At 49.8% G+C, this 141168-nt stretch overlaps 3 protein-coding genes across 3 annotated transcripts; 1 reads left to right on the forward strand and 2 right to left on the reverse strand.

Moving 5' to 3' along the window:
- Positions 1 to 12023: 12023 nt before the first annotated feature.
- MYH7B (myosin heavy chain 7B) lies at positions 12024 to 41859 on the forward strand. Its single transcript, XM_056507053.1, has 43 exons — positions 12024 to 12039; positions 12703 to 12857; positions 13624 to 13727; positions 15414 to 15557; positions 15638 to 15794; positions 16585 to 16612; positions 17547 to 17643; positions 18548 to 18571; positions 20099 to 20191; positions 21622 to 21685; positions 21776 to 21874; positions 22803 to 22906; positions 23714 to 23852; positions 24878 to 24996; positions 25690 to 25839; positions 26105 to 26275; positions 27002 to 27181; positions 27263 to 27395; positions 27892 to 27968; positions 29469 to 29556; positions 30184 to 30301; positions 30828 to 30951; positions 31272 to 31408; positions 31830 to 32085; positions 32592 to 32834; positions 33192 to 33368; positions 33708 to 33853; positions 34390 to 34480; positions 35013 to 35402; positions 35758 to 35884; positions 36190 to 36308; positions 36503 to 36699; positions 36836 to 37185; positions 37683 to 37807; positions 37996 to 38111; positions 38220 to 38412; positions 38490 to 38693; positions 38781 to 38906; positions 39023 to 39193; positions 39472 to 39576; positions 39955 to 40050; positions 40165 to 40299; positions 40949 to 41859. The coding sequence occupies exons 2-43, from the start codon at positions 12761 to 12763 to the stop codon at positions 40952 to 40954; spliced, it is 5820 nt and encodes a 1939-aa protein (XP_056363028.1). The 5' UTR covers positions 12024 to 12039; positions 12703 to 12760; the 3' UTR covers positions 40955 to 41859.
- A 101-nt stretch (positions 41860 to 41960) lies between these two features.
- Positions 41961 to 77867, reverse strand: TRPC4AP (transient receptor potential cation channel subfamily C member 4 associated protein). The gene is made up of 20 exons (XM_056507833.1): positions 77818 to 77867; positions 76104 to 76395; positions 65272 to 65400; positions 64915 to 65031; positions 62514 to 62571; positions 61502 to 61557; positions 59906 to 60034; positions 58649 to 58850; positions 56984 to 57172; positions 55827 to 55969; positions 51787 to 51918; positions 51038 to 51096; positions 49025 to 49126; positions 47669 to 47752; positions 47280 to 47370; positions 46625 to 46765; positions 45474 to 45582; positions 45191 to 45303; positions 44790 to 44996; positions 41961 to 43859 (listed from the first exon to the last, which is right to left on the reverse strand). The coding sequence occupies exons 1-20, from the start codon at positions 77865 to 77867 to the stop codon at positions 43722 to 43724; spliced, it is 2541 nt and encodes an 846-aa protein (XP_056363808.1). The 3' UTR covers positions 41961 to 43721.
- Positions 77868 to 78369: 502 nt separating this feature from the next.
- Positions 78370 to 87427, reverse strand: EDEM2 (ER degradation enhancing alpha-mannosidase like protein 2). Its single transcript, XM_056507054.1, has 11 exons — positions 87222 to 87427; positions 87043 to 87153; positions 86925 to 86964; positions 86470 to 86575; positions 85319 to 85444; positions 84418 to 84629; positions 83198 to 83339; positions 82955 to 83079; positions 82209 to 82353; positions 81065 to 81186; positions 78370 to 80181 (listed from the first exon to the last, which is right to left on the reverse strand). The coding sequence occupies exons 1-11, from the start codon at positions 87329 to 87331 to the stop codon at positions 79690 to 79692; spliced, it is 1731 nt and encodes a 576-aa protein (XP_056363029.1). The 5' UTR covers positions 87332 to 87427; the 3' UTR covers positions 78370 to 79689.
- Between the last annotated feature and the right edge of the window lie 53741 nt (positions 87428 to 141168).

Consider the following 141168-nt stretch of genomic DNA (forward strand, 5'->3'; position numbering starts at 1 on the left):
TGTTCTTATAAGAATTCTTATATTGTACATATGTTCTGTACTCTGTTGTTGTTTCTGCTGCTCTGTAAATAAATAGTCCTTGTTTGTCACACCCTGGCTCCCTCTGCATTTCCTTTGGGCACAGGCAGCGTTTGCACAGTTGAGGTTTCTACTTGCTCCAGGTTCCTGCAGCTGGAGGTCCCTGTGGGTGCTGGCACAGCCCCCCCAGGGCTGGGGGTCCCTATGCACAGGGGGTCCCACTGATGCCACTCTCAGCACTGGGCACTGCTCCTGTTCTGGGCTGCTGCAGAGCAGAGCTGTCACCAGCAGAGAGGGGACTGACAGCAGCAGCCCCTGCAGCAATGGCACCAAAGCAGGCAGGAAACTCTCTGCCACCCTTCCTGCTGGAGCCACAGGGACTCCTGGCCGAGAGCTGGCATCAGGCCACAGGGATACAAAATCCACGTTCATGCTCTGAAGGCCGTGCCTGCCTTGGGAATTGCTGGAGCCAGGATCTGGGGAGCAGCTTTTGCAGCTGCAGGGGCTGATGTTTAAGGCTTGGAGCATCCAAACGCTCCAGCCTTTGCTTCCCCCCCTGCTTTGCATTGCCCGGATTTGTGCCCCGTGGTGCCGGTGCCCGCAGGTGGCTGCAGGGTCGGTGTGGGAGCGCGGGGCGCTGGCAGATTCCCGGCGGGATGCGCTGCAGGCGGGGGCAGGGCTGCGGGGTCCCGGCTGCGGGGCCCGGGGCTCCCAGAGCAGCCGAGGCCGCTCCATAACAAGCCCGTGGCTCAGCAGGTGCCCGAACTCAGCCGCCCCTTCCCAGGCAGCTTCCCCAGAGCATCCCTGGAGCAGGCACGGAGCTCTCCGGCCGCCCCTGCCCGGAGCAGCCTGGGGGCAGCGGGGGCTCAGCCCGCACTGGAGGCTCCGGGGGCTGCTCCCGCGGCTCTGCCCCGCTCCCCTCCCGAGCTGCCCGCACGGCGTTCGCTCCTGGGCCGCCAGAGCCCGGGGATGCGCACACGCAGGGATGCGGTCCCAGGGATGCGGGCCCAGGGATGCGCACACACAGCGATGCTCACACTCAGGGATGCGCACACCCAGGGATGCGCACGCCCAGGGATGCGCGCCCAGGGATGAGCACGCCCAGGATGCGCACTCCCAGCGATGCGGGCCCAGGGATGCGCACACACAGCGATGCTCACACTCAGGGATGCGCACACACAGCGATGCTCACGCTCAGGGATGCGCACACTCAGGGATGCGCACGCTCAGGGATGCGCACACACAGCGATGCTCACACTCAGGGATGCGCAGACCCAGGGATGCGCACGCCCAGGGATGCGCGCCCAGGGATGAGCACGCCCAGGGATGCGGGCCCAGGGATGCGCACACACAGCGATGCTCACACTCAGGGATGCGCAGACCCAGAGATGCGCACGCCCAGGGATGCGCGCCCAGGGATGAGCACGCCCAGGGATGCGCACCCAGCGCCTTCCTGCGCTCTGCCTACTCCGCTCCGCAGCCTCTGCCGCTCCCTGGCCACACCACCGCCCACCTGCAGATCCACAGCCAGAGACAGCCCTGCACCGGTGCTCCAGCACCAAAACCCTCTCCCACAGCCAGACATAGCCCTGCACCTCCAGCACCAAAATCCTCCTGCTCCACTGCTCCACTCCCACCCCGCTGTGGCACTCGGCCCACAGCTTCCACAGCGGGTTTGCACCTTGTTTATTAAGACTTTACAAATACCCTGTGCCCCACCGTGAGAGAGGGCATAAGCAGGACTCTCACTGACTCTGCCCAGCCCGTGACAGCCTTTGGAATTGTGTCACAAATGTTTGAAACCATCGGTGGCAGGTGAGGAGATGCGTGTGTGATGCTTGCATATAGCAAACACAACAGCCAGACACCAGCCTGGCATCTACACCTTTGGACTTCAGTTTTTACAAATGCAGCTTTGGGATTAATAAATCCATGTGTGAGAAATGACACTCACTTTTTTAAATTTCAAAGGTTTATGAAACCTTAACATAATACAACAGAAGACTGAACAAGGAGAAATTACAGAGCTGGGAGTGTTTCCGATGGGCAGCCACGTGCTCACCCACAGAATGGCTGCTCCCCCTTTTATACCCCTGGTGTTGTATCAGCCAACCCTGGCCCCTCCCAGAGTCTGCCAGTCAACTCTTCTTTGCCATCCACTGATGGACACTATTTTCTTGCAGCTTCGTTGGAGGTGAGGTGTTGCCATGCTGTGCCTCCTTCATAACAAACCTGCCCTCCTCCCAAATGCCCCGACTACCAAGGCCATCCAATGACAACAATACAAGGGGGAGGGGAAAGGGGACCATGGGGAGAACAATTCACAATCAAAAAACACTACATCAATAAAACATCTTTTAACATACACATAATATTCATCCCTTAATTGTGAGAGCCAACCATCACATTACCCATCTATAACGTGTGTGATGCTCAGATCCTGGAGTCACAAAACTGAGAAATTTTAGATTATTTGACTCTAGTGTGCTGCCATTGGATACTTTTTTTTTTTTTTTCTGTCTGCTCTACCAGCAGGGATTAGCTCAGACATTTCCTGGTGTCTGGTGTCTGGTGTCTAACCCAACCTCCTGCTCCTAGTGGGAGCATCCCTAGAACAAGAACTGAGCAGCCATGGCTTTATTTAGCCACACCTTGAGAATGTGGCTCCCAGGATGGAGACCTCCCCATCCCCTGGGTGACTCTATCCCAGAAATACAGGACGTGTCCCTTGCCTGCTTATGAGTCCTCTCCTCACCTGCCCACTGACTTGCTGGTGACCCTGGGCCAGTGACTTTAACCTTTGCATCAGTGTCCCAGCTGTCCTAAGAGCTGCTGTTATGCAGCAGCAAAAGCAGCACCAAATCTGTCACAGCACTAATGCCAAGCTCCAAGCACCAGTGCCAAGCCCCACAGAAAACCCTTTGCCCCAAACCTGTCTGTACAGGAGGGCTCCTGACCCACCCAACCTGCAGAGAGGCTGTGGGTGGATTGAGGATAGCAAACACCCTGGGGCAGCAAGGGAAAATCCCAGGAGGACACCTTGAAATGGGATGCACTAAGAGGAGGGTGAAAAGGCAGCCCTGACCCTGGGAAGTGCCTCCATCAAGTTAGTGCCTGTTGCTACATTTGCCTTTGGTCACCCACCCTGCAGAGTTCCTCACTGTTGGACAGGCTGGGACATGACTGGCTCTTTATCCTGCTGCCTGTGCCAGCAGTTGTCCAGGTCATGTCGAGCCTTTTAGCTCTGTTCTTATGAAGAAATGAAGCTCTGTAGTTACAGCTCTCCTGGGAGGTTGGAGCACAGCCATGAAGATGCTCCAGGGGCTGGAGCCCCTCTGCTCTGGCTGGGAGAGCTTGGGATGTTCAGACTGGAGAGGAGAAGGCTCCAGGGAGAGTTCAGAGCCCTTTCCAGGGCCTAAAGGGGCTCCCAGAGCTGGAGAGGGACTGGAGACAAGGGATGGAGGGAAAAAAACAGAGGAATGGCCTTCCCACTGCCAGAGGGCAGGGAGACATGGGATATTGGGAAGAAATCCTATTCTGTGAGGGTGGTGAGGCTCTGGCACAGGCTGCCCAGAGAAGCTGTGGCTGCCCCTGGATCCCTGGGGGCAGTTCCAGTGTTCCAGGCCAGACTGGACAGGGCTTGGAGCAACCTGGGATAGTGGAAGGGATATGGACATGAATATGGACGTGACAGGGACATGGAATGAAATTAACTTTAAGGTCTCTCCCAGTCCAATACATTCTGTGATCCTATAAACACCCACCCTGTTTGTTTCCTGGACACAGGAATCCTCCTCTTTCTTTTTCTCTCTGCTGCCCCATCTGTCAGTAACTGTGATTCACACCTTAATGAATACAGATCCAGGCTGTGAATTTGGTAACTGGTAATCCAATTTTATCTCACTGGAAAACTGTCCTGGGCCAGAATCCAGCTCAGACCCCAGCAGGAGTGAGGAACAAATTTTAATAAGGGTGTAGAAGGACCCAGTTTTCTTAAAGAGAAGCATTTCCCTTCTCAATCCTCAGTCCTGTTCAGGCTCCTGCATCTCCCCTACCTGATATTTGCTCTGAGGAAGGGCATTAAAAGCTTTGATTTCAAAGTAAAACATTGCAAAAAATAGTCCAAGTTCATTGCAAAAAGTTCGGAAAAAAAACACGGGGAAAAAAAATCTCTGCCCTTTCCTTGGGAGTTCCTGGAATGAATGTACCCTGCTCAGAATAGGAGAAGTGTTTTATAGAGAGTTGTGACTTGCCTTTTCTGTCTGTTTTCCCATTTCACACTTGAGAATGAGATTGTTTTCAGAGTAATCCAGTAGCCCGGGGAGGATTTGTACATGGAGATTGCTCACAATCTCTGCTGCAGGGTCAGAGAGCTGCAATGCAGCTCAGAGGAGGCTGAATCATAAAAAAATATGGCAGACATGGTAAGTATTTGGCATGTTCCATACAACAAAAGATGAACAACAGCAACTGGGCCATTATCTTTATTTGCTAAAAATAGAGTCCCGCAAAGTTTAAAGAAAAGCATTTTATATTTGTAAACCTCTCGCGTCCCTGTTAAAGAGCCTTCAAAGATGGGCTTTGTGGCTTTGGGCTGCCGCATCCCCTTTCAAAGGCTCAGACAATTGAAACTCGAGCCAACATCAGGCACAGCGGGTGGGGGAGCGAAGAGCAGTGACATGACCCTGCTGTCCCCTGAGCCCAGCCGGGCACGGCAGCGGCTCCAGCCCGGGCACCGCATCCTGCGGAGCATCCCGGGTACATCCCGGGTACATCCCGGGTACATCCCGGCTCCATCCCGGGTACATCCCGGGCACCGCATCCCGGCTCCATCCCGGGCACCGCATCCTGCGGAGCATCCCGGCTCCATCCCGGGTCCATCCCGGGTACATCCCGGGTACATCCCGGGCACCGCATCCTGCGGAGCATCCCGGGTACATCCCGGCTCCATCCCGGCTCCATCCCGGGCACCGCATCCTGCGGAGCATCCCGGGTACATCCCGGGTACATCCCGGGCACCGCATCCTGCGGATCATCCCGGCTCCATCCCGGGTACATCCCGGCTCCATCCCGGGTACATCCCGGGTACATCCCGGCTCCATCCCGGGCACCGCATCCTGCGGAGCGTCCCGGGTACATCCCGGGTACATCCCGGGCACCGCATCCTGCGGATCATCCCGGGTACATCCCGGGTACATCCCGGCTCCATCCCGGGTACATCCCGGGTACATCCCGGCTCCATCCCGGGCACCGCATCCTGCGGAGCGTCCCGGGTACATCCCGGGTACATCCCGGGCACCGCATCCTGCGGAGCATCCCGGGTACATCGCGGGTACATCCCGGGTACATCCCGGCTCCATCCCGGGCACCGCATCCTGCGGAGCGTCCCGGGTACATCCCGGGTACATCCCGGGCACCGCATCCTGCGGAGCATCCCGGGTACATCCCGGGTACATCCCGGGTACATCCCGGCTCCATCCCGGGCACCGCATCCTGCGGAGCATCCCGGGTACATCCCGGGTACATCCCGGGCACCGCATCCTGCGGAGCATCCCGGGTACATCCCGGGTACATCCCGGGTACATCCCGGGCACCGCATCCTGCGGAGCATCCCGGGTACATCCCGGCTCCATCCCGGCTCCATCCCGGGCACCGCATCCTGCGGATCATCCCGGGTACATCCCGGGCACCGCATCCTGCGGAGCATCCCGGGTACATCCCGGGTACATCCCGGGTACATCCCGGTACATCCCGGGTACATCCCGGGTGCCACGGCCCCTGCAGGGCACCGGGGGCACGGGCAGAGCTCTGCTGCCCACAGCATGGCACATTTGGGCACATTTGGGCATTCGATACCCTGCAGCTGCCGCCGGTGCGGAGCTGGGCGCTGCCGGCCCCCTCCGCTCCACACTCGCTGCCCTGCTGAGGATGATACAACTGCCCCTGGAAAACGCCCTTGGGATTCTGTGCCCTGAGACAATGAAACCTTCACGAGAGATGCCCCTCCTTCCTATCAAAACCCGTTGTCATTTAGGATTTCTATTGGTCTTTAACTTTACTAGATTATTGGTTTTTCTCACCTGGAATCTTAAAGTAATTGCATAGTTCTCAACTTATAATTTTGCTGGTTAGAAATTCAATCCCTCTGAAATCTATGAAAACCCCTGCTGTGCTATTTAACCGGATTTTGCTGGTGGAACCCTTCGAAGAAATAAAGCTGCTTTCAGAACCTCAACAGCGACTCCCGAAGTCTCTCCTTGCTAGCTGAGAAGCTGACACTCTGCCTCGGAGCTATCTGAACCCCACAGCAGCCCGAAGCTAGAACCACCCTAGCCCAGGCAGCTACACCCTGTAATTAGGAAAAAATAATCCAAAGTACCTTTGGGTTCTCCTTTGCTGCAGAGAAATTAATTTAGCCCAGTCTGTTTTGGGCAGTTCTGTTTTACCTCAGGATATTTGGGCATCAAGGCAGAAACCAGTGAATTTGTGATAGAGCAGCCTCAAAGCCAAGGCAGGATTTCTCCATGATGTGATGCCCAGCACCAGACCCATAAAGAAAAACAGGATTTTCAAGAATCTTTCAATTTAATTACAGATTCCGCTTACATTATTATTATTCCTAAACGAATAGAAGGATCAGCTTTAAAAGATATTAATAATGATAACCTGTATCATTATCTTACATGTCTTTACAGAATTATACAACAGAAAACTAATAAATATTTTTTTTCCCACATTAGGGCACATTCCTCGCTTCCAGGATCTTAGAACAAGGAAATGCAGGAGCAGATAAATTGACAATGACTGTTACAAGTACAAATAGGGCTATTTTCTCACTGGGATATAATAATAAAAAATGAATAGGGCTGTTTTCATGGAAGAGAGTTCGAAGGTCTCCTCGGGGAGCCAAACCCCTTGCTGGCCCATCATCCACGATAAAAAACAAGACAGCTCTGGAACCCTGGCTTCCCTGCGGTATAAGCACCAGCTTCAGCCAGGGCGTGACAGAAATCTATTGTCTCTGAGACTGTATTTCGATGCAAAACGCTCTGGTAAAGCCAGCAATCCTCCTCCCCCCCACGTGCGGCTATTGTTTGAAGTGCAGAACAATTGAAGGGTGCTCTCATGGGCTAAAGATAGAACGGCAGCTGGTGCTGTCCTTTTGCCTGTAACTGAGAATAAAACAATGCCCGAGTATTGTCTGCATTGCTGGAGCGGTGACATTGGACCCTCTGCCAAGGGAGCATCTCAAAGATCAATGAAACCCGGGGTTATTTATAAGCGGGTAGTGTCATTTCTTCCCCAAAGTAATTTCATTTCCTTGGCTTTTCCACCGGACCCTTCTGTGCCGTGGAGTGGCCGTGGAGTGAGGCACCAGAGCCCCACCAACACCAGCACTTACTCCCTCGGGGGCTTTTCTAAAATCCCGAGCTGGAAGGGACACACTGGGTTCATCAAAGCCCAGCTCCTGTCCCTGCACAGACACCCCAAAATCCCACCCTGAGCATCCCTGAGTGCTGTCCTGGAGCTCTGGCAGCCTCGGGGCTGTTCCCTGGGGAGCCTGGGCACTGCCAGCACCTCTGGGGAGAACCTTTCCCTGATCTCCACCCTAAACCCCTCTGACACAGCTCAGCCATTCCCTGGCTCCTGTCACTGTCACAGAGCAGAGATCAGTGCCTGTCCCTCTGCTGCCCCTCAGGAGAGAGTTACAGACTTGTTATTTCATTTACCAGCCACCAAGCAGGTGGGAGCAGAGACTGTGTGTGTCCAGCTCGGCTGCTGTGCTGGCGTGCTCAGGAAAACCCTGAGCCCAAAAGCCATGGGGCAGAGCCTTGTTTAGGGACAGGTTTATAGGGGAAAGCTGCTGTCTGCAGTCCAGACTGGAGGCTGGATGCCTGGAGCCATTCACTGCAGTTTTGGCACAGAAAAGCCCATCTTGGCTGATGTGCCATAGTGAGGTGAGAAGTTCTCCTGTTGTGATGTGAGGACATGCAGGAATATTCTGCTCTCCTGGGTCTTGAGAAAGGTCCATAGAGCTCCCATGCCTGTTGCCACTCTCCTTTGAACAATTGTCCATGAGATGGACTGAGCCCGATCTCATGTGAGAGTTGATGACCCAGAACAGAGGGGAGGCAACTTGTGGAGTGAGGGAGAAGGTGCAGGAGGGATGGAGACAGCAGGGGCTGGGATGGGGTAGTCCTGGGAGCTGGTTGTGTGGGCTTGGTGTGTATGTGCAGGGCAACACCCACCCAGCCTCCTCCAAAAACCTCCCACATCTGCTCCCAGATCTCACAGCAGATGAAAACTGGTGCAAAACCAGAGCAGCTGGGGCACTGCAGGGGCAGACTGTGCCCACAGAGTGTCAGAACTGCAGCCCAGCTCTGGCTCTGATCAGCCTCTGCCCCTCCCTTGCAGCCTCCAAGGCAGCTGCTGGTGATGATGATGTTCCAGGGTCTGTCCTGGCAGGCCAGCTGCAATTAAGGTGCTATTAAATATTCAGATGAACAGGGCAAGATTCTCTTTACTCACATTGTTTTGAAGTTACACATTCCTGTAATTGTGCAGTGTTCAGTACAACCTTCACTCCTGCACAGATGCTTTATCATGGCAGTCGCCAGAAGAAAACCCCCAGAACCTCAAAACTGGAAAATTCAAGGCGAACAAACAAAATTTCTCCAATTTTCCCTGTGTCCAGTGTCCTCACTCTCTCCATGCCTGTGTGTGACCTTGCTTGCTAGCTCTATACACTAATTTCTCATGTCTCTTCCTGATACTTTCTCACTCCTGATATTCATTTTGGAGGCTCCCTATGTGGAGGCTCAGCCACCAACATGCCTGTGCTGCCCAGGGCTCATGCATGGCAAGGTGGGAACTGCAGGAAGGTGCTCATGGCAGCAGCAGCTGTGTGTGTGTGTATCAGGGGTTAGAGGGGCACCACTGCCAGCCAAAGGACAGCCAGCTCAGCACTGTGCCAGGGTGGGACACACAGGCAGCACCCATGGTGGGAGCTGTGAGATGAGGGGCCAACCATCCCAAACCCCACAGCACCTCAACTTTGGGGTGCCAGCAGCAGCATTGCCCCTGTGCTGGGCTGGTGGCTGCTCTCTGTGCCACCCTGGTGGGACAGGACTGGGGGGGCTTAGGGGTTTGCCCTGGAGGGCCTTGCACAGGCAGGCTGAGCTGGAGGGATGTGACGGGTCTGGCAGCACTGGCCTGTCACCTCCTGCCTTGCTGCAAGCAGACATTCCCACTCCATGGAAATATGCCTGAAATAGCCCCTCTGCAGATTGTCTTTATCTAATCAGTCGCCTTCACACCCCCCTCCAGTGCATTTCAGGGAGCTGATAGTGGGGATATGTTAAGTATGGAAACCTCGGAGAGTAATTCTCCTTCCTGCCACTTATCAGAGCCTGCTAATGGGAAACATTCCTCCTGGGGGTCAGGGAGCAGCCAGGGGATTTCTCTGGAGAGGGTGGCTGAGCCCCTGGCACCCTCCTGGCTCTCCAGGGCTGGGCAGGAGCTGCTCTGACCACAAAATGTCCAGTGGAGGGGCAGCTCTGCTGTCTGGTGCTGGTGGTGTCCTGTCCCAGGGGAGAGGCTTGTCCACCCTCGGGGCTTGGCTGAGGAGCCCCATCCTTTTCCATCATATCACAGACACCAACAGCAAGCACAGAGCCCAGGGGGCAGAGCAGGGGTGCCTCAGTGGTCAGGGGAGGTGATGTGACTGCTGAGGGTGGCATGCAGGGCTGGGGCACCATTTGGGCAGGCTATTCATGAGCCACACAGAAAACTCCCCTCTGCTCAGGCTGAAGCCACGAGCTCCTCGTTGTGCCCATGGGATTTTGTGGGAGGTCCATAGGATCCTGCTGTCCTGTCCCACCTGCTGAGCAGGGCACAGCTCAGGCCTTGCCAGCCATTCAAGGATGAGCTTCCCACCCTCCAGAAAAACCACATCACAAACACCAGCGCCAAAAACAGCCAAACCTGGCAGAAGAACCCTTCAGCAGCTGCTGGAGTGACCAATTCACATTTCCCCTTCTACAGATCTGTTTGGCCTTTGATGGACCCTGCTGGAACCTCTTCAAAGAGGGAGAGAAATCAGGGTGAACAGAAGGAACTGCAGGAGGAATCTCCGAAAATAAAATCCTTTAAAGATAAGGCAGGGGAGGGGGTGAGCAGAGTGCAGGGCGGGTACATGCCCTGAGAAGAATGTGTGAGGCTGGGCCAGCTGGTGGGACTGGGCCAAGCTCCCATCCCACTGCCAGGGTGCTTGTGGCAAAGGTACTTGGCACAGGACCCGCCAAAGCCTCAGGTCCCTCCAGGGAGTGGGTGGAAACCTGACTCTGAGCCCAGGACAGAGAGGCAGAAGACCACCAGGGTAACCTCAGAGGGACCTGTGGCTCTTCAGGGCACTGGAACTGTGCCATCTTGGCAAGATTGAGCATGCCATGGTCAAGGGGGACCACAGGACTGGTGTCCCTGTGGTGTCCCCTGGGGGGTGGCAGCAGATATTTTGGTGGAGTCCAGCTCTGCACCAGCTGCTCACAAATCCAGATGAGGACCTGCACTCCTGGACTCTAACCTGCTGAGGAGTGCCACATGGGACATGGAGATGAGGCCCTGCACCCCATTTTATCCTGATGTACCCCAAGTCCTCATTCATGGTAGAGATTCCCCTCTGTGGGAGCATTTCAGTTCTTGGGGAAGTGTGGCACTGTGCACTGCACTAATATTGCACTGCACTGATGTGAGGGCAGCATCAACCCAGCCCTGAGCCCAGGCCTCCTCCCTGCTGGGCTCAACACACAGGGGATGAACCCATGAACCCTCCAGCCTTCTCTCCAGAGCAGGGTGGGAGGGCAGCACCTTTCTGTTGGGGGGCACAGAGAGGATGGGAACCAGCCTGGGGCTATAGCAGCAAACCTGTGTGCTGGATGGAAAGACTGACCATGGCTGGGGCTGGGATTCAGGGCAGGTGCTGGGGCTGCAAAAATCTCTCTGCAGCCTCGGCTCTGTGCCCAGGCTGAAGCCACATGCCCAAAGCAGCCTCTGGTGCTGCTATTCTGGCTGTGACAGAGCCTGTGCCACATCCAGCCTGGGCACAGCACTGCACAGCTGATCCTTCACCACCCCTGCCTCAGTGTCCCCCTGCCAGGAGGGAACAGCAGCCCCAAGTTACTTTGGGGTGTGAGAGGTGCTGAATGGAAATATCAAACCCTGCAGCCATGGGCTCTGGTTCTCCAGGGCAGAAACCTCATTGCACTTTGGATGCCAGCAGTTAATGGCTTTTCCTTGGGCTGGCACGGCCCCAGGGTGCCCTGTTCCCATCCTGGGCAGCCCCTGGTGTGCTCCAGGCTGTGATCACCGTGTTGTACACAGCACCTTTGGGTGTTCTCTGGGTAAAATGGTGTGCAGGAAACCCAGCAAGCTCTCTGTTGACAGATTATGAGATTGGTCTAGCCCCAAAACAAGCTCCCATGCCAAGGTCAGGAGTTCAGGGAGCAGAACCTGGAGGATCAAGCCCTAAAGTCCTTCCCCTTCCAGTCAGTCTGTCTGGGAGAAGCTAAACCAGAGCTGAGTGAGAAGCTGGGATGTTCCAGCTGGAAAAGCCAGCAGGCACACACATCCCACCAGGGAGCAGCTCTCCTGGCATGGTACAAGGCAACAGGATCGATGCTCAGGTGCAGGAGGAGCTGGCAGAGCTCTCATTCCTCAGCTCCCCCCTGGAGCAGGCAGAGAAGGCTGGCAGAGCTCTGCTGCCTTCCCAAGCTGCAGTGTCTCACTCTGCCTTTGTACTCGCCTGACAATACAGGAATAAAAATAACCAGGCTGCATTTGCAGAGAGATAAAAGTGAAGTTTGCCTTTTGTGTCTGTCTGGGCAGTGGGACAGCAGCACCAATGGAGTTGTGTGGACATGACACATGGGAATTTCTGACATATCTTTTCCCACTCTGACCTTGACAGACACAATAAAAAGGGGCTTTGCAGCATGCACAGAGCCACTCAGTCCTAGCACCAAGGTCAGTAATACAGAGCATGTCTGTGTGCACGTGTGTACTAACCCACTTCACCATGCAGGCTGGCTGATCCCAGAGCACAGGGGCTGGCTCTGGTGGCACAGGGAGGGTGGGACACACCTGGAGCATGAGCATTTTTGCTGAGGACTGTGTGTTTTGCCAAGCTGTGGCATTGCAGGGCTCTGCAGGGTGGCACTGCATTAGATGGAGATTAGGAAGCACAGTCATAAAAGTGCTTTTCCAAGCAGCCTTCCCAGGGATAACACATCCAGCCTTGCTTTTATCTTGCTGCAGAGCAGCCCTGGGTCTTTGCAGAGAGTTTGTGCAGGGCTCCAGTGGGTCTGTAGAGCTGGGACAGGTTTTAGCTGAGCTTATCAAGGAAAGGGGTGTTATTGACAATCCCACCTAAAGTGGGAAGGTGGATTTGGACACCAAAGCGATTCCAGCTCACCCAGCTGGGATTTCCAGTGGGGAAATGACAGCATCAGAAGGGAAAGTGTTCAGTAATTGTCTCACTAATTTAACTTTTATCAGCTAGCATTGTTGTTGCTGTCTCCTCTCTCTCCCTAAAATTAAAGCGTGTTTGGTGTCCGTGTCGCTCTCAGTTCTAAACCCAGTGATGGGCACTTTCCCCATGCACTGACCCTTGTCCTTCCCTCCTTTCAGCACTCAGGTGTCCTTCCCTCTTCCTTTGCTGCTGCCAAGTGTTCCTCAGCTGCACAAGATGTCCCTGCTGGACATGAGCGAGTTTGGGGAGGCGGCTCCGTACCTCCGGAAGAGCTACACGGAGCAGCTGAAGCTGCAGACGATCCCGTTCGATGGTAAGAGCCCGAGGCTGTCCCCGGTGTCCCTGCCCCTCTGCCACGGCTCTCTCAGGGTCCTCCCTGCCCTTCCCCTGTGCTGCTCCTCAAGGCATCACAGGCAGAATCCACCCAGCACCCTGGAGGGCAACATCTCTCAAGTGAGAAAAGCAGGTTTTTGACTTTCCCCTGGTTTGCTGAGGTGTGGATGGAGGTGATCCTTCATCTCCCCCCGACCCTGAGAGGCAGGAGGGCTGAGGGACCGGTGTCAAAACCTTCTGCAGCTGTTTCATTTCGGAGGTGTCCCCTCTGTCCCAGCCACCCTGCTCTTCCATGGCTTACCAGGCTCAGGATCCAACTTGCTCCTCGCATTTTGGAAAAGAGTTTTGCTTCCTCACACTGTCCTCTTCTCATGACAGTCTGAGTGCAGGCATACATGAAGCAGCAGATTTCTGTCAGGCTAGAAGTTGACCCCACCATGGTAAAAAACTGCCAAACATGAAGAAGGCAAAGAAATCCCAGCTCCTATGACCAAGAATATGGGAAGGAATAATCATTGTCCTTCCACATTATCAAACTGTATTTATGTGGCTTTCAGTTGACAATTTCACATGGTCTCCTACATTTCAATCTGTATTATGTCTTCCTTTCCTTTCCTTTCCTTTCCTTTCCTTTCCTTTCCTTTCCTTTCCTTTCCTTTCCTTTCCTTTCCTTTCCTTTCCTTTCCTTTCCTTTCCTTTCCTTTCCTTTCCTTTCCTTTCCTTTCCTTTCCTCATTTCTCCTCCAGGAAAGAAGCGAGCTTGGATCCCAGATGAGAAGGAAGCCTATATCGAAGTGGAAATAAAAGAAAGCTCTGGTGGCAAAGTCACTGTGGAAACCAAAGATAAGGAAGTAAGCAAATACCTTTCCTTTTCCAAGTGTGTGTGGAGGGGGGATACGTGTGACAGGGTCACGTCTGGAGCCACGAGCTCTTGCTGATAACCCCGTGCTGCTGCTCAGCCGTGCCCTGGGGGGACACACACGGCACTGTCAGCACACGTCGGCCAGTTCCTTGCCAAGGGTGGCCCCAGTGCAGCATCTCCCACCGGGGGCTGCAGTCACAGCCGGGGTGTCCTGTGGGACACACGGTGGGGCTGGCCCAGCACAGCCCTTGGTGATGCTGAACCCGTGCCTGGCTCATCCTGGAGCCTGGAACAGCAGGTAAGGGGCCAGCTGGCCAATTCCTGCTCCTTTTAGCCCGGATTTGCTGTGGGGAGGGCAGGCTGTGTCTGGTGGTGAGGCTCCAGCTTCCCTCAGCAAAGCAAGCAAGGACCAGCTGGTACTTGTCAAGATAATAACCAGTGCAATTAGCTGCAAATCAGCTTAATTAATATTCCTTTCTTGGCTAAGGGAGTCTCATGGCCCTGCAACTTCCTTGCAGAGGGGAGGCTCGGGAAATAGAACAAAGACCTCACCAGGCAGTGGGTGATAGATAGACTTTATTATTTCTATTTCATCTCTAGTCAGAATAGCACAAAGAAGGGTTTGCGCCTGCTAAATGTGAAAAAAAAAAAAAAAAGTAATTGTCTTTGAAAAGTGTCAAGAGTTTGAAAATATTTTTTGTCTGAATTTTGGAAAGCAAGTAAAGAGATTTGCCCTCTCCAAAGTAAAATTTGTCATAGACGAGTTATAAATTTTAAAAGGTTATTCAGATATTTAGAATATCTTCAAATTCTGAGAAAAGAGCAGTTTCCAAACCCTCTTTTGCTGTTTCCTCTTGAAACTGTATTTTTAAAGATTCATCATAGATTTACAAAATCAGGAGCTATATCAGCTTTCCCTGGATAAGCATTTCCAGCAGAAAGTTTTGGGAGACATAAAGCCCTCCCTTATCCTCCTGTGTACCCTCCTGCTTTTAACACCTGGCGCCTTTTAACACCACGCACTTCATCCTCACCCATAAAAAGATAAACCCCTGAAAGATTTCATTTAATCTTTATTAACAAGACCATTTGCTAAATCCAGCTTCTCCCATCCAGGCCAGATACGTAACGTGATATTTTCCCCGTGCTTGGTGCCGTGGGATTAAATAAATCCAGTTTTAAGTAATGGGGTACAGGCTTCAGCTGTTTGCCCAAATAACCAGGGATCTCTTGGAGGAGAAGACAGCACTGGCATGAGATTTTAGGTTGGGAAGGAGAATACAGGATGGGGGGTGTCAAGCACATTGTGGGGGAAATAACCAGGGATCTCTTGGAGGAGAAGACAGCACTGGCATGAGATTTTAGGTTGGGAAGGAAAATACAGGATGGGGTGTCAAGCACGTTGTGGAGGAGCAGCTGGGACCCCTCTGTCAAGCTCAGCAAGAGCCCCTCTCCCTGAACAGGGAACAAGCTGGGCTTGTTTGTCCCAGCTGGGCTTTGTGGCCGGGTGCTGCTGGGGCTGCCCTGTGCCTGTCACCCCAAAATGTTGGGCAGCCCTGCCAGGATGCCTGCAGGCACTGGGGCCAAGGCTGTCCCCAGCATGGCACTGCCAGGGCAGGTTTTGGGTGTTTGGGGAGCACTGGGGTCCCCCTGACGTGTCCCCCTGCTCTGACAGACGCGGGTGGTGAAGGAGGACGAGGTGCAGCCCATGAACCCCCCCAAGTTTGACATGATCGAGGACATGGCCATGCTGACACACCTCAACGAGGCCTCTGTGCTCTACAACCTGAAGCGCCGCTACTCGCACTGGATGATCTACGTAAGCCCGGGGCGCCCGAGGGCGGGCGGGCGAGGGGGCGCCGGGACACCCCATCCCTCACCTACCCTTTCCCCCCGCAGACCTACTCGGGGCTCTTCTGTGTCACCATCAACCCCTACAAGTGGCTGCCCGTGTACACGGCGCCCGTGGTGGCAGCGTACAAGGGCAAGCGGCGCTCGGAGGCGCCCCCGCACATCTACTCCATCGCCGACAACGCCTACAACGACATGCTGCGCAGTAAGCGCTGCCCTGGGACCCATCCTGGGCACCCCGGGCTCCCGGGGACCCATCCTGGGCACAGCAGCGCCTGGGGACCCATCCTGGGCACCCTGGCTCCCGGGGACTCTTCCTGAGCACTCCTCGTCTCCTGGGGACCCAGCCTGGCATCCCGGGCTCCTGGGGACCCATCCTGGGCATCCCGGCTCCTGGGGACCCATCCTGGGGACCTCGGGCTTCTGGGGACCCATCCCGGGCATCCCAGCTCCTGGGGATCCATCCTGGGCACTCCTTGTCTACTGGGGACCCATCCTGAGCATCCCAGCTCCTGGGGACCCATCCGGGGCACCCCGAGCTCCTGGAGACCTACCCAGGGCACCTCGGGCTTGTGGGGACCCATCCTGAGCATCCCAGCTCCTGGGGCCTCATCCTGAGCACCCCTCGGCTCCTGGGGATCCATCCTGGCAGCCCGGGCTCCTAGACACCCATCCTGGGCACCCCTCGGCTCCTGGGGACCCACCCTGGGCACCCCGGGCTCCTCGACACCCATCCTGGGCACCCCGGCTCCTGGGGATCCATCCTGGGCACCCCTCGGCTCCTGGGGACCCATCCCGGGCACCCCGGGCTCCTAGACACCCATCCTGGGCACCCCGGCTCCTGGGGATCCATCCTGGCACCCCGGGCTCCTAGACACCCATCCTGGGCACCCCTCGGCTCCTGGGGACCCACCCTGGGCACCCCTGCTCTGGCACAGGGCTGAGCGGGTCCCCCGGCTCGCAGCGCTGTCCTAACGCCGCTCCTTCTTTCGCAGACCGTGAAAACCAGTCCATGCTCATCACGTAAGTGCCCTCCATCCCCTCGCCCTGCCCCGCCCCGCTGCGAGCAGAGACCCCCGTGCCGCGCTCCCCGCACGGGCACCCCGTGCCCACAGGAGCCCCCCCGGCAGTGTCCCCTCCCCGTGCCAGCTGTCACCCCTCCTGCCGCCGTGCCAGGTGACAAAGCCCCGCGCGGGCCGGGCTCCCCCGCACCCCGACAGCTGCGGGAGCGGCCGCGGGGCGCCCCGAGCGGCTCCGGGAGCAGGGGACAGCAGGGACGGGGGCCAAGGCCGGAGGGACACGGTGGCCGCAGGGGTGAGCAGGGTGACGTGGGAGGGTGGAGGCCAGGTTGATTTCAAGTGACATACAGATAAGGGCTATATAAAGGACTCGAAAGGACCCTTGTTCGCTGCCAGGAGCCGCGGACATTTTTAGCCATGGCCTAATTAGGAAAGGCAGGGGCTGCGGAGCGATGCTTGGCGCGCGTCCGGCGGCTCCGCTGCGCGCTCCCCCCGGCTCTTTGTGATCTGGGATTACAATGGCACAGCGGCTCCTAACTATAGCCATGAGCTCACGGGCACCCTCCACCCCGGCAGCACGCCGCTGCCATCCCCGAGATGCCCCAGCAAAGCCGGGCGTGCTGGAAGCTGCCGGGTCCGGGACAGCTGCAGCCCCGGGGCAGCTCCGGGAGCCGGGCAGAACCGGGGGCACACGGACCGCCCGCAGCTGCGGTGCCTCCAAAACCAGCCCCCGACACGATCCCCCCAAAACCAGCCCCAACAGGGGAACTCAGCCCCAACACGGGCACGCAGCCCCCAAGACCGTCGCGCATCCCCGCAAGTGGGGGATGCTGAGCTCCAGCTGCCCGTCCCTGTGAGGCTGTGCTTTCCCTCTCGTGCCTGAGCGGTGCCTGTTCTTTGCCTCATGCCCTTGATCTGTGTATTTCTGTTACTCTAAGCGGAGAATCTGGTGCTGGTAAGACTGTAAACACCAAGCGGGTCATTCAGTACTTTGCCATTGTCGCAGCCTTGGGCGACACACCCGGCAAGAAATTAGTAAGACCTTCTTTTGAAACAAGTTCTTGTGGTTTTCTTCCTTTCTTTTTTTTTTTTTTTTTTTTTTTTTTTTTTTTTTTTTTGTTTTTATTTTTTTTTTACCTCCTTCCCCTTTCTTCTTACTTTTTCTTTCCCCAACGTTTTGTGTTTGGAAACATGTTTTGGTCTGACCCACCCAGGGCTTGGCTTTTTCCCGACTTTTGAACAAGCAAGGCTTGAAATTATTCTTCTCAAGGGGAAATGGATTTTTATTTTTTTTTCCTTAAATGCAGCTGCTCAGTCTGTGCAGCCTGGAAAAGGTGCTTTAGTTGTTCTCTTTCTCTTCTCTTTCCCCTTCCACACCCCAGTGATCTACTTAAGGAGCATTGAAGGGATGAAGTAAACCTTCCATTTCCCACCTTGCCTCTTTTAAGCCTTGCTTTTCAGCATTTTCTCCTTTTTTCCCCCCCTCCTTTTGTCATTTTGACCCTTTTCTACCTTGTGCATTTCTTGCTCTTGTTTTGAATCTTGCTTTTCTTTGGTGCTGGTTATTTTTGAGCTGCCCTTGCAACTGCTTCTTTCTTCTGGATACTTTGAGGCTCCAGCCTGCTTTTCCCTCGTGGAAGCAAACTGGCTGCTTTAGGTATCAGACAAGCAATACTTCAGCATTATTTTCTTTCCTCTTCTTAGAGTTTGAATTTAACTATTCTTGCTTTTTGATGCATTTCTTTATTTTCTTGAGCTAATCTATTTAACAGCTTTTTGGCCTCTCCTATAAAGTAAGTCCTCAGAGTTTTGTGTTTTTTTTTTCTTGGACCTTTTTTTTGGCACTAAATGGTCATGCCCTGCTTTTCTGACCATGCTTCTCGTGGTTCTTGCCTGGCTTTTCTGGATTTCTAAAGACAATTTTCTCTCCTTTCTCTAGGCAGCTCTTGCCACTAAAACTGGGGTAAGTGTTGTGGGCTCTTTAATGCTCAGAACAGGTTCTGCTGCACCACAGATCTGTGATGGGGTGACAGATCTATGTGGGGCCTCTACCTTAGGTGTGGGAGCAGTGTTTAGTTCTCCACTTGGCTTTGTCCTTCCCTCCTTCCCATAGCTGGAAGCTTTGCTGTTTCATCTCTTGCTGTCTTTCTGCCTCCAACATCTCCTCAAGGGATAATGACTCTTCAAACACTCATTTCTACCCAGTGTTTGCCTGGCAGTGGTGTGGGCTCCTCCAAAGCTGAGGTGATGCCTTCACACCCTGAAGATCCTCCTCAGCCTCAAAGCCCAGCTGGGGATGGTGGTGCTGAGGGGCAGGAGAAGATCCCTGACACAGATAGCCCTGGTCTGGCTGCAGACAGTGCCCTGCTGATGCCCACCCTCTGCCAAGGGGCACTGCCCACCACTGGTGACAGCATGGGGGACATTTCTGGGGTGTTGCTCCAAGGAAAGGCAGCAAAGGTTCAGCCCCTGGGGCTCCCAGCACCCCAAGGCTCAGTCACACATCCCTGGCCCTTGATTTCTCTGAGCCTTTAGCTGGGGGATGTTTATCAGCACATGAGTGACCACCTGGACAAACAGAGACAGCTCAGGGGCTGAATCTGTGGGTCTTGGGGCTGCCCTCACTCCATATCCCAGGCTGAATTCAGAGATAAGAGATCCAGGGAAACTCAGGGGATAGTGTGTTGGTAACTGTGTGATTCACAGCTGCTCCCCATCTCCTCTGCCCACAGCTGGAGCTGTGTGGTTCCAGCATTGGAAAGAGATGGTGCCTTGGGTGGGCAGAGCCCAGAGCTGGTGTTCCCCACCTGAGGAGAGCCCTGCAGACTGTAATGTGTCAGACCATGGGCAAAGCTCTCATGAAGAATCCTGCAGGTGCCTGTGCCACCGAACAGTATCAGCTGTCAAACCCCACCATCCTTGATGTGGTTCAGCACCAGTCTCTTGCTCCTCTCCTCAAATCCTTGTCCTGCTTTACCTGCATTAGGCAGAGGCTGTCCCTTTATCTTTGAACAGAGAAACACACGTGGGAAAACAAGGTTAGGAGAGGATTCATCTCAGGAGAGCCCCAGTACTCCCAGCAGATGCCAGCTGGGACTTGTGTATTCCCATCACACTGGACCCTGCAATGCATGTTGTTGGTGTAGGCACCTCTTGTTTCACAATATGCTGTCGATGTGAGCTGTCCTAGACCTTGCTTTGGTGGAAATGCCTGATGTCAGAGAGCCTGAAAGAATTGTGGTGACAACACAATCTTGCTCCTGGTTTGCACAGTGCAGCTCCTGAGGGGCAAGGACTGCTGTGTGCAGGGGGACAGCAGCCTGGGGCCCCAGTTTAGGTGAGGAGAAGGCCACAGAGGGCACTGCTGCTGATCCCTGAGCTGAGCTGCAGCCCTGGGCAGACAGGGAGATGCCTGGGGAGCAGCAGGTCAGCCAAGGAGAGCAGCAAGGAGCCCCTGGGAGCTGACACATCCTTTGGCTTTGCTCTCCAGGGCACCCTCGAGGATCAAATCATCGAGGCTAACCCAGCCATGGAAGCTTTTGGCAATGCCAAAACCATAAGGAACGACAACTCCTCACGTTTTGTGAGTGCCCTGGTGGGACAGAGAACTGTGGCTGTGTGGGATGGATGCACAGGGGTGACACTGTGGCTATGGATGCACAGGGGTGACACTGTGGGTGTGTGTGGGATGGATGCACAGGGATGACACTGTGGCTGTGTGGGGTGGATGCACAGGGGTGACACTGTGGGATAGATGCACAGGGGTGACACTGTGGCTGTGTGGGATGATGCCAGGGGTGACACTGTGGGTGTCTGGATGCACAGGGGTGACACTGTGGGTGTGTGGGATGGATGCACAGGGGTGACACTGTGGCTCTGGATGCACAGGGATGACACTGTGGCTGTGTGGGATGGATGCACAGGGGGTGACACTGTGGGTCTGTGGGATGGATGCACAGGGGTGACACTGGCTGTGTGGGATGGATGCACAGGGGTGACACTGTGGGTCTGTGGGATGGATGCACAGGGGTGACACTGTGGGTCTGGATGCACAGGGGTGACACTGTGGCTCTGGATGCACAGGGGTGACACTGTGGGTCTGTGGGATGGATGCACAGGGGTGACACTGTGGCTGTGTGGGATGGATGCACAGGGGTGACACTGTGGGATGGATGCACAGGGGATGACACTGTGGCTCTGGATGCACAGGGGTGACACTGTGGCTGTGTGGGGTGGATGCACAGGGGTGACACTGTGGCTGTGTGGGATGGATGCAGGGGTGACACTGTGGCTCGGTGAGGGATGGATGCACAGGGGTGACACTGTGGCTGTGTGGGATGGATGCACAGGGGTGACACTGTGGCTTTGAGCAGTGGGAGCCACAGGCACCTAGCAGGGAGCTGGATCTCCTTCCTACTGGCACTGCCCTGCCAGAGCCAGGTTTTTCTGGTTATCAGTGCAGCAAATGGTGGCCAGCACGAATGGCCCTGGTGTCACAGCCTGTGGTGGAGACACATCCCTGGCAGGACCAAAGCTGAGAGGGACAGTGAGAACAGCCTGGAGTGCTCTGGGACAGACAAGTGTGTCCTTTCCAGGCAGCAGCACTGTTTTTGCTAAGCCCAGCCTGGCTCTGCTCTGCTGCAGAGCTCCTGTGCCTGGAGGGGAGGGGACCTTGCTGGGGGAGACCCTGAGCCCAGCACAGAGCAGGGGCTGCAGGCAGGCTTGGTGTCACAGGGCCCTGCAGAAATGGTCAGTGGTAAGAATAGACCTGAGGACAGGGTTTTATCTGCTGTCAGTGAAATTTCTGCCTGCCTGGTATGTAAACCCTTGGGCAATGCTCTTTGAGCTTCTTCACATTACAAAGCAGAGAGCTTCACCCCTTTACAGAGCCCAGTAAGTTGCCTGGCATCAGCAGAAGCTCAAGGAGCAGGAAATGAATTCAGTTGCTCGGGGCTGTTGAGAACAGTACCTCTGTAGCCAAGCCCATCACTTACCTCCTGTGTGTATTTTCAGGGCAAGTTCATCCGGATCCACTTTGGTCCCTCAGGGAAATTGGCCTCTGCAGACATTGACATCTGTGAGTAGTGCACTGGGGAGGGAATTCATCCCTCTGTTTGTGCTCAGCTCTCAGAAGGAACAAGCCCTGCTCTGCTCTATTTCATTCTAGATCTTCTGGAAAAATCCAGAGTGATTTTCCAGCAACCCAAAGAGCGAAGCTACCACATCTTCTACCAGATCCTGTCTGGGAAGAAACCAGAGCTGCAAGGTAAGGCAGCCACAGATGAGGCACAGCCCTTAGAGTAGCATGACCTGGGATTTCTGCCCCAGAGAGCTCTGTTGTCAGCTTTGGGGTCCACAGGAGTGAGCAGCCCCAGCTCACCATGCAGGCTCTGCCCTTGAATGCTTTGCTAGCTGTGCAGGATCATAGGATTGGTGGATAATTGAAGGTGAAAGGGATTTCAACAGGTCATTAGCCCAGCCTCCATTATCCTCAGAGGCTGAGAAGCCAGGCTAAAGCCCTTTCTGCCACTGTGCAGGAGCAGGGGTCACCCAGGGTCTACCTGCAAGGTGGGAATGTGCTTGCAGAGTTCTGGTGGGGTGGTGGGTACAGCACTGACCTCAGTGTGTGCAGGATGGAGATTTACTCATTTTGGGATAGAGGGAGGTGTTCTGCAGCCTCCTCAACGAGTGAGATGACCTGTTTCAGGTGAGCTTGGAAGCAGCTGCACAGCTCTGTCTGGGCACAGGTGTAGGTGTGATCCCCAGGACAGCCCCACCTGCCCTGAGTGTGTGCTGTGTCTGTGCTCTGAGCAGCCTCCTGGTGCCCCATCACTCAGGAAGCCTTTCCCCACCCAGAGGGATGGCTGGCACAGCCCCTGGGCTGGTCATCTCTTGGCTGAGGGCTCCTGAGCTTGGTGCTGAACAGCACCTTATTAGGCAGGTCTGAGAGAGCAGTAATCTTATCTGGAGTCACAAGGGCATGGTGGCCACTTCTAAATCAGTCTGCAGCCAGGCTATGTCCCAAGATAGCAAGAGGAGGCAAGCACAGAAGAGCTGGACCCATGAGTGGAGGGAGGCTGTTCCTCCCCCAGCTGGTGCCTCTAGCTGATGCTGGGGAGCCCTTCCTGCTCCAGCTGTACCCAGGGGTGTCCCTGCCAGGCTGGCCTCACCCTCTGCATGGCATCTCCCTGCAGATATGCTGCTGCTGTCCCTGAACCCCTACGACTACCACTTCTGCTCCCAGGGGGTGACAACGGTGGACAACCTGGATGATGGTGCTGAGCTCATGGCCACAGATGTACGTGCACAGCCCTGGGCTGGGAGGGCACAGCCTCCTCCTGGGCACTCTGGGCTGTGTCCTGGCTTTCTGTGTGTCCCTCTTTGACTTAGTTGGGAATTCCCTCTGGTGCCTCGAGTTGTTGTGAGCCTGCAAGAAAGGGCAGAGTGTCTCTGATCTCCACCAGCAGCCTCATCCAGGCAGGGAATGGAGAGTAATTCCTGCCTCAGGAAGGGCCTGTGCACATGAGCACTTGCCATAGTGCCCATGAGAACATCACAGGATTGTTAAATTTGGAAAAGACCCCCAAGACCATCGAATCCAACCTGTGATTCATCCCCACTGTGTGCCCAGCCCAGAGCACTGAGTGCCACGTCCAGCCCTTCCTTGGACACCTCCAGGGATGGGGACTCCACCACTGCCCTGGGCAGCCCCTGACAATGCCTGACAGCTCTCTCTGTGAAGAAATTCCTCCTGATGTCCAACCTGAACCTCCCCTGGTACACTTTGAGGTTGTTCCCTCCCATCCTATCCCAATCCCCCTGGCTGCCCCTCCTGTCAGGGAGCTATAGACACCAGCAGGTCTCTTCCTGAGCCCTCAGCTTGGAAAGCCTCCTCCTTCTGGATGCTGGGCTAGTCCTTTTGCTTTCAAAGAGGTCTTGGGGGAGCTGGATCCACATTCCAAAACCCTGTTGGGTGCTCACCAGAGAGGGCACCCTGCCCAGCCCCAGGGCAGGGAGTTTTCCTTGGGAGATGGTGGGGGAAGGACCCAACCCTCAGCTCAGTGTGGTGAATTTGTTCTGTCTCTACTGCTTTGTGTCTCCTCAGCATGCCATGGACATCCTGGGCTTCAGCAACGATGAGAAATACGGCTGCTATAAAATAGTGGGGGCCATCATGCACTTTGGGAACATGAAGTTCAAGCAAAAGCAGCGGGAAGAGCAGGCAGAGGCTGATGGCACAGAAAGTGAGTGGGGCTCTGAGCTCCAGACCTGCCCAGGGATAACTCTGGCCCTAAACACCCTCCCTGTCCTAGGCCCTGCTGGGGTGCACCAAGGACTTGTCCTTGAGTAGGAATTTTGGGAGTCTCTCTGCAAGTTGGTCTCATCTGCATCAGGCTTGTCTCAGCAGCATCCCAGGGTGTCACAGCCCAGCTGGGCTTCATCTTGTGCACTCTCTTCCTGCTCTCCACCTCTTGCACTTCACTGGACAGCATTCCAGGCAGGGCATCCACAGAGGATGAGCCAGGCTGGGAGCAGGACCTGATAGCTCACAGACTCCTGAAGAGCAGTTAGAGTAGGAACAATCACTGTCTAACAATTTTCCTGGTTTGTTGCTCAGCAAAATCCAGTGCAATTCACAGATCTAAGAACAGTCAGGCTGCAGAGCAAACCTGAAGGGAGATCTGAAGGGTGACTTTCCAGCATTTGGAAGGGTGAGAATGAGGAGCTTCAGCAGGTACCTGGAAGGTTTCAGCAGGGATCCAGCAGAAATTACTACCTGGATCAATCTTGGTCACGTTAACATTCTTGAAGGAAAAGTTGTCTTTGCCTCAGGAGTAGCAACACAGGTTTTAGCTGCTACCTGGTAATTAATGAAGTTTTGATATGGGAGTGATTTCCCTACAGAGGCGATTTTCTAGCTACAATCTGCTATTGGATGTTTGTGAAAGACAATCACCTCCCTTCTGGTGTGGAAATTCAAACCTCCACTGGAAAATGCATAGAGAACCCCAGATCTGGAAGACTAAAACCTGATAAGCACTTGGTAAGGTGCAGCAGGCCTCCAAACAGTAACTTCTCAGTCAGGAGGTTCAAACTTCAAAGCATCATAGACTATCCAAGATGGAAAATCACATTAGACATTGGAGGAGGTGTAAAAACTAGCATAGTTAGACTGATACCATAAGAGCAGGTAATTTTTAATTTTGGTTCCTTTTTCCCTTCCCAAACCCTCCCTGTGGGCTCCTCATGCCTTTGTGCTGCTTTCCAGGTGCTGACAAAGCTGCCTATCTCATGGGAATCAGCTCAGCTGACCTCATCAAGGGGCTGCTCCATCCTCGTGTGAAGGTGGGCAATGAGTACGTGACCAAAGGCCAGAACGTGGGGCAGGTAAGTGACAGCACAACAGGACACATGTCCCCTGCCCACACTGGTGCTTCAGTTCACTGTTTGGGTGTAGGAGGAGACTCCAGAGCAGCAGGAGAAGGTGTATCCACAGTCTTGGCTTTTAGGAGCAGGGAAAACGGGTGGCAGAGCTGGCTGATAGCTTTGCACATTAACCAAGGCTGGAGATTCAATGAGTGTCTTTGAGATGTGGGCTGGATCCCAGCCAGAGGAGGTCCAGGGTCTATGGATCTGCTTCAGACACAGTCACACTCCTGTGAAGGGTTCAGCCCTGAAAAGTAGAAAACTCTCGATGTCTAAACACTTATCTGAGTTGATCTTGTAGAAGTCTCAAATGCACCAAACGTGTTTTGTCAGAGTCCAGCTGGGAACCCAGACCTGGCCTGAGTAGTGCAGGCCAGTCCTTGAGTACAATTCAAGAGGAGCTCAGGAGCTGGTGTCTTAACCAAAGTGAGCTGTAGGCTCCTGAAATGTCACTTTAAACTGCATTTACATCCTAAGGCCTTAGAGGCAAGATAGGCCAGGTGGGCAGGAACACACTTGTGAGGGATATAAAGCTAACTTTGGAGCTTGTACTGTACCCAGTGCACCTTGCATGTGTCTGTCCATCCCTTGTGTGCCAGGAGGAGCTCTCAGCCCGTGCAGGGGCAGGGAGGGGCTCACTGTGTGCTCTGGCAGGTGCTGTACGCCGTGGGGGCCCTGGCTAAAGCCACCTACGATCGCATGTTCAAGTGGCTGGTGACCCGCATCAACAGGACCCTGGACACCAAGCTGGCCAGGCAGTTCTTCATCGGGGTGCTGGACATTGCAGGCTTCGAGATCTTTGAAGTGAGTTCAGGGCACCTCAGTCCCCTGGTGTTTGAGAGCTCTGTCTCTTAGAAATTTCTCTTACAACTTGAGAGAAGGAGCTCTTGTCTGAATTGGTGTGCCTGGAGCAAACAGGTAGCTCTCAAGGAATGATTTAACATTGCTGTGGCACATCTCTAGTGGTTGCTGGCTACCTGCTGTGCCAGCTGAACCTGGCAGGGATCACCCTCCACACCTTCACTTCTGCAGCTCTGCCTTCTGACTTGGATCTGTTTTGTTCTTGCAGTTCAACAGCTTTGAGCAGCTGTGCATCAACTTCACCAACGAGAAACTGCAGCAGTTCTTCAACCACCACATGTTTGTCCTGGAGCAGGAGGAATACAAGAAGGAGGGCATTGAATGGGTCTTCATTGACTTTGGCCTGGACCTGCAGGCCTGCATTGACCTGATTGAGAAGGTAGAGAGTGAGGCAGGACATGGAAGATGGTTTGTTTGCAAAGGCTGCAACAGAGAGATGCTCTGCTATGAAAATTAAATTATTCCCTCCCTGGCAAGTGGCAAGTGCCCAGCTTTTTTCCCCCCACACTTACAGCTCAGAGCCTCCAACACCTTGAAACTTTTTTGACACAAATTTTGACTTTACAAAAACATGGAAATTCTGTTTCTACCCACTTGGGAGCCACAAAACCTGGTGCAGCTTTTTCCTCCAGAGAGCAATCTTCTCTTCCCCTTTTTTCTTGTCTACTTGCTGCCCATCAGTGCCTCTTTCTTGGGCATTTGTTTTTCAAAGAATGGGTTTCTGGTTGCATTGTCCATGTTCCTTTGGGTCTGCTCACTAGTTTTGTCTTTTCCCATTGTAAGCACAGCTGAGCAAACATCAAATGACAGACAATCAATTATTTAAGTTTCAGATAACTACTCCCTTCTAATTCTTTTCAGCAAGGTAACTAAAATCCTAATTTCCTAAGATTAGTGTTTCATTGCCAGTCCCACAAGGGGCTGGGAGGTCAGAGGCAGCCTGGAATATGCTGGTGAGAGCTTGGCTCTGTGGCCAGTGTCCTGCAGCTGGATGAGGATGGGATGTCCCAGGTCAAGCCCATGCTCGGTGGCACAGAGAATCCTGATTTGGGATGGGACCTGGCAACACTGAGCTCAGCCCTCTTTATCCCCCCTCTCCCTGCAGCCCATGGGGATCCTGTCCATCCTGGAGGAGGAGTGCATGTTCCCCAAAGCCTCTGACATGACCTTCAAATCCAAGCTCTACGACAACCACATCGGGAAGTCGCCCAACTTCCAGAAGCCGCGGCCGGACAAGAAGCGGAAATACGAGGCGCACTTTGAGGTGGTGCACTACGCTGGGGTGGTGAGTGCTGGCCCCTCTCCCCAGCCCCCACAGCTCCCCTGGCAGGGACAGGGCTGGCCTGAGCTTTCCTCTCGGGGACAGGTGCCCTACAACATCGTGGGCTGGCTGGACAAGAACAAGGACCCCCTGAACGAGACAGTGGTGTCCGTCTTCCAGAAATCCCAGAACAAGCTGCTGGCCTCCCTCTATGAGAACTACGTGGGCTCTGCTTCAGGTGAGGAGCACCCTCACCTCGTCTGTTAGCTCTCCTCTCCTCTCCTCTCCTCTCCTCTCCTCTCCTCTCCTCTCCTCTCCTCTCCTCTCCTCTCCTCTCCTCTCCTCTCCTCTCCTCTCCTCTCCTCTCCTCTCCTCTCCTCTCCTCTCCTCTCCTCTCCTCTCCTCTCCTCTCCTCTCCTCTCCTCTCCTCTCCTCTCCTCTCCGATGGGTGCTGGTTTAAGGGCTTGTGTGGGGCTGTAGGGTTGTTGTGGGGTCCCTGTCACTTTGGGAGTGTGAAGGGGTGTCTTGCTACCAGGAGCTGAGGAACACCCAGAGCTGGGTGCTGTGGGAGATGTTTTTGGTGGTCAGTGTCTGTTCTGCAGCAGGACACAACCACCTCTGCTTTAGAGACAGCAAGGTCTGTGGGATTTTGGGGGTGTTTGGGGGTGCCCCTGAGTCCTTCAAGTCAGGCAGATGTTCTGCTGATGTAAATAATCAATATTTCAACCCAACAGAGGAACCTCACAAGCCAGGGGCCAAGGAGAAGCGTAAAAAGGCAGCTTCTTTCCAAACAGTGTCCCAGCTGCACAAGGTGAGAGCCAGCCCCTCATCCAGGGCCATGGATGCTCTGGGGCTCCCACTGGCAGCCCCTTCCCTGCTGAGACTTTTGGTTCCTTGCACCTCCTGGGGGCTGAAGGGCCATGAGAGCTGCTGAGAGACCCCCAGAGCTGCTGAGGGACCCCCACTCGGCCACAGCCCCCAGCTCCCTCTCATCCCTGGGCAAGGGGCCTGTGCCCAGCAGAGTCCCAGCCCTGTCCCCGTGCTCCCAGGGCAGGACACCAGGCTCCAGGCTGGGAGAGCTCCTTGGAGCTGGGCTCCTGCTGCTCCTGCCCTTGTGATGCTCGTGGCAGCTCCTCCACCTTTGAGAGAGAGGCAGTTAAGACTTGTAGTGATGTTTAGATAATTAATTCCATGAACATCACTTTAAGTCTGTGCTACTTCTCTCCTCATTCCCATCAGCAGGAAGGACAACTTTTGGGCAGAAGAAAATGGAGAAGGGCCTTGCAGGTGTCTGAGCAGGCAGCTCCCTGTCCTGGGGGTGACCTGACCCATTTTACAGCTCAGGATGTCACACAGCTCCATCCCAGCTCACCATTGGAGTTACTTGTCCAGAGCTCAACCAGCTGGAAAGCAGCACAGGGGGGTGTACTGCCATCACAGCCTTGTGGGGACAGGGCCAAGGTCACAGCCCTGAGGCTGCCAGAGCTCCAGGAGTGTTTGAACTATGGTGCCACACATAGGGTGGGATTGTTGGGGTGTCTGTGCAGGGCCAGGAGCTCAGGATATTCTGTGACTCTTTGCCAAGGTGCTTGAAGAAGGCAGAGCCCCTGTTCAGGGAAAAGTGTGACTTTCTTTCTTCTGGGCAGGTCACAGGCCTTGGGGAAAGGTATTTGTGGTGAGGAGCCCCATGGTGATGTGGAGCTGGGGGAAGGTGTTTCCTTCCCTGAGCTGGTCCTGGACAGGCTGAGCCTGTACAAGCGGGGGAGGCAGCTGGAAAGATCAAGGTTAGAGATGCCTTGGGAGAAAAGGAGTCTGCCTCAGCAGTGCCCTCTGTCACAGCCAAAAGGGGTGAAGCACTGTGGAGGTGCAGGGAAATCCTGCACATCCTAACATTCTCTCTCTGCAGCTAGTGTGGACACCAGCACTGGAACTGCAGGGTGCTGAGCACAGAGCTCTGTACCAGGAAAATGCTCAGTCCCCTGTTCCTGGCTCTCCCCTGCAGCAAAACTTTACCTACAAATACTTGGGAAGCATCTGGCACAGGAAACTTCTGTGGCACAACAAAACCTGCCAGTGCCCCTTGGCCTGTCTGCCAGCCCAGTCCCCTCGGCCATGGGATAGTCTCCCACCCTGGCAGGAGGCACTGATCCTGCCCCAGGATAACAGGATGAAATTCCCCCTTTCCCTGCCATAAGGGGCTCTCAGGGTCTGCTCCCTCTCCCTCCCTGCCTGTGGGGAAAAGGGGCTGGAGAGAAAGAGAAGCACTGCAGGGAAGCAGAGCTGTCCCTCAGCCCCTGTGTGTGCCCTGCAGGAGAATCTCAACAAGCTGATGACCAACCTGCGCTCCACCCAGCCCCACTTCGTGCGCTGCATCATCCCCAACGAGACAAAGACCCCAGGTATGGGACAGCAGCCTGCCATGGCCCTGGGGACAGCACATGTGGGAACTGGCTGGGATTCTTGCACCCACCCTCTCCCCAAGCCTTTCCATGCTGCCACTGAGCCCTGAGCCCATCTCAGTGTTGGAACTTCTGTGACCCAGATCAGTCTCCTGTGCTGGGGAGAGTGAGCTTTGCCAGGCTCCCATTTTGGCTGTGCAGCCTGGCACTTGTAGACAGCAGGCATGGATGAGTCTTCCAGGCTGAGATCTGCCACCCAAGCCTGGGCTGCAGCACTGGTGCTCAGCACAGCACTGACCTCTTAGCAGGACAGGCTAACACCTGTGTTCAAAGCAGGTGTTCAGACCCAGGCTGCAGCTCCATTTCAAACTCCACCTGTGTTCAAACCATGAACATGGGATGTTCCCAGCGTTCAGACCCAGGCTGCAGCTCCATTTCAACCTCCACCTGTTCAAACCATGAACATGGGATGTTCCCAGGGTTCAGACCCAGGTTGCAGCTCCATTTCAACCTCCACCTGTTCAAACCATGAACATGGGATGTTCCCAGGGTTCAGACCCAGGCTGCAGCTCCATTCCCTCTGTCTCCTTGTGCTGAGCATGTGCTCCATGTGTGTCCTGCCCCCAGGAGCCATGGATTCCTTCCTGGTGCTGCACCAGCTGCGCTGTAACGGGGTGCTGGAGGGGATCCGCATCTGCCGCAAGGGATTCCCCAACAGGATCCTCTACGCAGACTTCAAGCAGCGGTAACCCCCCCTCTTCCTCCTCACCCAGCATGTGTTTCAGGGGCAGACAGACTTGTCCTGGCTCTGACCTGCTCCCCAGCTTTGCAGGGCTGGTCTGAGCCCCCACAAACCCCCAGTGCCTGCCCAGTTTGGGGTAGCTCTGCTGCTGGCTCTGGGGTGCCAGACGTGGGGAGTTTGGGATGAGATCTGGATGTGTGAGGTGCTGAATGCAGGGCTGGTGCAGGGGGAGGGTGGCAAGGCTCAGATCCTGGCTCAGATTTCTCTCTGCCCTTGGGATGGATCCTTAGGATTCTCACCTTAGGTCCCATCCATGCTGCTTAGCCCAGGCCTAGTGAGGCACAGTCTCCCTGATGTTCAAGGACTAAAATCTGCCAGGGTTCCCTGGTTCCTGCAATCCTGTGCAGGAACACCCAGCTGCAGCCTGTGGGGCAGCCCCATGGCTGCAGTGGGAAGTGGCTTGCCTGGGGCTCTGGGATGGTGCTGGTGCTGCAGTCCTTTGCATGGCTCCCTCTGCTCTGCCCCACAGCTACCGTATCCTCAACCCAGCAGCCATCCCAGAAGACAAGTTTGTGGACAGCAGGAAGGCCACAGAGAAGCTGCTGATCTCCCTGGAACTGGACCGTGCTCAGTACAAGTTTGGTCACACCAAGGTGAGAGAGGGCAGCTGATCCTTGGGAGGGAGAATTTTCCCCTCCTGTCACTCCCCGTGCCTGTCCCTGCCTGGCCACAGCCCTGCTGTAGCCCTGCACTCTGGGTGGCCCTTGAAGGGGCTCAGGAGAAAGAACAGCTCTGAGTAGGTCACAGCTGCCTGACCTCATCCCACCCAGCACATCCTCTTGTCCCTGCTCCCTGGGGATCATGATGTGCTCAGGGCAGGTCTGGTTTCCTGTGCCTCCATGTTTCCCTGGCAGGCTGTGTAACCCCTGAGCCCTCAGTCCTTCTGCTGGTGACTCCACTCTCCTGCCCACAGGTGTTTTTCAAGGCTGGTTTGCTGGGCTTGCTGGAGGAGATGCGAGATGAGCGTCTGGCCAAGGTGCTGACAATGCTGCAGGCCAGGATCCGTGGGTACCTCATGCGTGTGGAGTATCAGAGGATCATCAGCAGGAGGTAGAGCTGTGGGGGCTAAAGGCAGAACTTTGTGTCTCCTTGTCTCTTGTGCATGTGTCCCTGGGTTTGACCTGTGGGGCTTGCTTGTGTCTGGCAGTGAGTGATTGGTCCTGAGGGATGGAGGCAAACCTGGAAGAGCTGTCTGCCAGTCTGGCTTGGCCCTGGTAGAGAGGATGTAGGTGTGGGGAGCCTCTTGTTTCCACTGGAAGATTCAGAGGGAGGCAGAGTGAGGAGAGCTGAAATCCAGGCCACTCCACCCATCCCAGCAGGGCCAGTACAGTGTGCACACAATGTCCCATTCATTCACCATTCTGCCATTTGTCCAGCTGCTGGAGAATGGACCCATATCCAGGCCTGCAGAAGCCAGGGTGGGACATGGGGAATGCCCACCCCTGATGATGCTGTGCTTGTGTTCCCTCAGGGAAGCCCTCTATACCATCCAGTGGAACATCCGTGCCTTCAACGCTGTCAAGAACTGGTCCTGGATGAAGCTGTTCTTCAAGATCAAGCCTTTACTCAAGTCTGCTCAGACTGAGAAGGAAATGTCCAGCCTGAAGGAGGAATTCCAGAAGCTGAAGGAGGCTCTGGAGAAGTCTGAGGCTAAGAGGAAGGAGCTGGAAGAGAAGCAGGTCTCCATGATCCAGGAGAAGAATGACTTGGCTCTCCAGCTGCAGGCAGTGAGTGCCTCACCCTCTCTCTGGGGGTGTTAAGAGTTAAGACAGTGCAGGGTCCATGGGGAGAAGAAGGAGCAGAATGTTCTAAAACCCTCCTTCAGCCTCTTCCAGTTCTGAAGCTCCTTCACTGCCACAGTCTGTCTGAAGTACAACCTAAGTGTCATCATCACATCCTGGGGCTGTCAGAGTGATTTGTGATTTGTGGTCTGGGAAGGTGTTGTCCTCTCAAAGGGCTGGGAGGGGATGGCAATGTTTGCTTGCCAAATCTTGTGCTGTTTTTCGTGCCAGCCTGTTCTTCCTCTGGAAGGATTGAGTTGCTCTTTGGCCCTGGTTAGTGTGAGTGGTTGTCCTGAGAGCCTTGATGGCAGGCAGTGACTGGAGCTGTATTTTTTGTACACCTGGGCACCTCGGGCTAGCTCTGCCATTCCACAAGAGAAGGCCAGGACAGCAGGGCTGAGAGCAGAGTCCTGGGGCAGAGGGTGAGCGCTGGCTCTGTGTGCCTCTCCCAGGAGCAAGACAACCTGGCAGATGCAGAGGAACGCTGTGACCTGCTCATCAAGTCCAAGATCCAGCTGGAGGCCAAGGTGAAGGAGCTGATGGAGCGTGTGGAGGACGAGGAGGAGATGAGCTCAGAGCTCACTGCCAAGAAACGCAAGCTGGAGGACGAGTGTGCAGAGCTGAAGAAGGACATCGACGACCTGGAGCTCACACTGGCCAAGGTGGAGAAGGAGAAACATGCCACAGAGAACAAGGTAACTGACCTCCCTGCAGGGTCCAGCCTCAGTGCTTGTGGGGACACCAGAGAAACAGCTGGATAAGGCTGCTGGTGTGGGGGATCTAGGGCAGGGCAGAGGGAAAAGAGGGGAAAAAACCTCCATGTCCTGACTCATTGTTAATTGCCTGTGGGAAAATGGCTCTGTGCTGTGGCAGGTGATCTGAGGCATGGAAAACCCAGCCTGGCCAGTGGGAGAGGGGCTGGCTGCTGGTGGGGAGCTGAGCTGCTGCTGCCCATGGATGAACTCCTGCCTTTCAAGGGAAAGGCTGCTGGAGTAGCTTGGCACCCCCTCTCTCTGAGGAGATGCTCTCTACTTTTTTCCTCACTGATCCAGGTTAAAAACCTGATTGAGGAGATGGCTGGTCTGGATGAGATCATTGCCAAGCTGACAAAGGAGAAGAAAGCCCTGCAAGAGGCCCATCAGCAGGCCCTGGATGACCTGCAGGCTGAGGAAGACAAGGTCAACACACTGACCAAAGTCAAGGTCAAACTGGAGCAGCAAGTGGATGATGTGAGTCATTGGCCAGTGAGAATAAAGCAAGAGAGGTTTGAGTTTCATGTCCAGGAGAGCCCAAAGGCTGTTCCTGAGGAGAAGCTGGAGATCATTACCAGATCCCTCTTTAATATGGCCAGTTGATGAATAATCCCATTGACAAACTACCCCTGAAACAAGAGGTGGTGCAGAGCACCTCATGGAGAGCAGGCCTGGCCTGAGGGAATGGGACTGGAGACCAGCTGGGAAACATCTCTGGCTCCCAGGGGATTGGTGAAGTTCCCACAGCAGTGGCCATGGGCAAGGGTGGGCTACAGAAGATCCTTTCCCTCCCTACCCCACCTCCCTTCATTCCAGCTGGAAAGCTCTCTTGAGCAAGAGAAGAAGGTCCGCATGGACCTGGAGAGAGCAAAGAGGAAGCTTGAAGGAGACCTGAAGCTGTCCCAAGAGTCTGTAATGGATCTGGAGAATGACAAACAGCAGCTGGATGAGAAGCTCAAGAAGTGAGTGTGTGACACGTGCCTGGGCCCTGGGCTGACTCTGCACCTCTAAATCCAGCAGATGTGTGGTTTGTGCAGGAAACTGTGGCTCTGGGCACTGCTGTGTGACCAGTCCAGGCACAGGGAGGGCTTGGTTTTCCTGGGCACTTTGCAGAGAGGCTGAGGAGCTTGTGGCAGGTGCATAGACCAGGGCATGACAGACCTTTGTACGTGGGGCTGGAGAGGAGGGACCTGCTTGGCGGGATCCCACACATTGCTGGGGCCTCAGCTGCAAGTACAGACTCCAGTCATGTCCCATTCTCATTGGGAACTGGAGAACACCTTGGGACCTCAGAGGGAAACCCTCAGAGCCAGTTGTCTGCCAATTTGGCTACTTCAGTCCTTCCTGTGAGCCTTCCATGAGCTGCTGCTTATCCCTTTCTGTTGTGGGTTTGTTCATCCTCTGGTCTGGGTGTAAGAGTGCAGGAAAATCTAGGAGCCAGAAGGACCTGTCAGCACAGTGTTCGTTTGACCAGAGTCTCTGTCTTCTGTCTGTACAGGAAAGACTTTGAGATGAGTCAGCTGAACTCAAGGATTGAAGATGGGCAAGTGATGGAGGCCCAGCTGCAGAAGAAGATCAAGGAGGTCCAGGTATGGTGGGAAGAGCTGTTCTTACATCCTGGGAATCCAAAATTTCCATTGCATGTGATGGGCTGGGTAATCTGCATGAGCCAGTCCCTCTCTGAGACAGGGGTATCTCCTTGGACAAAGCTGGTCTGAGTAGCCCTCTGCCAAAATCTGATGGGTTGAAAATGAAACAATGAGCTACTGAGGTGAACACTATCACCAACCTGGGGAACAGCTTCCAGGGTGCAGTTCTCTGTCCAAAATAAAACCTTTAATCCAGTAACCAAATTCTGAAAACCCAGACAGTGGGTTTCTTCCTATCAGAGACAGGTCCCCACAATCATGAAAGTTCACATGAAAAGAAAGTGATGCCAGGGACAGAGGAAAGCAGGAGCTCCAAACTTGCTACCAAGGAGCCCCTGCCTCCCAAAACAGCCCAAGACTTGTGGCTTTTTGCCTCCTGTCATCATCAGAGATACTGCTCTGCTGTGGAGAGCAGAGATGCTGGAGCTTCAGGCAGAGCTTGGAGCATCTGCCCTGTTGTGTGTGTGCCCAGGCTCGCGTTGAGGAGCTGGAGGAGGAGCTGGAGGCCGAGCGAGCCGCCAGGGCCAAGGTGGAGAAGCAGCGGGCAGAGGTGTCGCGGGAGCTGGAGGAGCTGAGCGAGCGGCTGGAGGAGGCGGGGGGCAGCACGGCCACGCAGCTGGAGCTCAACAAGAAGAGGGAGGCCGAGTTCCTGAAGCTGAGGAGGGACCTGGAGGAGGCCACGCTGCAGCACGAGGCCACGGCGGCCGCCCTGCGCAAGAAGCACGCGGACAGCGTGGGCGAGCTGGGCGAGCAGATCGACAGCCTGCAGCGAGTCAAGCAGAAGCTGGAGAAGGAGAAGAGCGAGATGAAGATGGAGATCGATGACCTGTCGTCCAATGTTGAGTACATCACCAAGAGCAAGGTGGGTCCTGGTTCTCTGGCTGGTCTCTGCTGTGGTGCAGCTGGGTGCAGTGTGACCAGCACAGCCACAGCCATGGGGTGGTGTCTCAATAGCTCTTTGCCATGGCCAAGTCCCTGTTTGACCCATAGTTTGTCCCTATGTCACTGCAGAATGCTTTACTTGTCCTAGTCAAGTCTGAGGGCTCTGGGAAGACATTTCCTGGGAGACTTGACTGCAGAGAGCTAATGTTAGCTTAGCAGTGAGCTCTGGCTGCCTGCTGCTCTCTGCCTTGTGTGCCCATAGGGTCTCCCAGGGTGGGAGGCCGGTGATGTGTGGCCAGAGCTGAGCTCAGGCAGGCTGTGCTCGGTGCCTGCAGGCCAATGCTGAGAAGCTGTGCCGCACCTACGAGGACCAGCTGAACGAGGCCAAGGCCAAGGTGGACGAGCTGCAGCGGCAGCTGATGGACGTGAACGCCCAGCGGGGCCGGCTGCAGACTGAGAATGGTGGGTGGGGCACAGGCCAGGGGCACCTGGCTCCCTCAGGGGTGTATGGCTGGGGGACTGGGGGTCAGCTGGGCAGTCTGTCCTCCTCCTCCCATGGAGGGAAGAACTAGTTGTGCCTCGAGGGATTCCTCACTGGCATCCTTTGGCTTTAACTGGCTGCACCTCTGCCCATGGCCCAGCTTGCCCTGGTGGGGATACAGCTGGGGCAGCTGGAGGCACAGCCACAGGCTCTGGGGGAATGTGGGCTAGTGCAGATTGCAGCCCTACAGCCCTGAAGGAGCTGTTTTGGCTCTGTTTGAACCCAGGGGAGCTTACTCGGCTGCTGGAGGAGAAGGAGTCCTTCATCAACCAGCTGAGCCGTGGCAAGGTCTCGTTCACACAGAGCATTGAGGAACTCAAGAGGCAGCTGGATGAAGAGACCAAGGTGAGGTTTCAGGACATGGCTGGTCTCTGAGTGACACTGTGGCAGTGGCCCAGACTCTTGGTGGGTGGGACATACCCTGCACACAGGGTAGCTCTTCACCGGGGAAGAACAGAAGTTCCCTGCTGCTGCTCCCAGTCCTGGTGCCACGGCCTGTGTCCTGGAGCCGGGAGCCAGCTCTGCTCTCTCCTCCTCAGAGCAAGAATGCCCTGGCCCATGCCCTGCAAGGCTCCCGGCACGACTGTGACCTGCTGCGGGAGCAGTACGAGGAGGAGGTGGAGGCCAAGAGCGAGCTCCAGAGGAACTTGTCCAAAGCCAACGCCGAGGTGGCCCAGTGGAGAACCAAGTACGAGACTGATGCCATCCAGAGGACTGAGGAGCTGGAGGAAGCCAAGTAAGTCCCATGGCACAACTGGTTCCTTGCTGGTGTTCAGCAATGGGGCTCTCCCAGACCTGGGGTGACACAGATTGGAGGCTGTGGGGTGGGGTGGCACTGGGGCAGGCAGTGCTCACCCCGGTGCCATTGGCAGGAAGAAGTTGGCCACACGGCTGCAGGAGGCAGAGGAGGCCATGGGGGCTGCCCATGCCAAGTGCTCCTCGCTGGAGAAGAGCAAGCACCGGCTGCAGACCGAGATCGAGGACCTGTCGGTGGATCTGGAACGCGCCAACTCGGCCTGTGCTGCCCTGGACAAGAAGCAGCGCAACTTTGACAGGGTCCTGGCTGAGTGGAAGCAGAAATACGAGGAGACCCAGGTGGAGCTGGAGGCGTCGCAGAAGGAGTCGCGCAGCCTGAGCACGGAGCTCTTCAAGCTCAAGAACGCCTACGAGGAGTCCCTGGACCACCTGGAGACCCTCAAGAGGGAGAACAAGAACCTGCAGGGTAGGACTGGGCTCAAGCACTCCCTGGGGCTTTGCCCAGGCTCCTTCTCCTGCCCTGTCCTCAGGCATGTGCTCTTGGGTCCCTGGTTGGCCAGGAGAGGGCCTTGCTGCTCAGCCCATCCACTGCGGGGATGCAGCCCTGCTGGGATGCCAGCGTGTGTCCTACCCTCACACTGGGGACACTCTGGGAGGACAGGCAGAGCCACCTGGCTCCTGTCCTCAAATGGCTCCTGTTCCCAAATGGTGCTGCTGAGTGCCATGGCTGTGGCATGGCACTGCCTTGGGGGTGTTGCTGTTGGACAATCAGGTCTCCCCAGGTCCTTAAGGCCTCTTGTGTGCTCTCTCCCACACTGCAGAAATGTCCCCAAGCACAGCCTTGGCTGCTCTCCAAGGGGCTGGGGGATATCTGCTGAGCCTGAGCAGGGGGATGGGGATGTTAACTGCGCAGGGCTGGCCCCACAAACTCCTTCCTGACCAAACTCCTCCTGTCCCTGGCAGACGAAATTGCTGATTTGACTGACCAGATCAGTCTGGGTGGCAAAACCATCCATGAGCTGGAGAAAGTGAAGAAAGTGCTGGAGAGCGAGAAGAGTGATATCCAGGCAGCTCTGGAGGAGGCTGAGGTGAGTCCTGTTTCCCATATGTTCCTGCTGCCCCCAGGAGCCACTGGCCCACCCTGCAGCTCTGGGAATCCCATTTATGAGGGTCCCACGACCACCACAGGCACTGGGGGGTTCCACCATAACAATGGGCTGGGGGACAAGGCCAGGGTGGGGTGAGGGCTGAGGTGCCATGGCTGAGCTGCCTCTAGGGAGCCCTGGAGCACGAGGAGAGCAAGACCCTGCGCATCCAGCTGGAGCTGAACCAGATCAAGGCCGAGATGGACAGGAAGCTGGCGGAGAAGGACGAGGAGTTTGAGAGCCTGAGGTGTGTGGTGAGGGGCCAGGCTGGGACACTGCTGCAGAGCTGGCACTGCAGCCTGGCAGGGCTGGCCGGGCCCGGTGTCCCCAGGGTGACGCACGGCCTGTCCCGCAGGCGCAACCACCAGCGCGCCATGGACTCCATGCAGGCCTCGCTCGACAGCGAGGCCCGGGCCAAGAACGAGGCCGTGCGCCTGAGGAAGAAGATGGAGGGGGACCTGAACGAGATGGAGATCCAGCTGAGCCACGCCAACCGCCAGGCTGCTGATTTCCAGAAGCTGAGCCGCCAGCTGCAGGCCCAGATCAAGGTCGGGACTGGGGCAGTGCAGCTGCTGCTGCCAGCCCAGCCCCGCGCTGTCCCCACTGAGCCCTCGCTGCCCCACAGGACCTGCAGGTCGAGCTGGATGACACCCAGCACCACAACGATGACCTGAAGGAGCAGGTAGGTGCCCTGGAGCGCCGCAGCAACCTGCTGCTGGCAGAGGTGGAGGAGCTGCGGGCAGCCCTGGAGCAGGCGGAGAGGAGCAGGAAGCTGGCAGAGCAGGAGCTGCTGGAGACCACCGAGAGAGCCACTCTGCTTCACTCCCAGGTGGGCGCTGCCAGGTCCTGTGCCTGCACCGCGGGCAGCAGTGCTGAGTGGGCAGCCCTGGTCACACCGAGCCTGCTCTGTGTGCAGAACATGGGTCTGATCAACCAGAAGAAGAAGCTGGAGGCAGACGTCTCCCAGCTGTGCAGCGAGGTGGAGGATGCTGTGCAGGAATGTCGCAACTTCGAGGAGAAGGCGAAGAAGGCCATCACAGATGTAAGAGGGTAGTGGGGACTGTGCTGCGTGGCTGGGGAGGGTCTCACACCTCCACTGAGCCCTGGTCTGGCAGGGCTGCCTGGCCTTGAGGTGATGTCCTGCTCTCGGCCCTGCAGGCTGCCATGATGGCAGAGGAGCTGAAGAAGGAGCAGGACACGAGCGCGCACCTGGAGCGCATGAAGAAGAACATGGAGCAGACCATCAAGGACCTGCAGCTGCGCCTGAACGAGGCAGAACAGATCGCTCTCAAGGGGGGCAAGAAGCAGATCCAGAAGCTGGAGGGCAGGGTGAGGAAGGAGGGACAGATCCCTGGCTGTGATCTTCAGGAGCCTACTCCGGGGGCTGCCCCAGTCCATGTGGCACCAGACTCTGCCCCATCCCTCTGAGGACAGGTGGTGCCTCTGAGGGACCAGGGGACAGTCCCCAAGGCCCTGCCAGCCTGGGCCCAGCTCAGGATGGTTTTAGCCTCTGCCATGGCTTCTCTGAGCTGGGAAAGTGGCTTGGCTTTAGCTGGGCTGGTGCTGTTGCTTGGGAGCCAGGTCTGATGCAGTCTGTGCCCCTGCAGGTGCGGGAGCTGGAGGGAGAGCTGGATATGGAGCAGAAGAAGATGGCAGAGGCACAGAAGGGCATTCGCAAGTACGAGCGCAAGGTCAAGGAGCTGAGCTACCAGGTACAGCAGCTCTGGACACAGGTCCAGCCCCACTCAGCAGCACCTGGCACAGTTCTCTTTGCTTGGCCTCGTGTTACCCAAGAACCCCTCCACCAAGCCCAGCCCAGGCTGGACTTCTGGGCTCTGTCTGGGGAATGACAACAAGCACAAGCTTCTCCTTGTCACACCATCCTCTTCCTGCTCTAGGTCCTTCTCCCACTTTCCCAACACCTCCTGAGCTGGGTGATGGGACACAAGGGGGGACCAAGGGATGGGTGACACAGGGCTGGGTTGGTGGGGCAGGTTGGTGCTGTTTGTGACCTGGCACCACTGGGACTCTGCTAAAGGTGGAGGTGAGGGGCTGCTGGGGTCTGGCTAAGGGAGCTGGGGCTCTTGCAGGCTGAGGAAGACCAGAAGAACCTGACTCGGATGCAGGCCCTGATTGACAAGCTGCAGAGCAAGGTCAAGAGCTACAAGCGCCAGTTTGAGGAGGCAGTAAGTGCCCTTTGCTGCTCTGGGACAGGGGTAGGGCTGTCCCTCCCTGGGACTGCCTGCCAGGGGCCATGAGAGCCTGCTCCCCATGCACCCACCCTCCCATGTCCCCACCAGGAGCAGCAGGCCAACTCCAACCTGGTGAAGTACCGCAAGGTGCAGCACGAGCTGGACGACGCCGAGGAGCGCGCCGACATCGCCGAGAGCCAGGTCAACAAACTGCGCGCCCGCACCAGGGACGGCATCGCCAAGGTGGGGGCTCCTGGGTGGGAGAGGGGGGAGATGGGCACTCCTGGGTGGGAATGTGGGGAGATGGGCGCTCCTGGGTGGGAGAGGGGGGAGATGGGCACTCCTGGGTGGGAATGTGGGGAGATGGGTGCTCCTGGGTGGGAGAGGGGGGAGATGGGCACTCCTGGGTGGGAATGTGGGGAGATGGGCACTCCTGGGTGGGAATGTGGGGAGATGGGCGCTCCTGGATGGGAGCATGGGTAGGTGGGCACAGCTGGATGGGAGTGTGGGCAGGTGGGCACTCCTGGGTGGGAACGTCAGCAGGTGGGCACTCCTGGATGGGAATATGGGGAGGTGGGCACTCCTGGGTGGGAGTGTGGGCAGGTGGGTAGTCCTGGATGGGAATGTGGGCAGGTGGGCACTCCTGGATGGGAATGGGGAGAGGTGGGCACACCTGGATAGGAGAGTGGGCAGGTGGGCACTCCTGGGTGGGAATGTGGGGAGGTGGGCACTCCTGGGTGTGAATGGGAATAGGTGGGCAGGGGCTCCTGCCAGGCCTGGAGCCAGGGAGTGACCACACAGCCACAGTCCCCTCCTGCTGTGGCACTGCTGCCTCACCTGCCGCTGATGCTGGAGCCCCCTCTCACCAAAGCCCTTTGGGGATTTTTTCCAGCATTAGGAGCCCAGCTGCCCTGCCCTGTCCCAGCTGCCCTGCCCTGTCCCAGCTGCTGCTGGAGGTTGGAGGTGACTGCAACAGTCACTGTCAGCTTTGCACTGCTTGAATAAACATCAATCTGCCAGGACTGGCTCTGTTGTGTGTCACAGGGTAACCAGGGCCTTGGCCTGTGCCCCTGGGGTCTTGGGGAGCATTTTTCACAGAGAAGCACAGGCAGGAAAGAAGCCCAGTCATCTCTCTCCCAGCTCTATGGCCCTGCCTTGGGACAGGTTTTACCTCCTCACCAAACCCCATCTCTAACTGCAGGGGACCAGAGCTGAGGCATGACAGACCTCAGCCACTACTCCTGACAACATAAAGCCCCCTAATACAGCCCTGGAGGGGGTTATGGCTTTGGCAAAGGCAGTGGAAAGAAAGACATCTACAATAATTTCTTTAAAATAGATTTCTTTAATAGTTTCCATTTAATATGTTTATTTGCACTTAGCAAATCAGCATTAATCAGGGCAGGATGAACCTCAGCAATCCATGGGGACAGTGCAGACTTCCAGAGGAATTTGTTAGTGCCAGGGGGGTCCCACTTCCCTCCCATTCCAGCCCAGATCCTGTTGCCACTTCCACAGGTCTGGTCCCTCTCACCATGAGATTCTTGAGGCATCTGGCATGAACAGACATCCCAAAGGAATGTGGTCCCAGTTGGGATTTGCCTGTGCCCCTCTGTGCACTGGGGCAGCCTCTTCCCTGGAGCTCAGCATGCTCCAGCCCTGGAGGAGCTGCCAGGGCTTTCTTCCCTGTGCCCTTCTCTGAATCAGCCCAAAAGCAAAGCCCAGCCTGTGCTCCCAGGCCTGGGAGGACCCCCAGAGATGGTGTGGGCTCAGCTCAGCTTCCCCCAGGCCCATGGGCAAAGCCAGAGGCAGCTGGGCCCCAAACCGTCTTTAAAACAGAGAGGACAGTGAGGCTGCAGGGTTACAGCAGCAATCAGTGGATTAACTACACTGTGGAAAAGGTATCCCTTAACTTAAAAGCCTTTTAATTTGAAGCATTTATTTTTAAAGTGTACATCTATTACAGTTAAGAAGCAAAGATACACCAAAAATACAAATACCCAAGAACAAAAAAAGTACAGATGAGAAAGAAATGAGCTGAGGGGAGGGAGGGGAAGGGTGGAGGTGACCTGGTGAGGAACAGAGGTGAAGCTGCCATGGCAAGAAGCTCCCCAGGGTATCCTCACCAGAGTGGGAGGCAGCTCCCAGGGAGGGACACCAGGATCTCCAGGAGCTCCAGCTCTATGCACAAGCTCAGCAGCTCTGAGCCCCCTGTGAGCCCAGAGCAGGACACTGAGGTGTGGGAGGAGAGAAAGGGGAAGGGAGATGTTCAGAGACAAGTCCTGCCCCTGGGGCTGGAGCCTCCTTCAGTCCTCCAGCCCCAGCACAGGGAGCCTCAGGGTGGGTTTCATGCTGCTGGCAACCCCGAGATGAAAGGCTCCAGCTCTGGGACATCCTCACCCCTTCAGAGCCTGGACAAAGCTGAAGTCATCTCATCAAATAAATTAGAAATGTTAAAAAAATTCCAATGTGTGCTTCCAATCTGGTTTCTTTTAGCTGTAGCTGCAAGACATGTTTTTGACTTAAATGTAGTGGCTTAAGTGCAGTGTATCTCATTCCTGGGTATCTGAATGTGTTGGAGCAACATGGTGTTGGTGAGCAGGCAGGGCAGGTGCAGGTTTGGCAGTCAAGACTGCCAAAACCCCATTCCCCCTTTCCCAACATATCCTACAAAGTTACTTTCAACCAGGAGTGTTTATTCCCAGCATTTAACACATTTTGATTAAAACAGATCCAGGAAAAAACTGACATCTCCAGTAAATATTGCACTTTCAAGATTTATGTGTGTGTTGTTATTAAGGACTGAAAGCAGAAACTGACATAAGACTTCCAGGCATAGCAGATTTACATCAAGAGCAATGGTCCTGAAAAGGATTTTAAAACCAGATTAGTTACCCAAGAAGGGACAAGCCTCAAGTTTAAAAAATTAGTACATTTTAATGCTAGTGCTCCGTGAAAAAGCCACCCCCTGGTGCAATTCCACCACTGCTGAAATGTCTCTGTCCTCCAGCACTGCAAACGCCTCCAGGTGGGAAGGATCTGCAGGAAGGACAGCAGGAGCAGAGCTTCTCTCCTAATGCAGACAGATTTAGTACCAAATGATCCAAAAGGTGATGGTAAAGAGGTGACTGGAGCTGGGGCTCTCAGGAATTAAAAGCACACACACGCACACACACTCATGCTCTAACCAACCCCAAAGCCCAGCAGAGGAGTTACACCTGCAGGGAGTCCTGGTGGTGGCTTTGCACGTGTTTGGTGCTGGGGTCCTGCTCAGATGGGCTCCTTGGACCTCCCACTTGGAGGGCAATTGCTGTGCTTTTAACTTGTCCTAGCAGCCCTGAGAGAGCCACACCTCAACCGGCACATCCAGAGAGCCCTCACGTCAGCAAAACCCCTCTGCCAGCCCCACCGGACTGGGAGAGAGGAAAAAAAATAATACAGGCTGGTTTGTGCAGGTGATTATTTTTATCCCAGAACAACTGGAAGATACATCCCTGAATGTGTTGCCCAGAGAGCTGTCCGAGAGTCAGAGGTCAGAGCTGGGGCCGGCAGGGACAGGGGCGGACGCTGCGCAGCTCCGGCTGCACACACACACTACACAGCGAATCCCTGAAAGGCCCGGGCTGGAGGGACCCTCTGAGCTGTCCACCAGAGCTGCAGGGGGATCACTCCTCACAGAAGTCTCTGTCAATGTCCATGTACGCCTCGTCGATGTAGCTCACTATGGCACAGGGGGACGTCCGGTCCGGGCTGAGCAGTATCGAAACAGTCTCTTTCCAGTAGGTAAAACTAATACAGGAGCTCTGTGGGCACAGACAACAGGGGTGAGTGGAGGCCACGGCAGGAAACACCTCCCAAAGCTGAAAATCACTTCCTGTGCAGCCCCAGCTGCCCAGCCCTGCAGTGTGACCAACACTTTGGATTCCCCACTCTGCCCTCCCTCCCTGGGGCAGAAGGGCTGGGTGCTGAACAGCTGCACCCTGTACAACCAGCTTTCTGCTCTCCAGATGCAGACAAGGACTCCCAGTGCCTCTGGCAGCTGCTAAGAGCAGCACAGGGTAACCCCAGCCTGCCTGGGCCAGTACACCCATAAATCCAAACTTCTCCTTTACTGTCCAGCCCTAACACAAACCCTGTGGTGCTGCAGATCAGCCAACGCTGGAAGTAGCTCCCACTCCCGAGATGGCACAAAAACCAAATCACACCCCTCCTGCATTATTCCCTCAAAGCCAAAAGGCCACCCCAGACCATGTGTCACCCACATAACTAGATAATTGGTTATTTCTACCCACCAGTTACCCAGGACAAACCAGCTTTGACACAGAAACCTGCAGGCTGCTCCCTTGGCTTCCAGTAGCTACATCAGGTATTTTTCCTGCACTGTTTGCCACACCACGAAGAGGGAACAGTCTGGCTAAAGTGCTAGCTAGTCTGGGAACTGGATTCTGTCCTGCCTCCCCCTCCCTGGCCATCCTGCCAGCTCTGCCTCTCCACCCCACTCAGCACTGGCAGTCTCACTTCTGTGTGCCAGAGCCAAGACCTCAGGCTCTGTTTTCAGGGAAGCCCAGCACCTGCCTTGTGGCAGCCTGATCTGAGGTATGAAAAGCACCACAGGAGTTACACAGGGGGCAGAATTCCCTCCCTTCTTTCCCTTCTCAACCTCCCATTTCTGCCAGGGCACTGGCAGGCAGGTGCTGCTGACTGACTGCTGCCATGCTAAGGGGGTCACATACATTTTCTAAGCAGGTGCTGTCTTTATCCTTGTTGAGGTAATGCTGCTGCCAGAAGCGCAGGAGGCTGTGGAAGTTGTTCAGGATGAAGCCAGGGTACTTTTCTGCGTATTCCATCTGTTGCAAGGTGCGCAGATAAAAAGGGAGCTTTTCTTTCCTTCGGGCCAGCATTAGGATAACTAAACTCGTGTTCAAACAACTGACATTCTCCTGCAAGTAAAAATGAAACAGCAAAATGATCTGAATACCAAGATGCCTGTGGTATAGAGTCTCTATAAAACAAGCCTGTGGAAAGCACACACTGAAGGTGTTCCTGCACACAGCAAGGAAAAGGGACCAGGCTCCTCCCTGCTCACCACTGCAGTCCCAGTAAGGCAGCTGCAAGGTCCCTGCCAGCCCCTTACCTGTGTCAGTGTCTGCACGTGGATAATGTTGATGAGACGGAAGAGGAAGGACATTCTCATGGACATCTGGGACATGTAGGACAAGAGGCGGCACTCGGACAGGACTTCTGCAACTGCAGCAGGAGCAGAAACAATCACCAGCTCTGCAGGCTCAGACATGCTGACCCAGCACTGGTGCTCACACTTTCAGGGTGGCATTTTCTTGTCTAACCCCCACAGTGTCAAAGCCCAGGTTTAAATGAACCATTTTCACCCCCAGTCCCACCCCACTGCTCCTGCTCACCTTTAGCATCAGACTGGTTCTCAAAGCGGTCCAGCGACAGCGTGATGCAGCGAACGAGCATGTTGGAGTCCACCAGAGAGCTGTTGATCTGATTTAAAAATATCTGGAACTGAACAGAAAGTTTTAAGTGTTGAATTGAATAGATTTAAATATATTCATACTCAGGTTCAACACTGGCACTGAGAGCTGACCAAAGGATCCCTTAAAGACACTATGGAATGGAAAAATGCCAACTCAGCACCCCTAAAATACCTTCTGAAGCTATATCACTCCAATGAAAGTGAGATCTCATACACCATTTATTCTGAAAGAGGGGGAATTCCTGCAGCTCCATGTTTTCCTACCCTGATTTTGTACAAGCAGACAGCACTAGGGAGGAATACACTGAGGGAATCACACAGAATGAGAACTAAATCCAGTTAGAGATCAATAAACAGGAAGCACACAGGAAATAAAAAGACATTTTCTAAAATGTTTGAGTTAACTCACTAGAGAAAAACCCTCAAAATAAATAGTTTTATTTTAAATACATTTATACATCCCTTCTCCAAGGTCTACCAGACCTAACAGCAGTGAGAGAAAAATTACAGTAACAAAAGCAAAATATAAGGCCATTCAGAACCTGCCCACCAGCTGATGTTTTATGTCCAAAGTGCACAAAACCACTTGCACAGGTCTGTCCATTGATGTGCAGCTCAATTTTATAGTTAATTACATAAGCTTGGCTTCTTATAACATCTCTAAATTCTAATAACATCAAATATCTATGTCTGTTTGCAGTATCAAGTATTTAAGCCTTATTCATGAAGGAATTCCCACTGCAAGCTCCAGTAAAAGTTTTGGAGCTGTCTCAATGTCCACAACTATCACTTAACTGCAAATCTGGCTACTTCACAGGAAATGTTCTACTACCCTTGAGCCTGACCTTAGACCTGCCTGATGATGGAACAGAGTGATGTTTGCTGACCAGATCAGCACAGCTGCAGCACTGCTGAAAACACAGAGAGACTTTGACAATTCACCCCTTAATGTTTATTGTGCTCCAAGCTCTAAAACCACACCAAACCCAAATGAATCCGAGTTTTAGTGCTATGTTTGGTTATAAAAGGGAGTAATTTGAGCCACAGGGGGCAGCTCTTACAAATATTTACCTTCTCATCTGTGTTGATGTACTTGTTGAACCTCTTGAATGCATCAATATTGAATTTCATCAGCTCTCCCAGAAGGTCAAAGTAACTCTGAAGCACATCCCGTGACTTGCACTCACTATCAACAATGCAGTAGAGAATATGCTGCCAGGGGAGGAAAACATGTTATTGCTACAGCTTAGTCCAAGCCAGCAGCACAACACAGACTCTGGTTTAAAAAAGATTTAAATCATTTATCTGCAAGTTCTTGGGTGACTGAATGTCACACCACCAAACCAAAGATAAGAATTCAGATGAGTCTCCTGTTAAAATAACTTTCCAGTGATGCAGGTTATACAAATGGCCACATCTGGCTGCCACAAGCAGAATTCACAGGTGTTTTTTTGTAAGTGTTCCCAGCATTTGTCATAGTTACACAGAAACAAGGGGCAGTTTTAAATTTATTATTATTGTTGCATCTATTGTGATTTCTCCAGTAAACTGTGATCCTGATTTATGTCCCCGAGTGTTTATTCCCCCACTACTGCAAGGGGGCAGCCTGAGTGGCCTTCATCTCCCTGCTGAGTTTTAAACAAACACTACATTTTTATCCACTTTTGGCTCACTGCAGATAAATCCTCCTTGATTGCTATGGAGGATGCCTGACAAACTTCTTTACCTCCAGGAGTCCTCTCTTGAGGAGGAACATCTGGTCTGCATATGAGGTGGTGCCTCGCAGAAAACTTTCAACAGCCCTGGCTTGCCAAAACCTGAGAAAGAAAAGAAAGGAGGTGTTAGTTTTGGGGCAAGGGAAGTATTTGATCACAACTGTAATTCAAATCCAGTTTCCTGATCTGTTTCATTCTACTCTGAAGCTGGAGTCAGACCTGTTGATCCTGCAGAAAATCACTGGCTGTGATTTCTTCACACCTGCACTGCCACCACAGCACAAAAAAGCCAGACCTTTCCACAGCTTATTCTCCAGCATTCTCAGCTGCTCTAAGCTGGATGAAACCAAAGCTACCTCCCAGGGGTCTCCAACAGCTCACAGAGGCAAAGAGAACCTACCTGAAGGAGGATTCTGCAGGTTCCTTCTTCATCACCTGAAGCAGTCTGGTCAACAAACCTCTCTTCCCATCACAGACAAGGCTCCTGCAGCAGGTAGAGAAATAACAGCTAAGTGGAAGGGCTGGGCAAGCACTGAACACTGAATCCAGTCACTGCTCCAGAGCTTTGGATGATTAAAATCTCAGTACTGAAGTACACAATACAAGTATTGTGCTAGTTCTATCTGCAATACCTGCAACACGGCTTCCAAATAAATCCAAAAGAAAAACTTTCTCTCAGAATTTTAATGATTTCAGAAATACCAATTCACATCTTGTGTGAATCAAGACATAAGAAAAAAAAAATACTATATTTGAGCTTAGGAATGAAAGAATCCCTTTTCTTCCCCCCCTCACAAAATGTAAAGAAAAGTCAAAATTTCATTTAGGAGGCAGAGGAGAGTATGTAAAGCTGGATGAGGTTATAATAAAAGCATAGAGGCTGTACAACTGCAGTACTGCTTGTATTAAACAGCACCTTCAGTGGAGCATCCACCTGCATTAAACTCATACAGAAGTAATGCCTTGATCTCACACATTAAGAAAAGCAACATGAAAACTAAATGGTAGGGGTGAAAAAAACCCCCAAGTTCTTCCCAATGAGACACAGCATTATCATAATAACCATAATCTAGAAATCCTCTTAGAGATTCCCTTTTGGACTGAGGTAAATCTGCTCTGTGCAGACCAAGTCCCTGCTGATACCCTGGGAGTATTCTGACAAACTAAATTCTGCAAACAACCTTCCATCTGCTGAGGTTTATACACCAGAATCATGTATTAAAGAGATTATTAGATCAAAACACTCCATCTAACAGATACTCAAATGCAACAGAAGGGATTCTGTAAGTGGTTTAACATGTTAATCTAATTTAGCTTATTCTGGTTATTAGCTGCTCTTAAAATACTCTGAGCAGACACTTGGATGTGCTCATGCAGCCTGGAAATGGACACTGATGTGTGCACACACTGCTCCTGAATGCCAGAACTAAGATTTATTAGCAAGAGCAATTAATGATTTGAGGGATCAGATCTTTCCAGGTCTGTCTGCAATGCCTGACCTGAGGAAGGCCAGACAGGCAGACCCAGCACATCAGAGTGAAATCTCAGCCATGAACTCAAATCCTTCTTTTTAGGGGTTATAAAGTTGCTTTTGGTTTTAAAAACCTGAGATTTGCTAATGACCATCAACATCCCACAAACATGGACACCTCCCACTGAAAGGAGTCACTGAAATCAAAGTGTGGATGTCAAACTTCCAGTCTAAGTGTTTCCAAAACTCTTAAACTGCCAACCCACCCCCTGAGTCCCCTCTCACCTGTCAGTGTTGACAACTGCATCCACCTCAGGGATGTTGGCTTTATGGGAGATTGCACTCAGCTCATTCAGTTCCTGGCTGTTCAAAAGGAGATACTTGTTCCTAAAGCAAGACAGTGGGGGAGGAGGGGAGAAAAGCAGCATGAATTCAAGAGGCAAAAATGCAATTCCATGAAAAGCAGAGCCACAGGCTGCAGGAATGGGCAAGCTGCTTTCTCCTGGCTGCTCCTCACAGCATTCCCATTCTGCAGCTTGGAAAAACCTCCAAAATTTACCAAATGCCACTTCCAACACTGACTAGCTTTGAGATGATGGTTCTTTGCTGACTTGTTTGGGATCTTATGGTTTGTAAAATATTTTTTTTTTTTTGTAATGCTTATTTCTTAAAAAATCTAAGCAACATTTTGCTCAATTTTAGATGAAAATAAATATTAAATAGCAAACTTTTTCACAGCCTGATGTTTTTCTCCACCCTATAGAGACTGCTCCCTTTAAATAATAAATCTAAGTTAGAAAGCAGAAACTGCAGGAAAAAACTCAGTCATCCTGGCATTTGATCATCTGAACAAACTTTACCCTGGAAATATTCAAAATATCATGAAATGTAAAGATCCAAATAAGAACTGATATAAACCCCAGAATTTTTTATCAAATACTGATTTTTTTTCATAATGAAAATAAATTATTTTATCTGTAAAGTGAACTAAATGTAGAATAAATCTGACAGAGTAGAAATGTAGTGCAGGGACTCCCTTTGCCCAATGGCAGGCTGCTCCCTGAGAGCCTTTCTGCTTCCAAGTGCTCAAAACCAGACAGCAAAGATTCCTTTTCAGGAAAGCTCAGGGAGCAGAGGAGGCAGTGATGAGTGTGAAGCTCCTTTTTGCTTCCAACACTGCCATCAGGTTAGTGCTCCCTGAGACTCTTGTGTAAGGATTGAACAGCTTTCTGAGTTGAGAACAGAGCCCTCCTCACCCTGCAATAAACAGTTCTGCAAATCTGATTTGGACACAATTTCACTGAATTAGTATCAGTGAAATATCAGCATACAAGTACTTTGCTCCCATCTTGTCCTCAGTTAACACAGCTTATCTGTGATTTCATAGAAAGTTCATGTGGTTATTTAACCCCCCCCAAACAGATTCCACACATTCCACTTGCCCAAATGTTACAACTGGGAGCTGTTTTCTGCTCAAACAAGCCTGAGATCTTTTGTAGCAGCCACTTAAGTAGCAGCATTACCTACAGAGATTTTATTGGAAAACCTGGAATGATTCCCAGGCAAACAATGTCTTGCATGAAGGATTTATAATAGGTCAGCATTTCCTCCCTGTCCAGCAGCTCCCCAAAGCTAGTACTCCACAATCAAAAAGGCTGATATTTGAAATCTGTCCAACAGGAATAAAATCCTGCATAAAAATCCCAGCCTGGCTCTAGCAATGAAGCAACATGCCTCTAACACAGGGGTTTGTAAGAAGTGGAAACCATCTCCCAGGACTGAATGAGAGCAACAAGACACTGATGGAATGCAGGATGCAATTCTACAAGTCACAAACACCTCTGTACCAGCAGCACAGCATTAAAGAACCCCAAGCAAGCTGCATCACCCCTCTAATTACTCCAGGAGACCCAGGTTTTCCTAAGGACGACTTCTGAAGGCAGCAGAAACTTTCTTCCTATTTCCCTGGCTCACTGTCAGCTCTTGGAAAGAAGGCAGAAAAAGAGGAAAGCTGCCTCCTTATTCCTTCAGCCAGAAAGTGTTAACTCATCCTGTGCATGTTTCAGCTCATCTCAACATGAGACAAGATGGGCTGGATTTAACCACACCAGACATATTCAGACATGCCCACCACAGTGCAAATTTTTAGGCTGTTTCAGCAAGAGCTGAAAGGAACATGAAGTTTAGGGACAGTACAACATTCCTTTCATGTGGAGCCTGCCCCATGCCCAGGACACCTGGAACCACAGCCAGGCAAACAGCACCAAGCCACAACCCACAGCAGCTTCTCATACTCACTCATGGTGGTCACTGAAGCTCTGAAGAAGCCTCAAGAATTGTATCTTTAAAGTAATGTCCTAAAAGGAGATAAGAATGGTAAAAAAAACACATTATTGCTTTAGTATTTTTGGCTATCATTACCAAGCTAGCATGAAACAGCTGAATGGAAAACCTTTCTGAATCAAACCCCCTTGGAGAGCAGAGCAAGTGACTTGCATAAATGGAGAGGCTGCACTTCCCAAAATAGAAGTGGAGATTGCCTCCAAGCCTATGCACATAACAGGTAATAATTCCTTCTCTCTGCAAAGGCAAAAAAGCTTAGAATTGTCCTGATCAATTCAGAATGTCTAGGGTTGGAAAGAAAAAACATATGAAGAGTGCAACACAAAACCCAACCCCCCTAAACCTGACTGTGGCACAATTTGTACTCTGTGCCTCTCCTAGGTATCATGTCTTTGAATTTTGATTGTCTTCTACCTCTGGCCTTCAGGGTCCAGAAACTTACTCCTTTCTCAGTTCCCAAAATGGACATGTTCCTTAAAATCAGCAAATTAACTAGGAGAGAGGGGAGAGGCTAAACTGGCCCTGCTGAACTGCTAGCATGAGCCAAGGATAGACTTCTGTAAAAATCAATAATCCCCCAAAATCTGAATGCTACCACATCTCAAGTCATTGATAATACAAACACAGAGCTGGTCAGCACAGCTCCTGAGAACTGTGTGCCAGGATGAAAGTGAAGTGTGAAGAGAAGTGCAGAAGCTCCTCACCGGGCTGCAGTCACAGTTCTGGTTGTGGCCATGCAGAACCAGGGCTGAGGCCGAGTGCTTCCTCCAGATGAGTTTGTCAAACAGGTTATTGAGGCCAGGAATCAGTCTGAACTCTGCTATCATTTTATGAACCTGGGGAACAAGAGAGGTACAAACATGTCTGCTCCAGCCTCAAGCAGAGATTTGGAAACAGAAGGGCACAATGGTGTCATTGTCTGACAAAAGGATGTGAATTCTTGCATCAAACAGCAAGAGTTTGTGTTAATCACAGCAGTTTCCATTGGGTGGACATGGATAGAAAACAGACATTTTGGGATAAAGCTCTTCCCCAGTGCTTCAATTAATCAGTGTGTCTCTGGAAGCAGCTTTGGGCATCAGGACATAACTTCAAGCACACTGAAAATGCATCCTCACCAAACAGCTGAGCTGGGGATATTCTGCAGCCACTCAACTCCCTCCCTGTCCTTTCCTCTCCACACACACATCAGGCAGGCCTCTGATGACAACAAAACCCATCAATATTGGTTTTGTTCAGGTGACCTGGGCAGGAGTCCTGAGCAGAGAGCAGCAGTAACACAACCACACCACACTGCTCCTCCAGGTTAAAGAGAACCTGAACTTTACAGAAAAAAAAAGGGTCAAATTTCTCAGGTTCATTTATCAGTCTGCCTGGTACATCTTTTTTATTCATATAAAAAAGCTAATAATTTTGGTGTGAATAGCTGTTTAATACCTTCAGTCCAAGCTGGGATATTTTTGATGTAATGAATTTAGAAGACAAGGACTAAGGGAAATAGAAAGTGGGATTCTTATCAGCTGTAGGCCTAGGACAAGCATTATTCCTTGAGATCTGGTTACAAATGAAAACCACATGACTAGAATATCCAACATTCTGCAAAAATTAAGTGCCCAAGTAATAGGCATGTTCCTTAAAATCAACAAACAAAATCACTCAAAAATACCCCAGATTGTCCCAAAATCCAGACCAGCAGCATTTCAAGCAGATCAATCTACTTTGCTCTATTTACTCAAATACCTGAATGAATCAAAATATCTGAAGTTAATGCTCTTTTACAGGTTTTAGTTCTAGTTTGCAGCACAGCAATGGCTTTTTGCACTCTTGGCTGTAGGCACCTGCTCTCCCATCTCTATGGAAATCACATTCCTGTTGCTGAACACCTCAAATACACACCAGAGGAGCATCCAGCTCCTTCCCACCCCACCCACTGACAGACTGCTGAGCTTGGAGTCCTCTGGTGCTCCATTATTTTGAAACACTCTTGGACACTTTGGTTCAGTACAAAAGCAAGCTCTGAGCAATCTCTGAACAAAGTGCTCCCTGCAGTGCCCCTGTCCCTCCAGGCTCAGGCACACCAGGAGGAAGCCAAGCACGTGAGCTGCCTGCAAGAGCCTCAGTCCCCACTAAAGGAAGAACTCTCAGTTTGAACTCCTCAATCTGCTCCTTTCCAAATGACTCAGATTCCACATCTGTGCAGTTTGGTTTGCTCAGCTCTGAATTCTCACCTGACTGAGCATCACATCACAGCCTCTGCATCACTCTCCCTCCCAGAGCCCAAACTCATTTTAACTACTCTGCTTGAGAATGCCAAGACAATCCCTGCTCTATACTCAACCTCCAAGCTACTCTGGCTTTTCCCTGCTGCCATCCAGCTTCACAGGAATTGCTCTGTTGCTTTCTCAACACTGAAACTGTCTCTGCTAAGCTGAGTTTCTGTGTGTGCAGTGTGGCTCCCTACAGCAGGAGCAAGGAAATCAGCTGATGGCTCTTCACCACGACACAGACATGCAGGACAGCCTAGAAAATACATAAGGAGAGTAATTTAGGGTGTGCCCATAATGAGAAGGCAGCAAAGGCCCAGATCTGCAGAGAAACACCACTTATTCCCAAGGGTGAGATCACCCCCAACGTGGCAACAGGAGGAGCCAAGTCACTGCTACTACAGTTATCAATCTAGGCAAATTAGCCAGCAATCAAGGTTAAACCAAGGATTCAGAGATTCATTTGGGGACAAGTGGAGTTTGGGAGGCTGCATCTTGCTTCAAGCAAATGCCAGACCATTATGTTGATTATTACAGCAGACTGAAGCAGGTCTGTGATGCCCTTAATCAAATTCTATGCAAAATGAATCCAACCTAAAACCAGCAAGTCCTTTGGCTGCTCAGACTCACACCACAAATCTGTGTTTTATTCCAAGTCTTATGCAGATTAAGGAATGAAGGAATGAGTTTTAAAGGCAGAGGATTTAAAAAAAAAGACAAAAAAACCCCCCAAACCAACTCCCCAAAAAACAAACAAAAAAACCAAACTGGTTCTGGACAAGAAGTGTTTGGGAATGCAATAACTCAAATCATTCACAACTCCAGTCCTGAATCAGTCCTGGGAAGAAGTGAACTGCAGGCCAGTTTATCTTCAGTTTCTCCATTTGCACAGGGACACAGGGACAGAAATAGCAGATGAAGGATGAGAGTTGTGTTCCCAGGAAATTAAAACATAAATTCATCTTCAAACCTAGCTCCAGCAGCAGACTTTTTGCCTTGTAACATTTGATAGGAACACACCAGAAGTGACCCAGGGAGGGAGGGAATCCAGCACCTCCAGTCCCTCCAGCAGCAGCAAGATGAGTATAGGCTGCAAACAGTTTCTGCAGTGTCTATAAACCTGCACTCTTGTGGGGAATTCAGGCAGAGATTAATTATTTCCCTTGATACAATGGAAAAGAAAAAGTCCTCCTAACAGATCCATGTTCTGGTAGTTTCAGTTATGTTTTGGGCTTTGTTTACATTTTATTTCATGCCTAACAGAAACAGCATTTCTAAAAGGAATGACAACATGTTTAGGAGTTGTTTATGGTCGTGACTGTGGTTTCTGCAAGAATTACTGGTTCCCTCTGCTTCCTCTTATGCAGAATCTACTTCTCTTAATGTCAAGTGTCTGCTTAGAATCACAGAATCCCAGGATGGTTTGGGATGGAAGGGATGTTGAAGCCCATCTCATTCCATGGGCAGGGACACCTTCCACCAGACCAGCTGCTCCAAGCCCCAGCCTTGAACACTTCCAGGGATGGGAAGCCCACAAGCTCTGCTGCAGGTTCAGTGGGAACAGGTCAGTTATGTTTGGGACTGAGCTACAACTGCACCTGTACTCAGATGAAGAGATTTAAGATTGCCCTGGGAAGTGTTTGTTACTGATACCCTGGGAGGTTACTGCCAGAGAACAAAATACTCCAGATAAATGTGCTCCAACCCCTGCTCACAACACAGCCTCTCCTGACACACAACAGCCTCTCAGTAACTCCCACCAGTTTGACCCTCCCAGTGTCCAGGACATCTGAATGCCCCTGCTATCCCTGCTGAGCTGAGCAGACTGCCAAAGCTGGAAACTTGTCAGAACTGCACCAAGGATTGCTCTGCTTTTCCCTTCCCAACCTGCTTTTGACCCATTTAAATCAAACCACAGCTGAGCTGCAGTGCCTGGTTCTTCATAAGCCAGTGTGAGGAAGGGAACAATTTTTTTTTTTTTTTTAATTTCAAAAGGAAAAAAGGCAAAGGAAGGGATGAATGGGATTTCCAGGCAGTGACCAGTGCAGAGACACCACTGAAGTGCATCTTCCTACCTGGGAGTTTAACACTCACACTTTGCCAAGTCATTGCAATATGCTGCAAAAATCATCCAGAACACTTCCAAAAGTGAAAGCAGCCAAAGAAGGGTAAGGCTGAAGGGGCTCCATCCCAGCTGGTCACCAGGAGGGGGGGAACACCTGACTGCAGCTCCTGCAGCATGCAGGTACCCCACACAGGAGGCATCCTCCTGCACTCCTGCAGCAGAGCAGTGTGACCAGCCCTGCTCCAGCTGCTCCCAGTGAAACTCTGCCTGTTTTCTGGACAGGCCTGCCAGGATGGGATGGCCCAGCTGTGTACCCTGAGCTCTGCCCTGCTGTTGCTGTGTCCATGACCTCACTCATGAGCACTCAGGGTTAAAAAGGCACCAGCTGTGAGTGGGAGCATCCACTGGGGCTCACCTGATTCCTCTGCCTGCCCATGAGCAGCACACAGAGAACATACAGCACCTCCAGCTTGTACATGATCTCATGCATGATCTTCATGGACTGGGGCAGCTGTGTCCTTGTGGAGGTGTTGGCCAGTCCACTCTCATCTGAAGACTCTGAAAAAAAATGGCAAAGATGTGAGACTGAGGCAGCTTCACCAAGAAAGGATTTGTTACAGTTAGTTTTACACTGAACACTGCAGATGCAGGAGCAGCACATCTGCTGGAATTTTCTTCTTAACTAAAAATAGTGATGTACAGCAAATAACCAATTTAAATTATATGACAGAGAAAAAATATAGCTGAAAATTTAGAGGAGATAAAATCAGATTTTTTAAATTCTTTTTCCATAACGAACTAAATGGCAATATCTCCCAAAAATAAGTAGGCTCACCTAAATGAATTAATAGACTACTGCACCAGTGCATGGCAGAAAGATAATGAAAGTAGATGGGATATTATCAGAAGCACTCACTATTAAATCTACTTTCATTTCATACCTCAGTACCACTATTAGGCCACAGTTAAATAAATGTCATAACCTTAGAGAGAATTACCCAGCTAAGAGCAGAAATAGGAGTATGAAGTACTTTGAGTTCTACCAAACACTGCATTTTTGTCATACCAAAGGGTGAAGAAACAAACCACATGTGCTCCCAAAGCATTTTCCTAAGGTTGTATTAACACTTCCACTAGAATAATTATTTAATTAACTTCTTTAATTTAGCTGAAACTACTCTTCCTTTTTAAAGAAGGGGTCACTTGCTTGAACCCAAAGTCATGAGCCGAAGTTTTAGAGTAAAATGCTGGTGAAGCCACTCACCTCAGGAGGGTTATTTTAAACACTCTAGAGGAGTTTAGGGCCGGGGATGCACAGAACTTCAGTGTTAGCTAGGCATGCAAAGGGCACACACTGCTGGAGGATTTCTCCTTTGGCTAATTTCAATTCAGTAAAAAAATCAGTGCTAAAGGAGAACAAAACAGGAGTCAGACCTCAAGGCTGATATGTGAGTCCTCCATGCAAGGAAAGGGGAATCAGGACCAGATGAAAGAAAAGCAACACGTGGCAAACCCTGAGAAAGGTTTAACAAGCATCAGCTGCTGGTGGCTGGAGGGATGCAAGCCAGCTACCTGTACTACTCTGCTCTGCCTCTTCATTTGCCACTCTCATCAGTGCATCCAGCACCAGGGCATTGTCCAGCCAGGTGTACCACTCCTCCAGCTCCTGCAGGAAGCTGGAAGTCCCTGTTGTTTCAGACACCTTCCGTGTGGCCAGTTTGCACAACCGCTCAATGAAGCCTGGAATATTCAGAAGTGTAGCTGAAAAAAAATTAAAATAAATTATTTTATTACCATTTAAGATCACCACAAGGTACCAGCACGTCTACTTGAGGAATACAGAAGTGCATAGTTAAAAAGATTGGGTTAAGAAGACCTGAAGATGGAAGAACTCAGTGCACTCTGCTGTTAAGGACTGGAAGAGAGAATCCATATCCCAGGATGAATTCAGTGTTGTTCTCCAGTCTTATCAAGGAACTGATCTGGCTGAAAACTAAGCTGGCAGAAATAAAGCAGCCTTTGGAAGGAGCAGCTCCACCTCCCCTTTCCTCCTCCAATTTCCCTCTGTGGTGCTGGTGTGCAGTGACTGAACTACAGCAGCAGCAGGGAGGAAAGCCAACAGCTTCTCAAGTAGGTTCCTGGATTAGCTCCTCATGGAGTAGAACAGGTGGAGAACACACCACAGCAGCCCCAGCTGTGAGGGTTTTGACTGTGGAGCTGCACCCTTAGAAAGGGCATTGCAAGGACACAAGTCACTGCTCTGCAAAATGTTTGGGGAGGTGCATTTTGCCCTCAAGAATAATTTAATTACAGGTCCTGTTTATTAAAGATACATGGCTAAAGCTTCACTTCCCACTTGTGGTGGCAAGGAGAAAAGGACAAATAATTTGGCCATAAACATTACATGAGTGTTGCATCTCTTAAAAAATAGCTTCCTGATAAAATTTTAAAAATGGAATATTCTGTTCAGCCTCAGAATTAGTCTCTGATTGTGCCCACAAAAATGATTAGCTAAACATCTGCTTGGCATGGACCTATGCAAATATCTGCTTCAGAAGCCCAAAAGCTTTTCACACAGTAAGAACTGAAAACAGCAAATTCTACATCTGATGGCACTTTTAACTTTTTCAATCCCTACTCATCCTTCTAGGCAAGACTTCTGCACTGAGAAGTGCTCAGCAAAATAAGGAAACCTGCACTGTGCCCAAACTTGAGGTTAAGATCAGCCCCACAGATTTCCAAGGCTGGTTTGGTAACACTGGGCAACAGAATAATAAACACCCTTCTCTTTTTGATAAAGACCTCCTGTTCAGGACAACATCAGATAAAATCAGAGAAGGAACTGCTCCAACAGCAATCACACTGCAGGCAGCTTTAGTTTAGGAATTCATATTTTATGGAGGACACAGAATTATTGAGAGCTGCTAATGGGAAATCCCTGGATGTGGCTGAGACATAGAAAACAAATCCAATTATTTCAAGGTACTCAGAGAGTGCTGAAATGACAGAAATTAACCCACCTCATTAGCAATACCATCTGAAACTAAAAGCCAGAAAGTTTCACTAACATGAAATATTGTTTCCAGGAAACAATCTGAGGGGAGTGAATCAAGAAAAATGCTTTGTAAGACATAAGCCTTCCAGTATCTCTCAGAAACAACACTGTGTGACATTGAGAAGAGGAAAACTTTATACATTGCTGAGATAATTCTGATTTGTTCACAGCACAGCAATTACCTTGATTAATTTCAGCTCGGGAAGGGCCCAAGTTTTTTTTCTGCTGGGCATTTTTGGCCAGAAGTGTGTGCTTGTCATCACTGCCCGTGTCCAGCTCTGAGATGGTGACAGCCAGGATCCTGCAGAAGTTGGCCAGCTGCTGCTGGTCAAAGCTGGACACCAGGCTGGCCAGGTTGGGAATATCATCCAGCTGGATCATTTCCTGCAGGAGCAACAGCAGCTCAGTCACATGTGATGGTCAGTAAGAGAACACAACAGATCCTCCCTGGATTAGTTGGGATTTACAATTGTTGTCAGGCTCACCAACTCCAAAAGTACAGATATCCACATCTTAGACACTATTTTTACATTTACAAAAAATCTGGGGGCCCTTTTTTAACTAAAAACATCACAAAACCACAGCTTAATTTAATATGTAAATTAGGTATTAGAAGTTTCAATTTTGTTTGCCAAACCTGCCTTTTGTTTGAAACTCACAGGTAAGAGCTTCTAAATTATTTCTCAGTCTTTTCATCAGAAGTTCTTTTTAATAAAAAGATGCTGAAAACAGCTTTCAGAAAAAAAACACTTTTTTTTTTTTTTTTTTCAAATAAACCAAGCTTGTTTCCTATTTCAGGAAGTACATTAACCTCCATCTTATCCTAAATAATAGTGTCAAGTTACAGACTCCTGGCCTTCTCCACAAAATGTACACACTTTCCAATCAAGGTTTTCCCAAGGTTACACCTCGAGTATTTTACTTGCATCACATCAGGGCACTGAGCTGCAATGATGCTGGTAAATAAGTTCAATAACCAGGTTTGTGCAGAAGATTTAAGAGCCCTGTGTCCCTAGCCTACAATTTCTTAGAGAGGTGACAAACAGCCAGGAATACAGGAAGCCTCCCAGATGTGAGGAGGACAAAATATATGAAATACAATCAGCAGGCAAGGATGAAAACTGCATTTATATGAGATTCATCTTCTTTATTTGTAATATTGGCTGTTCTTTAATGACAGGTCATGGGGACACAGTCCCCATCATTCTCTGAACTGGGTAAAAGCACTACAAGCATGACAGCACAGGAAGAGTTTGGCTTCTTCATGAGAAGTGACTGAAGTTAATCACCACTGTGAGCAGGCAGGTTTCAAATAAGCTACAAAGAAGTGAGAATGGCAGCTTAGAGGACTATCCTCAGCAACTCCTCAAAGAAACAGCTCTCTTTCCTCCACTGGGCTGAAAAGCCATACAAGTGACATGAAGAAAGCAGTAACTAACCTTTTTCACTCCCAGGATATCTTCAATGAGTGTTGCAGTTTGTAGGAATGTCTTTTTGTTTGTCATCAGTGTAAACAGGAAGAGCACAAAGTCGTTTCTCTCTGCCAGCCTCCTCGTGACTCCCTCTGTCTGGAAATGAGCACACAGAGCCAGTGAGAGCCCACACTGAGCAGCCACATGGCCCAGCACAGCCCTGCAGATGATGTGCTGCTGAGCCAGCTGCTCCTGAAACCAGAAATCCTGTGTTTGTGGCAACCAAAGGCATCTCCTGTCCCTGTTTGAAGCCAAGTGGTGCTGGCAGCACGGCCAGGATGAGAGGCTTCACCTCAAGGCAGGTGTTTCCTGGCCAAACCTAAAGCCAGCCCTGCCTGCCTGGGCACACAGCACAGGGCCTGGCTCTGCTTTGCCAAACTGGGACCAGCTCCACGCCATGCTCTGCACACACAGCAGCTCCTGAACCCTCAGCTCTGCTCTGCTGAGCAACCTGGATCAGCACTGGCCTAACTGAACAGGGGGATGAACCCTGAAGTCAGGCATGAAACCCAAGTTTGAGGCTGCCTTTCATGCTCTGAGCTCTGGTGAGAGCACAGCCAGGCCTTCCTGGAACTCACAGCTACATCCTCACTGCTTGCAAAACTGTGTCTTATCCACAGCTGATATATTCCCAATGCCCACAGAACCAGACTAGCAAATATATAAACATAAAAACAGCTAATATTGCCCACAGACCATTTCTGATCCTGGACATTTCTCACCCAATTCCAGCAGAAATACTAAAGTGAATTAAAACAGAGCAGCTAGTCTAGAAATTGAAAACTTGTTTTTTAGCATATCATACTATTCTCAGTTTGTAAAAGTTGCATTACCTGCAGTTAAAAAAATAAATCATCCCAGCCAAGGAAAAAAGTGCTCCCTCTCTTCCCCCTCCCATGTCTACACAGAGCCTTATCAGTGAGACATGATCTAGTAAGACTCAAACTCTGGAGATTAGACTGATGTTTTTGGAAAAGCTCCAAGGCACTGACTGGCTCTTTAAAAAATTTTTGTTAAACAGTGCTCCCTAGGTTATAGAATAATGAGGTGTGTGATAAGTAAACAATCCTGAGGATGTTCCTTGCATGTATAATCTGAGGCCTTTGTTTTTAGCTTCAGGATTTTGATGATGAGGTATTTCCAGAGGCCTTTAAGCCAGCACCTTCCTGGCACTGATCTGTCACGACTGAACTGAACTGAAATCCAGCACAGAGTCGCAGGATCAAATTTAAAACCCTTTGCCAGCCCCAATTCTGAATAAGACCAGCTGTATCTGGGCTTAACAGGCATCCATTCCCAGCTTCAGATTTTAAGCTGAAACATAACAAAGGCTGGCACAGTTTTCCTATGGAAACACACAAAGACCCAAACAAGGGAACTTAAGCTTGACAATGCAGCTCAGAAAACAAATTATTTGAGCAACACATCAAAATACAAAGTAATCTTGTATTTAACTGAAGGAACATTATGGTAAAGCTTCAGAGTAAGTTTAAATTACACTTAGAAGAGTCTGTTTATTGTTATCAAGTAGCAGATGTAAAGTGACAGAAGAGCTGTACTTACACATATACAGGTGTTGTACAGTATGCTTAAGCAGTCCTTGATGAGGTCATCACTTACTGCAAAGGAGAGAGCAGACAGTCAGCAGCCATTCCCTGCCAAGGAACACCAGCACCCCTGGGAGGGACACTCGGAGCCCTGGGAGGGGTGACAATGTCAGGCTGCCAGCTCAGAGCACACATGCAAGTGCCTTATGGGATAGAAGCCACAAGAAATGCTCTACACCCGACCTGTTCACATGCTAAGTTAGTTCTGTATCAGGAAAAAAATGACAGTTTATGCAGTTTTCTCCACTGGAAACAGTGCTTGTTTTCTCAGCACTTGGACTTCATAGAAAAACTTTCAATCTGCTTTACCACAGCATTTTAATATTTAGAACATGTTTTCAGTACAGACCTTCAATTGCCTAAAGCTCCAGTTCAAATCCCTTCACCTTTGAAGTTCCCTGGCTGGCAGGCACAGGGTGCACCATGACATTCCCTTCCCTCAGCAGGGCTCAGGGAAGCAGCAGAATCCCAAACAGAGGAAATGAAAACACTGCAGCCAAGCTGCTCCAGCAGGAAAGTTGAGCTGAAGCCACTGCACCCCTCCTCCTTACAGCAATGTGGAAATGAGCAGTCACATAACAAAAAGCTGTTTTCCTGAGCTACTCATCTCACAATCTCTGCAGCTCCCATTGCATAAACAATGTTTTGTGGCTTATTATTAATAATTTTTCACTGTAGCTGCAGCCACAGGAACAATAAGAGCTTCCAGTGATTGCAGATTTAGTGCTTTGAGTCAAGTGTGTTGTGCTGAGTGTGTGAACCTCCAAAACTGTGCCAGAAAGAGGTGACTCTCCCAAATCCCAGCACCAATCAATACCACATAGAACAAAGAAACCAATGATTCACTCCTAAATGAATCAACAGAAAATTGCTGGGATGGAAAGAGAATAACAGAAAAACAGAACAATTTCTGTCTGAAACAGAAACTCCAGGCAAAAGAAAAAGAGATAAACCACCTATTTACTTACTTTTCTGCTTCTTTTTCTGTGTAATAAGAGTTGGTCTCATAAGAATTTCTACTAAAAGCTGTAAAAATAAGACAAAGAATTAAGGGGAATGATCACAGAGACACAAATAACCAAATAATTTGTCAGTGACTAACCCAAGCCTGTCTCTGCTGAAGTCCCAGAGGTGAATAATAAAGGCTCTACAATCAAACCCCCACTGGTGTCAAAAACACATTGACAAATAATAGTTGCATTTACCCTGAAGAAACAGTAAGAGCTGTACAAAATATTCTGCCACTGGCAAGTTTTAAAGAATTTGAGCTTGCAAGGAATGTAATTTCACATGCCTCCAGATAATATCAAGGATGGTGATCACACATTGCTTAAAATAAGGAATCTTTAGCAATAATCTGCAAAGAGATGCAAATTTTTCAAAGGCTTTCCCCAAATCTTGCTGGCTTCAAAAACATTTCAGGTCCAGACAGAATTTAGCAGCTCCAGATTTTATCTCTGCATCAAAAAGCCACTGCTTGTGTACAGGACCCTGTATGAATATTTACATTCATATTTCTATTTAAGGAATGTAACAATCAGCCTTCCAAGACCAAGACTGTGGTTCTGACTGATGCAGAATTGATCTTCAGTTGCTCTAGTTTGTACCACTGGCTTAGCTTAAAACATTTATAAAATTAAAGCTGACTTAAAATTGAAAGTTGGCAAACAGAAGGAACTGATTACTTCTGCAAGAACCACTGCAGATGCTGCTGGTTTTTAAATTGTTAACAGCAATGCAGGCATCACCTAACTCACAAGATACTTCAAAGTTTAAAACTTGATCTATTAGTCCCATCTTAATGTTATCCTTCTGTTAATGAACTATGATCCAGACACAGAGGAAACCACCTGACATCACTGGAGGCTACATTAAAACCACTGACAAATAAATAAATATATGAATTAGTAACTTTTAAGAGGAATATACATTTTCTAGCATTATTTGTAGTAGTAGCTGTAGCATTAATAGGGTAGAGAAAAATGACTGGAATAATACAGATGTCATATTAATAGCTTGTGTTTTAGGAAGAGAATGCACACCTCAAAGTTTGAGGTTTACAGGTTTGTGTTTTAATTCTTGGGTTTTCTGCCTCTCACCAGAGACAGGAACAGAAGGGGAATTATGAGATCATGTTCTTGGGATGGGGTTACACTCAGGTATAAAATCCAGGAGGTTTGTGTATTTGCACTCTCTTATTTTACATGGATACATATAAAGGGAGGAGCCACTGAGCTGGTTTTGTTCTTCCTCGATGTTAAAGCTTGTCAGAATCCAAAAATATTTTAACTCTAACACACTGTAGCCTAGAGAGTACACTGCAAATTGAGTGTCCTTTAAAATTACTCATGCTCAGCTCAAAATATTGCAACAGAAAATCAGCACATGGCACACACAGCAGCAGCAGATCAAACTTCTCCCCTTTCAAATCCTAGAGCAGGATTTTTGAAAACACACAGCACTGGCTTCCACTACTGCCTTTAATTACATGAAACCCACCTCTATCAGCCAAATCTCTGATCATAGCACCAGGTAATCTGATATTCACCATTTCCACTATTTCTCTTTAAAAACAAGGGAATTTGAAACATTTTCATAGTGTTGTCATTTGCTTGGTAGCTGAAGGCTTCTGCCCACAACTGACAGCAGCAACTAAGCCAGAGCTCATTTCAAACCAACATAAACAGCAGCTCTAAGTAAAAGCAAGCTAAGTGTGACAAGGAATAAATAGCAAAATCTGTTTAGTTAAACTAAATAAAAAGAGTGTCAATTAGTTCACTGGAAAATACAAATCATGCATTTCTAATGAAAGCCAAGCCAGAGCCGGGCACCATAAAACTGAGCAAATGGGTATGTGTGTAATGTAGAATTAAAGCAAATAAACAAAGTGATAAATTGCCACAATGTCCACACAAACCTTCCCATTCTGTTTAAAAAACTTTGCCACAGATGAAGCAATAAACACAGACAACCTGGCTGAGATAGAGCCCTGCTGTGTTTAAGGGAAATTCTCACTGCTCCAATACCAGTTATTTTATCTCACAACTGAGAATCATTTGATTCCTGTCTTCATTCAGAACTAGAACTAAAGGTCTAATCTTTTTTGAGGTAAAAACAGGCTGACTAAAGAAATAGCCAGGTATTCTCTATCATATAAGAACAAAACACTTCACTTTGGATGCAATTCCTTGAAAAACACACACTTTTCCTATTTTGATTAACAAAAAGTGGCACAATTCTAATGCTTAACATCAAATTGGTAAAGTCATTCTGCAGCTTGCATTTAGAAGCTTCAAAGACCCCAATGAAGAGATTTTTCAGTGGGATGAGCATCATGCAGATCTTTTGGTATTGAAAAAACACACTTACATCAACTCCTCCAAACAAGTCAAAGGTGTATGTGTTTGGGAAACTGGACTCTTGAGCAGCTTTTCTGTCTTCTGTGACATAAACCATGGCTTCCATTGAAAGGAGTGGAGAAATTTCCTGCATGTAGGGAAAAAATAAAGAGATGGTTCAAAAAGAAAACTGTTCATCAATATAAACACAATTATCTTCCACTATCTGTGGAATAATCACTACCTACATCCCCAGCTCTTATAGCCAATTTTGGACAGATACCATCATGCAGACAGCTTAAAAAATTAACAGAGTATGATCACAGCAGACTAAAGAAAGCCACAACAACATTATGTCAAGTTTTAGGAAGAAGGGTGCAGCCAGTACCTTCAGGATGCTTTGGCACTGAGAGAAGTCACTGTTGGGGTGGCTGTGCTCATACAGCTTCTGCAACAGCAAGGGGATCCCATTCCATTTTGCTTGTTTATCTCTTTCCTTCAACAAGGCCTCTGTGATCTGCAACAAAGGAAGAATCTGATTCCCATGTGTCCAATGCTTCATAACCAGGAAAATAATCTTATCACCCATTCTGGAAAAAGAGCTTACAAAATCCAGTACCTCTTTCCATGCAATTAATCCAGGACAGGTAGCTGCAGAATTTTACAGATGCAAAGTATCTTAAGCAGCACTGGGCTTAAAGCAGATGCCATTTAGAGTACATAATCTCATTCTGTATTTTTATATTGATTGTGTGTTTTAAAATGGGAACACATTAGTCTCTAAACAATTCCATTAGCAGAACTCCAATTGACAGGTCAGTGAAGGAGGAAATGGGTGTCCTGCCACTATCTCAAATTACACTGGTCTAAGGTATAGAATGCTGAGGATGGAAAGGCTTCATTACTTGATGCATTCAGCTAGAAAGGAGTATTTCCTCAGCCAAGTCCCTGGAGTTATTATTGGTCACAGCAACAACCCAAACTATGAAGATTTACAAGCAGGAATATACCAAAGATAGAGAGAAAATTCCCACTGTAGTCTTGAGCTGGTTCTAAATGGAAACCACCAACTAAATCAGCAGAACAAGGCTGGCATTATCCTGAGAGAAAAGCTGCAACCACAAAAAAGGACACTTGGCATTTGCTACTATAAACATCCAAACTTTCTTCAATGTTCCTCCTTTTGCCCTAAAGTAAAAAAAAAAGACTCTCAGTATTCATCACTGTGTTTAGCACCTAAAAAAAATAGCAGCACAAGACTAAAATACTCTGCTTAAATCCACAAAAGATGTTTTGAAGCCTGAATACTTCCAGGTTAATGCCAGGAGAAGCTGTCAAGGAGAAGCTAAGGACCTTAAAATTCACCATTCACTCAATGCCAACCAAACTTCAGCTCCTTTCCTCTCTGGTACTTCAGAGGTACCTACACCAACCCCAACATGGACTTATCCTTGTACAAAGGGTAAGGTAAAGCAAACAATTCCAGCAGGATTTTTGGCTGGGTTACAAATGTGCCCTCCAAATAAAAACAACAAAATAAAGAAAATCCCAATCCTTTAGTCAGCACCTCAAAGCAAATCTTAGAATATCCTGAGCTGGACCCCCAGGATGACCCAGGGCAGCTCCTGTTCCTGCACAGACACCCCAAAATCCCACCCTGAGCATCCCTGGCAGCTCCTGGAGCTCTGGCAGCCTTGGGGCTGTGCCCTGGGCACTGCCAGCACCTCTGGGCAGAACCTTTCCTAATATCCACCCTGGCACATTTGTGGGTTTGCTCTGAGTCCTAGGCCTAAACCCCTAAGCTGCTCTTGTTCTGCACCTTTCTGTGGTTAAGTGACATTTCCCTCCCTTCCTTCTTGTTCTTTCAGCCAAGACATCGTTCTCAGACACATCTCAGTGCACAATTCCAAAGGGCCATTCAATTCCTGATTAGACAATTATATGCAAATATACTCCCACTTCTGACTGAGAATTTAACCCTTTTCTCTGCTTGTTATACAGAAGACCAGAAAACTGATTCAAGCTGAGAACTCAGCCTGGCAATGTGGCTAATGTAGGTCCTCACCCTCTCTGTAAGATTGCCAAGCACTTAGGATTCTTCTCCTGATGAAACACCTCAAATTTTAGGTAAATAAGAACTTCAAGGGTCTTGAAGTACCAGGTTTTCTTGCTCCAAGCAGTGATTGAAGCAGCATGAGCACGCCTAGGACATAAAATTCTCTCTAGTTTTTAACTTTTCCCTACTTTCTGATTTCTGAATCAGAGGAATCAACCTGCACTTCTGGAGAATGACACAGTTTCCTTCTGAGTAGGAGAAATAGCAGAGTACCAAACCAGAAAGTCAAAATAACTTCTCATCATTTGGGCTCTGGGTCAGCTCCTTGGAAGTCACCAAGTCACAGATTCCATTTCCCCTTGAGATACTGAGCACAGAGGGAGCCAAAGGAGCTCCACCACTGCCCCATCCCAGGTGTGGGAGCAGGACAAACCCACAGGCAGTGAGAGGAATGGGATTAATTGCTGGGCAAAGTGCAAAGAACACACAGCAAAATGCCAGGGAAAGAGTCCAACTCCCCAGCTCCAGCTGATGTGGAAGATACCACAGGCAGGGATGACATGCACGGGCTGCAATCTCAGCTTCCAGTAGCACAGAGCAGAATTAAGCATTAAATGCTCTCAGGAAAGTCCAAAAGCCTTTAATTAAAATTAAAACCTTGTGCTGGGTTTAACACCAGGTTGTTAATTACATGGATGCTGCTTGGTTTGGGGCAGGATCCATCTGAGCCATCTCCACTCCCATTTCTGCACTAGCAGGGCTTCCTCTCCCAGCCCCAGGCTCTGAGAGGTAGCCACAGGAAACTTTCAGAACTGAAATTCTGGAAGAGTGAAGCAAATGTTTCCTTGCTCTCATCATCATTTAACTGCTTCCAAAAGGAAAAAAAAAAAAAAAAAGGTTTTCTTTCTCTTGATTTAACACATCTTTGGTTTCACTGCAAGCTCTGGCTTGTGGTCCCTGCTCTGTATTTGAGGCTATCCTGGCTCTGGATATTTCCATTGTGGCCGGGTGGTATTTGCCAATGCAAAGATTTTGGATTCTGGGAAGGGATTAAAATCCAATCAGACTTTGTGGAGCTGTCTTTCTTCACAGCCATTTTGGTTAAAAAATGCATCTCCTGTTTTCCATAACAGCTACAAGTCAATGCTTTTCATTTATAAGCAAAAATGGTTTTCTTTTTGGGGAAATTTTACTAAATAGTCATCAAAATCAGCACTGGGTCTTCTGGGGCTCTTTTCCTCTGTGGAATTTTTTGGTTTCATTCAAACACAGAAAGTGCAATCCAACACTGATTTCTTCATTCACTGAAAAGTTCTGGATAAAATACCTGAAATATTGCAACCAAACTTGAGAAGTTAGGAATAATCCAGCAAGGAGAGGCTGTAGCAGCCCAGATGGAAGAGGTAAAAAGCCCATGAAAAGCCCAAGTGCTGGCAGCTGGGTGTGGAACTGTCAGGCCTTACTGGTGTTAGGACACAACAGAATAAGGATCACTTCTGGGAAAACAAGAGCAGCAGCACATAAACCTCTGTAAGAGCCAGGTACAGCAAACCAAACTGGTACAAACACCAGGATTCCACACAGTCACTTCCCAGGTTGCTGTAACACATCCCAGCTCTGGCTCACAGAGAAACCCAAGGACAGCACACTGGGGCTCTCCAGAGTGGTTCTGCTCCCTGAAAACACAGTGGCACACACCAGCCCACCCTGAGCTCCCAAGCCATGTCCCAGTCCAAAGCTGTCTGTGCAATCCTGCTCCCCAGCCAGGTGATCACCACCTGGCCAGCACCATCCGTGTCCCCCTGCTCCAGCTGGGCCAGCACGGATTTGCTGGAAGGGCAATCAGAGATCTTGGAGAGGATTTAAATTCAGAAATAAAAAATGTGTCACCAGCCCACCCATGACTGAAAGGCAGAATAGACCAAGTGGTTTTCTCTTTAAAGACTCCCAAGGAACTGGAGCTCAGGATTTCCCAGGAGATTACTCCAAAGACTGGTAACTACCATAGGAACACTTTCTGACTACACAGTTTAAGTAACTTCTGTGTATAATTTTCCTTGACAGTATAGAAAGGGCTGAAAAAAGACACTGCATACAACTCTAAGTATTTATTTTAAATTTCTTTCTAATTCTACTATCTTTTACATCCTTTCAAAAATGATAGGATAAGAAGCACAGAATGCCCTGGACTTGGAAGGGATACACAAGGACTGTCAAGCCCAGCTCCTGGCCTTGTACAGACACCCCAACAACCCACCCTGAGCACCCCTGACAGCCTTGTGGCCATGCTCATTCTCTGGGGAGCCAGGGCAGTGCCCAGCACCCTCTGGGGGAAGAACCTTTCCCTGATATCCAACCTAAACCTCCCCTGACAGCATCGATTTGCATGATGGTCAATTAATAATTATGATTAATACCTACATCTTTATGAAGTTACATGTTAGTATTTGCCTAAATCCATCCCTTGATCAGTCTAGTCTCCCTTCACTTGTCCCCCTCCAGGCACAGCTGCTCCAGCAGCACAACAGCAGCTCTTTCCCCCTGCTCAGTGTCCATGCCCTGGCAAGTGCTCAACATTACACTACCAGCACTGCCCTGAGATCTCTTGGAGCCAAAGTTGCTCCCAAATCCCTTCCTCTTCCAGAGAGGATTTTCCTTCCCACCTCTGCTCCCACACTGTGACAATTTTCCTTGCCCTACAAAGCAAACCTCTGATTTTCCTAAGCTTGCCTCCACCCCTGTGCTGAGCTGTGGTCAGTCACACCTCTCTGTGTCTTCCCAAAACTGCCCATGAACCAAAGGCCCAGCAGTGGAGACAGCAGCAGAAACACCAGGAGCTAATCCTCCTCCCTTTGCTCTCCAGGGCAGGGCAAACAGTTTCCTACAGAATTGTGTCTCTATTTCACATTTTACCCTTCAAACATTTCACTGTCCTGCTGAGTGCTCACTACAGGAGGGTGTTTGCTGTCATCTCTCAGAAAGCAAAACCAGTGACTCAGGTGTCCAGGCATCCTTCACAGCACTGAAGGGTTCCTGCTGTGACAGACTTCACAGCTATGACACATCACTTAGAAGGTTTTTTTAATTCAATTTCTCATTGCAACCATACATTAAGACTGGAAGTGCTTTTAAAAAAAGCAGAATTTCCATTCTTGGGATTTTCCATGAGTGCTTCTGAAGTATATATACAAATGTCCTGGAAGGTTAAAAGGAAGCAGGCACAAGATTATGGATCTTGACAACAAGATGCAAGCACATGGTCTCTGTGTACTTTTAATAAAACTGAAGCCTTTCCATATCCTTTCCTTCAAGCCTTTTAAGGTGCACCTTTAAAAAAACCCAGGAAACTAATATTTGTGCAATTAAATGTTTAATTTTCCTCTGAACAGTAATAACTTAGGAAGTCATCTCTGACAGACTGCCAGGAGAATCATTATTCAGGATTTTGGGGAGTGCCCCACCATCCCAGCTCTGTAAGCATTTTCCTTTCCAGTTGCTAACAGCCACCCATCAGCCTGGCTAAGCTGTCTCCTTCCTCACACAACTTTTCCCACAAAAGCCTGTAACCAAGGCAAATGACCCTGCAAGTTTTGGTCTTGACACAACAGCCTGTGCAGGAACACAGCTGCTGGTTCATGGAGAGATTCTGGAAAGCATTCCAAGGGAGAAGCTGGGAACTGCAGCCCTGCAGCTCCAGGGCTCAACACACTGATCAGTCACCAGCTGAGCTCTGATCAGAAACAGGACAGAGCCCCACAAATATTAATCCTAAGAGGAAACTCTGCTGAAGAAGTCCATGTAAGAGCACTTATGTCCAGCCTCTTTCCAGCTCCTTGATTCTTCAAGTGCAGATCAAGATTCCCTTTTCTCCATCCTCCCCAGCCCTGCATGGGGCCCTCCATCCTCTCTCCTGCCAACCCAAAAGCCAGGCATGAACCCAGGGACACACTGTCCTGGGATAAAACATGCCAGAGCTTCCAGCCAGGCCTAACCATTCCCACAGCTCCCAGACTACAGCTCTGCTCCCAGAACTGGAAGAAGAGCTGGTCTGCCAAGAAAAAGAAAAGGTCTCCTGAATCTCTAATCCTCACAGTTGGACAATTCCAATCCAGACCTTTGACACCAGCAGCTCCCCAAACCCACTACTGTTCTGTGTTCTAGAACAGAGCTACTAATGTTTGCCTTGCTGACCTTACTCTCAGAGAAAAAAAAAAAAATCAACTAGTATGTATAATTATATTAAAGTTGTATTAACTGCCCAGTTACTACTTTTCCTTGGAACTTCCTAAGTTTCTTCTTTAATTCATTTTGAAAGAAAAGCTGTAAGGCTATCTAAGAAAAAGCAGAAGGATAAGGAGTATCACATCTACATTTTTGTTCTCACTCATCTTCAGCCACACAAAAATCAGACACCAATAGAGCTTAAATCCAACACAGCCACTTTTTGAACATTTCTAGTGCATGACAGAGCTCTGGTCCTGTTACATAATAAAAGCATGTCCAGGCTTTCCAACAGTCCCTCACTGTCCTCCCCTGAAGAGGCCAAGCTTGCTAACACCCACACAATTAGAGCTACTCAAGTGGATTATATTCACGTGAATGTTGTTTTGTTGGTGCTGCTGTAAGGAGGAAACAAAAAGCTGACTCAAAACCAAAATCTTTTCTCAGGGTTAGGAAGCTACTCCTGATAACCTGCAATGGCAGGAGGTGGAAATCTGGATGTCTGAAGAAGAAAATGTTTTCCTTCCACAGAGCTTTTTTTTGAGTGGATAGGGACTATCCTGTTAAAGGAAGTGTCTGCTCCCAGGGACAGCAAAGCATGACATACAGCAGGAAAAATGGGCTCCTTTTTTCCATTCTGATTGTTTCAGCTAAGCCTTGGCAATCCTATGAGGGAGAGAGCAGTGCTGACGCTCAGCTCTTGGACTGCACCAGGAGCAGGTTAGTTTGCCAACAAATCCCTGGTTAGTCCATTATTACACTGCTCTGTCTGCAGGGATTCCCAGAGCTGCACCTAAATACCCTCTGGTTTCGTGCCATATCCATGCTCACAGCTGCCTTGCAGCAGATGAAGTGTGTACCCTCTTGCTAAGAGGATTTGAGCTTGATCAGCTGAGGCAGAGTGTTCTTGGCTTTCAAGGAACAGCAGCACAAAACTTGTCCCAGAGCCTGTGATCCATGGCACAGCTGTGCCCCAAGAAGAACAGCACACCAGGCCCCTCACAACCAATATTCCTCTTTATTAGAAATGTGTCACTTCTGGAAAGCTGTTCTGCTGCTGGTTCAGCAGCACCTGCAAAGCCCCTTGCACTGGCTCTGTGCTCAGGGCAGGGCAAATCCTGATCCAAGGTTATGCAATCTGATACCAACACTGAGGCTTGTGTGCAGCAGCTGATGCCAGCAATATGATAAAATGGATACAGGAACAAATAATGGCAGTATCTACTGAAATCTGCTTCAGTTAATCAACTTCTTATCACAGAATCATTTAGATTGGAAAAGACCTCCAAGACTGCAGAGTCCAACCTGTGACCAATCCCCACCTCATCACCCAGCCCAGGGCACTGAGTGCCATGTCCAGTTGTCTCCTGGACATCTGCAGGGATGGGCACTCCACCATCTCCCTGGGCAGCCCCTGACAATGCCTGAACATCCTTTCCAGGAAGAAATTCCTCTGGCACAGCTTGGGGCTGCTTCCTCTTGTCCTGTCCCTGTCCCTAGCTGACCCCTCCTGTCAGGGAGTTGTGCAGAGCCAGAAGCTCCCTCTGAGCCTCCTTTTCTCAAGGCTGAGCCCCTTTCCCAGCTCCCTCAGCTACTCCTCATATGACTGACTCTTCAGTTCTGTTGCCCTTCTCTGAATAATTTATTATTAATAATAAAGCAAGACACTGACTGGCAAGGAAGCCAAAGGCTCTGGGTAGGTGAGCACAGCAGGAACACACAGGATCCAGATTTCAGAGCCTCAGCTGACCTCAAAACTGACAGATATTCAGAGAGCTGTTACTGTCAAAAATGCTTTTATGTCCCTGTAAGATCAGAGTGATGAACTCTAAGAAGTAGGCCTGTCAACAGTGATCCTTCCCAGCTCACAGCTAAGCCCCTACTTTCCTCATACAAAAATGGATTTAAGAGCAACTAAGAATAGTAGACAAAGCTTTGTTCAGGGCTAAACACCACTGCTGTCCATGGCAGGCAACCGTGCACAGAACTGTGCTCCCCAATGTCCTGTATTAACATCTAGAGAAGAGTTTCTCCTCCTCACAGGACACCAGCAGTGCAGTCCAGGCAGCACATGACCCCAAACTTCCTTCCAAAACACAACTAGAAAGAGCTTCAAGGACACTCTCATGACTTGCTCTACACCCCAACACAGCAACCTGACCCACTCTCAGGCTCTGCACTTCTGAAATCAGTTGAGAAATGCAAGCAAGGGCTCCCACGCTGCCATTGAGGACTCAACTGCATGAAAATAGGGAATGTTTTGATAAAAAATAAACTTAAAAAAAAAAGCAGCCAAAACGGCCTTGTGCTTCTTTAAAAGTTACATCAAACATCAAAGTGTTTTATATTTAGATCGTCTACAAACAAAAACTGATTCAAGGTAAAAGTAAAGAGAGACAGAATCCAGGAAGTTCAAAATCATTCAGGGAGCTGTTATTCTCCCTGCCTTAGCTTAAGTGAATCACAGAATGGTTTGGAATGGGAGGGACCTTAAAGCTCATTCAGTCCCACTCCCTGCCATGGCCAGGGACACCTTCCACCAGCCCAGGCTGCTCCAAGCCCCATCCAACCTGGCCTTGGACACTGCCAGGGCCAGCCAAAGCTTCTCTGGGCATCCTGTGCCAGGGCCTCAGCACTCTCACAAGGAAGAATTTCTTCCCAATATTCCACCTATCTCATCTATCCCTGCCCTCTGGCAAGTGGGAAGCCATTCCCCCTTGTCCTGTCCCTCCCTGCTCCTGTACAAAGTGATTTAAAATATCCTTCTACAACATTTATGAAGTGCTGGGAGCTCTGTGTGTCCAAGCTTTAACTCTCAGGGTAGCACAAGGATGCCAAAATTTTTCAAGTAAAACAAACTAAAACCCAAGAAAAAAAACCCCACCACTTCATTCTTGGGCATTATAAGGAGTATGCAACCAGCAGAAGTTTCTTGGATTGTTATAAAAGCTTAAAAGCCCAAAATGAAAACAGTAGCACTGAATTTTTTCAAGCAAACCAAAGCCCAGAGGTGGAAGCACCATCCTGCAGATAACAGAGGTGCATAAGGTTGGTACAAGTTTACCTGAATGAAATTGCAGTGGCTGAGGAGGTGCAAGAAAGAAACTGTGCAGAGGTGGACAGGTAAAGCAGTGAGACAAAGTTTGCCCACATTCAGTAAGAAATCCACTCCTAAAACAATCCCAAGAAAATTGCTTCCTTTGAAATAGTCAATGTAGGTTTATATTCAAGCAAACTACTGACTCTTCTTAAGGATTAACCAAACTAGCAGCTGAGGAAGCAGCAAAGTGAGGACAAATGAGCTGTAAAAAAATACATGCTCTTTTAGCTCCCTGCTACAGAACGAGGCACAGGCATTCATTATGAACATGATGTTTTAGGATTTCAGCTTTTATATTTTCCATACATTTGTAACCCTGCAATTCTGTAACTCTAAACTCCATACAGAGTGTTAGCCACTGCTTTCCCATTTTGGTCAGACACAATAATTCCTCTCCAGGCCTGGGAATAAAGGACACCTCACTGTCTCAGGCCCTGAGAAACGTACACAAAAGTGAGTTGGGGGAACAAACTTGGGGTAAATGACTTCATTACCTGAAGCTGTAATTGGGAGATTAACCCCCAATATGCAAAAATGGACCAAACTCATAAAAGTGTGAAAACTCATGACCCATCGTCCATTTTTGGGTGTAGCTCCTGGAGAGGCTTTGTCTGCCCAAAATGTACCTGAAGGCCCTTCAACACATCTAACTGCTTTTTATTCCCTTAAATTTGTCTTTTTACACCCTTAACTTTGTCTGGCCTCTTTTTAGGTAGTCCCCAAAGAGCATCAAACAAATCTTCTCTTAATAATTGCTCAGAATCCTTGTTTATCAAGGAAAATGCTGTTGCCTGCACTAGTAAATTAGAGAAATACCATTTTTTATTCCATCTGACCTCTGTTAAGATTCTTCAGCTCAATAAATCAGCACCTGAATGCAAGTTCTTTATCTCACGTTTCATTTCACAATTCTTTGCAATTTTGCATTTAATCTGCAAGAATAATGCCCACTATTCTCCATTAAAAAAAAATTAGCAGTCCATTATCCTCGAGCAGTTTTTCCAAAAAAAACCACCAGTATCAGCACAGGACAGGCACAGGCCTGGGGAAAGGAGCTGATTTCATTCCTTGGTATTTCCCTGCATCATCAACTGGGAAAGATGACAAATAAGAAACAGACCTAGAGCAGTTTCTCATAAAACCACCTGCGTTAGAGAGCTAAAATGTCTCCTAAGCCCTAACACCACGAGGCTGCCTTTGTCCAGGAAATACGTTTAAATTTCGATGCTGCATTGTTACAGTCCCAGGCAGAGCTTCCTTTCTTTCCAGGGAAGGCCACACCGAGGGAAGAGGCGGAGAAGGGCCTGTGCTGCCTCTCGGAGCTCGCACAGCCCGGCTGCGGCCGGGGAGCGGCTCCGGAGCACCGGGACAGCACCGGGACAGCACCGGGACAGCACCGGGACAGCAGCGGGGCACGGCCGGAGCCGCACACGGAGCACCGGGACAGCAGCGGGGCACGGCCCGAGCGGCTCCGGAGCACCGGGACTGCAGCGGGGCACGGCCCGAGGGGCACACGGAGCACCGGGACTGCAGCGGGGCACGGCCCGAGGGGCACACGGAGCACCGGGACAGCAGCGGGGCACGGCCCGAGCGGCTCCGGAGCGCCGGGGCCGCCTGGGAGCGGCCGTTCTCCTCCAGCGGGCCCCGCTAGGCCAGCCCGGCTCTCCCCGGGCCCCGCAGCTCCACCAGGCCCGGGCAGGACGGCTGCACCCACCGCCCCAAATTCCCACAGCCCCAAACCCCCACGGCCCTACATCCCCCCACCCCAAACCCCCACTGCACCAAACCTCCGCGCTCCAAACCCCCACGGCCTGCCCAGGCCCCGCCGCCCTCCCCGCCTTACCTGCGCCCCGCGGGTCAGCCCGCGGCCGCTGAGCTGCCCGTGCCGCAGCTGTGCCAGGATGTTGGTGGTCGCGGCGCGGGCCCCGCCGGTGCCGGAGGCGCTGCCGGAGCCGGGCCCCGTGCCGCCCCCCGCCACGGCCGCCATGGCCTCCGCGCTGGGGACACAAACAGCCGGCCCTCCCCCGGCCCGCTCCGCCCCGCGCGCAGCCGCGGCCGCACAACATGGCGGCCGGAAGGGCCGTGTGGGGGGAGCCGCGGGGAGCGGGGCCGCGCTGCCGCTGCCGCCGGGATGGCTTTATTCCCTCCGGAGTGGCTTTATGTCCGCTGTGTTATAAACGAGAAACAAAAGTCTCGATGTTCAGCAAAATTTCGGTTGCTTTATTTTATATAGACAGAGCAAGCAGCGCTGGGGGAAACGTGAGGGGTCACCGCCCACTCCACGCTTCCACCCAACTTGGTTTGCAGCTCACTTTTTATAGGATGGTTTTCCTTGTAGTAATCAATAATTGTTATTGTTTTGTTGTCGTAATTCTGCAAGGTAAGCAGTGGTGGTCAAAGAAACTTCCAAACTTCCGTGGGACAGCTCTTGGAACAATTGGCCATGGAACCATCTGGTCTTGGTGGATAATAAAAGGAGAAGTGGGAAGTCTGATCTTTAGCAGATAGATTGCGATTAAAGCAGGAAATCTGATTCTGCAAATTCAGGTTGCAATTCATTACACAAAGGCAGGAAATCTGATTCTGCAAAAAAACCTTTCAAACTATGAAAATCCCCCCCCTTTTTTTTTCATTTTACAAACTGGTATACACAATATTCATAATAGGGGGATTTAAACAGAGTGGGTTTAATCATCATGGCTTTATGTCCACTACGATACCTTTATTTCCATCGGGATGTAATATATGTTATAATTTGTGTTAGTTTGTAAATTAATGTGAAATCAATCATGTTTGTATTGTTACAAATGAGAAACAAAATCTTGATATTTAGCAAAATTTAGATCACTTTGTTTTATATAGACAGAGCAAGCAGCGCTGGGGAGGCAGAGGGGTCACTGCCCACTCCATGCTCCACCAAACTTTGGTTTGCAGCTCCCTGTTATAGCATGGTTTCCTTATAGTCACCAATAATTGTTATTTTTTGCTATCATAAATTTGCCAGGCAAACAGTGGTGATCCATGGGATTGCTGGACGATGTGAGTTTCTAGACAATTTGTCAAGTCCATAGATAACCATCCAGTCTGGTAGATAAGGAAATGGCAGAAGTCAGGAAATCTGGTCTCAGGGATAGGCTGCAATTGATCACACAAAGGCAGGAGACCTGATTTTGCAGAGTCTGTTGGGCTGTGTGAAAGCCTTGTTTTGCAAGCTGTCAGTAGATACAACTTATTTAGAAACATAATATTCATAACAGGAGGATTTAAACCAGAATGATTTAATCATATATTTTTCTTTCTTTAATGTCATGCTTCATTTCAGACCTAAGTATTCTGGTTTATACAAACCCCAATACTTTTATTATTAACACGAATCTTTTATCAATTATCACAGGCCCCTGCCCTGTTTCCTGGGGGGTGGCTTTATGTCCACTAGGATACCTTTATTTCCACCAGGATGCCTTTATGTCACTAAAATACTTTATTTCCACCATGATACCTTTATTTCCCTCAGTGAGGCCCAGCCACACTGTTTTCTTTTTTAAAGAAAAGCTCACCAAGATCTCTGATCACAGTTGGACAGATGTCCTCTCTCAGCTTCAGCCATGCTGAGGAACAATCTCATCTCCCAGTCCTACAGCCCCTTGGTTCTGCTGCTGAAGTTTCAGGGTGAGGTTACCAAAATGCCCTGGTCAGGAAGGATCTAAAGAATTGGAGATCTGCCCCTGTCCCATTATTTTCCTCCTCCTCAGCTGGGACAATGCTGAGTTTCAGGACCTGGCCCAGCACTGAGCAAAGCTGTTGCAGAAGGCCTAGGGTTTGTTTTCTAAACAATGAAAGTGAGATGTGAACAGCTGGAAAATCAAACAGAACCTATGCTGACAACAAGGAACCACTAACAAGAGCTTCATCATTGTCCAACAATGCCTGGTTTTGGGTGCTCCCTTCTCAGAAGGGCTGCAAGGGCTGTGTCAATGCAGAATTCCCACATTTTCCCAGCTGCCATGAGAAAGAAGGACACAACTAGAAGCTCTGGAGCTTACCAGTCCTTTCACTGTGCATATGTCTCTTACCATAGCTCATTCACAACTGCAATAGGATTTCTATCCTGAAGGATAAAATGCAAATTTTATTTAACTTTACAGCACTACTTCAGGTCAAAACAACAAAAAAATTACTTTCTCAAGGCAACCACACAGCAGAGTGGCCACTGCTCCAGCTGTATTTAAGTATTTCCCTGTTCACAGGGCTTTATTTATTCTGTACCTCTAGCCCATTCAAATAACTGTAGCTTGTGTGTAGCTTGCTCCAGACTCCTCACTTTCCAGCAGGCCTGAAGAGAGTCCATCACTTTACTGCCCCGATTTTTGTTTCTCCTTTAGAAAGAAAATGTCTTGGTCACACTGATTCCTCCTTTCCTGGTCACTGCACACACCTGCTGCAAAGACACTAACAATGTATTTAAAGGTTTGAACACCAAGAGGTTCATGAACATCTGTTCAGCTGCCTGCTGCACCAAGGCACAGCTGCAATTTCAGCCTGGGCTGAGTTCCCTTCCACCCAAGCCTTGTGCATGGCTCATGTTCAGCTCAGCTGGGGCACCCCAGGGGTGGCAGCACTGACTGAGGTACAGTGAAATACATGGGCCCAAAGGGAAGTTAGAAAAAGGAAGGAAATGGGGAAATAAAAGATAAGCATGTTAGATTCTTTAAAAAGAAAGCAAGCTACACTGTGGAATCAATCAAACATTTCCTAGTCCACGCTCCAGCTCAGTTTTTTGTGCAGACATTACCTGGACACTTACTGAAGTGGTTTTCAGGCAGGAGGTACTGACCCACATTGATCTGAAAAGGGGACTGAGCACTTTCCCATGTTCCAAGTGCTCCTCTCCCCCCATGCCATCCTTCATGCCCAACAGAACTGCCAGAGCTACAAATCTGAGCCTTCACATCAAAATCAATGGGTTTTCTCCACTGGGCAGCAATCTTTCAACATGAACTACATGTTTATAAAGTGGCCAGAGATAAAAGATGGAGCATACAAAGAGCTGTAGTGAAGCTACAGTAATTCCTGCTTTCCCCCTTATGACTCAGAAGAGAGAAACTCAGGCCCATTTTTATAGAACAAAGTAAGCTGGGGTCTTTCTTTGAGCCTGTAAAACTCACAAAATGCAATAAAGACATGTAGCCCTTTTTTTTTCTGGACACCTGTTTGATATTCAGGCACCCAACTGCTTTGAGATCAGCAGCTCGACAGCATTAACAGCTGGTATCTGAGTCATGGCTTAGAAAGGAGCAGTAGCAGGATTTAATGGTAAGTTGAATAGAATTCACATTGTGAAGTACCACACTTTCCAGTATGAAACTATAAAAATATATTCCCAGACTCTGAAACGAGTTCAAAAATTTGAAGTGATGATGCACCGAGGATCAGGTGTTATCTAGGAAGACCTGTCCCAGAACTGCTAGCTTGGAGTTAAAAGATTGACTGGGGCAGCTCAGGAGGGAGTGTGAGCTTTTCTTAGAGTTCCTCTTCTCTCCAGCTTTCTCTGAAGAGGCATCTTCGGGGTCTTTTGCACTTTCCCCTTCAGCATGGTTAGGGGCACTTTTGAAAGTGAATTTCTTGCTTTTCTTCCGTGAGTAGAATTCCCTCATCAAGTCCTCCACCTCCCACTGCTCCTCTCTGCGCTTCCTGCAGCAGTGCAGGGCAGCAGGGTCGATGGGATGAGCCTCAGTGTTGAAGATGTAGCCCCCAGCACTGAGCACACACTCCCCGTGGGCTGTGAGCACCACATCGAAGTCAGAGCCGTCGTTGTGGATGAAGTTGTCTGGGTCAAACAGCAGGTACAAGTATTTGATTGTCTCAGCCAGGAAGAAGGATTCCATGCGATTGTCCAGCCTGTGGTCCCTCAAGTCTTTGATCTACAGGAGAAGAAACATAGTGGGTTACAGTTACATTGGAAAAAGAAAACCAAGTTGGAATTAAGTTCAGTTAAACAGCACAGTATGACACCAACTCACCCTTAGCATAGCATGGTTTGGGCTGGAAGAGACTTTAAAGCCCAGCTCATCCCACCCCCTGCCATGGGCAGGGACACCTTCCACTGTCCCAGGCTGCTCCAAGCCCCATCCAACCTGGCCTTGGGCACTGCCAGGGATCCAAGGGCAGCCACAGCTTCTCTGGGCACCCTGTGCCAGGGCCTGCCCACCCTCACAGGGAAGAATTTCTTCCTATCATCTTAACTCATCCTCAGCTCAGTCTGGGCAAGGAGAAGAGCTTCCCATCATTTTCCCACCAAAGAAAAAATTCATAAGGCTTTTACCTACTTACTCTCAATATTTTTAAAGAGGTTTTTGCAAAATAGAGCTTGATAGCATGTTTGAAATCCTCTGTTAAGTAACTTTATAGCTATCACTCACTGCACTTCTTGTGTGTTGGACCAGATTTTCAAGGCATAGTGGGAAAGCAGAATCACACACCTGGCAGGAGAAGCCTGCATAAAGGCTTTCCTGCTCAGCTGCAAAACCTACTAGAAATGCAGGATAAGCTTCTGGTGCTTTTCCATGTTTTGGGCTCTGGGGCAACAGCCCATTTGAGCCCCTGTGAGGAAGCTACGACCAGAAACACGACCAGCAATTACCAGAGCAGCTTCACAGAGAAATACAAGGGGATTGTTGGAAAAAAGTCATATTTTGCCCAAAATCACTGCTTGACTTCAATGGCAAACATCCGTCATGAGAGCACCTTCTGAAAGCTGATTTTTAGCAGCCCTTCAGCTGCCATGGCAGATGATTTAGCACTCACAGTTGCAAACCCACAGTCCACCTTGCTGATTTTCTCTATGGACTCCACAGCATCTCTGCCCAGCTCCAGCAGTGTGGGGTCTCTCGTGGCACGGTACAGGTACATGGCGCTCTCAATCAGCTCTGCAAAACACCCAAACATTTGCAGCACAAAGATTATCAAACCATACACACAAAAACCAGAGCTAGTCCTTGGACTAATTTAAAAATACTTCAGCATAATCAGGTGAACAGCCTGGCTTGCCTGGCTCCAACACAGATTTTCCTTTTCCTAAGGATGTGCTACAAAGAAATTCCCTCTAACCAGCCTGCAGCAGCTCAGGTGAGTGACCAATGCTGCCTCCCACATTCAGCCAGTGGGAGAGAGGCAAGAGACAGAAAAGATTAATACTCAGTTGTCAAAATAAAAAAAAACCAACCCAAAAAACTTCTGGAAATGATTACAAACAAGAAATTCAATCCTCAAAATACATTTTTAAACAATACATGGAAATACTCTATACAGACAACGTAAGCACCATGCTGTCTAAAGAAAATGGCCTTTATACTTTAACACCTTTGACAGTTAGTGCTGGTGAATATTTTTGGTAGATTTGTCCAGTGTGGATATCACCTGAAGATTCAGACCAAAAGGAAGTTAACTATTATCATTTGCATTTATGGACCCACTAATCAGGTTAATTTTTTTTTTTTTTTGGGTCAGAGTTGTAAAAAATGAGAAAAAGAGAGAGATAATTTCCTTACAGTATCACAGACAACACAGAATCCCTCCTAGATGCAGAAGAGGAACAGTCTATTCCCATTCATTTTCACTTCCTAAATTTAAGGCTTTAACATTTCAAATGACTGAACCACCCCATGCCAGACAATCTAACACTTAAACATGTCAAATCCCACACTGTGAACAAAATGCAATACCAGGCCACCTTTCTACAGTAACACTATGGTTTGCTTCCTGTTTCCTTCCTGTCTTTGTGAGTGGGGGAAAACAAAACATGCAGCTTTAAATCTGGAAATCCCTGCTGAAATCCATGCAGGAACTGAGTCACAGCAAAACTGGGGAGGAAACTGTGGTGTTGCTAACATTTGATCTCCCAATCAGAGCTAAAGCAGGAGTGATGTCACTATTTATTTCAGCTGTTTACCAGGCCTGAGTGGATATCCTTCCCTCTTGTCCACTGTGTATCCCTGGGGGATGTTGTAGAACTCGGGCAGGCCCCCAAACTGCTTCCAGACCGTGTAATAGTTGAGGAAGGTGCGCATGGCATTCTCCACATCCCCAATGAGGCTCTGAGAGACAGCAAGCAGCAAAGAAACATGGCACTGAGCAAAACCAGCACAGGAACCAGTGCATAACACTGCACAGGCAAAGAAACACCAGTGACAGAATGGCTGTTTCATCACTGACTGGTGGAACAACACTGGGGCAGGATGCCTTAAGAACAGGTAAGACCGAAACCTGAAATCATATGAAGACTCTGATTTTTTTTAAAGAAGGCTGTGTTTCTTCAGTCAATCACAGCATCCAATCTCTTAGGAAAATAAAATCTCAGAAACATGAAATGATGAGAAAAACATTCACACAAATAAAACATTTGTGAGGTGATAAAAAAAGAGATGTGAATTTATTTTTCCTTGAATTCCCCTATGGATTATGGGACCACTTGCAGTGGAGTTTGCTACAACAAAAATCATGCTGAATGGGAGATTATAATAAAATTAACATTTTCTTCAACATCATCTTCCATAGGCTCAAATCACTGCAGATTTTACTAGAGATCAAACCAAACCTTTAAACTGCACAGATTAGGGTTATATTTGTAACTTTTTCCTTGAAGACCAGCCCCTGAGAGATGAAATCACCAAATGCTGCTGGTGTGACAGCTCCTACCTGCAGGCCTGGCCAATAGGCCTCCAGGGACTGGAACACAGGCATGGACACTGTTCCTTTGTACATCTGAACCCACAGGTACCAGTCATCAAACTTGGTGTAATTTTTGATAGCTTTGTTGTACTCTGTAAAGAAACAGATGGGTGAGTAAGCCACAAAAAAAGTCTTTAACGTGCCCATTAGATCCTTCATTTCTTCCTGCTAAAGGTGCTGGGCCCCTTCCCACAGAAAACAAACACTCACCTAAAAACATGGACATCAGCTCCTTGTCCTGCAGGAGGATGGCTCCTTTAACCAGGTACTCAAAGTAGGAGTCCACCCCTGCCCCAATGCCAGCATCCTGGGCCACCCACTTGGCAGTGATCACATCAATGTGGTTCCCCACCTGGAAGGAGGGAAGGACAAGGAGACAGGCACTTAAGTAACACAAGAAATCCTGGTCCTTTTTTCAGACCATCAGTTTCACAGATATACAATGTCTATTCCAACCAGCATTTTCTGCATTACAGGACACATTTATCAGCATCAGAAAAATATACAAACTGTAGAAAATATAATTTTATGCTTCCAATATCAATGCTTCACTGGCCAAAACAACACATTATAACACTACTGTAAAAATGAACAGTTTCAACATGAAGTGTCTGGTCCTAATTCTGATCTTACAAAAGAGTACAGAAGGATGGAGAGGTGCAGAGAGACAGAGGTCAAGAATGTCAAAGGTACAAGAGCTGCCATGTTAGTATTTAAATAGATGCTGGCACTCTTCAGCCTGTGAACAAGCCCAGCTGATGGAAAACTAAATACACAATCATGTCTTTCTTAGCAAACATGAAAAGAACCAGCAATAATTGAGGATTTGGGGTATAAATCAAAACAAAGGGAAACATTTCTTCATACAGCCTGTGAATAATCTGTTACAATAAACACAGGGTATAAAGAAATCCGTTTTGCTTCATATATGCAACACCAAGAGCTCACAGAGGTTAAAAAAGCAGTGATAGAAAAGAGCAGGAGACAGTGAACACAGAGATAATACTGCCAGCTCTGGGTGTTCCTGAACCCCAGAGCTGCACAGCCTGGTAATATCTCAGTGCACTTGCCATGCTCTTGTTCTGCTCCCTAAGCCTTTGTCCCACCAGGCATCAGACAGACCTTTCATTTAATCTGCTACAGCTGCTGTCACAAGAGCTGCAGCAGCCAGCAGGAGCATTTGTCTCCCAGCCACATCTGGTGTGGGCCAGAACAATGGGATAATGTTGGGCTGCTGCAGTGAAGCAGGGATGTGGGTGCTGTAGGTGTTCAGAACAATGTCAGACACGAGCCTCCAGCCCAGCTAGGAGCACTGTGGTTATTTATCCTGCTCTATCTCCTCTCTGTTGATGCTTTTTTATGCCTAGAATTGCAACCACAAAGCTACAGAAAAAGCAGCTCAGCACATCCCAAGTCCATTCCTCACTCACCAGCCCAATGTCTGAGCGATTTTTCCACAGGGCCTTCAAAGCCTTCCTGGCAACGTCCTCGAACACTGGGTCACCAGTGAGGTGGCTTAAGGTGGCAAACTCCACTATAAAGGTGCCAATTCCAGCAGTACAGGTGACTGGGGTCTCCCCAGGGTTTACTCCATGCAGCAGGTTCACTGTGCCATAGGGCATCCCAGTTGGGGTCTGGAAAGCTGAAACACAGAATTTTGGGGTCACAGAAGTGCTCAGTGCTGTGTTGAACAAACTCTCAAGCAAACATGTGCCTCACATGCCCCTGCACATGGGCAGGAAGCGGGTCTGGAGGAATTGCAGAGAACAAGATGAGAAGAAGAATGTGATTCTGGGAGGGTCAGAGAGGGTATCCCAGGCTGCACACAGTCCTGGGAAGGTCCTGAGGATCTCCTCCACCTTGCCAGAGCAGCAGACTGCATCCCCACATTTTTTACAGCACAAGCAAGGTGGTCACTAACCACACTGGCCAGCAAAGTGCCAACAGCGAGGCTGTGATCACTCCATGGTGCACACAAGGGAACAGTGCCATGCCACAAGGGCACACAGCCCAGCTGCAGCCCACAAAGAGCACACGAGGCAGTATATTCTTGTCTTTACAAGCTGCTGTCTCACAGCCTTTATTTATTATTTATATTAAATATATTTCCTCTCAACCAGCAACAAGCACACTGATGTGTTAAGCACACACAGCACTTGGCATGCACGCATAAAACATCTTCCACACAAATTAAACCTGGAGCACTGAGCTTGCAGCTCAGGGACCACAGGACTGATTTTTGAGCTGGCTCATCCAGCAGTGCATGTCCCATCCCAGGCAGCAGGCAGCCCATGATCCCAGCACAGTGACACACAGCACACAGGGGCTCACCTGGCAGCAGTTTGCGAGCTGCTTCCTCAGCCATCCTCAGGAGAGGGCCCGAGCACGGCCAGCCTGCTTCCACTTCAACCCCAGCCTTCCTGGAGAGCAGGTGAGCAGAGAGGAGCCCTCCCACCACTGCAAGGACAGCACAATCCATTACACACGTGGGGAGGAATGAGGCTAAATCTAATCCTCAAAAAGAGTGATTTTTCTCTTGCTGCTTGTTTGCAGGGCAGCAGAAACAAGTGGAGAGGCTGGATAAGGGATGATGGCTCCAAACTGACAGAAGGCAGGGTCAGATGAGATATTGGGAAAAAATTCTCACCAGGGTGGGAAGACCCTGGCACAGGGTGCCCAGAGAAGCTGTGACTGCCCCTGGATCCCTGGCAGTGTCCAGGGCCAGGCTGGACAGGGTTTGGGGTAATCTGGGACAGTGGAAGGTGTTCCTGCCCATGGCAGGGGGTGGAATGGATGATCCTTAATGTCCCTTTCCTACCCAAACCACTCTCTATTCTATAATGTATTCATTTTTTTCTAGGAAGAGTCAAGAATTTCTGTGTGACAGCAGCTGTGAGTTATTTGCTGTATTTAGCTATTAGCTATTACTTATATAGCTGATACAGCTATATTACCTAATATTAGTTATTTTACAGGCCTTCCTATGACCACATAACAACCACAGAAAAATTACACTGCTGCAAAAATTGGCACAGCAATATCTGGCAGGACAAACAACAAAAGCATAACAAAGTTTTGTGCCCTGGCAGTGTCTTTTAGCTGGATGGCACTGAAGCAGTCAGGCATTCAAAAAAGCCTTTGTGATTTTGAAGGGAAAAAAATAAAGAATAATCCTAGGAATTCATAATCTATACTCTAAAACATTATGCAAAAGACAACAGGATAAAATCTGTATGCTTTCAGTGAAAAATATATTTATTCCAAAGCTGAAAACCTCACACCAGAATACTGAAAGTGCCACATCTACTTCTGCTTGGGACAGGAAGCAAAAAGGGATGTGCAAAGACTGAAAGGAAATGACGTTTGTTTGGGGTTTTTCCTCTCTGCATCCCAAATTCCCTCTGACCACCTCCTCACCACCACCTCTGAGACTCGTACAGGAAGGAAACCCAGTACAAACCCCACAGAAAGCCCCACCTCACCTCGAATATTTGTTTCAAAGACAGATGCATTGACATCAATATCGAAGTCCACCCCCTCCTGCAGCACGTTGACAACTCGCTGGAACTCGGAAACATTTCCCAAGATCTGCAGGGAAACAGAGAATCAGGCTTAGAGTTCATGGAAAAACAAAGAGCAGTTCAATATTTGGGGCTTATTTTAGTTTGGTTTTACTATTTTGTGAAATCATTAAGTACAGATATTACTAAAAAGCTGGTTTCAAACGGCTTTTTTCCCACACTTTAGGTCTTTACTGCAGAGGGTGCCAGGACAGAAGTGTTCTGCCACCCCTCCCAGGGCTGATGCAAAGGGAAATGCAAGGTTCTCAGGTCAATGAATAACTGACTTTTGGCACCACCACCTAAAATCCAGGTGTGCAGGTGGCACCCAGCGCCCTTGAGCAGGCTGTGGGCTCTCAGGGCTGGCTGCTACTCACCAGCAGCGTGTCCAGGGCGTCGATCAGGGTCAGGGAGAAGCTGCGGAGAGAAGCCAGGTGAGGCCGGGCGGAGGGGAACAGCTCATGCCCACCATCCCCGCCCCGGGCCAGCCCTTACCTGCCCCAGGTGTCCTGCCCGTCGCACGTCAGCGGCCGCAGCTCATCGTAAGGGAAGGCGCTCTCCAGGTAGTGCTCGTAGGCGTGGTAGAACATGGCCCGGACCCGCTCCCTGCGGCACAAGCACGGCGCGCTCAGCCCGGGCCCGGCCGGGCCCCGCACCGCCCGCTCCGTACTCACCGGTAGGAAGCCACGTCCAGCCCGCGGGCGGCCGCGCCGCTGCCCGCCGGCAGCCGCAGCGCCCAGAGGCACAGCAGCGGCCCGAGATAGCGCTGCACGGAGCCCGCCATGGCCGCGTCCCTCACGGCTCCTCAGCGGGACCCGCTCCGCGATCCCTCCCGCTACCCTGCCCCGAGCGCCCTCAGCGCCGCCTCAGCCCTGGCCACGCCCGTCCTGCCCTGTCAGCCAATGGGAGCGGCCTCTGCTCCCTGGCCCCGCCCCTCCTCCCGCTCCAGCCAATGGGAGCGGGGAGGGCTCGGCGCACGCGCTGGCGGAAGCGCTGCGAGGCCGCGTCCGGTGCGGTGCGGGACGCGCGGAGGAGCGGCGGCGCTTTGGCGGCTCTCGGGGTATCGCTGCCGCCTCGGCGGGGCTGTGCGCTCTGACTGCGGCAATTATCGCGGGCACTGCGCGCACAGGTGCGGGAGGTTCCTGCGGTACCTCTCCGGAGGCTGTGACTCGCCGTCCTGGTGGCAGGAAAGCTGAGCGGGCAGCGCTTCAGGTGCTGCTCTCAAGCCCCTCAATAAAGATAACGAGTGCTGTGACGCTCCCATGGAAATGAGGTGTTGCCAGCCGGGCAGGTGCTGTCCCTTGCCGTGGTGCCTGGCATCGCTCCCGGATGATTCTTGTCGGGAACTGGGTCTGGAAATATCTGGAAATGGGCCAGAATATTTCTGTAGCAACTGGGAGGTCTCTGGCCTATGAGCGTTTTCCCTGACAAACCTTCCTCGTGCTGTTCCTCCCCGTAGTTCAAACCCAGCTCTGGATATGGGATATTCCATCCCTGGCAGTGCCCAAGGCCAGGCTGGGCAGGGCTTGGAGCAGCCTGGGACAGTGGAAATGTGGCATGAGAGGAGCTTTGAGGTCACTCCAACCCGTTCTGGGATTCTATGATGAGCTGTGGCTCACACCAGGAAAGATTCCCCATCCTGCACTGCCGGCATGATTTTGGCACCCTGCAGTTCAACCAGCACAGTGAATTTCAACATTGAGAGGTTGGCTGAGCTCTCACTACGCCTGCATCTCTACACTTGGATTGATCCACACCAAATCCCTGCTGTTCTTCCCAGCTATGCCCATAAATGAGGAGGGGGTGACCCAGGCAGGGAGAGAAGAAACAAAACAAGTGTTTGCCTGGCAGAGGTGCAACATTTAGAAATCAAACACTGCTTGCAGGAGAGGAAGGAGCACGAATAACCCAACACTGTCAGTCATGACAGCTATAGACTCATAGAATGGTTTGTATTGGGAAACACCCCAAAGATCACTCTGTTCCAGCCACCCCACCATGGACACGGAGGTTTAGCATCAAGAGGGGCTGGCTGTTGATATTCTTTAAGAAAATAACCGGGTTTACCCCTCTGCTCTCATGCCACTAGGTGTCAGTGCACATCCAGGTACCAGCACAATGGCCCAGACAAAAAGCCACCGAGGAATTTTCAACATACTGTTCATTTGCTGCAGCTGTAATTTGAGTTTCTGGGGCCATTTATCACAAAAGTGTCTGCTTGCTGATGCTATGGCTCAAGGCTGCAGGAGTGTCCCTGGGAGAATCAAACTGTTGAAGCTGATTTCACTAAAAGCTGTCACAATACATTACTGGAATGCTTTTTATGAAAGTTCATTTTCCAGACTGATTTAACAGTGTTCTGGAGCACTGCTATTTGCTGTATACTGGAACAGTGATTTCCCTATCAAATAGTTATTCAATTCTCAAAGTACTGAAATCTTTTTGAAAGAGATGTGAGAAAAGCAGGACTGGACAGAGACAGAGCTGTGCAGTGTCCCTGTCCTGGTCCTGGCATCTGGGACTGCTCTGCCACTGAGGCCACATCAATGTGCTAAATGCACTAATCAGAGACCAAAAGAAGGGATGAACAGAGGATGGTGTAAGTGTGACTGAATCCAGCCACATCAATGTGCTAAATGCACTAATCAGAGACCAAAAGAAGGGATGAACAGAGGATGGTGTAAGTGGGACTGAATCCAGGGATTGATGGGCAAGAAACCAATGGCTGGGAGAGCCAGCTGGATCAAACCTGATGGGGAAAAACTTAAAAAACTAGATTTGATTCAGTGATCATCACCCTCCTTGGTGTTTCTTTAGGCAGCCAAGCCCCCTGTGGGTGGATTTGGGGGGCAGATGGGGCTGTCCCCTCCCAAGAACCTCCTGAGAGCCACAGGTTGATTACAAACCCCACCTGAGCAAAGTGACTCTTGTGGCCACCACAAACCCCAGCACAGAAGAGTTTTTGGGAAGCCAGATGGGCTGGGGGGGACAGCTCAGGGTGTCACACAGCTGCTGCCCAGCCCCTGGGTGTTGGAGGAACTGCAGCTTCCAGCTAGTGGCCTAGAAATCCCTCATTAATAAATAGAGCTGATGGGCTGGAGATGGTTTGGAGGAAAGGATGGTTTTCACTGTGGCTGTGCATATTCTGGAGATATTAATGTGGTTTGCACATGATATCATGCAAGTTCCATGGGCTGGGCTGCAATAAGTCAAAGAAGATGCAGGGAGTGGTGTTTCCAAATGCTAAAATATTTAGGCTGCATCAGAGTTAAGTGCTTCTTCAGATGCCCCATTCCAAGCTTTTTGTCTTTATGGAAAGGCTGCTGGCAAAATCATCTGAACTTTGGTTTGGATATGGGAGAGGCTGCAATTACAGGGGCATTTAACTCTGGTTTGTGACCTCTTTAGGTTGAGGACACGTTCACTACTTGCTATTACCATAAGTGGTGCTGTTGCCCTGCTTGCAATTTGGATGCCCATTAAGATAGAAACTGTATGTAAATCAGGATCCCTTGTTAAAATTTATAATTCATGGTGGGATGTAGGAGTTTGTCTGCCATGAGAAGAACTGTAAACAGGAGGTTTATGAACACTGAAAACTGTTGCTAAGGTGGTTCTCTTGAAATAATTTTCCTTTGCAGCCAAACATCAATTCTTAATTTTAGTAGCACACGTAGCAGGATGGAAATGATGATTGATTTTTCTCCATGTGCTGTGGGCTGCTTAAGTTGAGATTTCACTATAAAAGACTAGACATTTCCAATTGCTTTTTTATAAGTTCAGAATTGATTTTATTTGTTTAGCACCTGACTAACATAAAAAAGGAGAAAAATATGATCAGACAGAAAACACAGAAAACTTATGTGTTGCCTGGTTTCTGGCCTTCCTTTAGATGATTTTAAGCCAGGCTTCTGCTCCAGCTCTCTTCTAAACTGGGCCATACAGAAGTTTTTGCAATGTGTTCACACAGAACTGTGGCTCTGTATAAACTTTGAATGTTTAGTGCAAGTCTGGCTTGCTGTTGAGATCTTGACAAGTGAGAAAGCAAAAATAAAACTCAGCATCAATGTGTCTTGGTTTTTATGGGGACTTGTGGCACCCACATCACCTGACATCAATAAAGTCCAAAACTGCCCAAGTCGCATGAATGGGGCTTCATTTTCTTTATCCAAGATAGGATTTTCCCATGGGAGATGTGGCTTTGATGGTTTTTTGCCCAGCAGATTTGGAGGTGAGTGGTGCCTGTAGGCAGAATTTCTGTGACATGAATCCATCATGTCCCCACAGGCAAGGAGCAGATCCTCAGGGGAGAGGTGAGAGTCTGTCTGCTCACAGCCCTTTGCACCATGAGGCTCTGCACAGGCTCCTAATGCATAATTTGCTTTTCTTGGTGGGCTTACAAAGAAAAAAAAACGGTGCAAGAATGGTTATTTAGCCTTACATATAGTGGGAAAGGAGTGGAAGTTTGGTTAGTGGCTCCAGCTCAGCCAGAATTTGGATTTTGAAGTTCAAAATTGTTGTTGTGTTGGGGAGAATCCCTCATCTTTCACATGAGCACGAGTGTGGCTGAGTTTGGTAAGAAGGGCTGAGTTTGAAGGGCTGAGTTTGATAAGAAGGGCTGAGTTTGGTAAGAAGGGCTGAGTTTGGTAAGAAAAGCTGAGTTTGAAGGGCTGAGTTTAATAAGAAGGGTTGAGTTTACAGCTGGAGAGAAGCAATGAGGAAAAATTCCCATGGCTCTCTGGAAACACAGGTGGCAGAGACATTTTATTCCCTTGTTGATGATCATGTAAAACAAATCCACTGCAACTTGTCAGGGAGCAGGGATCTGCTGCTGCTAGGTACAGGGCAGGCAGGGTGGGTTTCTGAGCTGCACACAAGGACTGTGTGCAGGAGTGCCTGGCTCCACACTGAACTGCAGGACTCAGCAGTTTGGAGCTGCTGGGAGAGTTCCCTGCCACTTGGGAAAAGGGAGTTTTGTCCTGAGGTTTTGAGGAGGGACAGGGGAGGAAGAGGGACACCACCAGCAGCCACTCTGGGACAGCCTGGGCTCGGGCTGGGGGTTACACAGGAGCCTGAGTGGCAGACACTGGCACTGTTCTGTGCTGTGAGCAGCTCAGAGATGAGCCAGAGCACATCTGGAGGAGGCACTTCTCCAGCATTCACCTGGGGTTTGCCTTTTGAAACAACCTAAAACCACTTGGAGCACTGGCACAGGCTGCCCAGAGAAGCTGTGCCTGCCTGCCTCATCCCTGGAAATCCAAGGCCAGGTTGGAGCAACTTTAGGGTCAGTTCCAACCCAAACCATTCTAGGATTCCCTGGTTATGGCTGCTACACAGTGTGTGTCACACATTAAGGCATTTGGGTGACAGCCTCTGTCCCCAGACTGATTTGGTGGCAGGGGTGAACAGTAAGCTCCTCCCTGCCAAGCTGTGTCAACCTGCTTGGGGTAAGAATGTGGAAAACCCTGAAAGATATCGTTCTCTATGAAAATAACGTTGGTATTAGACCATTGCCAATTTTGTGATGTAGAGATTTCCATGAAAACAGCACAAATGATCTCTGGAAAGGGTCCTTAAGGGAAGTGAGCACCCTCTGAGATTGGGAAGGCAGAGCAGAGGGAAGTCCCAGCCCAGCTGGTTTTGGTGACATCTGCCATGGGAGCACCTGCTCAGCTGGGCTGGCTCACAGGGGCTCTGCACAGGAGCCAGAGCCACCTTGGGAGCACCAGTGCCTGGTCCTGGCAGGATCTGGGTGGGATCCATGTGCTGGCCATACTCACTCCTCCCTGCAAGAGCTGTGATGATCTGGCAATGAAATACAGCCCAAATGCAGCCCAGGGCCTGTGACATCTCTGTCCTTCATCAACTGGCTGTGAGAAAATTCCCAGCTGCATTTTCTGCTATAAACCTCTGCTTTTCTTTGTCCATGCTGTTGGCACTCAGTGCCTTCAAACTTACATCCCCCTTTCTGCACTCACACACTGAATAACCTCCTCCTGGTGAGGTCCTGGCCTCCTTTCCTGGGATCTTCATAATGGCATTTCCAGTGTCTCATCCATGTTTGATGAGAAGGATTCCAGCAGCAAACTGATTTCCTTAAAAGCTTCACTCTGCAGGTGGCTCCTGACCCTGTCCTTCCTGACACTCATTCCCACAGAGCTGTTCTTCCTCTCCTGCTGTGTGGAAGGAGATGGTGGAGACCTCTCCTCTCCTCTCCTCTCCTCTCCTCTCCTCTCCTCTCCTCTCCTCTCCTCTCCTCTCCTCTCCTCTCCTCTCCTCTCCTCTCCTCTCCTCTCCTCTCCTCTCCTCTCCTCTCCTCTCCTCTCCTCTCCTCTCCTCTCCTCTCCTCTCCTCTCCTCTCCTCTCCTCTCCTCTCCTCTCCTCTCCTCTCCTCTCCTCTCCTCTCCTCTCCTCTCCTCTCCTCTCCTCTCCTCTCCTCTCCTCTCCTCTCCTCTGTGTCCTGGGTGTGCCTGGGTGTCCCTGTCTGTCTGTCCCTGTCTGTCCCAGTCTGTCTGTCTGTCTGTCCCTGTCTGTCTGTCCCAGTCTGTCTGTCTGTCTGTCTGTCTGTCTGTCCCTGAGTGCAGGGGCTCACAGCAGTCCCAGGCTCTGCCCCAGTCCCAGCAGTGCCCCAGAGCCAGGGCCAGGGGCTGAGCCCAGCAATTCCTGCACAGGAGGCAGAACTTGTGCCCTGGGCAGAGCCCAGAGAGGGGCTGGAGTCTCCTCCTGGGGATATTCCAGAGCCAGCTGGACACAGCCCTGTGCCCTGAGCTCTGGGGTGGCCCTGCCTGAGCAGGGAGGTGCCACCAGTGACCACCCTGGGATTCTGTGGTTCTGTGATGCTCTGGTCTCCTCTCCTCCCATCCTGCTGCTGGCTGCAGGCACAGGAATGAGCACACTGCTGTAGGTGACACAGCTGCCAACATGGAAATAATTTTAAAGGAAATCTGTTGTGTCTTTATTAACAATTACTGTGAGTGGTCCAGTGGTGCCTGTGTCATGAGAGAACAGTTTTCATGGCAGTTCTGCTGCTGCTGTCTGAATACTCAAATATCAGTGGGCTGGACTGCTCCTTGTTCTCTTATTTGAATTGATATTTATTTCTATGATTTTTTTTTCTGCTTATATTATTTAGAGTCTTCTAGAGAGCCTTGAAGGCAAGTGCTGGCTCCATTTCCCTGCCAGACAAAATGGGTGTTGTGAAGCATCTGTCACCAGCCCAGCTGTGGAGCTCCTCTGAGGCAGAGAGGTGACATGGTGGCACTGGATTCCAAAGGGACAGGCTCCCAGGGGGAAAATGACAGGCTGGCAGTGCAAAACTCCCTGCAGTGACCTCCCAGCTCTGCTGAAACAGGTTCCTGTTTAGCAGTGTGGCAGGAGAGCTCCTGAGTCCACCCTGAGTGACTGAGTGCAGGACAAAGCCAAGCCCTGAACCAAAACCTTTTATTTTTTAATTAGTGTTCAAAGAAGAAACCAGCAGTGACACAGAGGGACACCTAGACAGCAATCCTGGCACCAATATCTGCAGCTCAGAGTGGGCAGAGCATGCATGGCCAGTGGGGACACTGGACCTTCTCTTGGATCTTCCTACAGTGTTTTGTATTTTATATTATTTGTTTATAATTTGTCACTGCTGAGCTGTAGGCTCACAGGTCCCCATTCCAGCCTGTGCCACACCTGGTTTTCCATGTCAAACATCTCAAACATCTGTGGCTTGTGCATCTCCACTTATCAGTTGTGATTTCTCGTAAATTGGATGAGCAGCAACAGGCAAATAACAATAACAAGGTACCACCCTACCACAACAACACCCTGCAGCTTTGGGACAAAGCTCAATAGGATTCTTGCCAACAAGTCTGAGTTGAATTTTGCTCATTTTGAGACCTGGTTGGTTGGGTTCATTTCCTGTCCTTTCCACTTTCTTGTTTTTTGTTTGGGTTTTTTTTTTTTTTTTTTTTTTTTTGGTGGGGTTTTTTGTTGGGTTTTTTTTCTATGATGTAACAAAACTCAATGAAGGTTAACAGTAGAAATGGGTTAGAAGTTTACAGGACTGTGCTTGGGTGTTTTAAAGACATCTTGGAGAACATCTTCATGTATCATTCACTCAAAAATACAGTGAATCAAGCAAAATGTAGTTCAAATTCACATGAAGCTTATCCATGTTCTAATCTAACAAGTCTTTGTGGCTAATACCTTGTACCAACACACTCTTTGTGAATTTTTGCACATGTATATGGCTGCAAGCTGCTTTCATAGCTGAAAGGGGAAAATATGGCCTTTCAGAAATTGTGGAACTTCCCTCAGCTCTCTGAAAATAGAAAAATAATCCAATGAAAAACACTCTGAGAGATTTCTTTTGCAGATTAGGGAGGAATCTTTTAAGCTGCAGTCAAGGAAAGCTTGAAGTGTCCTTTGCAAGGGTCCTCACTAGTCTGTGCAGATGATAAATGATCCCTGTGTTAGGTTTGAGGGCCCAGCAGGACACTGCAATCAGGATATGGGCTGCAATGTTATAAAAGGTTCTAAAACTTTGGAGCTCTGCCTGTGTTCTCCTTCTTATTTCAGAGACTTGAAGGGTCCAAGATCTTTTCAAACTTCATTTTTCTTAGTGGCAGCTGAGATCTTTAACTGGATGGCATCACCTGGGCTGAGATAGAATCACAGAATATCCTGAGCTGGACCCCCAGGATGACCCAGGGCAGCTCCTGTTCCTGCACAGACACCCCAAAATCCCACCCTGAGCATCCCTGAGTGCTGTCCTGGAGCTCCTGGAGCTCTGGCAGCCTCGGGGCTGTTCCCTGGGGAGCCTGGGCACTGCCAGCACCTCTGGGGAGAACCTTTCCTGATACCCACCCTAATCACACAGCCAGCCCCTTGGATCTTGTCACTGGAAACAAAACACAACTCCTGGGGGCCCCTGGTGCTTGGCCAAAGTTCATGGTGCACCAGTGCCTTCTCCAGGCACTGCCGCATGCCAGGAAATTTTAAACAGCATTGGGATGGCACCAGAGCATCATGGACATGATGGGCAGGATGGAGCAGCAGCCTGAGGTTTGCCTTGTCCCACACCATGCTCACCTCACCAGGCCTGCAGCTGTGGCTTTGTGGGGTCACCTGGGCTGCCCAGGTTGCCCCAGAGGCTCCCCGTGGCCCCAGCAGTGCTGCCAGCAGAGCTGCAGCAGGTGAGCAGCCAGCTCATCTCATCTCACAGCAGCTGTCACTGCTGAGCTGCTGGGAAATGCCACCGAGATCAGAGGTGCTCCGGGGCGGGTGGGGAGCAGGGACCCCGCTCTGCCTGGGGGTACAGACACCTTCCCTCTCTGCCTGGGGGTACAGACACCTTCCCCTGCCCTGGGGGCACAGACACCTTCCCTCTCTGCCTGGGGCACAGACACCTTCCCCTGCCTGGGGGCACAGACACCACCCTGTGCCTGGGGGCACAGACACCTTCCCTCTCTGCCTGGGGCACAGACACCACCCTGCTCTGCCTGGGGGGCACAGACACCTTCCCTGTGCCTGGGGGTACAGACACCTTCCCTGTGCCTGGGGGCACAGACACCTTCCCCTGCCTGGGGGCACAGACACCTTCCCCCTGCCCTGGGGGCACAGACACCTTCCCTGTGTCTGGGGGCACAGACACCACCCTGCTCTGCCTGGGGGCACAGACACCACCCTGTGCCTGGGGGCACAGACACCTTCCCCTGCCCTGGGGGCACAGACACCACCCTGCTCTGCCTGGGGGCACAGACACCACCCTGCTCTGCCTGGGGGCACAGACACCTTCCCCTGCCTGGGGGCACAGACACCTTCCCTGTGCCTGGGGGCACAGACACCTTCCCTGTGCCTGGGGGCACAGACACCTTCCCTGTGCCTGGGGCACAGACACCTTCCCTCTGCCTGGGGGCACAGACACCTTCCCCTGCCCTGGGAACGGGGCTTTCTCGGGTTTCTCAAGAGAGGCAGGAGCTGTCCTTCCCAGCCAGGCTGGCTCCTGCTCCAGACCCACTTGGGGCTGATGTTTCCCACATCCCTGGGAGGCTCACTGCCGCCCACCCCTCCCTGTCTCCACTCACCACTCCCCACCTGTATAACTAAGGAGGATAAATACCCATTTATTGTCTCCTGCCTGCATTTTCCCCTGCTCAGGGGCAGGGCTGGATGTGCAGCCAGAGCAGGACGTGGCAATCCTGTGGCTGGGATGCTGTGCAGACCCTTTCTCCATAAGAACAGCCATGCAGTGCCTCTGCCTGGGTGATTTGGAGGCTGTTGACCTACCCAGTGAGTGTCCAGGTGGGGGACCCCACAGCTCACCCAGGAGAAGGGCTTCTCCATAGCTCCATGAAGACTTTTGCCCTTCCAGTCTTTGTCTTGAGTCTTAGAATGACAGAATGGTTTGGGGTGGAAGGGACCCTAAAGCCCATCTGGTTCCACCCCCTGCCATGGCAGGGACACCTTCCCTTGTCTCAGGTTGCTCCAAGCCCTGTCCAGCCTGGCCTTGGACACTGCCAGGGATCCAGGGGATCCACAGCTGCTCTGGGCACCTGTGCCAGGGCTGCCCATCCTCACTGGGAAGGATTTCTCCCTGAAATCCCATCTAATCCTGCCCTCTGGCAGTGGAAGCCATCACCCCTTGTGCTCTCTTCTCCTTTTCCTGCACTGCCACAGCCTGACACTGGGAAATGCAGTCATACATCAAAATCAGCAAAAAGGGAATTAAAAATGAGTTTTAAAAAAGGCTCCTGAGGAAACAAAGCTTCCAAATCTTGTATGACCCCCTCTTGTCCAGGTTGGCAGCAGAATGTGAGCTTTGGATCCTTTGACCACCATTTTTAAGGTGTAAAAACATAAGATGTGTTACAAAATCATCATGATGTAGTGGCCCTTTTTTGGGAAGGCTTTGGAGCCTGGGAACAGATGGCCATTTTGCTGTGGGGAAAACATGCCCCAAATCCAGCTGTACCAAAAACATTTGGAGAAATCTCATCGAGCAAACACCCTGAATGGAAGTCAGGGGTTGTTTTGCATCTCCCATCTACACCAGCCAAGGCTGGGAATGGATTCCCCTGCATTCACCTTGGCTCATCCCCAAGTACTGGGAGAGCTGGGCTGATTGAACAGGGAGTAGGAGGGTGTAAGACAAAGATCCCAAAGCAATCTTCCATCTCTGGAAGAGTCTAAGGCCAGGTTGGACAGGGCTTGGAGCAACCTGGGATAGTGGAAGGTGTCTCTGCACATGGCAGGGGTGGAACAAGATGGTCTGGAAGGTTCCTTCCAACTCAGAGCATCCTGTGATTCCTGTGAGGAGCTGGGGCTGGGAAATCACCTGGCCAAGGAGCTGGGTGGGAGCAGTGCCTGGGTGAGACCCACAGCTTCCTTGGCACAGCTCTGTGAAGTTTCCATCCCTGCTAATAAATCACATGAGCACCATCATAAAGACAAAGGAAATAATTACTTCTTCTCAAGAGTCTCGTCTGCTGGCAGCCCAGGGCTCAGTGAGGAGTTTGCAGGTCTGGAGTGTGGGAGTTGGGGCTGACAGGGCTCAGGCTGTGTGTGCCAGGTGTGAGTGCAGCAGCTGCAGCAGCCAGCCCTGCAGCGCTGCAGCTTCAGCAGGGTCACCCACAAGTCAAAACCTGTGAGCCACAGGTGCTCAGGCAGCTCTTGGTTATGTGGCTAACTCCAAATCACCCCCAGGTCAGCCTGTGACCCAAAATCAGCAGAGTTGGGCCAGGAGCACCATTGCTAAGGCCTTGGTGGGATGGCAGCTCCAGGGAGCTGATCTGTGCCTGGCTGCTGTATAAGCAATGACTTTGTTTCCTATGTGTCTATCTCAGCCCACCATTAGCATTTAAAATCATTCCTTACCGACAGGAAACAAAACACAGCTTTGAAAAAAAAAAATCTATCCTGGTGATGGGCTTTGTTTTGCATTTCTTTGTTACAAAAGTGATTAAACTGCTAAATCACAGCTGCTTTTCTCATAAAAAAGACAAAGCATCTTTCAATCCCCCCATCATTTCAAGAGTTGCAGAAAGCTCTAGGTAAATTGGAGTGATTTGATCTATCTTGACTTTATCACTGCATCTCCTACACCCACAGGCTCCCAAGCAGGGTGTATTTGCTGTCTCATGGCCTAAGAGCTTCCCGTGTAACTCATAACTTAAACACTGAGAGAGAGATAAGGGATTGGGTTTGGTTTGTTTCCTTTCAGAAGAAATGAACATTAATAAATATCTCATTACCAGAAAGTGTCATAGTGAAAGTACAGCGCTTTCTCCCGTTCCACAGTTGGCTCTTTTAATTTTCACTGTGGTTAAAGAGCAACATGAAAACCCTGAAAAATGATCCCAGTCACACTCGGCTGAGTTTTCAATAACTGCTGGATCAGATAGGGCCGAGCTCCCATCGTGGGAGATGATCAGATATGGGGCAGCAACGGCTGCAGACTTTGCTCAGCACAAATTATTCCCCCCTGATGTCCACTGGAAGGTTAAAATCTGCTGTTGCAGCACCCATGATCTTCAGTATCTCAGAAAACTCCTCAGGCCCCAAGGTTGGTGGCAAGGAGCCCTGGTCCTGCTGTGAGCCATTTCCCATTGCATTTCCAGTCACAGCCACTGCTCCAGAGAGAGGTGCTGGACAGGGTCTCCTCCACCACCTCGTTTCAGGAGGAGTGGATGTTGATACCCCAAAAGTTTGGGCTGGCTGTGGGGGTGGCCAAAGGACTGCACTGGAGGGCAGTGGTGGAGGCTCAGGCTGATCTCTGCCCATCAGGCTGTCTCCAGGATGGGAGTGAAGATGCCTCTGAAAGGGACACCAAGAAAGGGTGCCCAGAAATCATGGAATCAGGATGTCCTGAGTTGGAAGGAACCCACATGGATCATCAAATCCAACTCAGTGAATGTCCAACTCCAAATGAAGCTGCAAGAGGCAGAAAGAGAGGAGAGCATCAGGCTGGGGTGAGATGGAGCAGTGGGAAAGGAGCAGTGAATCAGGATTGTGCCAGGCAGAGGGTGGAGAAGACCCCCAGTGTGGAAACTGTGCTGTCCTTCAGCCATGCTTGGGACACAAATATCTCTGCATCCATTCCCTGCAATGGAGAATGGAGAAGGGAGAAGGGAGAATGGAGAAGGGAGAATGGAGAAGGGAGAAGGGAGAATGGAGAATGGAGAATGGAGAAGGGAGAAGGGAGAATGGAGAATGGAGAAGGGAGAAGGGAGAATGGAGAAGGGAGAAGGGAGAATGGAGAAGGGAGAAGGGAGAATGGAGAATGGAGAAGGGAGAAGGGAGAAGGGAGAAGGGAGAATGGAGAATGGAGAAGGGAGAATGGAGAATGGAGAATGGAGAATGGAGAAGGGAGAATGGAGAATGGAGAAGGGAGAATGGAGAATGGAGAATGGAGAATGGAGAAGGGAGAAGGGAGAATGGAGAAGGGAGAATGGAGAATGGAGAATGGAGAAGGGAGAATGGAGAATGGAGAATGGAGAAGGGAGAATGGAGAAGGGAGAAGGGAGAAGGGAGAATGGAGAATGGAGAATGGAGAAGGGAGAATGGAGAAGGGAGAATGGAGAAGGGAGAATGGAGAAGGAAGAAGGGAGAAGGGAGAAGGGAGAAGGGAGAATGTAGAAGGGAGAAGGGAGAATGGAGAAGGGAGAAGGGAGAATGGAGAATGGAGAAGGGAGAATGGAGAAGGGAGAAGGGAGAATGGAGAATGGAGAAGGGAGAATGGAGAAGGGAGAATGGAGAAGGGAGAATAGAGAATGGAGAATGGAGAAGGGAGAATGGAGAAGGGAGAATGGAGAAGGGAGAATGGAGAAGGAAGAATGGAGAAGGGAGAATGGAGAATGGAGAAGGGAGAATGGAGAAGGGAGAAGGGAGAATGGAGAATGGAGAAGGGAGAATGGAGAAGGGAGAATAGAGAATGGAGAAGGGAGAAGGGAGAAGGGAGAAGGGAGAAGGGAGAAGGGAGAATGGAGAAGGGAGAAGGGAGAATGGAGAAGGGAGAATGGAGAAGGAAGAATGGAGAAGGGAGAAGGGAGAATGGAGAATGGAGAATGGAGAATGGAGAAGGGAGAATGGAGAATGGAGAATGGAGAATGGAGAATGGAGAAGGGAGAATGGAGAATGGAGAAGGGAGAATGGAGAATGGAGAAGGGAGAATGGAATCATTGCCAAAATCACCCCACAGAGCCTGAAAAAATGGCTTGAGCCAAAGAGGCAGCACAGCCTGTCCTGGATAACCCCAGCAAACCCAGTGCTGGTTGGAAAAAGGCAGAGAGCTGCCAGGGAGTGTGTGCTCCATGCACTGCTCCAGCAGGGACAATCCCGGCAGGCCAGACCCCTCCAGCAGCCCTTTGCTGGTCTGTGGTGGGACTGACTCAGTGCAAATGCTTTTGGGCAAATTGTGACCTCCAGCACCATGAGAATGTGGAAATGAATATATAACACACAGCCAGGAGTGGGGAGTGCACAGGGAAGCTTGGAAAAGGGGTGAGTGAGCAGAAAAAGGCCAGAAAGCAGAGAAAGGTCCATCTTCTGAAACTGAGAGAAGGGAAAGATCTCATGGCTTCAGACACAAGTCCAGGTTTTAGAACATGTAGGGTTGGAAATACTATGGTTTATTTGCTACAAATGATTTACAAGGCCCTTCAGTGGGAAATAAATTTCACAGGACAATGCCTCCAGGGAAAATAATATGTGTTTGGCTGGGTGATTCATCATTCTGCATTAAGCCCATAAGCTCAGCTGACATCAAGGTATACCTGATAATGTCTTATCTAAATAATTTCCCCTTGAAATCCTCCATCTGTGCAGCTCTGTGCTGCTGATGGGACAATAAACTGCTGGGCCAAACCTGCTGCTGGGAAAACTGGCCCTGTAGTGGAATGGTCAGGATGGGGAGATGCTGAGTCCTGCCCAGAAAACACCACACCATGTTGGGTTATGTGGAAGCACCAATGCTCCCAGGCAGCTCTGGAGAGGTGTGGAGGGTAGGAGTGGAGAGCTGCTCTGCTTTTTTAAAATATGGGTCTTTTTAAAGCTTTTGAGAATGTCCTACCAGTCTTGTCTTGGTTCCTGACCAGTGCCAGAAGAAGGCTAAGAGCAGAGTCTCCATCCAGCTTGGCCAGTCTGGAATTTCCTTCATGCTGAGACATTTCACCTGAATTCTCCAAATCTCTTCTTTGCTGCTCACAGCTTGGGTCACCTTCATGAGGTCAGGCCCAAAGTGCTGAGCTCCCAGAACATCTTCCACCAGTGTGATGCTGCAAACATCAAACAAATCCCATCCTTCCACAGTGTCCCAAAAACTCCTTTTTTTTTTTTTTTTTCCCTTCCTCTCAGCATCCCCTTTTTTCCTGCTGCTGCAGGCACAGGGGTTTCTCCATCATGGGGATCCAGGGGCTGTATTTGGGGAGGATGAAGGTGATGTGTAGAGCATCATCACTGTGTGCTGTTGGGGCAGGACAGCTCCAGGGGATGGGGGGAGAGCTTGGGATGTCTGGACATGGATCCTACAGCACCTTCCCATCCTTGTCTTTCCAGCTGTGCTGCAAGCCAGGGGCACCCTGGGGAGCTGTGACCTGCCACTGAGCTCGTGGCTGGCAGGCACCCAGCGTGCCAGGGTGCTGTGGGTGCTAATTTGCTGAATTCACCAAATTAGTCACTAATTATAGCAGCCACCCACAGTGTCCCCAACACCAGCTACCTGCGAAGGTCACGAACTCCAGTGATTCAGCTGTGAATCCACCTGTAACTCTGAAATAACAGGAAATCTGGGCACAGCCAGCCATCAGCCCATGGCTGATTGTGCTGATAGCACCATCCCTGCTTCTCCCCTTGCCGTGGGAACAGGCTTGGACAGCACCCAGAAGGGCAAATGCTCTGCAGCTGCCTCTCTCCTGGATCCAGGAGCTGGGTTTGCCTCCTCTCCTGGCTGCAGGGAGAGCTGAGCCCCACAGCAGCTGCCCCACAGCTCCCAGTTCACCTCTGCCAGCCCTGGGAAGAGGAGAGGGCTGGTGCAGGAAACATCCACCCAAATGTCACCCCAGTCCTGGGAAGGGGAGAGGAGAGGGCTGGTGCATGAAACATCCACCCAAATATCACCCCAGCCCTGGGAAGGGGAGAGGGCTGGTGCAGGAAACAACCACCCAAATATCACCCCAGTCCTGGGAAGGGGAGAGGGCTTGTGCAGGAAACATCCACCCAAATATCACCCCAGTCCTGGGAAGGGGAGAGGGCTTGTGCAGGAAACAACCACCCAAATGTCACCCCAGCCCTGGGAAGAGGAGAGGGCTTGTGCAGGAAACATCCACCCAAATGTCACCCCAGCCCTGGGAAGGGGAGAGGAGAGGGCTTGTGCAGGAAACAACCACCCAAATATCACCCCAGCCCTGGGAAGAGGAGAGGGCTGGTGCAGGAAACATCCACCCAAATGTCACCCCAGGCCTGGCCAGCCTGGAGAGGAGGAGGAGGAGGCTGAAGGCATGGTGCCCATCCCTCAGCCTCACACACAGTGTCCCAGGGCCCCATCCACCCTGAGCAGCTCCAGGATGGAGAGCTGGGCTGTTTATCAGACACACTCTGGGCAGGGCAGCCAGCAATCCCAGCTGCTGGAGCCTTTCACATGTGGCTGTTCTGCTTTCCTCCCGTTTCTGCTCTCCTGAGGAAGGGGCTCTCAGCCTGGGGGCCCACCCAAATGTCTGCAGAGCCTGCTAGGGAGCAGGGATGGGTCTCCCTCTTCCCCACAGCAGCTGTAGCACAGGTGGTGGGCACAAAGCTGTGTCTGGCCCCGTTTTGGGCAGGTTGCTCTGCCCCTAAGCCACCTCATGAACCTCACCCACACTCATGGAGCTGCCCAGCCCCCTGACTCTTTCCATCTCTGTGAGCTGCTCATCCTCTCCCAGCTTCTCCCACCTCCTCTGGCACCCCCAAGATGTTTCTTTCCTACTTTTTCCATCTCTGACTCCTCAAATCCCATCTCAGCTCCCTCCATGCTCCCTGCTCAGCCTCTGTGGCTGCAGGATTATCTCTCCATTAATGTGTGGTTCAGCAAACCCAGAGCATTTTGGAAGGGCTGAAGGGATCTGTGAATTTGCTTTGAATATAGCAACGTGTTTTGGCTAAAGGGAACAAGAGAACATTTTGAAAATGTCAAAATATTTTGTTTAGGCATTTTTTGAACAAAATGTTTCACTTGGTAGTTGACAAAAAAGAAAAGATGAGAAAAAAAAATCAGCTCAAAATCTCCAAAACAAAATCTTCCCACTTATTTTGAGATGGCACCTGCCTGGAAGAGCTCAAACTACAAAGGCACAAAAACCATTTCCAATGGTGAATAATATCCAGGCAGCCAAGGGAGTCTCTTCAGTGGAAGTCAAAATGTTTCAAAGGGAGTCAAAACATTCCCTGATTTTGTTTTTTGCCCTATTTCACTCAGGTGGGGGGAAAAAAAAGTGTCCTTGCTGGGCCTGGATCAACAACTCTTGTTCATTTTGATGTTGGCTGCTAAGCAGAAATATTTATGGCAACAACTTGATAGGCAGCTCAGGTCTGCTCTTGTGTTAGAGAGGGAATTAATGCTGGGATCAGGTTGTCTGTGGTGATCCTTCCTTTCTGCCCCTCTACTTTGACTTCTCATCCTGTAGCATGAGGGGTCCAGAGAAAATCTTTTTTTTCCATGTTTGTCTAAGTTTGCTCCAGTCCCTGCCCTGCCCTGGAGACCCTGGAGCTGTTTCTGAAGGGAGCCTGCAATTCCTTTGTGTTTTCCAGTCTTGTTTCACAGAATCCCAGGCTGGTCTGGGTTGGAAGGGACATAAAAACTCATCTTGCAGTGGGCAGGAACACCTTTATCTGGAGCAGGCTGCTCAGAGTCACATGGAATTAAAATCCAGCAGAACTCTAAGAACAGCCTCCTGCAGCCTCTCATCAGCAGGCATCAGAATTCCATGGCTCAGCTTTGTTTCACAGGTTTGGTTCTGCCAGAAAGGGACAACACAGGAGCTCATGGAGTTTGAAATGAGAAAGAAATCAAGTGCAAGGCAGCACTGGGGTTAAGTATGACACCCACAGAATAACAGGTCATGTATATGTGGAATATACATATATAGAAATACGTGGGCAAATAGATATTTATTTCTGTTCATAGAAATAAATGAGAAAACAGACATAAGTGTGTGTATGTATAAAGTGTGAACAGACATATATGAGTGTGTATATATATATATATATATAAAATATATAAAAATATATATAAATAAATAGAAAGAAATAGAAAGAAATAGAAATTAATATAAATTATTTACAATATAAATATAAATATAAATATAAATATAAATATAAATATAATAACATACAATGTAATAAAATATATATAAAATAATATATAAATATATATAATATAATATAATATCGAATATGTATAATAATAAATAATAAATAATAAATAATAAATAATAAATAATAAATAATAAATAATAAATATAATGATGATTATAATATAAATATAAATACTATAACTATAACTATAACTATAACTATAACTATAACTATATAACTATAAATATAAATATAAATATAAATATAAATATAAATATAAATATAAATATAAATATAAATATAAATATAAATATAAATAGATAGATAGATAGATAGATAGATAGATAGATAGATAGATAGATAGATAGATAATTTTTTTTTTTTTTTGTAACTGATATAATTTGTGCAGTCCCCCAGTGCCGTGGCAGCTCCGGAGTTGCCATCACACAGGATTTGCCTGTGCCCACTAGAGGCCAGTGTGCACCTGGAATTCGGATGCCAGAGCACTAATTAACCCCCAGCCACCGGGAGCGCCGCGTTTGCTGGGGATGGAGCCCTGCTGCACAGGAGGGGCTGTCCCCAGAGGGATGGGTAAATTCCTCCAGCCGTGAGCGCTGTGTAATCCTGCAAAGCTGGGAAATCCTGCTGTGCTGCCGTGGCTGGAGCCTGGGACTGCTCAGACCCTCCTCTGCACCCTGCAGGGCCGGGCAGGCACATCCCTGTGTCCTTGGGGACAGCGGGACATGTGGGGGCACAGCAGCTCCCACTGCCAGCTGGGGCAGCCAGAGCTCGGCTGCAGCTGGGCAAATGAACCCTGAGAAGAGAAATCAGTTCCTGAGGAAAGAGGGAAGCCCATTGCAGTGCTTGCCTGGAGTGGTTCTTGTTGTTCCACACAAGTTTTCCCCTCCATTGAGATGCCTCTCTCTATAATAGATAATTTCAATAACAGCACAGCCTCTGGTTAGTGCATGGCCAAATGAAGCATGCAGCTTTTAACTGGCCCAAAATCAGGGTGTTAAGCCCAAATTTAGCCCCAGCAGCTGGGCTGAGGGATGGGGATGAGCCAGGGAGGTGGCACTGGTGTGAGTGTTCTGCTGTGTGAGCTCCTCAACAGTGCAGCTGTATTTTGGGAAATCTTCACCTACACTTGGTGTTTTTTAAAACCTTGTTGATTGCTTGGCTGCCTTTATCTTTAGGAGGCAGAAAATGAGACCAGTGCTGTTCCTGTTGGTAACAACTTCTGGTTTTGGCCAGCCTGGGGGAAACAGGGGTGCCCAGGGCTACAGCTTCATGTTCTGTTAGAAGCCCAAACCCAAATGCTCAGTCCTAAATCCCTTTTACTCGTTTTTTCCTCCTATGGAGCACAAATAAAGACAAGAAACAAAAGAAAGGTGATATTTTTTTCCCAAATGTTTTTTCCAAAATGTTTCTTTCTGCTTGGATGGTCTGAGATTTACTTCAACATGGCCTGACTGATGTTAAAGTCCCAGGAATGACCCCAAGGATTGGGATGGAGGGCCCATTCAGTGGTCAGAGGCAGACACAAAAAAGCAAGAATGGTACATGTGTACATCATGTCTCATGTGGACCTTCCTTCTGTCCTCAGCTCAGGGGAGTTCTGCTTGCTTAAAAATGGGCATTTTCCCATCTTTGTCTTTGCTTTTTACAGATAACCCACATGAGCAAAAGCCTCCAGGGGAGGATTTGGGGTCACTGTGTTGGGGCCAGAAAAAGTGGGGAGCAGCCCTGAGGATAAATAACATTATTAAACCTTTGCTGTCACCCCCAGACCCCAAAACCTGGGGTTTAGAGGGGTCTGATGGAGGGTGGGGATTCTGCATCCCAAGGCACCCATTCCCCAGCCAGGAGTGTCTCAAAGGAGTGCAGCCACCCAGGGGTTAACCAGGATCCTCTCTCCAAGCACAGCTTTCCTGCCAGCCTGCTGAAATCCACTAACAGAATTAGCACTGGAAATTTGTGCACTGTGCAATGTAGGGGGAAGGAAAAAAAAAAAAAAAAAAAAAAAAAAAAAGGGAAAGAAAAGCACGAAATATATTTAATCTCTCATTTCAGAATTGCATTTGACATCTAAGTTAAATAAAATGTTCCTGAGGTCATTAAAAATCAGAAATAGTACAAGATTTGGGTTTACCATAGTTTCAGAATGAATCAGGTTTCTGAACTTGTTTTAATCTCTGTATAATTGCTTTTCTGTATATGGTAACCTTTAGAAAATGAGTTTAATAATTAGTCATCTCAAACTAGTTAAGGACAACATCCTGCCCTCAGTTCAGTTTTATTTTCAACAAAAAACCAATGCCAAAGTAAATTCTTCACTATGGTTAGAAACAGATTCAGGCTACATGTTCAGCAGGTGAAACAGCTTGCAGTAAGCCCTCTGAAAGTTTGAAAGTTCAGCAATTCCCATCTTGATGGCTTTTCACTCTCCCTCTCCAAGAAAAATGGGAAGAGAAGGGGGAAATATGAAGAAGCAGCATTGACCCTGGCTGGTCCCTTGGGGGCACAGAGTGAGGAGAGGGTTTTACTGGATGGCAGAGGGACCTCATGCCTGGAACCTGCTTTTCCCAGGATGGCAGGCCTGGGCAGGATCCAGGGAGTTTCCAGCTGGTTTGGGGCCACTGCTGGTGCCTGCATTGCCTGCTGGAGATCACCATGGCTGGGTCATGCCAGGGCCCTCCTCCTGTCCCCACCACCATCTCCCCTTTCCCTCAGCACTTCTCTCACCTGTGTCTGAGACTCATCTCACTCCCTCTCCACATCCCACTTCAGAGCAGCATGCAGGTGTGGATCTCTCCTGTGGTTTTTAATTTTCCAGTGCCCACAGCTGGTGGGCCCATACCCTGCACTGTCCCTGTCCAGAGCTGCTGTGTCCCTCAGGAGGCAGGGCTGTGTCCCAGCACTGCCATCCATCAGCCATCCCCTCCTCTTCCCTCTCCATTTCTGGCAGCCTGGTGCAAATCTGGACCACAGGTTTCCCTCACTATCCTCCTGCAGACTCCCTTTCTCCATCACACTGCAAAAGGCACTGCAAATACACTCCATTGTCTTGTGTTCAATTTAGTTTGCATTTCCAAAGGTGTGGACCTGCCACCATCTCCCTGGGGAGATTATTCCAGAGCCTGATAGATCTCACTCTGGGAAGCTGCTCAAGCTTCCTGCTGCCCACCTTATATTCCCATTCCATCTCATCATGACAAAGCCCTTGGTTGGTTTTGTAGGAGCTCCTGGTTTGCTGACCAGGTCCTTCCTGCTAAAGCCAATGGTTTCCATGGCTGATGGCAAGTGCTCCTGGCTTGGAGTGGCCCTCCTGGCCATCCTGTCCCGGCTGGGGGGACATCCTGCTGCCCTGGTGTCTGCAGAAGGGGTTAACCCACCCTGGTGTCCCCAGCCCTGCAGTGCAGAGCTCCCATCGGGGTGGGCTGGAGCTGCAATCCCACAGATGTGCTAATATTTGGATCAGGAGCACTCAGAGCTTGAATGTCCCTTGCAGAACGCTGAGAGTGTATTTTGCTAAAGCAAACTGCAATTACATTTAGCATCTCCAATTCAGCTTGACATGTTGCCTCTAGAACTCAGAGCTGTGCTGTGCTCTGAGCTCTGCAGTGCAGCGTCTCTGACCCTCCCTGGTCCCCCTGGAGCCCCCCCAGCCCTGTCCTGGGCTGCCAGGGCTGAGGGCAGCAGGGAGGAGCCACTGGTGCATGCACAGCTCTTTCTGTCACATTGTCCAGCACTGACATTAAACCAGAGCAAACCCAGCAGCCAGAGCCAGCTGGGAGCAGCCACCCAGTGCAGGACCCAGGGGAAGCAGCTCACCAGAACACAGTGACAGCTCCAGTCTGGAGCAGCAGGCTGAGGGAGTTTTCCCCAAGGTGAGAGCCCACCCAGGATTTGGACTTGGATTTGCTTTTCACTGCCTTCATGGAATAAAGGGATAATTGACACATCCTCTCTGTTGTCCATGCAAGGGTGAGGGTCTCCTCCCTCTTCTCAGGGAGGAGCAACAGACTGGAGACAAGATGATGAACTAGATCCACCTTTGCTACCTTTTGGTGTTTTTCAGAAATGTCAGATGAGCTGATAACTCCTGGTAAAGGTAGCAGTCAAGTTCCCTGCCCAGTCCCACAGCTGCCTTCTTGCCCCACTTTCCCCTCTCCCTTTGCTTTTGCAATTCTCAGCTTTTACAGCACAGGGGGCCACAAAGTTCCTCATCAGTTTCTCATCATCCACTGTTGTACTGGAGTTTGGAAAAGCCATGCCAGAAGCAAAGGGGGCTCATGGCAGGGAGCAGAGTCCTTCATGGGCCATCAATAGTCCCCTAATACCCCTCATCCTGCCAATCCACCTCACTTGCAGGAATATTTCTGTTTCCAAAGTTTTCTATGATGTTTTTTCAAACCACTCACAGCTTAGGTCAGTTTTTTGACCACACATCTGCCCCATGCACAGCACCCACCACATGTGGGGCACAGGTGTTCTGCAGATCCTGGACCATCCATTCAAACATTCTCACTGGAAACTTTCTTCTTTGTGAAGAAAGCACCTTAAGACAGAAATCCAAGGTGCCTCAGAGTGTCAGGAGGGAGGGGGTCTCTCATGGGTCCCATTGCATCCATCAGGAATTCTCAGCTATCCCATTCCTGTGGTAAAACCTGTCTGTGTTTAGATCTCCAGTGTGTCCCTGGGTTTCTGGAGCTCCAGGGCTCCTCTGGAGCTGCAGTGGTGTGTGCTTGTATAGACCTCAAAGCTAGAGCAGCTCTGGGCTTGCACAGGGAATTTAAGTGATGGGAATGCTGATACCTGGAAAAGCTGGTGTCTGGCAGCAGGAGTTTTCTGGGCTGCTTGGTGTGAAACATGATTTCAAGCCCAGGACAAATGTTGAACATGAGGAAGAACAAAGCACTCCAGGAAAAGAGGCAAACACCTCCCAGGCAGGGCAGCCCTGGAGCGTGGCTGGGTGTGGATCACACAAAGCCTGAGAAGGGGACACAGCTGCAGGGATCCCTGCCCAGCTTGTCCTTCCCACAGTTCAGGCAGGAAAACACTCACTGCCTGATGCCTCTGGTACCTGGTACCTGCTCATGTCTGGCTGCTCCCAGACATGCTGAAGGCACAGCCACTGCCTGACAGCAGCACATCTCCCTGGGGCTGCCAGAGATCCTCTGCCCAAGCAGCCTTCATCCCACTCCCTGTGTTTGACATTGTCCTGGTTTGAAGGGCAGGTGTCTGCCAGTAAAGGCAGGAGCTTCTCTTTGAAATGGAGAATGTAAACCCCCTGCCTCCAAATTATTATAATTTTGAAATTAAGAGGCTCTCAGGCAAAGATATGGGAATAGGAATAACAGTTCTTTACTAGGAAAATTAAAATAGAAATGCAGTATTACACAGAACAATCCCAAACCCTGCCAGAGTCAGAATCCAAGCTGACACCCGTCAGTCAGTCAGGGTGTTGGCACAGTCCCATTCAATGGTGGCTGCATCCTCCTGCAGGGGCAGATGTGGTTCAGCTGGAGCAGTGCTCCTGGAGAAGGTGCAGTTTCCTCTGAAGCTCCAGGGATGATGTGGAAAGGTCTGGCTTTCCTCTGGAATCCAGTGGAAAGAAGGTTCCTTGGTGTCCAAAATGTCAGTTTTTATCTGGGTAGGAAAGGCTTGGCTGCTCCCCTGGCTGGAGCATCTCCCAGTGGGATGATGGAATTTTATCAGTCATGCCCTGGGACTCAATGGGCCAGCAGCAGATGATATCTTCCTGGAGGGAGGATGGGCTGTGGGAAAGATAAAGATGATTGCCCAGCTGGTTTAAAGATGGCCCATTAGCAGATAATATGTGCCAGGAGATCAGGGTCACTGCCCCAGCTGGTTTAACAGATGGGGACAGAATTCACATTTCTGGCCACATCCTGTATTGCAACCCAAGACAGACATCATTCTGCTCAGAAAGGCTCAAAGGCACCTGGATGTGGAGGCTCCAGTGACAAAACCCCTTTGGCTTGGGTGGCCTGTGTGACTGGGAGGGCAAGGCAATGGCCCTGTCCTTGGCCTGTCATCACTCTGTCCTGCTCAATGTCTAAATAAATGCCAACAAGCTCCAAGTGGTGGCTGGGGTGTGCCCAGAAGAATTCATCAAAGTCAGCATCTAAATAAGGGAACACTGGGCTTGGGAAGCTTGTCCACAGTGTGTGTGTGGAAGAAATGTCAGCACAAGAAGGTCCCTTCCCTTCCCTTCCCTTCCCTTCCCTTCCCTTCCCTTCCCTTCCCTTCCCTTCCCTTCCCTTCCCTTCCCTTCCCTTCCCTTCCCTTCCCTTCCCTTCCCTTCCCTTCCCTTCCCTTCCCTTCCCTTCCCTTCCCTTCCCTTCCCTTCCCTTCCCTTCCCTTCCCTTCCCTTCCCTTCCCTTCCCTTCCCTTCCCTTCCCTTCCCTTCCCTTCCCTTCCCTTCCCTTCCCTTCCCTTCCCTTCCCTTCCCTTCCCTTCCCTTCCCTTCCCTTCCCTTCCCTTCCCTTCCCTGTTTGCTTTCCCTTCCCTCCTGAGCAAATGAAGACAGCAGCTGTGTTATTTAACAGTGTGGGTTTTACCATCAGTGAAGAATGGGCCTTTAAAACAGGGAAAATGCTCCGTGCCCTTCCAGGGAAATGTGGAATTGCAGGTTTGGCCAGGATGACCCAAATAATAAAAGTGCAGCTGGAGCTTTAAAAGCAGAGTTGGTGGCAGGGATGGTTGGGATTGGCTGGACTGACTGGAATGGTGATCAAAAGGACAATTATGCTGCTTTAGAAGAGCCATTTGCCACATATCACAATAATGGCAAACCTTAAGGATTTCTGGGTTTGCAAAGACGGGATCAAACATTTAAAAAATTTAAAAATGTTTCTACTGCTACTATTTTTCTAAAGGTCACTCAGACACCATAACCATTGCTCTCCAGTGAAAACCTTGGATGAAAATCTTGGATGGCATCCTGGAGCAGAGGTTGTCTGGTGCTGAGCAAAGCAGGTGAGAGCAGCTCTGGGGGCCAAATTTTGGCTGACCTGGAAACCAGAAGGGATGGAACCACATCAGTGCACAGCTCCACACGTGCTCAGCCAAACATTTCCCCTGTTCTCAGCTGACTGCTGGCATTTACTTCTCTGAGCTGCCTGGACCCCAAAGCCTAGCTTAGGAAAAAAAGTTCAATCTGGGCTTAAAAAGAGTGAGTTGAATATTCATGCTGCGGTTGCAAGGAAAGTTGTGTGGAGAGTAACTCTGACACGAGTGACACAACACATCCAACATCTTGTCTGAAGCACTCAGCAAGGAAGCTTGAGCGTGCAAGGCATTTTGAAACCTAAGTGGGAACGTTTGCATCAGCTCAGGTGGCAGTCAAAGGAGAGCTGATGCGTCTTTGGGGTTAGTTGGATGCAAATGGGCACTTGAGAAGAAATGTGATGGTTGGTTAGCCAAAGGCAAGTGGTAATGTGTGCTAAAAAGGCCATTGTATTGATTGAAATGCATCTAGAAAACATCAGGCTGATGTAAAACATGAGTAATCAGCACAGGCTAAGGGCTGTTTCATGGGGCTCACCAGCATGTGTTTGTGAGCGCCCTTCATTAATAAATCAATGGAATATTCCTGCTGGCAGAGGGTTCAAACTGCTGGAGGAGGTGGCTGTCCCCAAAGGGCTGGTGAATGCCAGGGTGCTCAGGGACACGAGGGACAGGGACCCTGCCCATGGAGGAGGGTGGTCCTGGGCAGGGAGCCCCAGGGAGGGACCTGCCAGCACTGGGGCTCCCTCAGGAGCAGCAGTGCAAAGGAAGTGTGATTTCACAGAGCACATCCCTCGCTCCTGTCCTGTGTAACTGGACATGGCTCCTGCAGAGCCTCCAGCCCACAGATGATCAGAGATGCTGTGGGTGAGCTGAGCCATAAGGGCAGCAGGTTCTGGCAGCAGCTGCAGGTCGGATCAGCTGTGGTATGTCCCTTAAAGTCTGTGTTTTCTGATAAATGATTCCATTTTCTCTGCCTCCATCCTCTCCCTCAACACTTCTGCTGCTGGTTACCTGATGGACTCTGACACTGCTGTCTGTGGGACCTTCTGCACATGCTGGGGACCAAGTCCCTGACTCCTGAAGGACAGGTCCTCTTCCTCTCTCATTCTGGGACCACACAAACCCCCTGGGATGCTTCACAACAGAACTGCAGAGTGGATCTGCCTCGAGTCATGTGTGGGGCTCAGAACCCCCTGCACACCCCAAGTGAAATATTTTGCATAGGGAGCACTCCTGCTGCAGATACTCTGCATTTTGGTGGTTCTGGAGCTTACATTTTGCTCTCCCCCAGCCTTCAGAACAGACCTGGAGCTCTGACTTCCCCCCCCCCCCCCCCCAGACTCTTTCTCTCTACATGATTTGTGTAAAATGCAGCATCACTGTCCAGGGCTGATTTTGGAAGGAGAGGCCAGGAGTGAGTCCAGCTCCTTCCCCAGGGCGTGGGGCACCAATTCATGGATCTTCTCCTCTCAGAGCTGGAAGCAGGACCAGACAATGTCAGAAATAAAGGAGTTTTCTGGCTGCTCTCCTCTCCCCAGCACCCACCACTTTTCAAGCTGCTGAGGAGCTCCTGTCCTGGCAGAGTTTTGAACCACCACATCCTCATCCTCCCACTGCTGGGGTTCCCAGCCTGTAAGTGTGAGCTGAAATGCACTGCTGTGAGATTCCTGCTCCCAGCCTGCATCTCCTGGCTGCTCCAAGGCTGGGAGCAGGCTGTGCTCGTGGCTCAACAGAGAGATTTTGGTGCAAGAGTGAGCAAAATGGCTTTGGGATCTTGCTGGGGCTTCCCCCTGCTGATGGTAATGAGGGCTGATGGCCCTGTCACAGCCAGGGCTGTGACAGCAGCTGACTCTGACGTGGCCCTGGGGTGTCACTGGGGCAGGGGTGGCACTGCTGCCTCTGACAGTGATGCTGTGGGACATGGGGACACCAGGGAGAGGTGGCCATGGGCTCTGATGGGTCCTGGGAAGGGACAGGAGGGATGGGATGGCTCCTGAGCAGGGACAGGAGGGATGGGACAGCTCCTGTGCAGGGACAGGAGGGGTGGGACAGGTCCTGTGCAGGGACAGGAGGATGGGACAGCTCTGAGCAGGGACAAGAGGGATGGGACAGGTCTTGAGCAGGGACAGGATGGCTCTGATAGCTCCTGGGCAGGGACAGGATGGCTGTGACAGCTCTGACACTGATGCAGGGACAGGAGTGTGGTGGCCCTGCAGTGTCTGTCCCCTGAGGTGGGGAAGCAATGCAGGCAATGGGGTTTGGGGCTGGAAGGAGCAGCCTCCTCCATCCCAGAATCCCAGAAGGGTTTGGAAGGGACCTTACAGCCCATCTCATTCCCTCCCACAGAGCAGGATGCTCAGAGCTCCATCCCCCCTGCCCTTGAGCTCTGGTGGCTGTGATCTCCCTGGGTGTGCAGTGCAAAGCTTGGCTTTCCTAAGGACCCTAAAAATCAATGTATAAATCCAAATTCTGGTGCTCATGGCTTCACACCTCTGCTCTGTGCTGAGCAAACCACAGGACTCCTGTTTGAGCAGCACATGGAAGCACAGGATGGCCTGGGTTGGAAGGGACCTTGAAGATCATCTCATGCCAAACTCTGATTTTCTGACATTTCAGAAATAGATTAGTTTTGTGTGGCACTTTTTTTTTTTTGTGAAAAATTTGCTCTTCATTGCACACATAATGTTTCTTGCAGAGACCACCAAAAGCAGGATACTAAAAAATGAAGCAACCTATTCTTGGTCCTTTCCCTCCTTCCACCAGCAATTCATGCAGGAAAATTGAGGTTTTACTTCAAGAACTATGCATTTTTAATGGATTTTATTTACATAATTTTTCTGTCTAATAAGATAGGTTTTAAATGCATTATCTGCAGCATGGTTCTCTCAGACCTTTGGAGAAAAGAAACTACAATAAAGATTCTTGTCTTCTAATATTCTGGGTTTCAGGCAAAAAAATTATACTGTGAGATAGGAATGCTTAAAAAACCCATAGTTTCACTGAACAAGAAAATCCAGTTAGAAAAAAAAAAAACAAAAAAACAAAAAAAACTGTATTGGAAAACATCTATTTGCCCACAAAATAATGTAAAAATAATGAGTCCATATTCCTCTTTGATGTGTGTGGCACATGCTCCTTTAAGGAGAAATTCTGTATTTCAGAGATAGTGTGCATATCGTGGAATGAAACGGTTGTTATGGCAACAACTCTCAAAAGCAAGTACTTAACTGAGAAATGTGTTCCACACAGCCATAGAAAAATGAAAACATGAAAACAGAGACAGGAAGAATGGACAAACAGAAGCAGTATGAGATGGCAAAGCCATTTCTGATTTTCAGGCACTCAGAGAAGCAGCACTGAACCAGCTTTGGGGATTTTTTATTTTCAGTTCAAGCCAAAGTTTAAAGCTGCATCCATTCCTGGAAGGTTTAATATGCCTTTTATTTGATGTTGGTGATTTAATAATTTAAAAGTGCCATATCATATTAGCCCAGCCTTATTGCAGTGGACCAAAGGAGGGATGGTGTTTATTTGCTGCTGTGTTCAAACACACCCCCAGCCCTGTGCTCTCCAGGGAACCTGCAGCTCCAGCATCCCTGGGATGGCAGGATGTGCCTCAGAGCCACGTTTTTGGCACCTGGAGCTCAGAGGGAGGTCCTGACCATCTTCTCTCAAGCACCTCTGGTACCTGAAGGAGCCTACAAGAAAGATGGGGAGAGGATTCACAGGAGCTGGAGTGCCAGGATGAGGGGGAATGGCCTCAAACGGGCAGGGACAGAGCTGGGGGAACATTTACATTAGAGATGAGGGAGAAATCCTTCCCTGGGAGGGTGGGCAGGGCTGGCACAGGTGCCCAGAGCAGCTGTGGCTGCCCCTGGATCCCTGGCAGTGCCAAGGCCAGGCTGGACAGGGCTGGGAGCAGCTGGGACAGTGGGAGGTGTCCCTGCCATGGCAGGGGATGGATGGGCTTTAAGGTCCTTCCAACCCAAGCCTTTCCATGATTCTCAGATTCTCTGAGCTCCAGCCTGGTCTGTGCAGCCCCAGGCACCTCCCAGGCCAGCCCAAAGCCCCAGGGACAGGGGGACAGGGCAGCACTGGCTGCCCTTGGCACTGCTGCTGTCTTCTCCCACCACAGCCACATCATCTGCACCAGACTGCTTCCCATCCTACAGAGACATCCCCTCTGGTCCTTCTCTTCCTGGGAAAATGGCATTCCTGAGCCCAGCATTCCTGAGCATTCCTGAGCAGGGTTATCCCAGGTTAACCCAGGTTAACCCAGGACAAGCAAGGCAGGAGTTGTTGTGGCCACCCTGTGTTTTGTTTTGGGATCCATTTCCACATCTCCAGCCTGGCACCCCAGACTCCTCCAGCACTGGCAATAACTTCTAACTCCATAACCTCTCCCATAAGCACAGCCCTGACTTTTGCATGAAGAGCCCCAGGCAGGTCCTGGAGCAGCTCCTTTGGCTCTGGTGATTCATTCTGCACAGCCTTCCCTTCAGCTGGACCCACAGCCCCTCTGTAACTCCTGGAACTCTTTCCATGGAGAGTCTGGGAAGAATCTCTGTTGAAAGACTGATTTCCCATCAGGCTCTCTATGCAATATTTTGTTTAAACCTAGACAGATTAGCTCTTCTGCTCCTCTCTCTTTTCCTATTAAAATGATATTAAATTAGTTTTATGTGCTCTACTTTTGATAAAACCTCTCTGATTTTTTTTCCATCTCATTTTGTATTTGCCTCCATATCCCCAGAGGTCCATGTCTCAGTAAGATTTTCTAAGGTGAATGGAAGGGCCTGAAACCAGAAAGTGAAGCAGCAAAGTAAAAATTAAATTATTTTAAAAGGTCAAATATTTGATGTAACCCAACTGATCTTCCCAATTTCTTTAACCACTCTATTCCACACTGGTTAAAGGAGTGCCTACAGAGGGGACAGAGCCATGGGAACTGGCTCAGGGGCAGAGGGAGAGGTGCTGGAGGTTTCTCTCTGCAGTCAGGGTGGGCACAGGGCATCACCAGGTGGGTGCTGCAGCTCAGCTGCCTTCCCTCCACATCCACACCCAGCCTCATTTTTCCAGCATGATGGTTTTTCCTGGCAGCCCTGAGTGTGTGCGAGGAGTGCAGGGGAGGATTTCTCAATCTAACCCAGGGCTGCCGAATCCTCCTTGGCAAATAAGTCACTTACACGTCCCAGAGGCAAAGCAAGAATTTGTAAATGAAAACTTTTTCAAATAAATCTTTTTTAGGATTTACAAACCTTCTGATCGGATTTGTAGCTCCAGACACAGATTTGTATACTTGCTGGGAGATGTGAAGGATTTAAAAATCCATCTCTTGACTTGTGAAACAATCCAACGTTTTAGAAACCAGGTAGCTAAAGCTAAGACTAAAAGCACACAGCACTTGGGCCTGAAGGTTTAGTGACAGGATTTATACATTAGAACAGGGAGATAATGTAACTCAGGTGTATTAAATCCTGATTTATTAACAGACTCAGAAGTAATAGCTTTACAAATAACTCCCAAGACATTTAAAAGCGCTTAACCCTTGGAGTACTTGCATTTGTCAGGCTGCCATCTCTGGGAATGGCAAGAAATATGTCTAAATATATCAGGGAAAATTCAGCTGCACTGCAGACAAGCCCTGCAGCCTCTCTCACCAGTGTTCCCTCTTCCACAGGAGCCAGGAGTGACTGCTGAGGGTCTGGGAAGGGCTTTCTGCAGGTGCTGCAGGCACTCCTGTCACCTTTCTGCAGGGCTCACACAGTTGTCATTCTGCCTGCTGGGTGCCCTGTCACAGCCCTCTGCTGATGTCCCAGTGCCACCACAGCCTCTCTGGGGGTGAGGGCTGGGCTCAGGAACCTCTGCTGGGAGGGATTTTGGTGGGCTGAGGTGTTGGGGAGAGGGCTGGGAGCACTCAGGGATCAGGACCAGCTGTTTCCATCACTGAGGGCTCTGTGAAAAAACTCTCTGGGGGGATTCTCGTGCCTTGTCCCTTTGTCCTCTCCAGCAGCCTCAGGCTTTTCTGAGTTACCTCCCATCCAGGCTGCCTGGCTTTGAGCTGCTTGGTGGCTGGAGATGGGGAACCTCTGCTTTGGGATGATGGGAAGGATTTCATCCAGCTGTTCCAGCTGTGTGCTCTTGTATCTTTAAATCCCTTGGGCTCAGCAATGACCAGAAGCTGATTTCTTCTGGTCACAAGCAATTGTGCAGCAATTTCACCTGTGACAAACCCGTTGCAAGTCAAAGCTTTCCCCTGCAGAACCACCTCTTCTCCATTCACACTTATCCCAAACACACCAGCAGAATAAAGTGGCATTTCCAGAGCAGCTGTAATTTTTGGATAGAAAAAGCATAATTAGCTGAAGGAATCTGTCAGAGCTGCTAATTCCCCTTTCCTCTTCGCTCTGTGCCCCATTAATTTTGTTTAGCATCAATGAGCTCCCTGTGTCCAGGGGTGGCTCAGGATAGCCCCGGGCACTTGGCAGGCTCCAAACCCTCGGGCAGGGAGAGGAGCCCAGGGTGTTTTCAGCTGGTGAAAGAGCTCGGAGCTGTTTGTGTCCAAACTCGCCTGGAAGCAAAATGGCCATTCACAACAGCGTGCTCTGTTAGTGGTGTAAAGTGCACTAGAAAATGATTGTGAAAATAATAGCTACTTCTTGATGAGAGAGCCAAGAGCAGCAGCAAGGAGGAGCTGGAAGGGAAAAGGCACTTGACACCTTCCTGGGTTCAGCTTGCAGGAGCAATTAGACAGTTTAAAACTTATCTCTTATTCCTCTGCTGAGCTCTTCTCTCTTCCTTCTCTTTGGCTTTTTCACAAATGGCTGCTCCTTATTTTTGGGATGTTTTTCCCACCCTGCTTTGATCAAGCCTGGTTCCACATATTCTGGGAGCCCCCTGGATCCAGCCACTGAGGATGTGTAGGTGAAACCCTCCTCTTTCTGAGGGACATGGGCCAGTGCCCCAGCTCAGCCCCAAGGGTCTCTCCCTGACCTCTCCACTTGTTTTGTTCAGCTGGAGAAGAGGAGCCTGAGGTCAGATCCCATCAGGGCTGCAGCTCCTCCCCAGGGCAGCTCTGATCTCTGGGACAGGGACAGGAGCCAGGGCATGGCTGAGCTGTGTCAGGGAGGGTCAGGGTGGGTATCAGGAAAGGTTCTCCCAGAGGTGCTGGCAGTGCCCAGGCTCCCCAGGGAACAGCCCCGAGGCTGCCAGAGCTCCAGGAGCTCCAGGACAGCGCTGCAGGGATGCTCAGGGTGGATTTTGGGGTGTCTGTGCAGGGACAGGAGCTGGACTCAATGATCCCTTCCAGGTCGGGACAAAATATGATTCAATGTTTTTACAAAGATATTTAAGATTTGAGATACTTTAGGGATGAAGTATCTGTTGTGCTTCCCTTTATATGTTCAGCTTCTGAATTTTTCACTTTAGAGATTTTCAGTTTCTCTCCCAAGCTGGCTGAGGTCTGTGGCAGACCAAAGCCCTGATTCAATAAGACACTCAGTCACCCACTGAACTTTATTCACATACTCAAGCTTAACTTTTTTTCAGAAAAGCTCTTAAGCATGAGATAAAATCCCAAGTGCTTTCACAGATTTGGTGAATTTTGAGTGAAGGGCTGGGCTCTGTTCTCCTGCAAAAATGCTCAGCATCCATCCATCATCCATCCATCCATCCATCATCCATCCATCCATCCATCCATCCATCCATCATCCATCCATCCATCCATCCATCCATCCTTCATCCATCCATCATCCATCCATCCATCATCCATCCATCCATCCATCCATCCATCCTTCATCCATCCATCCATCATCCATCCATCATCCATCCATCCATCATCCATCCATCCATCCATCATCCATCCATCCATCCATCCATCCATCCATCATCCATCCATCCATCATCCTTCTCCAGATTTCAGTGACCAGAAGGGAAAGGGTTAAACTCCAAGTAATTAATACAAGAAGACTTTTCATTACTATAAGACGTCTGTGTATCGTTAAATTTCATTTCGGCTTTAATTAGACAATTTTTTTTTAATATAAAACTCTTTGTTGTGTCAATTAGTTGATTGACTATCATCTGGTTTCTGGGTAAGTGAAACCTGATCCGTTGTGAATGAATTTGTTTATCAGGGAAAAAGGACCAGGGGATGGAAAAAAATTCAATTAATTGTCGATGTGTGGAGTGACAAGCAGTACTCAATTGGGCTTTTAGTTTAATTGCTTGTATTTCATTAAGAGATGCATTTATCAAGAGAATTCTTCATTTTCAAAAGATCTTGGATGTCTTCTTGTTCACTTCTGGCTTTTTAGGTACTCTTGTAGTATTCCAAAACACAGAGACTATTTTTGAATTAGGAAATACTTTATGGTGACATATCCTGAGTCTGTTACATCACTGCTGTGTGGTGACACCTTTTGATGACATCCACATGCACATGGCAGGGACAGTGTGTGCCCCTACATCCTGTCACCAAAGATCTGCTCTCTGCTGCTCCATGGCCTGTGGCCACTCTGAAATCTCTGTGTTAATCCCCAAATTTGTGTGAGGAGCAAACAGTGCAGCTCCAAGACCTGGGAATATTTTGCAAGGCCTGCTTTAAATCTTTTAAAGGCTGGAAATCCCTTTGGGAGGAGTGGTTTTCACTCGTGTTGTATTTGGATTCCAGCTCATCACCTGTGGTTGACAAATAAAAATGGAATTGGATTTGGGAGGGTCAGGCAGGAGCTGTGCAAGGACAGAGTGGCTGTAACTCCAGGGCTGGTGTGGTTGCACAGGACATCCCTGAGTAGGCACAGCCACCCTGGATGATAAACTGGTTTATTTCTGTAACTTTGTTTGTTCCTAATCCAGCTTTTCTAAAACCTATGAGTACATAAACCTGCAGCTGGTGCTTTTTGGGACATGGCAATGGGATTCCAAAAGGAGAAATAAATATATTTCTGGATGTCCAGGTGCCCAGGGTCAGATGCAGAGTGTGTGATGGGGGCTCACCTGGAGGGTGTGGGACATGGTGCCCCATCAGTGTGGGGCCTCCAGCATCACTGCTCTGAGGGGGGATCCCAGAGCTCAGTCTGGGGTATGTGTGGGATGTCAACTCCTTGGGAAAAGCAGAATCTTTTAGTAGGAAAATACCTGACCAAGTGATCAATCTGCTGGGCATTCAAGAAACCCTCAGTGCTTTGGTCTGGGTGACAAGGTGGGGATCAGTCACAGCTTGGACTTGATGATCCTGGAGGTGTTTTCCAGCCTGAATGATTCCATGATTCTTCATGGAGGAGAACTGGAGCAGAGGAGCCCCTGTGGCACCAAGTCCTGCTCTCTGCATATGCAGGAAACCCCACAGTGCATCACTTGGGTGAGACAATCAATCTGCACCTTATTGAATTCCTTGCCCTTGAGAGATTTTCTTCTCAGATATTGAGGCTTGGGAGCAAGGAGTTTCTGTCAAGGGTTTGCTCAGTGCCCAGCACAAATCCTGGCAGGGCCTCTGGGAGTGTCTGTATAACAATTAGTTCTAATGAGTGCTAATTACACCCAGCACATGGGTGAGGAGGCTCCTTCCTGAAACCCATCAGTGGAGTTCAGCATTTTCTGCCTTGCCTGTGTTCTGTGCCCCATTTGCTTTGGAATTACAGCCTGTCCTCAGAAAGTCATTTTTTCTCCTATCCTGTGATGAGAATTCACATGTGAAGAGTCCAGGTAAGATGTTGGGAGGCAGCTCATGAAGCTACTGGCAATTACATCCTCCCTAAACATTTTGTCTGTGATATTACACCAGCATCATGGCAGTGACTGTGAAGCTGGGACTTTTACAGGAGCAAACCAGCAAAGCATGAAGAGATCCTCCAGGCTGCTCCCTCTGGGGGCAAACTATCACTGTACACATGGAAAGGCTCAAGATTCAGGCAGAACAGTGCTGATATGGTTCAAGAGTCTCTATTTTAACTGAATTTACCAAAGGAGGATAAAAAACTGAAAAGGAGGGAAAAAAAAAAAAAGGAAAGGAGAAATACCAGATCAGCCTCCCAGAGCTGGAGAGGGACTGGGGACAAGGACTGGTGGTGAAGAAAATGGCTTTAAGCTGAGGGAGGATAGATTTAGATGAGATATATGGAAGGAATCCTTCCCTGGGAGGGTGGGGGGGGTCCTGGCACAGGTGCCCAGAGCAGCTGTGGCTGCCCCTGGATCCCTGGCAGTGCCCAAGGCCAGGCTGGAATTGGGGCTGGGAGCACCTGGGACAGTGGAAGGTATCCCTGCCATGGCAGAGGAGGGAATGGGATGGGATGATGGGATGGGATGGGATGGGCTCTAAGGTCCCTCCAACCCAAACCATTCAGTGATTCTCAGATTCCTCAGCTGCAGAGCCCAGGAGCTGCTGCTGGCAGTGAGCCCATGGGGAGGACTGCCAGGAGATGCTGCAGGAAGCCAGACCAACATGCCCAGCAGCTCCAGCCCCTCAGCCACCAGTTTTATCCTCATCTCTAAGTAGTTGTGGAAGTTGTTCCTATCAGGAAATCTCCCTCATCCCAACAGTGGCATGTTCACTCTGATAAGGGCGGTGTAACAGCAATTATGTTTTCATTTGTTGTGAGAAAACTTAATACACACAGTGGCAGAAATGTTATTAATCCACTGTTAATTATGAGCTACTTGCTGCAGGGAATCATGCAGAAACAAAAAGTATAATCAAATGCAATAAGGGGAAGCAGCTTGTGCTCTGGCCTTCATGCTGGCTGCAATTAATGCCTGCCACCAATTATCACCAAAAATGCAGCATTAGAGCCTGTGGGTGGCCCTGCATGGGGCTCTGCAGCAGTGCTGGGGACACAGGGGTGGCAGGTCCTTGGACACCATCCTTGCCATGGGGCTGGCTTGGTCTGTGCCATCCCAGCAGAGCCCAGCTGCTCCCAGGAGCTCAGCCCTTCCCTGGGGCTCTGTTTCCCCCTCCAGGCTGGGGGAAGCACCAGGGTGAAGTCTGGGAGTTCTGAGCTTTCTGTGCTTTCTGGTTCTAACCCCTGCAGAACACTGCTTTTCACCTGAGGTCTTGGAGAAGCTTCCAAATTTGAGTGATGGAGTTAAAATCACGGGTGTGTAGTTGAATAGAAGTGTGTGATTTCACATGGTGAAGGGTTTGGAATTTGAGATTTTTATAATATAGTAATAGATATGGGACAAGATGGAGGATTTTGGGTATTGTCTCATTTCAGTGCTCATCTTCTTTCTTCTTCCTGGTTTCAGGCAGTAATTTCTGGTTGGGCAATTAGTGCTGCACTGAGGGTCATGGGAATTTGGTTATTGGGTTAAAAGTATAAATAATTTAGGTGTTAATGCTTTGTTGGACTGTTTAGCTTTAAGAGACCTTGTAGCCAGCTGAAATTTGGAGATTTTAGAATATAGTAATGAGTATGGGAAAAGATGGATGATTTTGGTGTTGTCTTTTTCTGTCTTCTTCCTTCTTCTTCATGCTTTCAGGCTATAGTTTCTGGTTGAACAGTTAATGCTGCATTGCTAATCACATTGGGTCAAAAGTATAAATAATATAGGTGTTAGCTCTTTACTGGACTGTTTAGCTTTAAAAGACCTTGTAGCTAGCTAGGTCCAGCTCCATTTTGCTCACTTTTAGCTGGTAGCTGGAAGTGTTGCAGAACTTTCTTTACTTTAGGTAAGATTTAATAAACAAGATGGGTCAGGCTCTTCCCAAGGGCACACAGTGGGACAGTGAGAGGCACCAGGGAAGTTCTGCTCAGTTATTAAAGTAATTATATCACCCCATGGTGGTGAAACATTGAAGCTGAGGCTCAGAGAAACTGGTGGGATCTCTGTTTTTGTGACTCTGGTGAGGAAGGTCCTGATGAACTTGCTGCAGCTGGACCTACTCGAGTGTGTGGGCTGGACTAGAGACTTTCAGAGCACACTTTTGGCCCATAAAGTTTGCTCCTGGAAGGAATTATTATGGTTTTAATTCCTCTGGACACAGGATAGTTGGTGGTTCCTCATCCTACTGAGCTCTCCTTGTCTCTCTGGTGACCCAGGGAATGTCTCCATTGTCAATCAGAAGTCAATGAGACACAAATCTGCCTTGAGAGGAGTGAGAAGGGCACAGAAACATTTGAGATGGCTGGGATGCTCCTTCCCTGAGGGAGTGCACACCCTGCCCCTGCAGCCTGAGCCTCACCTGCCCCAGCCTGGGAACACCCTTCCATGGCACAAATCTGCCCTGTGGGTGAGGAAAGAACAGAATAACCAGGCTGGGATCTGCACAGCAGCTCAGCCACTGATGAGGATTGGCACTAATGCATTTTTGAGCACGGTGAGCTCAGCAGCCTGACATCATGTAGGAAGCACTTTAATTCCCACAGAAAGATTTTTTTTTTTTTTTCTTTCCCTAGAAAGTAATAAATAGCAACTGGAACTTCTTGGAGGCAAATTTCACTGCAGATCTGTGTCATATCTACTGAGAAACTTCCTTCTGAGTGTATCCATTGAGGATAAAGGAGAAATGGTGCCTGTGTTTGCATCCCCTGCAAGTTCCTCTGCATTGAGACTTTCCACCTGCAATCTCTGCCTGGTGGCACAAGACTTGGATTTTCAGGGTTCAGTTCCCTTTGCCTTTATCACACAAAAATTCAGGCTCACACCAGAAGAGGGGCTCACCCAAAACCCCACCAACACATTCAATCCTTAAAATGGACACAAACATCACTCAGTATTTGAATAACAACTCAATTCTTGATTACTTGGATCTTTCTAGGAATGACCAGGAACAAAAAAAAAAAAAAAAAAAAAAAGAGAAGTGAGATTCATCTTCTCAGCCCTCAGCTGTGAATTTTCTGCTCAGCTCTGCTGCTGATACTGAGAGAGCAGATGCTTCCTTACTCTGCAGAAACACAGCGTGTGAAACAGTATTTTAACAGCTTTATCTGATATTTTATATCTCACTGTCAAACATAGCAATGATTCCACTTCTATTTGGGTAAGTAATCTGAAAAGAAGGCAGAATAATCTCTCAGGAGAGCCAGGCACGGGACTAATTACTCCAGCTAGAGATTTGTAAAGACACATTTTCAGTGCTGGGATTTTATCATTCCACAGGGTAATTAAAAGACAACCCTGTCAAAAGAAGTTTTGCAGTATTCTTTTTTCCCCATGAAGAATAACCCTTTCCAAGCTCAGCACTGGGATGGTTTTGCTTCCCAGGGGTGAGTGGGGGGCACCTGTGGCACCTGCCAGCTCAGTGTCACTCTTGGTGGCCACAGGATCAGAGTGGCTTTGGGGGAGAAGAGACCTTAAATCTCATTTCATCCCACCCCCTGCCATGGGCAGGGACACCTTCCACCGTCCCAGGCTGCTCCAAGTCCTGGCTTGGACATGGAGTGTTGGGAGGGAGGGACACTTGGTCAGATTGTCAAAGTTGGAGCTGTGCACCAGGGACCAGCCAGAGGGAGAATCCCTGCTTGGAATTTGTTTCTTCAGAGAAGCACTTGCTGAAATCAGAACAATTCCAGCTGGAGGAGCGGAAATTTAATTAGATATGCAGAAGGAATCCTTCCCTTTGAGGATGGGGAGCCCCTGGCACAGGTGCCCAGAGCAGCTGTGGCTGCCCCTGGATCCCTGGAAGTGCTCAAGGCAATGATCAAAGCAGGGGTACAAAACAAAATACAAAATACAAAATACAAAATACAAAATACAAAATACAAAATACAAAATACAAAAGCTGACTGGCTGCCAGAGGGGATTTAGACCCATCTTGGCAGGTACTTGGAGGGACAAGTTGTCACTTTGTCCAGTTTCTTGGGGCACTTCAGATCTCTGGTCAAAGAGCTGCAGTTCTCAACATCCACAACCTCCTCCAAGGCTGGTGTGGGTTTCCCAAAAGCTGTCACTGAGCCATTGTCTCGTCAGGCCAGCTTGGATAATGTGAAAAATCCAAGTGTGGCATTGCCTGCAGGCTCCCCTGGCTCACACAGCACGGTGTGGCAATGGCTGGACTGGTCTGTGAGGATGGAAACACAAGGAGCCCCTCTCTGCACCTTCCCCCTTGAATCTCTTAAGATGGGTTTTTAGTCCAATAAAGGATTTGAAATGTAAGGAGTTAATTCCTATAGAAATAAAGACTTCTGAGCTGATTTTTGTATCCTTGGGTAGAGAAGGAAAGAGCAAAGCACTGCTCCTGCACCTTGCCAGCTTTTTTTTCTCCTCTCTGCTTGTTCCTTTTGATGCACAGGGGGAGCAGGGATATGGCAGCCCAGTGACACTGATGTGACACATGATGGGAAGGAATTGGTGTAAAATGCAATGTATCACCAAATCAGCATCACCCCACTGCCTGTCCCTGGGCATCCTGCTGCTTTCCACCTTGATCAGGCATTGTTTAATTGTCTGATGGTTTTACTGAATTTATTTATTTTTAACTTGCTGTGAGCATGGAGAAATGGAAATTCAGCACTAGGAGATCACTAAACAAAGCAGTCCTTTCCAGAGAGGTTGACTCCTCATGGTTTTTTTTTTTTCTTTTTTACCCTGAAGAAGGAATCCATGAAGATTTCAGGCTCCAGATGTGCCACATCCTGGCAGAGAGCAGCTAAATCCCTGTGGCAAGACTGGTGGATCCAGTGTGCATCACCCAGCTGGATTTTCCCTCCCAGCAGCAGCATCCTTTGCTCAGGACCCTCTTCCCTGCATAGATCATTCCTTGGCTGGAGGCTTCTTGGTGATACAACAGTGGGGAATCCAAGAGCTGCTTGGGCTCTGCAGGTGGGTGCTGGGCCAGGAACTGGTAGAATTGGTAAAAACTGTAAAAAAAGGGTCTAAAGGAGCATGCAATCTCTCCAGCTTGTCATGGAATAAGAGTCTCTGACCCTGGAAATGCACCTGGGGAGGGCAGGTCAGCCCTCTTCATGTCCCAGCAGTCTCCAGATTTCCAGTCCAGTTTTAGGAGTGAGAGACTCCACATTCCCATGGGCAAGTCAGACCCTCTGGAGGAAGAGTAAAACAGCAAATTTAGATGAGTTTCCCATTTTCTCCACACCAGCCAGACAATGGGGCCTGGCTGCAAACAATCAATCCAGCCATTTACTGTTTGCTTTTTTTTTTTTTTATTTTTTTCCCAAATCCCTATTTAGAAACTTTCTCATATTTCTAAGAAGACAATTCCCTACCACCCTCTGTATCTGCTCTAATAACAGGAACTCTATGCTAGAAACAGCCTAATTAAGAAAAATTAATATTTTATCACCCAATACTAATTTAATATTATACATTTATTATATATATATATTTAATATAATACATTTAATCCTATATTCCTGCAGCCTGCTTTAAATATACTCCCTGTGCATCCCTTCCTGTGAGCCTCTCATGCTCTGCCAGCTCCTGTTTTTATCCATGAGGAATTGAGCTCCTACCTGTGACAGGTGCAGAGTGTGCTGAATCTTTTGATCATCACACAGAGCACTCATCCTGATGTCCTTTAATCTAAGCAATGCAAAGGAAATCCTGTGCACTCACTTTATGCTCCTTCCATCTCCCTGAGTTTGAACAGGAGGCTGCACAACTCCAGATCAATGGACCTAAATTGTTTGTCTTTAACTTAGGTGGGTTTGAAGGAAAGCTGCTCAGCCCAGCTGTCTGCAGGTTCACAGGATGGGAGGGGCTCTGTGCTGTTCAGTGATGGTGGAATTTGATTTATGTTTGAAACCTGGCTTGGTTTTTTACAGCAATCAAGTAATTAAACAGGAGAGAAAAATCACATCCTCCCCATCTTCCCTGTTGCACTGAAACTCAGAGTGAACTCCTTTAATTTGTCAATTATTAAGGATTTCTAGAATTCACAAATTTGGTTTGGGTTTTCTTTTCTCCCTTTGGGAGCTACCCCTGAATAATTTGTGTGAAATAACTGATATTCCCACCTTGCTCTTGGTTCACATGGGTGCTCCTGCCTCTTGCCTGGCTGGTTCTGCTTCTTCCAGGGGTGGAAGATCCCACCCTGTGATGAAACACAGCTCTGCTTTTGGTGAAGTGTCCACTCACACTTTCCCCCTCCATTAAGAAAGGAAAGGGGCAGAGGAGGGGCTGGGGCTGGGCATGGCTCACACAGCTTGGATGCAATCCCTGTGACTCAGACAGGTTCTGCAGGTTAAATCCAACCAGCTTTTTCTGCCCTGGGCTGCTTTCCTACAGCCTGAAGCACATTGGCTCAAAAAAAGCCTGAATGGACCCCAAAAAAGAATTGCACCAAAGTTCACTTCAAATATAAATATTCTGCCATGAGTGGGGAGAAACTTTCTCATGGTGTGGCCCCGAATTCTTTATTCAGAAAAATCAGGGGCTGTTCCCTTTAATGCTGCCAGCAGGAGGTTACAAGCCAAAAAAAAACCCCAACCCCAAACACAAAGCTCCCTCCACACTATGCACAGTACCACAGAAAGCTTTTTCCCATTACAGTGGTCACAGGCCATTTTGCTCCTCACTGGTGACAGAGACCATTAGAATACAATCCCTGATGCCTGTGTATCATAATGAAAATCATATTTCTTCCTGAACTGCTACATCAATTGTCTTTTTAGTAACCTGGGAAGTGCAGCTCTATGCAAACCAGGGAATGGTCCTTCACTCTTAATCTGCTCCCCTGCAAGATAAGTGATAACTTCTTAATGTAACTTTCCAGTCTGGTAAATAAGAAGTAGCTACAACATGATCCTGTGGTTTAAATAGAATCGTCTTCCTGAGACTGAGGAGCTGCTTTCCATCCTCCCCTGGGCAGGAAAACTGATTTTGATAAAATCAGAGCATCCCTCTCTGTCTCTCTCCCTCTCCTGGAAATGTGCAGGCAGGCCCATTTGCATTTCTGAAATCGTGTGCTGTGGGAACTGAGCCTTAAAAAAAAAAATATGTATTGGTGGCAGAAAGCTGTCCCAGCTCTTGGGGCAGGGATGGAGTGAGGGGCTTGGGACTGGCATGGGAGTGCAGGGGCAGGGGGTGGGGATGTGGGGCAGGAGGAGACAGGGGTGGGGACCTGGCACTGGTGGCTTTACCTGTGACCTGCCAGCCAACCTCTGGGCACTGCTGGGCACTGGGATAGGGCTGGGGGTCCCTGGCAGGGCATTAGGACCTGGGATAGGCAGCAGGCACATCCTGGCCCCCTTTGGAGACATCCCTGCAGAGGTACCAAATCCTTGGCCCTAACTCCAGCCCTGCCTTTCACTTGTGTGGTACAAGGGATTCAGCCAGCAGCAGGGGATTTAGAATGCCAGGATCATTAAGCTTGGAAAACATCTCCAACATCATCAAGTCCAACCACTGACCCAGCACTGCCAAGCCCACCACTAACCCTGTCAGTAAGTCCCATATCTGCCTGATTTTTGCAGGGACAGTGACTCCACACTTCCCTGGGTAGCCTGCCCCAGGAATTCCTAATGGTGGTGAACACTTGGGTGTGTTGCATGGAAGTGCCCCCAGCCCAATCCCTGCAGCATCCCCTGGGGCTTGGGGACACCTGCCCAGCTGAATGACAAAACCTGATTTTCCTCCTGGAGCTTGGACTTTTTTGGATTTCTGCTCATTGTACTGCCCTAAGGCTGCAATTGTTTAAATAGAAATTAGGATCTGGCTCCAGGTCCAAGCCCTCACAGGAATGGTGCCAGCACCAACACCCAGCTGGCTGCCCCTCTCCACTGCAGGCAGCTCCAGGAGAGCCCCACTCCTTTAAACCCCTGTTCCAGGCATCCCAACCAGGAAAAGAGAAAAGAGAGGGTGAACCCTGCTTCCAGCTTGGTCAGGACAGGAGCAAGCTGCTCTCTTCCCTTTTCTGTCTTTTCCCTCTCATTCATGTGCACCTTGAGGGACAAATAATTCAATCTGCTGGTGGATTGGCAGACTTTAATGAAAACACTATTTATTTGTTGTTGTCTGATACATCACCAGAGGCAAGGCAAGGGACTGAGTAATAACAGGTCTGGAAGGGGGAGAGCAGAGCAGAGCGTGCCACCAGCATAGGAGTGGTCCAAAAATGTCTGATTTCAGTTTCTGGTTTAATTAGAATTTATTTTAAGTGAAACAACTGTCATTGATGAACTGCTGCTGGGCAGGCTCGAGCAGATTTTCATCTCTCAACCAGCTCAGATGAGGGGAGACTGAGGAAAATCTGTTAGAGACAGACATCAATTTAAATACTCCTCATCTGAAGGAGTATTGATACAGAGGGGAACCATTAGAGAATTGTCATTGGTAACTGATCCAAACCCAGGGCTCCCCTCAAAAACAAAATGCTGTTGTAGGGAGTTATCAGAGCATCCTGACCCAAAAATTCATGATGTGTGTGGGGAAGAGTTCTGGAGACTGATGGCAAACAGGTGTGAGTCCCCAGGCTCCCCACAGCTGCTTTTGCAGGCAATCCAGGGAAATTTAACTCAGAAATAATTGAAAATGCCATGGGGAAACTGAGGCACAGAAAAGACATGCAAATTCCACGGGTTAATGGGTCTATGGGATGCCAGAGGAATAAACTCAGTTTTCTTGAGGATTGCTCCTGCAATCCTGTGTTATCCTTCACCCTTCCAGAGCCTCAGAGTCTCAATCCAGATTAATTACAGAGAGTTGGAGACTGCCCTGCTCTAGAAAAGGCCCTGGCTGGAGTTTATTTGCCAGACCTGCAGTGAGCAGGGCCCTGGGCTGGTGCAGGGACATTCCCCAGGCCAGGGTGGGACATCACAGGGACAGGTGTCCAAACCATTGTTGGTCACTCAGATGCTGTTTCCCATCACGTTTCACTGAGGCTTGGGATGAAACTGTCCATCAGACCTCTGGAGCTGCTTCTCCCAGGGGGTGAGGGCTCCCCTGGGCTGGTCCTTGCTTCATGAGAGGATGCTGAGCTGCTCCTGGAGGCAGCTTGCCAGTGCTGGGTACCAAAACCAGACCTGGCCTGCAGGATGGGTGCCCAGCTTCCCTGGGGTTTGCATGGAGCAGCTGTGCTGGGGGAAAAGCACAGGAGAGGCCCTGGGCACCTCTGAAACACTTCCCAAAGAGGAACCTGTGAGACAGCAGGAGTCACAGGGATGGAGGTGGAGAGAAAACGGAGGAAATCATTGTAAGGAAAGATAATTCTTTATGGCTGTTATAAGGAAACTGTAATTATCACATGGACAATTAAAAACAAGGAGAGCTGATCACTCTGGTGCTGTTTCCCATCTCCTGTCACTGCAGGTGATGGAGACAAGGGCTGTGTCCCAGGGAAGACCTGGGATGTTACACAGCAGCTCCTGTGCACACCCCGACAGAATCAGGGCAGGAAGGAAAATCATCCAAAGGATGTTTGACACAGAGGAATTTGTTTTTACCTCTTTCCTTTAGAAAGCAAAGCAAAACAAGTTAGGAAATTACATGCATGCTTTTGGAATGAGACAGTGGCTCAGGGTCATCTGTGCTTATTTCCAACATTTTATCTTATTTCCGTGGGCACTTTCTCAAAACAAGACTATTGGGTTTTTCCTTTTCCAGCCCAAGCTCTGAAAGGTAAGTTTAGGCCTGACCTGTCACCAACAACCCAAAATCACACTGCAAACACATTCCTGCCACTGTCACTCCCCTCCCCTGACCACTTGAACCATGACTTTTCTTTCACTGTGTGCTCTCCTGGAAGAGAGAAGGATGCAAACACAGCCTGCATGACTCAGGACCCCCAAATTTAGATGACTATCTCTTCTTGTGATCAAATCAAGCACTGACATGGCAAACTGCAGCCCAGCTGGGGTCCCAAAGCTGTGCTGGGAACCAGGGCTGGCATCTCCTCCCTGCCCCAGCCTCAGAAAGTGATGGAGGTGCTTTGCTAAGCCACCACTCTGGGGTCACCAGCCCAGCCCAATCCTCCTCCAACCCAAGCAGCACATCCTGGGTGGGTTCTGTAGGATCAGAGCTCTGGAAAGGTTCATTTTCCAGCTGAAGAAGTGCCTGGCCTGGCAGCAGCAGCAGGTCTCTCCTGCTCTCTCCTGGAGAAGGCGGTTTGGAGGGGACAAGAATTGGGAGCTATTTAATTTTGACTCTTTTCAGCAGAAAGAGTGGAAAATTTCTGTTGTGTGCAGATTTTTTTTCCTCTTTATTATTTTTCTGGACTGAAATGGATTTTTTTGATATATTGAATATATTTAATATTCAAATGCTGTGAATTTGCAGGACAGAGCAGACAGAGACTGCCTCTTGCGATAAGAGACGTCATTACTGTTGTGAAGAATTCCTTTAAGATTCCATCTTAATCGTTCTGCTATTGAAATGGAAGAATAAAGTAATAAAATTAGATGTTTTGAAAAGACTTGATTAAAAAAGTAATTATGCTGCCAGCTCATGGATTCCCACGTCCTGCCAGGTTCCTCCAGCTCGGGCTCTTCTCACCAAGCTCCTCTGCAGAATCCTGTGGGGATGGAACAGCTGGTGCCAGGCCACCCCCAAGGCACAGCTGCTTCTCCTCTCCTCCCTCTGGACGTGTTCTGGGGCTGTTCTGGGGGCTGGTCCTGTGCTCCACAGGGTGGGATTTGTTGGGGTGTCCTGTTGTCCTGGTTTGAAGGAAAGAAAGGCAGAAACTTCTCTTTGAAATGGAGAATGTAAACCCCCTCCCTCCAAATTATTATAATTTTGAAATTAAGGGGCTCTCAGGCAAAAACATGGGAATGAGGAATAACAGTTCTTTACTAGGAAAATTAAAATAGAAATACAGTATTACAAAGAACAATCCCAACCCTGCCAGAGTCAGAATCCAAGCTGACACCCGTCAGTCAGTCAGGGTGTTGGCACAGTCCCATTCAATGGTGGCTGCATCCTCCTGCAGGGGCAGATGTGGTTCAGCTGGAGCAGTGCTCCTGGAGAAGGTGCAGTTTCCTCTGAAGCTCCAGGGATGATGTGCAAAGGTCTGGCTTTCCTCTGGAATCCAGTGGAAAGAAGGTTCCTTGGTGTCCCAAATGTCAGTTTTTATCTGGGTAGGAAAGGCTTGGCTGCTCCCCTGGCTGGAGCATCTCCCAGTGGGATGATGGAATTTTATCAGTCATGCCCTGGGACTCAATGGGCCAGCAGCAGATGATATCTTCCTGGAGGGAGGATGGGCTGTGGGAAAGATAAAGATGATTGCCCAGCTGGTTTAAAGATGGCCCATTAGCAGATAATATGTGCCAGGAGATCAGGGTCACTGCCCCACCTGGTTCAACAGATGGGGACAGAATTCACATTTCTGGCCACATCAACCCAACACACCTGTGCAGAACATAGAGCTGGATTTGAACTTTGTGAGTCCCTCCCAACTCAGGATATTCCTCTGCTCTGTCATTCCTCTGTCCCCAGCTGCAGGCAGAGGCCAAGCCTCCCACACATCCCATCCTCCCCTGGCAGCTCAGTGCAGCTCTGGGTGCCCATGGGGCTGGGCAGGGAGCCCTCAGGTGCCCTCAGGTGGCCCCCAGACCCTCCAGAGGCAGGGGAAGGCTGGAGGGAAAGGCACAGCTCCCTCTGGGCAGCCACAGCTCCTGCATTGTGGCTTCACCAGCCTGTGGGAGAGTGCACAGGAACCCTTTGGGGTCTGGGGCACTCAGGCAGCACCCCCAGCCTGTCCTTTGGAAGTGTCTCATGCACCATTTCTGGTGACAAACTGGGGCTGGGGTCCCCCCAGCCTGCACACTCTGAGCAGGACAGGCAGGGTGATGCCCCATGCCTGGGACACCCTCCTGGCCCATGGGGTGCCCCAGCACTGGCCCCAGCTGCAGCTGGCTGTGCTGCAGGGACAGGATTTCCCCAGGAGGAGCAGGGGAGGGGTGCTGGGCCTCCCAGACCCTCCCAGCTGTAATTGTGCAGCTCATTCATTCTGCATTTCTAATGGGGAAACACAGATGGTGACAGCTGAGTGCAAAATGCATCTATTAAAATCTGCTGCTGATTGTTCCTCATAATGGGTCTGGGGTTTTTTGAAATGTGCTGCAGAGGATCCATATCCTCATCAGGAGTGGAACAGGTTACAGGAGACTCGTGCTTGTGTCTGTCTCTTGCCCATTGGCAGGCTTTTTTTAACCATTATTTATTATTTTCATAGCAGAAAAACTGGAGATCTATTCCTGCTGGGGCTCAATGAGAGTTAGATATGTCCTGGCTGAATAAATTCTCCAGCTACCTGCACTCCAAGGCTGCCCTTTAAACAGCTGGAGGCCCTGGTGACACCTGAAAAACCAGGGTGAGACTTTCTGCTGGACATCCTGAATGCAAGGATATTTAGTCTGGAGGAAAATCTTGAGAAGAGAAACTCTCCCTGGCTCTGTGCACAAGATTCATTTTCACATATGAAGCTCCTTCAGCAAGGGGTGGATCTTAATCACTTCAGGACAGGAGTGGAAATGTATTTGGTCACAGAGAGACTTTTGGGAGCCAGGAGTGTCCAGTGAGAATTTTGGGAGCCAGTGAGACCAGGCTCCTTATGCTGGGGAGGGAAACACTTTAGTGCTAAAATTCACCACTTTCTGCCTGAGGAACTTTGGTGAAGTGGAGAGGAGGGACACTGGGAACGTGCTGAGCATGGAGGAAACGAGGTGCCATCCATGGAAGCAGATCAGAGATTTATTGCACCAGCTGCAGGCCAGGGCACCTGTGAGACCAGCACAGCCATGGAGGCACCAGAAGGAAAACTCCCAGATGGGGCCAAAATTGGATGCCAAGTGCAGACATCCCCAGTCCTGCCCAGAGCTGGGACATGCTGGGCTCCCTGGTGCTCCACATGCTCACTCACAGCCCTGCTGTTTGCCAGCCCTGCCTGCAGCCCTGCAGCACTCAGGCTGTGCTCCCCTGCCACCAGAAGCCATCATTTAGCTGGAGGATGTTTCTGAGCTGGCAAGATTTCCCCATGCTGGAGTCTGATGGGAGCTCCTGGCACTCTGGCAGTGACCTTATAATTAAGGGTGGAGAGGACACTGCTCCCAGCCCGCTCCCTGAGTGCTTGTATTTCAGTTTGGGCCACATCCAGCCCTGGTAAATCCATTAATTACACTTCATACAGTGACATTTACTGAGGAATGAAAGATTTCATTATGTCTGCCTGCTTCCTCAAGCTCAGCAAGACCTGGGACAAGCTCCCCTGAGCCCTGCCCGATTATTTAAGTACCAGTGCTGGACCTCCTTGCTCCACACACACCTCACCTGTGGGGAGGATTCAGCCAAAGATCCCTGCTCTGATCTCTGCTGTGCTGCTTTGATGCAGGGGCTGCAGAAGGCAAGGCTGGTTCACCCTCCCCAGCCTGGCTTTTGTGCAGTGCAGGGACACAGGAGGCATCTCACTTCCAGGGAGAGAGGGGAGGCGATTAAACTTTCATGGAAACAAGTCAGTGACAAAGGCAGAACATGAGCCCTTCCCCTGGCAGCAGCTCAGGAGGAGCCTCAGGCCCAGCCTCAGCTCAGGGAGCAGGCACTGATGCCAGGAGGGCAGCTCTGATCCTGCTGCAGGGGTGTCCATGTGGCAGGGCACCTCCAGGTGTGCTCTCTGAGATCTCCTCTGTCCCACCAGCGAGGGGGTTTGGCCCCCAGGATGTACTGAGAGGTGAGAAAGGCTGGAAGGGGGAGCCTGGGCTCTGGGGTGGGTTTGGGAGCAGCTCCTGCAGAGGGTCACTGGAGGATGTGACCTCCACAGTTAGGGGAGCAGCCAGAGACCCTTTTCCAGGGTGGGATCCTCCTGTAAAGCCTGCCAGGCTCTCCTCTGCCTCAGCTCAGGGGCTGTGCTGCCCTCAGCTCTACTCAGCCAATTCCAGACACTGGTGGGAGAGGAGAGGGGCAGGATGGAGAGAACAAACTCTGTGAGTGCTGTGTTGGAGCAGCCCATGTTTGGAGCAGCTGTCACAGCAGCTTTGAACACCATCCACCTTCACATCAGAGCAGGTTTCCACCTTCAGGAATTGTCCACCAGGAGTCCTGCCTCTGCTCACATCCCATCCCAGGGATGCTACCACACCCACCTCAACCCTGAACCCTGGCAACCCCTCCAAGAACTCATCCCACATCCTGTGGGTTCACCTCCAGTCCTTCCCAGGAGTGGGAGAGGCTGTGGACCAGCCCCCTGACAGAGTGTGAGGATGAGCTGCTCACCTGCACCCTGTAAATGTCCTTCAGTGGGAGCTGCCAAGCCCTACTTGGGGCATCCAGGGACTGCTCCATGCAAACAAAAACCCCAGGCCTCGACCCTCTGTAGCTGCTGTGCCCAGTATTATTTCTGGCAGATCACTGGTGCTTAAATGACAGCTACATTAGCTGAGTCAATGCTGAGGATGTAAATGTGCAGCTGGCAGAGCTGGTGTTTGAGCAATAAGACATGACAGCAGTTGGGGTTTGAAGTGATTAGTGCCTGTGCTGGGTGTGCAGAGAGGCAGGAGGATGAAGGTCAAGTGGCTGGAAGGGCTGGCAGAGCTCAGTGCTGGGCACTGCAGGGCCCTGGGCTGGCAGGACGGGGCTGGGCACTCTCTGGGCACCCAGAGGGCACCTTGCCCATGGCCAGCAGGCACTGAGCTGTGTGGTGGCAGTGGCTCTGTGAGGACCTGGCTGGGCTGTACAGGTGTCTGTGGCACTGCTGTCCCCTCCCTGTCCCCCTGCAGGTGTCCCTGGGCCCCATGTCTGTCCCCCTGCTCCATCCCAGCTGCTCCAGCAGGACAGCTGGTTTAGATGGCCCATTAACAGATAATATATGGTATGCAGATAAGGGTCACTGCCCCACCTGGTTTAACAGATGGGGACAGAATTCACATTTCTTGTCACATCCTGTATTGCAACCTAAGACATGGAGCCTCAATGAGGCTCCAAAGGACTGGTTGGACACAACAATTTCCATGAATGAAGGAGGTGAATGATGCCTGCCTGGCATCACCACTGATCCCAGCTCCTGGTGAGGGAGGATAACCCAGGAAGCTGCTGCTTTACTGGCATGATGGGAGCACAGCAGGAGGGTGGCAGGGTAGCAGGACGTGTGGCAATGGAAAGGAGAGCAGAATTAAAACACCAGGTGGAAAAAGGAGCCTGAGGGGATCCCTGTGGGTGGCAAACCAGAGGTCTAATAACAAAAATATGCTGCAGGGTGATTCTACCCTGAGAGCAGCAGTGGGTGAAGATTAAATGGGATGAGCAAAGCTGCAAATTTAAGCCAGGTGATGACAGTGGGGCCAGGTGAGTGGCTGCACTGGGGACTGCACTTCTGGATGTGACAAAATCTGTGTCACAGCCTGGGAGGGGCAATGCTGCTCTGGCTAATCTTGGTGCAGGTGCAGGTGGGGCATCCCCTGCCCTTGGTCAGGCTTGGCAGTGAGGGCAGCAAGGTGAACCTCCCTGTCAGCTTGTGTGCAAGAGGGGAACTGCCTAAAAATGAGGGAAAAGGACAGCAGAGCTGAGCAGAGAGCAAGAAGCTGCAGAGCAGCTCAAGAGGAGGTCAATAAAGCTGGTGGGGGATTGGTTTAAAGCAGCCAGGGCACTGCTTTTCCCAGCAGATTGTCGGGGCTGGCTGTCCCAAGGAGGGGCTGGCACAAATTCCTGGGCAGCAAGTCACTGAGTGGATGGACAGGGCAGGGTGATCTCTCCTGGAAGTGTTCAAATCCAAGCTGGAGGGACCTTGGAGCTCCTGGTCTTGTGGAAGGTGTCCCTGCCCATGGCAGAGGGTAGAACTGGGTGATCTTGAATATCCTTTCCAACCCAAATCATTCTGCAATTCCATAATTCTATGATTTTCTGTTCCCTAATCCAGCAGCTGAGGGCCACCCATCAGGGCAAGGCTGGATCCTGCCCCTAAGGCAGAACAGGCAATTTTATGTCTCCTCACCCTCTTTATTTCCCTTTTGCACAGCTTTTTTTTTTTTTTTTTTTTGTAGGAAGTATTCAGGATCTTAACCATGCATGGCTTTTTAAAACATATGCTCAGAAACAATATTTTTTGTGGTTGATTTTTCTCCCTGCAAATAAAAATACCTTCAGCAGAAGCAAATAAGCCTGAGCAGGTTTGTCAGATCCTTCAGGTGAGGGAGGAAAAAAAAAAAAATGTTACCTACAAAGTTTGTGGTGAACAGAGCCAAACTATGGGCAAATGTCCTGGTGAGGGTGGGGATGGAGATAGGGAGTTGCACAAATTGCAGAATTCAAATTGCAGAATTCAAATTGCAGAATTCAAATTATTACAGAATTCAGCACTCCCCGTGCTGATGGATCTGATTGTGGATGTAAAAACCAGGAACAACCCCTCACCCATTTATCCAAGGAGGAAAATTCATTTTCTTCGTGCTCCAACTCCTGCCTTGGCAGATTTGGCCTGGCTCTTCATCCCTGCCTGCTGTCCCTCCTCTTCCTCCTCGTGTGACAGTGACAACACAGCTCCATCCCTCAGTGCCAGCCTCTATCTGTGAGCTCCTCTGGCTCTGACAAAAATGTAAAATGTAAATGTAAAAAATGGCCTTTCATGTGCTGCAGAAGTTCATAATGTCCCAGCATTGATAGGGATAGAGTGCAAAAGAAATAAAATCAATAAAATATTCAAAGCTTTCACATTATAAGCTCCAGCAAAACTTTTTACCAAATGTTTACTGTATAATAAATTCTATTAAAAAGCCCGAGCTTGTATGCTGAAGAGGGGTGGAATGTTGTCACTTTAATTGCAATGGCATAAATATTTGATATTCAGTAAATTAGATCTGTAGCTCTGAAAACATTCTTGCAAATGGATTTTTACCTGTAGCACAGTGCCATTAGCAGGAGAAAGTCAACACAGCCCCAGGGCCTGTAATTAACTCAACCCAAGCAGAACTAAACATTTTTGACAGTTTTCCTGGTCTGGAATTAACTGTCATAGCACAGAATGAAAGGAAGTGCATTGTCACATTATGTTTACGTAAAGTCTGTAAAATGCTGTGTTTTGTATTTTTGTTTTGTTAAGTCTGAGTTTCATGCCCCATTATTTTTTTCATCATTAGAGACAAGCTTAAAAACAACTAATGATGGATTTTATATCCTCAGAGTAGTCTGAAAAAAAAAAAAAAAAGGGGGGGGGGAAGACATTAGTTCAGTAATTCAATTTTTCTTTATTTTTTTCACTGTAATGAAGCATGGTACACTGTGTTCTGGTATAAATCATAATGCTGTGACATTTGAAGACATTAGGAACTCTGGTTTTCCTATCTGATTCAAGGTTCTCAGATAATAAGCAGTTGTCTAGCCCATGTCTGTCTATTTTCTTGGAGCTGGGGGATGGCATATGTAAGCTTTTTTCCTTATTTTCTTTCCTCTTTTTTTTTTCTTTTTTTTTCTTTTTTTAGTTTGTATTTACAAAAATAACTGTCACTCTACTGAAATACAAACCCTTGAGGGCAAATCTACTTAATGCTTCCCTGAAAGCTACTTATTGTCCAGTAGCTCAGAGAAAATCTGTGCTGCAGTAATTGAAGGGATATGTTGAGCTCCCTGACATTTTGTCCCAGAAATTATCTTACCTGAAAAAAGAAAAGGGTATTTAGCAGGAGAACTCCTGTGCAATTTGGGAATGGAAAGATGCTGATAAACAAGCTGATTGAAATAGATGGGGTTTGCTACATTTATAGCAATAACTTGGGCTAATAGCTTACATTAAAAGGGGAAAACCTCTTTGGATGGCAAATATATGTCTGCTGCAAGCAGGGATTGTGTTATAATCTTGTCTCTTTCCTGACATATTGAGAAGACAAGCAAATAAGGAAACAAAAATATCAAGATTTTTTTTTTTTCCCTAAAGATTGCCAGATAGGGAGGAAAAAAAAAAATCAAGGCAAAATTATCAGCGTTCTCAGCTCCTGCCTGTGGAGCAGGCTGCTCACCTCAATGAAAAGCTTTTATTTTGAATTTCAGGGAAAGAAGAGAAACCCCTCTTTTCCCAAGATACATCATGCAAGGAATGACCTCAGCTCGATGCAATGTTGATTTTGCATTCCATTTCAGCGTAGGAGTCCCTCCCATGGCTGTGGCAGGAGGGGCTTCAGTGGTTCCCAGCACCCTGCAGCTGCCTGCTCACTCCAGCCTCCTGTTGTGGCATTTTCCACATCTTCACCCCTATCCAGGACCACTTCAGTGATGAGCACACTGCACCTTCATTAAGAGAGAGAGAGAAAGAGCAAGAATGGCAGGAAAGCAGCCTGTGGAAGAGGGGAATGTGAAAAACTGCTTATCCAGGAGCTTTGTCACCACAGCAGCAAGGGGACCCCGACCTGGGAGAACAGACAAGTGAGAGCAGAGGAGGTTTCACTGCTCCTGACAATCAGGATGTTTGGAGTCATCCATTCCTGCTGGGAGTTTCAGCCTGTCTGTGGGATTTTCAGCTGCTGGTGCTGAGCCTGTGGCTGGCACTGGTGTGACTGGTGGGAGCTGTGGGGGCTGAGCCCCTGGCAGGACCAGGAGAGGATGCAGGGGAGCAGGACTGGCTGCTGCTGTTGCCTCTCTTCTCACTGAATTAGGCAAATTACAGAGCGCTGTCTCTTTGCTAAATTAATTAGCTCAATTAGGCTGGGGGGGGATGCAGAGGCGTGTGTGTGCTTCTTCTCACTCTCCCTCCTGGATCCCTCAGGTCCTCCTGCAGGCCCTGAGCTTTATGGGCATCCCCAGGGGATGGATGGATGGATGGATGGATGGATGGATGGATGGATGGATGGATGGATGGAGCCACTGCCATCCCTGGTGGCACCTGGGGCATCCCCCAGCCCCAGGGTGTCTGGGAGCACTAGGAATGCTCCAGCTGAGCTTTCAGACTCCTGAACACCTTCCTTCTCCCAGCTTGGATGTGGGCTGGGGCTGAGATTTTTGGCACCAGGGATATTTCCAGCTGCCCATGGGATCCTGTCCCTGGATGCTGCCACTGGCACCTCAACACCAAGCAGGGCACACGGGGGGGACTCCAGGGCATGTCCCTGTACCCTGGTGTGTTGGGGAGATGTGGCCAGAAATGTGAATTCTGTCCCCATCTGTTGAACCAGCTGGGGCAGTGACCCTGATCTCCTGGCACATATTATCTGCTAATGGGCCATCTTTAAACCAGCTGGGCAATCATCTTTATCTTTCCACAGCCCATCCTCCCTCCAGGAAGATATCATCTGCTGCTGGCCCATTGAGTCCCAGGGCATGACTGATAAAATTCCAGCATCCCACTGGGAGATGCTCCAGCCAGGGGAGCAGCCAAGCCTTTCCTACCCAGATAAAAACTGACATTTGGGACACCAAGACAACCTTCTTTCCACTGGATTCCAGAGGAAAGCCAGACCTTTCCACATC

Source organism: Oenanthe melanoleuca, chromosome 20, assembly GCF_029582105.1.
Source record: "Oenanthe melanoleuca isolate GR-GAL-2019-014 chromosome 20, OMel1.0, whole genome shotgun sequence".
NCBI lineage: Eukaryota > Metazoa > Chordata > Aves > Passeriformes > Muscicapidae > Oenanthe > Oenanthe melanoleuca.

What these genes read in the sequence shown, in the direction of transcription:
- MYH7B (XM_056507053.1), top strand. Translation starts at nt 12,761, where the DNA reads ATGTCCCTGCTGGACATGAGCGAGTTTGGGGAGGCGGCTCCGTACCTC. An exon ending in ACTCGCACTGGATGATCTAC is followed by an intron (nt 15,558 to 15,637) that starts GTAAGCCCGGGG and finishes TTCCCCCCGCAG; the next exon opens with ACCTACTCGGGGCTCTTCTG. An exon ending in CAACGAGACAAAGACCCCAG is followed by an intron (nt 29,557 to 30,183) that starts GTATGGGACAGC and finishes TCCTGCCCCCAG; the next exon opens with GAGCCATGGATTCCTTCCTG.
- TRPC4AP (XM_056507833.1), bottom strand. Translation starts at nt 77,867, where the DNA reads ATGGCTGAAGCTGAGAGAGGACATCTGTCCAACTGTGATCAGAGATCT. An exon ending in ACAGAAAAAGAAGCAGAAAA is followed by an intron (nt 61,558 to 62,513) that starts GTAAGTAAATAG and finishes TCTCCTTTGCAG; the next exon opens with TAAGTGATGACCTCATCAAG. An exon ending in CCGAGCTGAAATTAATCAAG is followed by an intron (nt 57,173 to 58,648) that starts GTAATTGCTGTG and finishes ATTTTTTTTCAG; the next exon opens with CTACACTTCTGAATATTCCA.
- EDEM2 (XM_056507054.1), bottom strand. Translation starts at nt 87,331, where the DNA reads ATGGCGGGCTCCGTGCAGCGCTATCTCGGGCCGCTGCTGTGCCTCTGG. An exon ending in GGGCAGGACACCTGGGGCAG is followed by an intron (nt 86,965 to 87,042) that starts GTAAGGGCTGGC and finishes TTCTCTCCGCAG; the next exon opens with CTTCTCCCTGACCCTGATCG. An exon ending in CTTTGAAACAAATATTCGAG is followed by an intron (nt 85,445 to 86,469) that starts GTGAGGTGGGGC and finishes CTGTCCTTGCAG; the next exon opens with TGGTGGGAGGGCTCCTCTCT.